Below are 144,179 nucleotides of genomic sequence, written 5' to 3' on the forward strand. Positions count from 1 at the left end.
AAATTACACATTAATGTGATTAAAAACTGTGAATCAGAATGATTATTGCAGAATGATTATTGCAGTTAATTGAAAAGAGAAAAACTTAATTTAATAGTGATTAAACATCTAATAACATTAGCGTAAGAGAACAGAACTGTTTAAAATATCTCAACACACTCATTTTGATGCTGTGAACTGTTTATTTACTATAGCTTTAACTATGACTTGAATCAACGATTAAAGGTTCTGTTTTTAGATTTGATTTACCTTGGAGCAAATGTAGGTGTTGTTGCAGATGTTACAGTATATGTTCATTTGGGAATGAGGGCTGACACAGTTTAATCCATAACATGCTCTTCTCCAGCTCTATTTAAAGGTTATTTAAAAAACGAAAGAAAAACACTGCTGCTATCCTCTCTGGGTAACTTGTGTCACTATTACAAATGACCCGCCGGCTTGTGACAATCATGTTTAATGTTTGATTTGCTTATTATGGATAATATCCATTACCAGGGAGAAGATATATGTCGATTGCGATGTCCGAGCATGCACATGCATATTCAGCCTATCAGTGCATCACAACGATCGCCAAAAGGTAGGAAAAGCTGTAATAGCTGCTTTTTTAGGGTGACAATATGTCCTTACCCCCGGGACTTTAAAAAAGTCAGACCGGGATTTCTAAATCGCCTTAAATGCACAGGATTTGCTTGTTTTCACATTTAAGTGCTCTCTGTAGTCAGTGTAATTAATTAATCACAATAAATAAGTCTGAAAATGTCTGTTTGTATCTTACCTCAGTTTCAGTGAACTAATTATATATATATATATATATACATATATATGTTATATATATACACACACATATACACACACACACACACACACACACACACACACACACACACACACAGTGTAAGGCTCGTCACTTGCCATTGTCATTTTGCTCGTTCCTGTTGCCTGTCCTCAACCTGTGTGAACTTCGAGTCTGGGGAAGAGGGGGCAGGGGGAGACAAATCCAATATTTTGAATTTGGACTGCAGTACCCATATTAAATGCTTGATATCAATGTTACATATTGCTCCTTTAAAAATATTAATGCAAATAAGACATATTTCTATCATTGGAGTATTTGAAGTACCACCTGTTTTCAGCAGGGGGCAGTAACTCCAGTTGTATTTGCAATACACAGCTGTACAAACAACAAACCACACTCTGAATGCAGGGATCCCAAGAATATTTTTTCAAACTGCATTTAACTTGACAAAGAAACCTAAAGATGCAACCAAAGTGAGACGCTCCAAAAGCATCCTTCTGAAACGTGAATATTGACGTGTCCTTAAATCCCTTATAATAAATGTATAAATCTCGAACAGATTGAGGAATTCAATTGCAAAATGGATTTTGGTGGACTGTAGGCCAATGAAAGGCTTATGTTTAATATGGAAATAAACAATATTTTGCCTGCTGAAGCCACTTTTTGCATAGTCGTATCAATGAATTACTTGTCTGCAACAATAAATGTAATGAATTTAAATTTTCTGAATGATCACATTTTAAATATATATTATATTTATAGTTATTCAAACTATATATTGAATTATTGTTGCAGTATTTTTTTTTTAGCAAATATTCATATATGTGATTAAATTGATTAATTGGCTAATTGTAATTAATTCGATAAATTCAAATATACACAAATAATGGAATAAAAAAAATTATAATAATAATCAGGGCTAATGATACCCAGCAATTTCCGATGAAAAACACCACAAAACATTATTTTATCTATTTAATAATCAATATAATTCCTGTGAAGAGCCAAGAATTTTGTGTCCTACAACTTTTTTTTTTTAATCAAACAGAAAATATGCATGTAGGCCCACATGAGAAGCTACTAAATCTACCATGGTTTTGGTTCTGCTTTCTGGAGTAACAGTGAATAGCTTAAAAAGCTCCAATGAAGGATGATGTACAGTACAAGAGGGATGAAAATAAAATTCAGAAACTAAAACGTAATGCAATTTGGATTTTGTTCATAAATATAATACTGATGGCCTCTCATATTAGACCCAGCTAAAAGCAAACCACTGTTTCGATTCTGTACATTAATGCGGTCACATAAGTTTATATTAAACTGAACATGATGTGATTAATAAAAAAAACATACAGCCTCTTTTATAGCCTTTCTAATATGTTCAAATTATTTCAAAAGAGAAATACAAAAGGACGCAAACATCGATGCCTTGAAATATCCACTGATGGTTAACAGCATAAGGAGAAAATCTGATGACAAGAATGACAAATCAATTAAACAAGAGTTAAAGGGATAGTTCATAAAAAATTAAAAATTGTAATTTACTCACCAACATGTTCCAAACCTCGTTTGACTTTTTAAACACTTCAATGCAAATTTGTTAGAATACAGGTGAAAGTGGTGACTGGGATTGTCATTCTGTCAGTCATAGTTTGGAACAACATGAGGGTGAGTAATTAATGACAGAATTTCCATTTTTGGGTGATCTATCCCTTTAAATTTAGGGATAACAAAATGTAACATACAGTTTTGGTCTTAAGTTTTCATGCAGACTTGTTCTTTGATATGGATGTAGGCAGGTCTCCTTTTGGGAACACACTATATTGAATGCAACCAAGTGGTGAAACAACATTACACCCAGAAACAGTGTTAAACTGTGAAATATATAAGATCAGCTACAGGAGATAGTACACACATCCCTGACCAGACTTCCCAAACGTGATACGTGAGGTCAGTTCATAAACTAACTGATAAAAAGAAACCGTTGGAGCGAAAGAAAGGTGATGGTCATGCAAAGGTGATCAGAGATGATAGGATCAGGCATTTGGCAGGTGAACCGCATCCTTAAAATTAACATATGCATGAACCCTGAAAAAACATTCAGACACACAGATGTAACGAATACACAGAAAAATAAAAACATTTGATAAATAATCAGCATGCCTTTGCTGATAAAGTAAAACTATGGATGAAGCTTAGGAATGGTACAAAAAAAGATGACTTTTTCAAACATCAATTGCTAAAGGACCTGATCTATTTTACAACATGCTTGTCTTATGTAAAGAAGGTACTCTGGTGCTTGGCATATGCTGTAACAAAGATGGGTTGATATTGCACACATTGCAACAGCTATTTTGAGGTGCTTTCCCTTTTCTGGAGGCATAACCGTTAATTATCATTAATGAGCAGCAACCACTGCTGGTGTTTAAAGGGATAGTTCACAAAAACCAAAAATCTGTAATCATTACTCACCCTCATGTTGTTCCAAACCTGTATGATTTTCTTCCGTGAAACACAGGAAGAATGTTAGGGACTGGTAGCCTCAGTCACCAGTTAAATTCCATCTTTGTCCATACAGTGAAAGGGAAATGTGACAAGAGGCATTCTGCCTAACATTTCCTTCTGTGTTCCTCGGAAAGAGAAAACAGACAGAAATTCATACGAGTAAGGAGCAACAGGAGTAAATGACAGAATTTTTATTTTTGGGTGAACTATCCCTTCAAAGAGTAACAATAAACCATCACTACACATTTTTCACTACACCTAAAATACAGATAAGAACATAGATTATGTCAAAGGCAGGAGAAAAAAAAAAAAAAAAAGGATTTAAAATTAAAATCATAACAAGCTACATAGTAAAGGCACAAAAGACAATAAGGATTCAAAGAGGGTCGAAAAAAGGCAGCAAAAAAATACAGCATCCTTTGAAAAGTGCTGATTGATAACGTCAAATTAGGATTATCAAATATGAGAATGAAGATGTTTAAAATGTACAAAACGTATGAGATGAAAGGTTAGAACACATCAGAAAGCACCCAAATTCATACAAATTTAGAAAACCTCAAGGTATGGCCCACACGACCACGAACCGTCCCGCTCGCGACGAAGCTCTGAAGGTTGTTTGGTCTCAACAGACCTGGGGCATATCATTTGGAAACAGAACCCAACCCAAAAAAAAAAAAGAAAAAGAAAAAAAAGAGCGGATACACATGTAACGCTTTGTGAATTTCTCCCAATCGCCATCTCGTTTTAGTATTTTGTGTATGCAGCGCAACGTGAGCTTCGGAGCAGTTTGTACCGTGTACTGTTTAAAAGCAGCTTGTTGTGCCATTTTTAAATTGGTTATAAGTTTATTGCGAGGTGTGCTCGGCAGTCTTGCGCTTCGAGGGCGGGCTGTAAGGGGTCGAGGCATGCAGGGTCACCAGTAAAAGGATCGGGAAAGGAAGTTAGCGGCTGTGCTCAGCCAGGTCACGCCATCTTGCACGGAGCCCAATCGAGTTACAGCCTTGTGCTGCTCCTGAGATGGGCTCTCATCCTCGGGCAGATAATCTGGCAAATTCATGTTCTGCTCGACCACCACATCGGAGTCCTCTTGGAATGGGATTTCAATCTGAATGGGAGGGAAAGAGAGCAATAGGAACAATGAGCCATTTTGTTTTGATTTCTAAACCGGAAAGTAAAACAAAACGATGCATAGTAGCCAAAACTGTAATAAAACGACAAGTAAACTACCCCAAAAAACATCCTAATGACATATAGTGATAGAATCTTACTTTAAATCCTGGGCGATATAGCAAATAATTACTAATTTTAAAAAATTATTTTGTTGGCAATACAAGATTAAACAACTGGGGCAGTAGGCCAGTTTTTCACCTGCTCCACGTGTTAAAACTTGATCATGACATTTACATAGTGACTCTGATTTGAAATGTATTAAATTGCAGACAGAGTTGGGAAGTGCAGTTCATTTCGGTCCATTTCAGTGAATCAGTTCAAAACAGCAAATTATTAGCACTCAAACATTTTTACAGTCATAAGTCCATGTGTTTTATTTTACATGATTTGAAAAATAAGTATGCAGAAAAAAATTGGTAAATACTTCTATTATCTGCATGTCATATTGGTGCACATAAATGAAATGGTTTTATATCATTCTTCCTTTTTAACTAGCAAAAACTGAAAAACATGCCTTGACTTCACTTCTTGCATTAAACAATTTTAACTGGCAACAATGATCGGACACATGCACACACGGTTGGGAGGGTTACTTTTGAAATGTATTACACTACATATTACAGAATACATTCTATAAAATGTAATTTGTAATTTATTCTGTTGGATTACTCAAGGTCAGTAATGTATTCTAAATACTTTGGATTACTTCTTCAGCACTGGTAGATTTTTTTCACTAGTTTTGACAATAAAAACTCAGTATTACAAAATACACATGTTAACAATACATTCTCTGAACAATCTAAATATCTTATGCAGTGTTCTTTCTAAAACAATATTAAATCAAATTGATTTTTTTTTAAGGATTTTTTGAGATTTTTACAGGAAAATAGAAATTATTATTATTATTATTATTATTATTATTATACAAATTTTGCCTTAATATCAAAAGGTCTTATTAGAAAAAAAGAAATTATGATCAAACGTGAATTTTCTTGATAAAGAAAATCAAGAAAATTCGTGCTGGTAACATGTGCATGTAAAATGGCCAGAAATAGCATTTTAGCTTAGCGTAAAGCTGACCATTTACACAAGGTTTATTTCTATTTCTTCTGCTCCAAACTTACTTCAAACTTACTTCTCTGTCTGCTCGTATGAATGTAACACATCATTAGTGTTTCAACGCTGTTCAAATGCACTTTGGATCACATCATTTATATGGATAAATGTTTTCAATCTGAAAGAACTAAATATTAAATTTAATTAAAATGCAAAGTGATCTCTTAAAATAGAACTGATGATACAAGGATTTAAATTGTAACTGTAGAGGAATACAGTTACATATATTTTGTATTTACATACATTTACATGTATTCCATTACTCCCCAACATATACATACAGTACATATCTACATACACAGAGACACATTTTTCAATAAGGCTGAAAAGTATCAATAATAAATCACACATGTCCTACTTTCTATATTGCCATTTTGTTCTCAACAGTACTTCCCAGATCTTTAATTGGTGTTTGGACCAAGTGTAAAGTAGTGCTACAGGTTACAGGTTACAGCATCATTCAATCAAGTGTGCCATCTGCTGGATGAAAGAGGAACTGCATGATAAAACAAGGTCCAAGACCAATAGGATAAATGCCACCGGAGGTCATGACTGTGTCGCTGCATTTAAAGATCGTCCTTCCAATTCAACCAGAGAGGACACATATTTTTTATGTACCACACAGTGGCTATTTACATTGTATGCAAGAGCATGTGTGGAACTCCAGGGTCCTCTGACACACTGTGTCAGGGGCAGAGGGGCATCCTGAGAGTGACCATGTGATGAGGGGGAAGTGAGTAACTCTTGATAGTTTTGTTAAATCAATGTCTAGAAGTTGATAGCATGGTATTTGGCTTAAAAAGGCAGAATGTTTGCCTGTCTGGCCAAAAAGTAATATCTTCTCTTAACCATTTCAGAGAATAAAGAGGCACCTGATGAAAATAGCTTAATTTAAGGGACAGATTACACAAAATGAAACTTCTGTCATAATTTACTCCCCTCTTGTCATTCTAAACCCATGTGATTTTCCATGAAAAAAGGTGAGAAATTTTGAGGAATGTCTAAGTTGCTCTTTTCCGTAGAGCAAAAACAGATAGTAACGGGGTCGGTTTAGCTTCAAAAAGGACAAAAAAGCAATATAAAAGTTGTCCAAACAATCCAGGTACTATATTTAAAGTTTTCGAAAGCCAAAAACAATATTTGTGTGAGCAACAGAATGGCATGAAGAAGAGTACAGAGTAGATGATTTATGAATTTCAATGTTGGTTAAATAATGCCATTAACATGCACATTCTTCTCAGAGACTTGCTTGTTTTATTCACTCACCTCAGATCCATCTTCGCCCTTCACTACCTGTCGTGCCTTCATGACTTCGGTAGAAGCTATAGCAGTTCCCAAGGCCTAAAGAGCGAATACAACATATGCCACTGTAAAATTTTATGAATGTTGTAAATCATTTAAAATCCATCCAAAACAACCATAACAGATAAAACAACCATCAAATAAACAAATCTGAAGATTGCTACATGTTTTGACTGACCTCTGCCTTCAAGTCAGAACGGATCCTAACCACACATCTCTTCACAGCCATCTGGAAGGTAAAGCTGATGACTCCTTTGATCTTTAGCAGGGCCTCCTCACAGAGACTCCTCCTAGCCTGACAAAGAGAGACACACAGGGTCAAATTGGGTATCAATTCAGAAAAAACATTATATAATAGAGGCATTCTACAATGTAAAGTAAAATATCATTATGCACCCTCTGTACACTATAATCACATGGGGTTCCATTACTCTACATCATGCAGCTTGATTGGTGACATTTAGGGCTGTTAAACAAGATGTGTTGTTAAGGTTTTTTTGTGCAGAATAACAGTTACCGAGTCATCAAGCCCATCGATCTGAAGCACCACAGTTTTGGCCCGTTTGTTCGTGCTGCCCAGGAAGAACTGGGATTTTTTCCGGCAAGAGGCAGCAGCTTCTGCCTGTTCAGCCTCCGGGCTGCTGGCATTCTGCAGGATCTCGTAGATCTCAGAGGCCAGCAGCTTCGTTTCACCTGGCGACGTGCTCCTAGTGAAAGACAATCACAGTTAAAGGGATAGTTCACCCAAAAATGAAAATTCTCTCATCATTTACTCACCCTCATGCCATACCAGATGTGTATGACTTATTCATCTGCTGAACTCTATGAAGATTTCTAGACTATTTCAGCTCTATCGGTCCATTCAATGCAAGTGAATGGGTGCCAAATTTTGAAGCTCCAAAAATCACACAAGTCAGCATAAAAGTAGTCCATAAGACTCCAGTGGTTGAATCAATGTCTCCAGAAGCGATATATGACAGGTGTGGGTGAGAAACAGATCGCTTTACAATCTTCTTCTTGTGTTTTTGTTGATTCATATTCTTCATGTATATCACCCCCTACTGGGCAGGGAGAAGAATTTCTAGCAAACAAATAACCTAAATATTGATATATTTCTCAGCCACACATATGGATTCATATAGATTACTTTTATGATGCCTTTATTTGCTTTTTGGAGCATCAACATTTTGGTACCCATTAATTTGTATTGTATGGACCTACAGAGCTGAAATATGTTCTAAAAATCATAATTTGTGTTCTGGAGAAGAAAAGTCATACACGTCTGTGATGGCATGAGGGTGAGTAAATGATGAGATAATTTTTAGGTTTTGGGTGAACTGTCCCTTTAACTTTAGAATTGAAAATAACTGAGTGAATAGGCACATTCTGTTAAAAGAATGTATTTTGTGCATTTCAACGCTTGTCAAGTGCTGATATTTGAAAAGGTCGCCTCTCCAGTAGACAAGAGGACATGACACAGATCTACACAGGGGGTAATCTGCCAACATGGGGGTTTGGAAAATTCACACCAATGGAGCATGAACCTACTAACCTTTAAAGTGTAAAAAATAAAAATCTGATTCATCTACAGTCACAGCCACATACAATATCTCCATTGTAAAACAAATTTATATGGTTCACATAAAAATTAATATTCTGTCATTATGTACTCATCCTTTAGTCATTCCAAACTCATATGCTGTTATTTTTTTCTGAAGACATTAGATAGCTTTATGTGATGAACAGACTGAAATTCACTGATAACCGTCGCTGCAGCTTTCCAATTAAATGGTAAAGGCAGAGCAACATGACGGTCAGTAAATAATTACAGAATTTTTATTTTTGGGTGAACTACTCCATTAAGTATAGTACAGCTATGTGAGGAAAAAAAAAATTGTAACATGTTCTATCGGATAAGAAAACATTAATCTTATTACAGTAGCTCAAGCCTCTAAGTGTTATGTGGTCTCTAACTATAGTCATGACCTGGTTAAAAAAAAAACAGCAGTCTGTTGACATCACCATTCGAGGTCAGGCATGACATCAGGATATTGATATGCCCTATAGGCGCTAAAGGGGGAGATGCAACGCTGCCATTATTCAAGCAGTGTTACAGGAATGGACATCTGCTTACTGGCATGTCTGAGCTGCCAGGCCTCCATGCTTCACATCTACACCTGAGGGAATGCTGCAAGCGACAGACAGACAGACAGACAGACAGACACAGACACACACACACACAAGTGCCCGACCGATATATAGGTCGGCCGATATTAGCCTTTCACCTATATATTTGTACCTGCGTATATGTTTACCGATATGAAAACCTTTTTTCAGAACATAATGCAGAAAAAAAACGCTTTAGAATTGGTGTCATAATGTAGTTTGTCCAGCAGAGTGCGCTCCGACTCCATTGTTTGCAGAGCTGTCTCTGAGCTGATGGTGGCTCTGCAGACAGGGCGGAGTTAAGCGGTGCGGTGTTAAGTGGTATCTTTTCAGTAAGTTGCTCACTAGTTTGTGAAATACATCCTGGAAAGTTAATAAACAATGTTCCCATCATTTTCCCTTTTCAATATAACATTAACCCTGTCCCTGACAACCAGATCACATCTGTTTGTTATGTTAGCCAGCAATAGTTTGTCCGTGCAATCAGTAACGCAGCCGATCGAAAGGTAAACAGAGCATCTTTTTGCGGCTCAGCAGACAATGGTGCGGTGATGGATTGTGTCTGTCGAGTATTGATTTCATGCTACGTTGTTACCTAGTTGGTGAGATACAATGCTGGAAAGTAAATAAAGTCCATCTTTTACTCCCTGTGACAATGAGCTCATAGCTAATTAGCTAACCACGTAGCTACTTTCATACATTGTCAGTTGAGTGGAAGCTAATGTGCAAACATGTATTCACCAAACTGTTTTGTTCAGGATTCGCAGTTTGGAACCCCCTTCAACCAAACAATTCCAGTCATTGCATTTACAAAATGTAATATTTAAATGTCTGGTTTTCCACCGTTGAAAGTTTCCATCGTTGAAATATAGCAGAATACGGTGCAACACCGCTGCTATATTAATATAGTCAGCATTTGACTAATACTAAACATACAGTAGTGATGTTTATTTATTTATCTATTTATTTTATTCTTTATTTTAATGGTCAGCATTTGACTGATACTAAACGGAACTGATGTTTATTTAGGTATTTATTGTATTTTTATTTATTGTTTATTTAAATGGTCAGCAATTCACTTATACTTAACATTACTGATGTTTATTTAGCTATACATTGCATTTTTATTTATTCTTTATTTTCTCAGTGTTCATTTCTAGAATTTGTTGACAATGTATAATAATGTCAGATATTCTTTGATAAAAATATTTGTTAAAGAAAGCAGCCTTCTGAGTACTTTTGCATAGTCATATCGGTGGATAATCCACATATAAAAGGTCGGTTTTCATTTCAGCTCAAAAATTAACTATAACCAGGTACCATATAGGTAATCAGTGAATTTTCCACCTCTAAAATCGGTATTGGTCGGGCTCTATTACACACATACATATATATACTCAGCATTCCTATATGGTCCAAAAGGAAGTTTATCAACCTACAGTATGTGGCCAACAATAGGTTCACACATGTCATGAAAATAAGACGCACTATAAATAGAAAGAGGGTGTCTCTAGTATATTCTAGTTTCTAGATATGGCTCGGGTCTCTCCTTTAATGCTAGTTAAAGTGTTTTTTTTTCACCTGATTTATCCACCAGCCAAAAATCACAAGTCTGATCACTTAGAAAAGTAACATCACATGCTTCCTCAAGCCATTCAATTTGAGGTATAATTCAGTATGAATTATATACCAGAGTATATGCAACAGCTGAAGTGATGCACATTGAAAAGTGTGGCGATGAAGGATTTCTTCACTTACTCTAGGCATAATATTTCGTAGACTGGGGCAATACACGACCTCTACCCAAAGTCGCGTGCCTGAAATAGTGACGAGCAGCTTGTGGAACTGCAGGGCATTCCTTGATGGCATCTGTGCTAACTGAAGTGACTAGTGTATTGAAGGGGGTGGGCAGAGAGTCGCCCTGAGAGATGGATACGTAGCTCTCTGCCAATCATTGGCACTTCTGTCTGTAATGCTCCATATTAAACAGAAGGCACTCGCAGACTTCCGCACATTTTTTGCTGAAGCTTGTTTATAACAAAGAATGATGTAATTTTCCTTCTTGTCATACAAAGATGTAAACGAATCAAACAGGGGAATCAATTGTAAAATTTGCAGAATAATTTTGATATCCACACAAAAATTTTTGATGTAAATCTTGGGTACAGTGCGGCACTTACTGTACATTGGAAGTGAATGGGGCCAGTACATAAATGCTTAAATAGTCTTTTTCATAAGTATAGCCACATTATACACGTTCACAATTATTTTAGTGTTATAAAATCACTAACTTAACCTAATCTGTGTGTGTAAAGTTGTACCCAATATACTGCATTGCCATGAAAAAGAAACCCTGCAATTGGATATAACTTTACACAGATAATGTTAGTAAGTGATTTTATCCAACTAAAATAATGTTAACGTGTATAATATTACCGTCTTGAAGCTATACTTTTGCAACTATGAGTATTTTAATGTTTATGGACTGGCCCTATTCACTTACAGTAAGAGCATTACAGTAACTACTTTTCTGATAAATGTTAAAAAACTTTTTTGATAAAAAAAAATATATATTTTGTGGTAATCAACATTATGCCACTGAGATTACGTAGAATTAGATTAGAATTCAATGTTTTTGATTACATTTAAAAAAGACTGATTCAAAAAACCAATGACTTCATGAGTCTTTTTGTGTAATGCGTTAAATTGCCTCACAAGAATCACTCATTTGTAAACTGGACAACATTAAGTCATATTTTGTTTGCTCCGGTGTCATGCGATATGCAGTCACCCTTGAACCACACAGCAGTTTCACTGGCTGAAAGAAGTTGTTTTGGGTATTCAATTTGGTACCTTATCAGAAATCCTACAAATATCAGTAAAATTGTTTAGTATTAATCATGAAAATACATCAATTACTGTGGTGTATGCTATAAATTACACTAATAATATATAACCAAAGCAACAAATGGTCAAATTAAATGTTTTTCTTGCTGTTATCAGTTAGCATGCTAACCGATTAGCCTGCTAAGCTAACATGCTTTATGCATTCCCTATGGTTAGCAAGCTAATCAATTACCCTACCAAGCAAACATATTCAGTGAAATAGCCTACTTTCAATTATACTGAAACATTTAATTTTGTGCTATATGGTAAATGGATTTGGTAATACTGTGTTTACGTGATCAGTTACAACAGGATTTGTAACAGACACTTCCGCCAAATGGGATTGAATATTGCATGACAACAGCCCTGCTGTAAGGCATAATGTGCTCTCTGACCTCTTTAACTGAACTTTGCTGGACATTAACCCATAATGAAATAAACAAACATAATCTGCAATAGTGCACCTAATCAGGTTGCTTGACAACTCGCGTTACACTTTAACAGCAAGCTTGCATCATCACACCCATTCAGTCTCAAAACAGACATGGCTGTTTATGACAGGGCGACCTTTCTCATGAACTAAAAATTTGCCTACAACACACATTTTCCTCAAACCAAAGCTGCAGGATGAGCTTTTCGTGCAGGAAAGTGCAAAGTGAACTCGTGTGCCTTCATGTTTTGTGGCAGCATGACGGGAGAGACTTACTTCTGCATGACGTTCTGCAGACTCAGCATCATGCCTAGCTCGCCCTTCATCTTCTCCCTGTTGGCACGGCATTCTGCCAGGTAGCGCACCGCCTAGAAGGACAAAGGCATTAAGGGTCACACAGGGCCATTACAGAGGCATACTGCCAGGCACCGCTGTGATAAATCTGTTAACAGAACACCACAAACCACCAGGGTCACTGTTATAAGAGTGAGTGTGTGTGTGTGTGTGTGTGTGTGTGTGTGTGTGTGTATCTGTGTTATTCTAGCATTCTTCAAGTCGCCACAGGTGTGATGTCCCTTTGAAAGACATAACACATACATAGCACTGTCATTTAAGAGATAATTCACATTAAAAGGATTATTCAGTCATTATTTACTCACTCTCATGTTATTCCAAACCCATGTGAACCTCTTCAGACACAAAAAGATATGTTAGGCAGAATGATATGTTAGGCAGATCTAATTGTATGGAAAAGAGATGCAATGAAAGTGAATGGAGACTGAGGTTAACATTCTCCCTAGCATCTCCTTTTGTGTTTAATAGAAGAGAAAAACACATGGGTTTGGAACAATATGAGGCAAGTAAATCATGAGTGGATGAGCTATTATAGACACCAGATGACGCAGTCTACTGCAAGGCAGAAGGGAAAACATTAGATGGCTTGCCTTCCTGCACAGCACGCCATTCCTGTAAAAGTTTCTATAAAGCATTGTAACAGAACTGGACAGCAGGTGGCAGTCATGTGACTCAAAGACACGATCAGAGAGTATGGACAGCTGGGTGAGCATCATCTGATTATTTAGTACTAATATTATGATATGAAACAACTGAACTGAAACTAAAATAATAAATAATATAAAATAATGCTGCTCGTGAACCTGGAAAATTGTACTTGTAATGTATTACAAGTTAATTTCCTGTATTATCTTAGGATGAGACCAAAAAAAATAAAAAATAAAAAAAAGGGATTTGCCAAAATTATTTAAACAAAAATGTTTTTATTATAGCACAATGTTCAAAATTAAGGTTGAAAAAAAAAAAAAGTGTATATTTTAAGGTGATATACTCAGTCACCATTCAGCATTTTTATCCACGTCTAGCTTTTTTGCAGTTCACTTCAATGGTCCTGCTGTGTGACATAAAATGTGTGTTCTCTTTATTAATACAAGGACATAAAAACAGCAAGTATAATAAATAATTACACAAAAACGAAATAGTTTTAGAACAGTTATAGATCATCACACTGCAGAAAACTGCTGTCACTGCTTGAATTTCATGTCAACTATCCTGGAACACTATTATTATTATTATTATTATTATTATTATTATTATTATTATTATAATAATAACAATCTTCTGTTTATCGAGGATTTTGATTTGAATTATGATTTAGAAGTCATATGGTAAGAATAAAAGCCACTTGAAAGTGAACATCTTACCAATAGCGCAGAGTAGACGACTTGTGGATTGGGGTGGTCAAGAAAGAGAATGAGGCCTGGCAAGCAGCCTTGATCTTCAACAATAACTCGTCTGTTAAGGGGGTCAGCAGCTAAGTCCCTCAGCTGATTCACCACAGCCAAGGCATCTGGCTCCCCACTCATGGTGCTCTCACACTAAGGGCCATGTACATAAAACACGCAGATCGAAGCTGTGAAGCTGTAGGGATAGAGAAAAAATAATAATCATTTGATGATTGCAATCACCCTTTAAAAAGTACTTTGTCTTTGGAATGGTGCTTATATTATTCATATTATTACAGTGGTATTTACATGGAACACTATGGTACTTCAATGAAAACAATAGTTTTACCCTAGTAAAATTCCAAAAACATGGCATTACCAGCATGGTACATTTACAGAAAACATGGTCATACCATGGTGCTTTTACGTTATTGACAGAAAGCTCAAAATGTATAATATAGCTATATTATAAAATATAAATCCATAGAATCCATTTCAGAATAAAATTGATCAGAAACGTGTTTTGCTCTATAACAATTTTAAATAACAAAATTAAAAAGTAATAGTAAATAACAAAAAAAAAAAAAAAAAAGATTGTTTAATAGTAAATAACTTTTTTTTTTCTTAAAGTTGTCAAAAATTAAAATCTCCTCATCATTTACTCACCCTCATGCCATCCAAGATGTGTATGACTTTCTTCTGCAGAACACAAATATTTTTAGAAGAATATTTCAGCTCTGTTGGTCCATACACAATGGTGACCAAAACTTTTAATAAAAGGCAGCATAAAATAATCCATACAACTCTACAGCTGTGGCCAAAAGTATCGGCAGTGACAAACATTTTGTGTTTTGCAAAGTTTGATAATTCAGTATTTGTAGATTATTTTTTTCACATGGTATACTAGAAAACAATGATAAGTATTTCCAACGTTTTAAAGGCTTTTATTGGCAAAAACATTTATTATATGCAAAGAGTCAATATTTACAGTGTTGACCCTTGTTCTTCATAACCTCTGCAATTCGCTCTGGCATGCTGGATATCAGCTTCAGGGCCAAATCCTGGCAGATGGCGATCCATTCTTGCCTTAATAGTGCTCGGAGTGGATCACAATTCGTGGGCTTCAGCTTGTCCACTTACCTTTTGAGGATTGACCACAGGTTCTCTATGGGATTAAGATCTGAGGAGTTGCCTGGCCACAGATCCAAAATTTCAAATGTAATGATCTCCGAGCCACTTCAATATCACTCTTGCATTGTGACATGGTGCTCCATCATGCTGGAAAATGCACGGATCACCAAATTGCTGCTGGATCGTTGGGAGAAGTTGCTCTTGCAGGACGTTTTGATACCATTCTTTATTCATGGCAGTATTTTTGGGCAGAATTGTGGAGTGCCCACTCCCTTGGATGAAAAGCAACCCCACACATGGATGGTCTCGGGATGCTTCACTGTTGGCACGACACAAGACTCATGGAATCGTTGACCTTTTCTTCGCCAGACTATCGATTTTTCAGATGTCCCAAACAGTCGGAAGGGGGCTTCATCAGAGAAAACAACTTTCCACCAGTCTTCTACTGTCCAATCCTTGTACTTCCTGAAGAATTTCAGTCAGTCCTTGATATTTTTCTTGGAGAGAAGTGGCCTCTTTGCTGCCCTTCTTGACACCAGGCCATTGTCCAAAAGTTTTCTCCTCACTGTGCGTGCAGATTCACTCCCACCAACTTGCTGCCAATATTGAGCAAGCTTTGCACTGGTCGTCACACGATTCCGTAGCTGACTCCTCAGGAGAAGACAGTCCTGGTGCTTGCTGGACACTCTGGGATGTGCTGAAGCATTCTTCACTACAGTTGAACCTCTCTCCTTGGAAGTTCATGATGATCCGGTAGGTAAATGGTTCTTTCTGGTGCAATATTCTTTGCAGCAATTTCCTTGCATGTGAGGCCATTTTGATGCATATCGATGGATGCACGTCTTTCTTTACGTCTTTATTGCGAACAAGAACACAATGATTGTGTTATAATCTTATAATCCAATCAGAATGATAGTGATTTCACCTGACTAGTACTTGTTCACACTTTCCCAGGTGCTGCTGATATTACTAGTGAAATGATGTTAGCTGGTCATTTTGTGCCAAGGCCAAAAAAACCGTGAAATTTGGGTTTTTGTGATGAGGTTAATATTTGAGTTAATTAAGCTTTTTGCAATTATTTAAAATGCATCTGATCACTCTGCACACTAATCTAGAAACAATGTGAATCAACACCACAACAATTGAAGCAGAAAACTTTGCGAAACACAAAATGTCACTGCCAATACTTTTGGTCTCGGCTGTAGTGGTTAAATCCATATCTTCAGAGGTGAGAAGCAGGTGGGTGAGAAACAGATCAATATTTGAGACCTTTTACATTAAATCTCCAGTCCTGACCAGTAGGTGGCAATACGCACAAAGCATGAGTATTGCCAAAAAACAAAAGTATGTGGAAGTGAAAGTTGAAGTGGAGATTTATAGTAAAAAAAAAATATTTAAATATTTATCTGTTTCTCACCCACACCTACCATATTAATTTCTGAAGTCATGGATTTATCTACTAGAGTCTTATGGATTAATTTTATGCTGCTTTTATGTGATTTTGGAGCTTAAATATTTTGGTTACCATTCAATTGCATTGTCTGGACATAGAGAGCTGAACTATTGTTCAAAAAAATCTGTGAAAAAGTCATACGCATCTGTGATAGCATGAGGGTGCGTACATTATGAGATAATTTTAATTTAGGGGTGAACTATTCCTTTAACAAAAAGTAAATAAAAGTCAAATAAAAATGACATTGACAAAATATATTAAAATGAATAAAAATAAACAAATTACAAGTGAAAGATATACAGTTGAAGTCAGATGATTACATACACTTAAGTTGATTTAAACTCCTTTTTGAACCACTTCACAGATTTCATATTAGCAAACTATAGTTTTGTTAAGTCATTTAGGACATCTACTTTGTGCATGACATGAGTCATTTGTACAACAATTGTTTACAGACTGATTGTTTCACTTTTATTGCCTTTAGACAATTAGACAATTATCTTCTGATAGGAGGAGTACTTGTGATGTATTTTAAGGCCTACCTTCAAACTCAGTGCATCTTTGCTTGACATCATGCGAAAATCTAAATAAATCTGCCAATACCTCAGAAAAAAATTGTGGACCTCCACAAGTCTGGTTTAACCTTGGGAGCAATTTCCAAATGCCTGAATGTACCAAGTTCATCTGTACAAACTATAGTATGCCATAAACACCATGGGACAACGCAGCCATCACACCGCTCAATAAGGAGACTGTAACAAGGTTCACAATGGTAAAGGAGGCGGCTGAACCATCAAAATAATGGTTTAATGAAAACTTAAAAAGACACAGAACACGAACGCACACACTGCAGCTGCATGTGTCTCTCGAACTGCAGAAATTCTGCTGCACTTATCCCTCTCCTCAGCCGATTAACCTGATTTGGGGGGCGGGTGTGCAAAGTCACAGCCCCGCCCTTCTCCTCATCAAAGAGACTCATTCTGTCTCCTAGAGATGAATATAGTTTGGTGCAAAAAGTGCAAATAAATCCCAGAAAAACAGCAAAGGTCCTTGTGAAGATGCTGGAGGAAACAGGTTGATGAGTATCTATATCCACAGTAAAACAAGTTCTGTATCGACATAACTTGAAAGGCTGCTCAGCAAGGAAGAAGCCACTGGTCCAAAACTTGTTATAAAAAAGCCAGTTTACAAGTGCACATGGGGACAAAGATCTTACTTTTTGGACAAATGTCCTCTGGTCTAATAAAACAAAAATGTAACCCTTTGGCCATAATAACCATCGTTATGGTGTGAGGCTTGCAAGCCGAAGAATACCATCCCAACCTTAAAGCATGGGGGTGGCAGCATCATGTTGTGGGGGTGAGTTGCTGCAGGAGGGACTAATGCTCTTCACAAAATAGATGGCATCATGAGGAAGGAAAATATGTGGATATATTGAAGCAACATCTCAAGACATCAGCCAGGAAGTTAAAGCTCATCACAAATGGGTCTTCCAAATGGACAATGACCCCAAACATACCTACAGTTGTGGCAAAATGGCTAGAGGACAACAAAGTCAAGGTATTGGAGTGGCCATCACAAACACCTGACCTCAATCCGACAGAAAATGTGTGGGCAGAACTAAAAAAGCATGGGCGAGCAAGGAGGCCTACAAACCTGACTCAGTTACACCAGTTCTGTCTGGATAAATGGGCCAAGATTCCAGCAACTTATTGTGAGAAGCTTGTGGAAGCTACCCAAAACGTTTGACCAAAGTGAAACGATTTAAAGGCAATGCTACCGAAGTGTATGTAAACTTCTGACCCATGGGGAGTGTGATGAAAGGAATGAAATCTGAAATAAATAATTCTCTCTACTTTTATTCTGACATTTCACATTCTTAAAATAAAGAAGTGATCCTAACTGACCTAAGACAAGAATGTTTTCTACAGTTTAAATGTATTTGGCTAAGGTGTACGTAAACTTCTGACTTCAACAGTACATTAAGTGCACAGTGAATGAACACACGTAAACAGATGTGTTTTCAGTCTATTGGATATTTTCAATAAATGACAGGAATCAGGGTTGCATCGGCTGACGTCAATCTGTTACAATCCTGTCGTGCATCTCCTTCACATTGATTTATGGAGTATCTTCTAAACACGTTGCACATAATTTGGCTCTCATCATAGGAATGACACATCATGTGTAGGTCGTGTCTTGTGGCTTTACCGCTAATAACGTGGCCTTTAAACGGGGCCCGTGCTAAACGGCTAACACAAACACCACATTTTCAGCATCACAAGACAATGACAAATTGATTTATTATCATATGGGTCCTAAAACAGCACGTAGAAGCAAACGTTTGGTGCTGGTGGATCATAAAATTTAGTCTATACACATCAATGCAAGTGGATCTGAATGTTTGTGAACAAAAACAATGCAGCACGCAGAATCGGTAATCAGAATGAATTTCTTAAAAAGACACCTATAAACACAGATATAGATGTGACCAAATAATCTAATTACATGTATGACCCGTGCATTTAATTAAATTTGCGTGGCCTGTATCGTGTTAACCTTGTGTCAATCTGTGTGTGTTGTGTTGTTGCACTGTTGTCCACGAATAACCTTACAGCAACACGCCCAGGACGGCTCCTCGATTCAGATGATCCTCCTCAAATCAAAGGATCCAACCCGCCGACAACTGAACCGGTGATAGAGACGAAACTGAACGCGACCCGTAATAATTACGACGTCAGTAAAACATCGGTAAGACAGCTGTTCTGGTCAGTTTTTGACCATCATTAGCGGAGATTTCAGCACCCAGTGAAACGCATCCTGAATATAGACGCTCTGAGTGGAGCGTCATGGATTCTTGGCCAATAAGAGAGGGTTTTACTAAAAGACACGCTAATATCCATCCATCCATCTTCAACCGCTTATCCGAGGTCGGGTCGCGGGGGCAGCTGCTCCAGCAGGGGGCCCCAAACTTCCCTATCCCGAGCCACATTAACCACGCTCACAAAAAAAAGCTGTGATAATAGACCTTATTCACACTCCCTTAGTCAGTATCTTAAAGCGTTGGAGGGTGTAAGGAACACCAAAGCAAAAAAAGACTAGATTTTTGTAAAGCCTTGAAATATGATCATTTTTAAGGATTTTTTTTAAGTGTATTTTAATACCCCTATGTATATAGTTCTTAATTTTTGTGTTATTTTGTTTATATACGTTATTTACATGTAATATTTTGTATTCATATTATTATTTTTACAGATTTTCTTGCAATTATTGTTATTATCATTCTGTATTTGATTATTGTGAGATTTTTATACAAAATTAATATATATATATATATATATATATATATATATATATTTTTTTTTAAATACCAAAAAAAAACATTTTTCACACTCCGGGTAAAAATTCACTATTACATTTTAATGTCTTTCCAAAAGAGGAACAAATAGAGAGCGGCGGATTAAAACTGTAAAATGGGAGAAGATGCCAAATTTACTGTCACTCTCGCGAAACCCCCTCGCAGCTGTGGAATTATTATTATTATTATTATTATTTTTTTTTACTTATTTCAGGGTAATATAACGCAAAGCAAAATATTTTAAATCTACACTCAATGTTTAAAAAATGCATAATATAAAAAATTGCAAGAGTTACGCTGGTAAAAAAGGCGGAAACGCGTCATCACACTCTGTAAAAAGAGTTATTTATTTGTCTATTGTAATATTTTGATTGTTTTTTATTACAATAATAAATAAATAGTAAGAATAAATGTCAAAGCCAAGGAACAATTGATTTTTAATATATATCTATAATTATATTGTGTCTTCCTAAAATGCAAGGTTGCAATGCATGAGAAAACGACGGGAACTGATACAGGTCTGATAAAATAGAAAACAAATATCAACGCTTCACACTCATCCCAGTAGGTGGCGGAAATGCGCCAAACGCTGGTTTGCCAACCGCCATAAATCCAAAGAAGAAGAATGTTTTAAGCCGTTCTCTGAAAAAAAAAACTAAAACAACAACAACACACTGATAGCATTAGCGGCATGGCACAATCAGGAACCCGCCAGAAATTTTTTTTACCATTCACTTACCCATTAGAAATAACGACAACCTTTACACCCAAATAAGCGCGCATTTAATTCCGCACTGCCTTCGATGAAGTGTCTTTAATCAAAGATTTGTTGACAGCTCACTGGTAAATGGTGTAGTATTCGCTTGTGACAAGCGCTCCAAATTCACCACAATGAGCTTTGAAAGAAACAACTAGGAAATAGATTAGTGCAGCATTCAGTCTTCGGGCAAATGTTAAATGTGAAAACCATCATCTGCATGACAGCTCAGGCCAATGTGATCCTAGAAGGAAAAATGGAGACAAGTTTACACTTTACAGGGATTTTACAAGTATTTAACATGAAAAATAGGGCAGACTTATAAAAACAAATAGATATATTGCTACAATAATTTACATTAGTTTAAACGCTTGACTCCACATGTTTTGATCTGACAATGTCCTTGCAAAGATTCCTGATGATGAAGAAAGATGTGACTGTTGCTGAATCACAGCATGAGCTAAAGTCATAAACAGACAGAAATGGACCTAGTTTGTTTATAGAATTATTCACATGTACTGGACTGACTGTTTGGCAGCACTCATCCTGTGATTAGTGGAATGACCATGTTTATGTCTCTTCTAGACTTTAGGATCATCAAAGCCTTATGTATCATCCAGGAGTATTGTAAGAAGAATCGCCAGAAGCCTACCTCTGGCGCCATGTCCTCGTATCCACTTTCAGGTATGAGTAGTGGATGAGTTTCATGTTAATTTAAATGTGTCTGTCACGTAGACATGCATATCAGGCCAGCATGTAAAATATGCCTGATTTACAATTTATTCCTCATAGTTTGTGGCATGGTTTCAACAGTAATGGAAATTGTTTTAAAGCACAAAAATATGTAAAGTGTTGCTTCAACATACTTGTTTGTGTATGTTTTAAATATCGACTGTCATGTATTTCCATTTATTGTCTAATGTAAGTAGTCCCCCCAACATTTAATTGTATTATATCATTCCATTGTGTTTGTAATGTTATTGTTTTTCTATTTGCACTGTGTGCTCCTTTAAATCTGGTCAATCTTTGACTTTCTTAGTCTTTGACATTCAGTTCACCCATATCAACAGATTTCTGTCCTCTTGTCTGTTTTGATATCATTATAGTGCTGAGAATAAACAATCTTGAATAATGGGGTACAGGTTTTATTTCTCACAATCTAATGTAGCCTTTTCTAACTTGGTAACATTTAACATCAATTAATTAAATATGCAATGATATCAAACACACCTTGAAACTTTTATTGCTGTCTTTGTGTTTCTCTTTTCTCTATTGCCCTTCTTTCCAGCATGTCTGCTTTAGGTCAGTTCTGTCTCATTTTTGGAAGTCTTGGCCAAGAAACCTTTAAATAGCTTAAAACGCTGCATTTATCTAATAAAATAGTTAATGCTTAGTGCTTATAAAGTATAATGCTCTGTTTCTCTATATAACGGAGATGAATATCATTGTAAATCTTTACACTCTTATTGCACATGAAGCACTTTAAAGGAATGTTCCGGATTCAGTACAAGTTAAGCTCAGTCGACAGCAGTTGTGGCATAATGTCATTGAGATCTTTATGCTTGACCATTTTTCCTGCTTCCAACACATGAAATTCAAGAACTGACTGTTCACTTTATGCCTAATATATCCCATCCCTTGACAGGTGACATTGTTTCAAGATAATAAATAATTTGCTTAACCTGTCGTTTTCCCCCTTGTTATTGTTGGGATTTTGGTTGCACAATAAACTGCACCTGGGATTTTGCTCATTTTGACTCTTGCAGCCTCTATGTCTGTGACCGTCTTGGTAAGAAGAACATTTTTCAACATTCTACAAGTCGATTTTTAAAAAACTATTGGCTGATTATTCGGTTATCTGCCTTTTCCACCACCATAGTTATCGATATAGTGGCAAAATCCACTATTGGTCTACCTCTACTCATAATATTTATAAAGTCAGTTATTTAACCTATTTTGCCTTATGTTGAAGCTCAAGGTGGCCCTCCTGTCCCCATGGCTCCAGTTCCACCCCCTCCACCTTGGAGAGGAGCTATTCCGTCATTGAACTCATCAAAGAGCGGCGTGGGAAAAAGTCAGACCAGAACAAAATACTGGAACTAGGATCCAATAAGCCAGAGGTGCCCAATATGTTAGACGTGCTGAAAGACATGGGGAAAGTGAAGCTGTGCTCAGTTAAGAGGTGTGTATGCATATTGACATCGGTAAGGAGATACCATTATGGAGATTAAAGTATATAGATTTTTTCTGGTTGATGGCCACTCAAAACCCAAGCCTGTTGAACCCACAGATGCTGCAGCACTGATTGCCGAGGCACTGAAACAAAAGTTTGCTGTAGTGACAGCGAGTGTGAAAGCAGCTTTAACTTATCAGCCCCTGAGAACAAGTCCCATGTGGAAGCACCACTGGTAAGAATCAGTCACCCTTTAGTCAACATGTAAAAGGTAAACATCACTCTTTAATCAAGATGAAGCCAAAATTGATTTGTTCATGGACAATTCAACGGTGGACATTATTCCCAAAGCATTTGTTTTCATAATCTTTTATCAACATTTGCTACAACCTCTGAAATTTTTTTTTTGGCTGACATCACCAGACTTGTTTTCCAAACCCTGCCAGACCTTTTCTTGATCCCATCAATTTTCTATGGATAAAATCAGTCCTGTCTGCTTTTTTGTCCTTATTAAAAGTGTATTAAAAATTATTTTTACCTCAGTAATACAACATATTATGGATATACATTGGGATGTAAACCGTGAATTGCCAGTATTTTCAGCCTAAGTGACCAATGATTTTTTGTTGTTCTTTTGCAGTTTGGACAGCATATTTTTAAATCAACTGGAAGGAGGAAACTGTACTAAGATGGACACAGAATCTACTCTTCTGAGCCCTGTTGCTGTTAGAAGGTTAACCAGATAACTTTTGATTCCAACTAGTGAGCTAGATGTTTTAGTTTTTTTTTGGCTCTCAAAATCTTGTTTGTATTTTTGTAAATGAGCATGCACATACCAAAACATAATGAAGTCTATCCAGTTTCCCTATTGTTGTGTATCTTTGTAATTTTGCCCTTTGAAGAGTTCATCTCTCTGCAAATGTTGTACCTCTGTGGTCTCATTGCATGCTAGTTCCATTTTGCCAGTGATATGAAAAATGCTGTTTATTATTATTCGATTTTATGTAAGATTGTGTTTTTAGTTGGATGTTTAAGGTCTATAGAGCTCTTTGTGCACACTTGAATTTCTTGATAAAGGGCTAGTTATTGAAAGCAAGCACCAAAAGTATATTGACTTTTCTGGTTGCCTTAATAGTAGCATTTTGGTATTCAGAACACCTGTTGTCTTTTTGCTTTAAAAGGTACAATTCATAATTCATAAGTACTACTTGGCGCCAAGATGTTACGATCAGTTTTGAATGCTTTTCTTTCTGTCAGGCTATATAGCCTGTCTGTAGGAACAGTTATGCTGCATCACACCTTCAAACATCTGTGATCATAATAGGGAATAGAAGGTGCGATTTCAGTACTATACACACACACGTGTCGAGAGATTATATTATATATTTATATCTTTGCAAATTTGTTAAAATAAAAAACGAAAATGAATAAAAAAAAAAAAAGAATCACATGTACATAAGTATTCACAGCCTTGGCCATGACACTCAAAATTGAGCTCAGGTGCATCCTGTTTCCACTGATCATTCCTTGATGTTTCTTCAACTTGATTGGAGTCCACCTGTGGTAAATTCAGTTGATTGGACATGATTTGGAAAGGCATGTCTACATAAGGTCCCACAGTTAACAGTTCATAGAACAAACCAAGCCATGAAGTCCAAGGAATTGTCTGTAGACCTCCGAGACAGGATTGTATTGAGGCACAGATATGGGGAAGGGTACAGAAAAAGTTCTGCAGCATTGAATGTCCCAATGAGCAGAGTGGCCTCCATCATCCGTAAATGGAAGTTTGGAAGCACCAGGACTCTTCTCCCCAAACTGAGCAATTGGGGGAGAAGGGCCTTAGTGAGGTGACCAAGAACCTGATGGTCACTCTGACAGAGCTCCAGCGTTTCTCGGTGTTGAGAGGAGAACCTTCCAGAAGAACAACCATCTCTGCAGCAATCAGGCCTGTATGGTAGAGTTGCCAGTCGGAAGCCACTCCTCAGTAAAAGGCACATGACAGCCCGTCTGGAGTTTGCCAAAAGGCACCTGATGGACTCGGAACATGAGAAACAAAATTCTCTGGTGTGATGAAACAAAGATTTTACTCTTTGACCTGAAAGCATCATGTCTGGAGGAAACCAGGCGTCGCTCATCACTTGGCCAATACCATCCCTACAGTGAAGAATGGTGGTGGCAGCATCATGCTGTGGGAATGTTTTTCAGCGGAAGGAACTGAGAGACTAGTCAGGATCGAGGGAAAGATGAATGCAGCAATGTACAGAGATATACTTGATGAAAACCTGCTCCAGAGTGCTCTGGACCTCAGACTGGGGTGAAGGTTCATCTTCCAACAGGACAACAAGCCGAAGCACACAGCCAAGATAACAAAGGAGTGGCTACGGGATAACTATGTGAATGTCCTTGAGTGGCCCAGCCAGAGCCCAGACTTGAACATCTCTGGAGAGATCTGAAAATGGCTGTGCGCCGACGCTCCCCATCCAACCTGATGGAGCTTGAGAGGTCCTGCAAAGAAGAATGGGGGAAACTGCCCAAAAATAGGTGTGCCAAGCTTGTAGCATCATACTCAAAAAGACTTGAAGCTGTAATTGGTGCCAAAGATGCTTCAACAAAGTATTGAGCAAAGGCTGTGAATACTTGTAAATGTGATTTTTTTTTTTTTTTTTAATAAAGAAATTTGCAAAGATTTCAAACAAACTTTTCACGTTGTCATTATGGGGTATTGTTTGTAGAATTTTGAGGAAAATAATTAATTGAATCCATTTTGGAATAAGGCTGTAACATAAGAAAAAGTGAAGAGCTTTGAATACTTTCCAGATGCACTGTAGTTGTTTTGTGTAAGACTGACATACGAAAACACAGTATCTACAAATATATTAAGCTTTCCATCACTGTACCATATTTGCCGTTTATCCTCACCATATCATGAAAATTGTGTTGTCAGTGTTTAGACCTTTAAAATGTTTGTTTCTTTGCACACTTAAATGTAATCTTCACAGAACAACAAACCTACTTTACCTACCTTAAGGCCAGTGTGTTAGCATTATACTTTAATGTAGTAGAATCTACCATTTTAAGCCATTTTAAAGTAATCCAATATGTTGCAAGCACATGGAAGCAAAAACTTTTTTTTTTTTTATTACCGTTGCAATAATTAAGTGGGGTAATTTTTTATTTTTTCACACTAAACAGCTGTTTAAATGAACTTTAATTTCTTGAATTTTATTCAGTCAATGCCTTGATGCAAATTGCATTATTTTCTCAAATGTGTTTAGGTATTTCTGTTCAACTGCATTTTGACCAAATCAACCATCAACAGCACAAGCTTGTGCCATCTAATAAGAGAAACATTTTGTGAAATTTTATTCATCAAAAATCCAACCGCAACAAATATGTATCAAAAGGTTATACGGCAAAGCCTTTACAAAATGGCTTGACACAGGTTGTCTCCCCAAAATGGCTGTTACAAGAAACTGTAAACAGTTTTGTTTTTTAAATCAACAGTCTTACAGCACTTACAACAAAAAATACAAATCACCTAAAATAAAGCACCTTTTCTCTTTATACATTTTAAGAGAAGCACAAAAACAACTGTTCATTCTGTACAGAATCCAAAACAACACACAAAAAATGGAATGTTCAATGTTTAGAATAAAATGAAACCAATTCTCCTCCATATATATTTAAAAAAAGGTTTATCCACAACACAAAGGCAAAGGGTCAGACAGTGCACTAAATGGACAATGTGATGAGTTTAAAATGAAAACAACAGTTGGTTTGGTTGTTTAGCTTTGTGCATAGTTTTAAGGCATCGTGTAGAGTCTTCCAAAGAGACAAGAGTGGCTTTTGAGACATTCTGAGAAGGAGCACTTACCTTCCTTTACAAAATACAGAGAGAGAGAGAGAGGGTGGTGGCTACCTACAAAAGGCACCTTAACTTTCTTGTTTCTCCCAATAAGCAGGTTGGTGAAACCCTGAGCAGAATCCATGGAGTAAATTTAGCTACAAGATTCTTCTTCCACGGTTGAAAGGGTCTGTCTCTACGTTTGCCACCTTTCAAGGAGTGATGTTCCTTTAACACATGGGCTTTGTCTATAGGGGGGAGAGAGATACAAATGGCATTCGATGTGTCACACTGACAGAGTTGCAGTCCAATCAATTTGTTGAACATCAGCAGTAGTCTTCGAAAAATGTACAAGTGGTTTACGTCTGTGCTTAAAAGGCAATAAATTACAGAACTAATATGATTTGTATAGAAAACAAAGTGTGTAAACAGTCTTCAGAGGCAGCAAAATGACTGGGCTCTTCACATTTGTAATTTTTGTACACAAGGAGGAAGATTGATTTGCAGAAGCACTAGCACGTTCACACACGCATACACACGGTCTCTTGGTGCAGTTGTAAAAACCTCTACTATAAATCCTCGAGGTGTTGCAAATCACTTTCAGAGCAAATCTTTCAAAATGGCATTTTAAAGCCATAGGAGGGGGCTTCCTTCTTACCCCTATATTTCCTTACGGTCTCTATCAAAGCATCAGAGCTGAATTGGTAATGAACAAAAACAAAGAAGGTATTTAAATAAATACATCACAAAAATTAAAAGGAAAAATTGCAGCAGTAGCCAAATGAGGTATCTATGTATTGCTCTATGTCAAAGGGGTAAATGAGAGCTTAAAATTAATTAAATAAACCAACAAAAAAGAAAAACAAATCATCAGTGGTTGTAAGAGATGGGTGGCGAGCAACTCATATGTGATGTAAGATGTCTGGCTGAGGGCAGTAGAGGTGTTCTCCCCAAAGTATGCGTTGGGGTGTCATGACTTCTGGCTTCCCTGAGATAAGGCTCTGGAACTTGGCTCCTCAGTGACTCGGGTCAGCTCGGATTCCCCCTCCTCTGAGCTTCCCGACGCCTCGGGCTCCATGGCACTCCAGCTGGCCTTGTTCAGGCCCAAATGGCCGAGCATGGTCTGAGAGAGCCGGGTGTCCGAAAAACGTGCCCACTCGGCAAACAGAGGCTCCACCACATAGGTCATGAAACCTGGTGATCGAGAACAGAAATCAAACGTCACTAAATTAGTCCCATTGCTGCTACAACTGAGCCAGTTACAGTTAATTTATACTAATATTATCATAAGTATCTAAATTGGGTTTATGATGCGCCAAATATTTCACATGGACTTAAAAAAAAACACTTTTGTGGCAGTTGCAGTTTTCACTGAGAGACAGAGACTAGCTCATATAATATATTTAAAAAAATACCTGCTAAATAATAACATTGTAATTTTTTCATAAACACATTCATAAAAAGTAGATCAAGACAAACTTGAATAACAAATAAGGAGTTTACAAATCAAGATAAGTTGGTTAGTTAGGTCGGTTTGTTTATTGAACAAACATAACACAAAGTACAATTTCATGGCTGATGAGAAATATTCAATCATTGGTAAATGTTCCCAATTCACCGACCAGTGGCAAGAAGTCAATTTTGGACCCTGATCACGATCAAAGTTGGAGCATGTAAGCAAGAGCAGTACTTTCTTACCGATTTGAACACTGGATATGGTGTTGGCTTCACGATCACACAGTGGACTGACTTCAAGTTTATGCTTCTTTTCAATGTCACCTAAACAAGACGAGATAGCAAGCAACATAACAAGGCACTTTGATTAACTTTTTGACATGGCGATTGAACAAAATATCAGAGCAAGATCATGATATTGGGCACCTTGGTGGAAGAATTCATCTGTAACTTTTTCACTCCACTGCTTGCTGAGCTCCCATGGTCTACATGGGTTACAGATATCTGCACACTTCAAGGCCATCTGGAACCAAAACACATGTAGATTAAAGCTGGTTTGTGCTTGTTTTAAGAGCCCAAACTAGTTTTCTTGTATTTAGCCATCAAAATAACAACAGGACTTAAAACTTGGATTAAAAGATCTTATCCCATCATAACATCAAAACATCAATGTAACTTATCACCTTAAAGGGTTAGTTCAACCAAAAATTCTCATCATTTACTCACCCTCATGCCATCCCAGTTGTGTGACTTACTTTCTTCAGCAGAAAACAAATGAAGATTTTTAGAAGAATTTCTCAGCTCTTTTGGTCCATGCAATGCAAGTTAATGGGTGCCAAAATTTTGAAGCACCAAAAATCACACAAGTCAGCATAAAAGTAATCCATAAGACTCCAGTGGTTTAATCCATGTCACCAGAAGCGATATGATAGGTGTGGGTGAGAAACAGATCAATATTTAAGTCAATCTTTACTATAAATTCTCCTCTCCGCTCAATCCGGCTGGACTTTCACTTTCACATTCTTCTTGTTGTGTTTTTGGTAATTCAAATTCTTCATGAATATGCCCCCCTAATTGGAGGGTGAAGAATTTCAAGCAAATATTGATCCGTTTCTCACCCACACCTATAATATCACTTCAGAGGACATGGATTTAACCACTGGAGTACTTTTATGCTGCTTTTGTGATTTTTGAATTCACTTGCATTACATGAACCTACACAGCTGAAATATTCTTCTAAAAAGTTTAATTTGTGTTCTGCAGCAGAAAGTAATACACGCCTGGGATGGCATGAGGCTGAGTAAATGATGAGACAATTGTAATTTTTGGGTGAACCATCCCTTTAATTTTCCATAAGAATGCATTATAATGACCACAGTACAAAAAATCCCTCTTAAACAGTATCATTGGGTTAAAATATCTAAACATTCTTAAAATAAAGAACTTGAAGTGACTGCAACACTATTGCTGATTGTTTGCAGAGACACTGAGTGAATTTTGTCTTGTTCCACTTCTTGTTTTCTGCACAAACCTCCCTACACGTATCATTCCATTACTAGTTTTCTTAGTCATTTTCGTAGAGCATTTTTTAAATGTTGAACTCCAAATTCCCACCTGCAGAATGAAATGTCGATGAGAAGCGTTTCCCAAACAAAGGTCATCCTCATCTAGGTGAGTCCTGAAGCGGGACAGGTACTCATTCTGTCTGCTGATGTCTGTGGCCAGAATCAGCGAGCCCAGCTGCCTCTCTATACTCAGACTGTGAGAGACACAACAAACTCCAATTAAAAGGGACATCTTGTGGAAAAGGGATTTTCCTTGCTCTTTTGACATGAAAGTGTTTGAGACCAAGTAAACATACTCTAATGTTCACAATGCAAAGCTCTCACCACTGTTCACCTTTACCATTAGCAGTAAAAACAAGCCAATCAATACTGCTGGCACACAGAGGTTAGCTAATTATAATAATTATTTATTTTACAAATACACTACATGGTGGACACCCAAATAACACACCAATATGTGCTTGTTGATCATTTCAAAACCATGGGCATTAACAGGAAGTTGGTCCTCCCTTTGCTGCTGTCCACTAGTTGTTAGCAAAAGTGAGGTCAGGAACTAGTGTTTTGCAATGTTTGAAAACAGTAATGTAACACTAAATTATGATTATTATTGTGTAAGAAACATTGACTAACATTATAAGTGGACATAAGAAAACTAATTAAATGCCTAAAGCATACATACACTATGTCAAAGTGAAAAAGCGTGTTGGAGACACTGACCTGTCCTCGGTGGGCAGATGGGAGAAAACTTCGGTTTCTCTCAGCAGACCCACTGCAGATCTCCAGTGGTGATTCTCCAGAACAGAGGTATTCTACAAAGCAACACACACATCCGTCAGCAGTGAGTGACTTTGACATATTTACAAATAAAGCAATTGACTTGGAACATAAAGAGGATTATAGAGCTAATGATTTGCTGTAATCCCATTGGATGGTGCGCTAACCCTGTACAAAGCTGCAAGGTAATGGTTGGTTTTGATTAGGAAAGGCTGGTTGACTCCAGGGTGGTCCAGATCGTGTGTGGCTGCTGCCAGCAATCCTAAGAGGATGTCACATGATGTGAGGGACTGGGCAAGCTGTGAACACAGACACAAACCGTCTTTAAGTGTACCGTAATTACCAGTAGTCATTTTTAAAGGAATAGTTCACAAAATTTTAATTCTCTCATCATTTACTCATCTTGTGAATTACTTTCTTTAGTTTGTAGAAAACAAATGAAAGATGTGAGAAGAATATCTCAGCTCTGCAGGTCCACACAATACAGGTGAATAGTGACCAAAACTCTGATGCTTCAAAAAGCACAAAGGCAGAAAAAAAAACATATGACTTCAGTAGTTTAATGCCAGTCTTCTGAAGCGACCTTTGGGTGACTATAAATCATGACATCAGCAATCTCCTTGAGAATCATGATTTAAAGCTCTATTACACATCCTAGCACCACCAAGTGCTCTGTGCATGCATCAAGTACTAGAAGTGTAATCAAGCTTCAAATCATGATCACCAAGGAGACTGCTGATGTCATGATTTATAGTGGAAAAAGGAGTTACATATTGGTCTGTTCTCCCCCAAAACCAATCGTAGATCACTTCCGAAGACATGGATTAAACCACTGGAGCCATATGGATGCAGCCTTTATGTGCATTTTGGAGCTTCAAAGTTGTGGTCACCATTCACTTGCATTGTATGGACCTACAGAGATGAGATATTCTTCTAAAAATCTTTGCTTGTGTTCAGCAGTAGAAAGTCAAACACATATATAAATATGTGAGTGGGATCAGCAATGTCACTGCAAAAAAATATGTATTTAGCTTTCAAAAGAAAAGGTTGTGAGCTTGTGAATTGTATGTGACGAAAGAGAAAAACTGGGCACTACAAACTAATATATTGACAATAAAAAAAAAAAAGACAAACTGGGTGCTACAAACTAATATACTGACAATAAATAGCCAGCGCAACATGCCTGCAAAATCGAACAAGCAAGTGCAACAAAAAATCCAATTTGTTAACAAACTGCTCAATTTGTGCAGTTGTTTTTAATGAATGATTCGAAAAAGGAAACACTGATGCATGAACATCTTAGCCAGGTTTAGCAGAAAGACTCACCTTGGGTTCTCTAAGGTAACAGTGCATGGCCTGGGTCACGTCAGCAGCATGGACTGCATTGTGGTACGGGTTCTGATTGTGGTAGTCTTCTTGGACCAGAACTGCAAATCAGAACACGACATCCAATGAGAGCTATATTAGCATATAAGTTCAGTTTACAGATGTCATTCTAAAGTGTACTTTAACGTTTTGAGTCACTTTGGTAAGATACTTTTACCAAGATCATGAAGATACACAAAATAATCTGTTACGCAAGACTAATTTAGCAAAAACCAGTGATGTCAAACATAATTCAGTCTGAAAAAAACACTTACCTAAAAAGCGACGCACTTTAACCATGTCTAACTGGAAGAGCTCAATGAGGCCATATTGATTCAGCAAATTAAATGTCAAGTAGACAAGACTGTTACCTGAAAAACAGAATACATACATGTAGGACTAATGTCTAAAAGAAACACTTTTGCTCAATTTTGCACATGTGCGTTTCAACCAGCAGGTGGCGGTGTTGACCGCAAATGAATGTGAACTATGTACAGTTGCTTGTGACAGTGTATTTTACAAGAATGAGGGAAAAGCTCAAAATGCTTTTACACACATACACAGAGGTATGAACAACAAACATATTTACCATTTGTAAGTCTGTCAAAGAGGAATATGTTGAAATTCCAGCTTCCAACCTTTTCTAGCATACACTGTGAGGAAATGAAAACAGATGAAATGTCAAGAAATTTCAAAACACAATGATGTAAACTAAAACATCATTAAAATGTCACCAAATGGTATTTGGAGGGAAACACTTTCAATCGATGGCATGAGTCTTGGGCAAGGCTATCTGTGTTTGCTGATCAATGTCACTGAATCAGAATGCTCAAACAAACTCAATGTTTTGAAAGTGCCACAGAACCACAGTGTTTTTACTTTTTCCATACACATACTTTGGCCTGGCCGCAGTAGTCCTCATCCAGAATGTGGAGGGGGTTGAGGTGTGGTGGTCCTCGTAGCAGACGGGACGGAAGCAGGTGTCGCTGAAAACTAAAGAGCCTCCGTATTCTCCGAACTGGGATCGACCCTGCTGACTCAGCACGGGCTATATATACACATATGAGATGACATGAAAATTCCATAATGCAGGACACCGAACAGCTATCATTGTTGTGACTTGAGCTTTGGACTTTGTCAAAATCAACCCCACCCTCACCCAGACTTGAACCCCTGCTGTTTTAAAGTTAGGTTGCTATCGTTGCAATTGTCATGCTCAGGCAGCCTACAAGAGGTCACGCCTGATTGGAGCACAAAAGGCGAGACCAGTCCAAAAAGACTCTTTGAAACAGAGTTTCACCATAACAAAAGAGCAATAAATCTTGTCATGCACTCTTAAATGTACGGTTCCCATAAATACGCTCACCTAAATCACTAGTATTAGCAGAGACAATATATGCACTACTGCAAGACTTTGGGGAAAATGTATTAAATATAATTTGGCTATTTTATAATAAATCGGTGAGAGGGATAAGCAGTAGACTGCAACAGTAGGGTTCTGAAAGTAAAAATTATATTCAAAATCTACTTAAATGCTTCTTTTGAAGTATGGCTGTCACTAATATGAAATTTGTCTGGTGATTAAATATAATCTGTCTCAATGATTATGCATGCAATTATTTAATAACAATAACTGTGATTAACAATTTAATTGCCAGTTATAGGGCTTGTCACGATTATCTGTCATTCAAGGTGCATGTGTGCTTATGCAATAGTATAATATTTTTCTGTCCTAAATTCTTCACTTCCACACGTTTCTTTAAGGCTCTCCAATGAAACCCACAAGCCCTTATTTCACATGTGGAGCATATGCATTGCGGCGTCACATAAAGGTGGTATTGAATCAAACCTCAAAGTAGTTATTGGAATTTGAAGTACACAATAATCATGGATCTCAAATAATATAATTATATAATATAATACTTGTGATAAGCTTATTTAAAAGCCAGAAGTAGTAAGTGTCATTTTAACATCACTATTTAAAAGTCATGTTCAATTACTTAATTCTTACTATACTAAGTACTACACTACCCATAATTCTGAAGAGAGATCCACCAATTAGAAAATTTGCTGTTAAAATGGAAACAGGAATCACAACAGTGTCCACAAACTAGCAAGATACCATATTGTCAGGGGTGGAAAGAGTACTGAAAAATCACACTAAAGTAAAAGTATGGTTACTTCCCAAAACATTAAGTGTGAGTAGAGTAAAAGTACCAGTCCTAAAAACTACTAAGGTAAGAGTAAAAGAGTAGCTCATTTAAAATAACTTATGAGTAGTCAGTATTGAGTACTGAGTTGCAAAATATATTACCCATTATAATAAACACTGTATGCTGCAATTTAAAAATGTACCACACATACCATAATTTACATTCCTTTTTATGGCTATTCGTTGCCAGAAAGAATACAAAAATATAGGTATTTTTGACTGCCAACTTAAAAAATACATCACTACACGACACACTACATGAATCTGATTCTAAAAAAAATAAAAAGGACAACATGATTACAAAAATTAAAAAGTTATTTTCAACACACTGATCACCTTTTAAATTGTAATGTATGAAACAATTACACTATATACACATCTATTTATGTAGGGTAAACCTTAATGCTGACAAAGCGAGTTATTGTTGCATGTAAAACATGTTCAAAACAATGCAAGGAATGTCAAAAACACAAAATAAAAAAAAAAAAGCAGTGTCATGTCCCGCACAATAGAGGAGGTAGAGCAGGGGTGGGAAAAGTTGTTTGGTACAGGGGCTACATCATGCTTTAAAGGAATAATTCACACAAAAATGAAAATTCTCATCATTTACTCAACCTCATGTGTATGACTTTCTTCAGCAGAACACAAATTAAGATGTTTAGAAGAATATCTCAGATCAATATTTAAGTCCATTTTTACTATAAATTCTTCTCCCTGCTCAGCCAATCTGCACTTTAACTTTCACTTTCAGATTCACATTATTCATTCATATCATCCCCTACTGGGCAGGGAGAAGAATTTCAAGCAAAAAAGGACTTAAATATTGATCTGTTTCTCACCCACACCTATCAAATCACTTTTGAAGATTTGGATTTAACCACTGGAGATGTATATATCACTTTTATGCTGCCTTTGTGCTTTTTGGAGTGACAAAATGTTGGCACCCATTCACTTGCATTGCATGGACCTACAGAGCAGAGATATTCTTCTAAAAAAATCTTCATTTGTTTTCTGCAGAAGAAAGAAAGTCACACATTTGGGATGGCATGAGGGCGAGTAAATGATAAGAGAATTTCCATTTTGGGGTGAACTATCCCTTTTAGTAGTACATGAGGGGCCATACTGTACTCCTTTTGATACACAATAATCCATATTGATTTAATTACTGTATATTTTATGCCCAGAAATAGTTGTGTACTCGTTCTAATGCATTATTCACAATTTTCTGAATATTCTGCTGAAGTATTGCTTTACAAATTTTGATACTTTTTTATCTGGCATTAGAAAAAAACATGATCAAGGCTAAGCATAATTATACATTTTTTATCATCTCTACTTCCCTGGAAATTTACTATACAAAAGGAACACACTCTCTACATCAGGGGTCGGTATTATTAAAAGCCTAACAATATTATTAAAAATATTAGATCAGCAAACCAGTGGTGGTCTTTCTGTCATGATCGATGTAATGAACACCCCTGGTCTAGAAGTAGAAAATAGGACAAGTAAAGAAAATTACTCATTTTATCATTGATATCGAGGACTTTTTTTCCCGATAAACATCAAGATCCTTTTATCACCCAGCCCTATTGATAACACCGCATTAATCTCTCACAGCAACCCAAAAATGTCAGTGATAGATAGTTAAATTACAGGCTACGCTATAGACACTAGCAGAATTAAAGCTGATATCTGGCTTGATCAAGTCAAACATACATGACACGATCAAGCAATTGTTCTTTTTTCACAGTGAAGAGCATTTTCAGGTGTTGACCTGCTGTTTGAGGCATAGTCCAAATTCATAACAATTGGCATCAGATCTACAGCTGCCGTTAACATTTTCTATGTATGTTTTGATTTGACGGGAGTCACAAGACTCTCGTAGCCAATCTTGTTGATGGATAAAAATAAAATCAGGACAGGGAAGTAGCGAACACAGATGGAGGGAAAATAGCGCAATAAACGTACAGTTACAGCACTTAAAATGTACCAATGTATACCATTTTTAAACTACTTAAAAGTAAACTTTCTGGGGATTAGGACTTAAATGACAGTAACGTAAGTATTTGTAATTCGATATAGTTAGCTGCTTACCTAATTTAAGTTCAAATCTGTTAGACATTTACTAAAAAGAGTAACTAAAACACACAAAACCCCAGACTGAATCAATTACATTAGCAATGCGCTATCAGAGTAGTTCATCAATTCCCCAAGTACAAAGTTATGTATTCATCTCTGATTTGGCTTCAAATCAAATGCTGTAATATTGTGATTCACCTGCCAGCTTACTAGTTTGTTTCTTAGCATAGAACTAACCCTATGGAGAAAATGAATTGGAAAAATACTTCTGAAACAAAGGATGTCTGTTATAATTTTTAGTGCTTTGATTGCCCATGTATAAAAGGTAGAATTGTGTGTGATTGGACAAGCATCTTGTTTCAATACTTACAGTGCAAAGTGCGGAAATCGATGCCCAGGTATGGGTGCGAGCCTCTTCGTTCAGGTTCAAAGCCTACCTGACTTCTCACTCTCACATCTCCTAGAAGGCATAACACACAGGTCCTCAAGATATTTGTTAGCAAACACAATGTATGCTTTCACCCACAGCAGGGAAACAGGCTTGGCTATGGGGGGGACAGAAACATACACACAGGCGATGGAAGGAGATTGGGGGGGGGGGGGGCATGCGTCGCCATGCTGAAGTAGGACTTATGCATTAGTATTCAGACGGCTAAGAGCACAGTAGGACGAATGGGAGACAGACAAGCTTGAGCTTCAGCCCAGAACAGAATGGACAGAAAATCAGAGGGACTTCAGCAAGGCTGGCCAAAGCTCTAAAGTCACATCTGTTAAAAGTCATTCAATAGGCCTTTTCATCAAACTCTTGGCTGCATGTGTGTGCGTGCATTTGCATGGGGAGGGAGAGAGGTGGTAGGACGCATAAACTTTGACGGAGTAATAGCAGCCTCCAACATGTCAGTCAGTACTGATTGGAGTTCATGTGCAATATTAAGTAGTCAACATGTAAAATAAGTCATTAAATTAAAAAACAGCCTCCCACCAGTTTATTTACTTACTTGAAAACAGCTGTTTGAATATTACACAAGCCCCTATCAAAATACCAAAACTGAATTACAATTACATAAAAAAAAATAAACACTTAAAAAAAACAAAGAAATAAATAAATAAAAAAAATACATGACTTTTCAAATGATAAAAAAAAAAAAAACAACAACGGCAATCATAGATTCGGACTGAACATACAAGAGTGTAGATCAACGCCACATGCAATAGGCGAATCAGACATTAAAAAAAAGACAAAGCTACTCTGACATGCAGAATTAAAAAGCCACGGAGGTTGAGAAAGCAAGAGCCACATCCAAGTGACCACCATCGATTAGGGTCTTTTTGTTTTACGTTAAACCTACTCAACTTCTTGAATGTAACCAGAAATTCTCTCCTGACCCATAAATATTTTAAGACTTTTAAACGTGAGAAGTGACACTGAATAGCTGTGCCCATTGATGCAGGTCTTTAAGGAGGAATGGTGTGGAAGAGTTGTTAAAGGGATAGGTCGTGAAAGCGAGTGTGCGGTTGTCTCTCCTTGTGAAGATGACTTGGTTCATACCTGGTGTAAACACGAATGAGGGTTTGATTGTTTTGTTTGTCACAGCTTAAAAACAAAACAAAAAAAGAAATTACGATCAAATATTAGGTCAGGGTTAGCTTTAGCTTTAACTGGAGTTTTGGCTATTGCTCTAGGAAGTTATGTTAAGGACGTGTAGCTATTTCAGGTTATTCAGTATGTTTTAGCGTCTTTGTCATGTATTGTTCAAGACAGAAGGCAAGGCAGTCAGTGTAACATGACAGTTGATGCTTGTAAGAGGAATTAAAGGGATGGTTCACCCAAAAATGAAAATTCTCTCATCATTTGCTCACCCTCATGATATCCCAGGTGTGTATGACTTTCTTCACAAGGGGCTGGTTGCATAAAACTGTTTTAGACTAGTCTCACTAGTTAGTAGTCTAAAATGTTGGTCTTATTTTATTCAGTCAGTTGCATAAATACTTAGATCAGTCTAATTTAAGACCAAAATGTAAGACAGCAGACACCTAGGCTAACTTTTGTTTACATTCCATGTTGCCATGGAAAGTGGAGCCAATCCATCAGTTGAGGGATGAAAGGGGCTTGAGTTGAGACTTTGACTTCAACCATTGTAACAAAATGTCATGTTTTTGTTTTTAAATTTGGGTTAAAATCACTAAATTTGTTCATTAGAATCAATTTTGAGCACTGTAGTACTCCAATGTCGTCCAATGTCAGCCATTTGAGCGTGCAATGTCAGCCATTTCAAGCTGTTCAGTGGCTTACATTTCCCACAATGTAATGCAAAATACACAGTTTTACTGAAGACAACAGTGAGCTTGTTTTATGCAACAGTCTTTATATGGCATCTTTAGCTAGTCAAACTAATTGTTATATGCAGTCTTAAGTTAATGGCTATGTTTATGCAACCAGCCCCAGAACACATTTGAAGAAAAATATCTCAGCTCAGTAGGTCCTTAAAATGCAAGTGAATGGAGACTTCTTTTTTGAAGCTCCAAAAATCACAGACAGTCAGTATAAACGTCTTCGACACGACACCAGCAGTTAATGTATTCTAAAGCGAAATGATCACTTTTGGTGTGAATTTTTTTATATTTATGCACTTTTAAACTATAAATCAAAAGCTTCACGAGAGAGTGGAGTTCAAGCAGTCTCTTGTGTGGTGTTTTCAAGTTGCCATGATACGGAGGTAATCTCACGTTCGCCACTCGGTTGAGACATCCAGGATAAGCACATAAACACACCATTGTGAGTAAAGAAACAGATAAATGCAGATCTAAACCAAAACCAACCAAACTACTGTACAGCGTTCCTCCTGCGACATGAGGTTGACTAAATTACAGAATTTTTGTAATAGGTGAAAACTTATTTTATAGAGATTCTCACAATGCCAAAAACGTATGCCATCACATCGCTTCAGAAGATATGGATGTAACCGGCTGTCATCTGGAGTACTTTTATGTTGATTTTGGAGCTTCAGAATTTTGGCACTCATTCACTTGCATTGTATGGACCTATAGATCTGAGATATTCTTCTAAAAATCTTTGTGTTCAGCAGAAGAAAATCATAACATCTGGGATGGCATGATGATGAGTAAATCCGGCATGGGAAGGTGAATGCCCTTTTCAATGCCCATTTTGCATATATTCAATGTTTATACATCAGGCCCCTGGATCTTTCAGAGCTGTTCTATTCAAAGGGGCACAGTAAAACTCAAGAAAGTCCCGCGGGTCAGCAATCAGGCGGGGTTTGATAACTATTCAATCAAATGACAATTAAGGGAAATTCTAAGCAATTCCCATTTGAGGAATTACTTAAACTCTGGATTTAATGAAGAAATTATCAGGCTTTTTGACTGATGGTAGATGCTCTCCATCCCCTCTCTGTTCCACAATCTGTTGTATAATGGGTGTTCTTGGTAACTTCCAGTGCAGAGTGGTACAACTACCCTATGTCTGCATTTGTTTAAAGGTTGAGAGTGTGTATGTGTGTGTGTGTGTGTGTGTGTGTGTGTGTGTGTGTGTGTGTGTGTGTGTGTGTGTGTGTGTGTGTGTGTGTATAAGACTGGGAAGATGGTGCTTACCTAGCATGCGAATATACAGAGCAGTTTGATCAGAGCTGTCATAGGAGATTGCTCCACGTCTCTGCAGGGGAAGAGATGCAGACTGACGTCAGTATTTGCATTTACTCAAACACATGAGAAAAACTCATATGCAAGCCAAATTCTCAGCAGTGCATATTCAAATACAGCTCAACCAATACTACCATTACTCACAAAAAACACTTCATATATAATTTGATGGTTTGCTTTTATTAAGAGAGCCTATTTTTTTCACCAACACGTTTCTTCTGTGTCAAGTGTTTTTCACTTGGAACCACTTACCAAAAAGTACTTTATGTAGCTTTTATGAGTGTAAATAACCAACTGATTTAAATCTGCTTGTCTTCTAACCATTATCAAACAAACCAGATTAGAAATTTGAGTTTTTAAAAAGAAAGAAAGTTAAAATGGCACCTTCTTGTCCTGTAATATTTCTAAACACCTCTCTTATGAGTGATTGGCCAAATTGTGACTTAAACACTCAATCTCACCATAACCATGTGAGTGAAATGCTGGAGGGCTTAACATTAGCTCAACCCTCTTACAAACCCTGCCTTCACTGCACGCACACACTCACTGCAATTTCCCAGCAGCAGGAGGAAACTGGAGCGGGGAAGCCTGCTTCACTGAACTAAGTGTGCATCATCTGTCCTTGGTAATCTGCTCTCCTGTCCATTACACTTCCATACAGGACCACTCAGATTAATTTAAGAACAGACACTCATACCACTGCTCATGATGCCCCTTTGCATGTGATTGGCCTATCCAGGTACAGTGGGCTGAACATTCCCTGACCACAGCACTTGGAAGAGGCTTCAGTATCGAACATGCTAATTAAGTACTCGCAGTTTCTTAAAAGGTAGCACAGGTTTGTTTTTAGATGTCACCAACACAGCTGGCAAAAAGAACAGCCTGAACAGTAGAGGACAGCATGAAGGTTTATTCTGAAATTCTTTGCCAGAAAAAAAAAAAGAGGAATGGATTAATAAGCCGACCTCTATGCATTTTTTTATTTTTTGTTAAAAGGACCAAAAACATTTATATTGTGTCTTTATTAACTCAACCTGGTTCCAAACCTGTAGGACTTTCTTCTGTGAAACGCAGAAGTAGGTGTTAGGAAGAAGGCATCTTTCTTCCATACAATGAAAGTGTACAGCTTAGGCTAAACATTCTAATTCTGCTTGTGTGCTCTACAGAACAAAGCAAGCCCATAATGTTTGAGACAACATGAGCACAATGTTTGGGTGGACCATCCCTTTAAACGCATTGCACAATCATTTAGAAACTAGACTTTTGGAGAAGAGGATAAGGAGAAAATCTCATATGCTTTAATAAATATTCCAAAAAGAACCTGTGCACCACACACAAAGACAACCATTTCACTGTAGCTCTTAGATGGCTGGTCAGGATGTCCCCAGATGCATACAATTCAGCCTCTGACGTCAATAGACTGGACCAATTTGCATACTTGATTTTTATCCATTAACAGCCCTCCTGCGCCTCGAGCCCCTGTCCAATAAAACTGCAAATGCACATGAGCTGCAACTACTACAAGGATTTTAACACAATATGCACACGCATAATCCAGACAGAGGGTCCTGTAATCTGCAGCATAATTTGGTTGGGGTATTAACATGCTGGAGGCCAGGCCACAGTTTGAAAGGCCATAAATGATGGCAGTGCTTCATGTTAAGTTAATAATAGCAGAGCAAATGAACTGTAAAACTGCTAAGTGAATATCAGTGTTGAAGAAGCTTCTTTGAAACTGCAGCTTGCCTATTATAAGCTACTTGTGGTTTAAAGGATTTAAACTACATTTAAGTAGTTACAAAAAATAGTTAGCTACACTAAAAATTACAAAAACGACATCAAATCTACTCTAGGGGACAATATCTTTAACAAATTTACACAAAATACAACCAATAAAACTGCAAAACACTTTATATAGCAGTGTATATAGTCTAAAAGTGATGAACAGTAGCATTTAACTAGTATAAATACTTTACAACAAAACAGACGACGCAGGGACTTCTGCGAGGGGACTTAAACAAATCTGTGAATCATTTATCTGTGAAAGGTTCAGCCAGACAAACTGATTCTCTAAAATGAATCTGATTTCACAATCATTGCCTTTACATTGTTTAACTTGGGTCAAACATTTTGGGTAGCTTCCACAAGCTTCTCACAAAAAAATTGCTGGAATTTTGGCCCATTTCTCCAGACAGAACTGGTGTAACTGAGTCAGGTGTGTAGGCCTGCTTGCTCACATACAAGGTTCTTTTTTTTAGGTTCTGCCCACAAATTTTCTAATGATTGAGGTCAGGTCTTTGTGATGGCCACTCCAATACCTTGACTTTGTTGTCCTTATGCCATTTTGCCACAACTTGAGGTATGCTTGGGGATAGGGTTGTGCCGATGGACGGTGATGGCTGACCAACATCACGATGTAGAGCCATCATTGTGATGCCACACCCCTTTTGCGAGTCATGCTAGTGTGACTCACTAATCCTAGTCTCTTCTATAGTTAACCTAAAAACTTTGCAGGGATTGCTCTGTAAATTAAATTGAGAATATAACTAATGCATATATGCTATTTTAAATACTGTGGTATATGCCAGAGATGTGACGTATTAGTCTGTGAAAATACCGTGTCAGGCAGGCTACACAAATATTGATCTTGACATTGTTAGCTTCTTGTCTTTTTTTTACATGTCTTACACTGTACATTTAGATTAAAATATGTTATGTTGTAGGCTACAAGAAAATAGCCTTTATTAATTAATTATTAGTAGTTGTAGTGTCTCAGAAAATCTTGCTCATTGTCACATAGCTCTTGTATACACTGAAGCGGCAGTTTAAGATAAACCCAGACCAGCGAACGTCAAATCACTTTTGTCTGGTAAATACTTTTAAAGAAAAATTTCCTTGGCCATAAATCCATAATGTCAAATCAAATGAAAGAAACAAGGTGAATATGAATAACACACATTTATTAAAACATAGAAGAACAACAAATAAAGAACAGGAAAACGGGAACAACACTCAGACCGAAACTCGGCATTACCATTTCACTTATAATTAGCAGCACAATTAACTTCAGCACAGGCTACAAAATAAATTATGTTATTGAAATATTGTAAAGTGGTCATATGAACTACACAAATGAACGTTTAAAAAATTATATGCAAAATCGAATAGCTCCGCAACGGATGGCGAAAAATGTGTAAAGAAGTCTAATATCTTTCACCACAGACCATGTTTAAATTTCGATGTTTCTGGCCAGAAATACCAACATATTCACTTTATCTGGTTTTAATAAGCTGCGGATTGGAGTAACTACACTACCCGCTGTGCTGAAGACCCGCTCTGATGGAGTACTGGTAGCACATATGCACAGATATTTCCGTGCTAATCTTGCCATGAACGGAAACCTTTTGTCGTTCGTTTTCCACCAAGTCAGCGGGTCCTCTTCCCCATCAATGGCCATTTCCTGCAGGTACATGGTCATTTCTGCCTCGACCTTTTGCTCATCAGTGAGTAAAATAACGAAATTATAGTTTTTAAGTGGAAAATAGTATTTATGTAAAGAGATATATTAAAATAAAAAGTGCACAACTCTTCTTAAGTGAAAGCAAAAAAAAATGCTTCACGTGTCGTGCAACCTACTGATAAAGCGCCGACGAGTCATTAGTTGGGTTAGTAAAATAACGAAATAATAATTTTTCATATAATTTTTTAAAATTATATGAAATGATATAATCCCCCCACCCCCCGCCGACGATATCATCATCCATCGCAATGTTTTACTGTCAACATCGTCAACTGCCAATTTAGGGGACATCGCCCAACCCTACTTGGGGACCATATCAAAGACCCATTTGTGACTGAGCTTTAATTTCCTGGCTGAGGTCTTGAGGTGTTGCTTTACAAAACCCACATAATGTTCCTTCCTCATGATGCCATCTATTTTGTGAAGTGCACCAGTCCCTCCTGCAGCAAAGCACCCCAACAACGGTTGGGATTGTGTTTTTCGGCTTGCAAGCCTCACCCCTTTTCCTCAAAGCATAACGATGGTCATTATGGCCAAACAGTTCAATTTAGTTTCATCAGACCAGAGGACATTTCTCCAAAAATTAAGATCTTTGTCACCATGTGCACTTGCAAACTGTAGTCTGGCTTTTTCGTGGCAGTTTTGGAGCAGTGGCTTCTTCCTTGATGAGCAGCATTTTAGGTTATGTCAGTATAGGTCTTGTTTTACTGTGGATATAGATACTCTACCCATTTCCTCCAACATTTTCACAAGGTCCTTTGATGTTGTTCTGGGATTAATTTGCACTTTTTGCACCAAACTACATTAATATCTAGGAGACAGAATGCATCTCATTCCTGAGCGGTGTGATGGCTGTGTGGTCCCATGGTGTTTATACTTGCATACTGTTGTTTGTACAGATATAAGTGGTACATTCAGGCATTTGGAAATTGCTCCCAAGGATGAACCAGACTTGTGGAGGTCCAGTTTTTTTTTTTTTTTTTGAGGTCTTGGCCTTGGATTTCTTTTGATTTTCCTATGATGTCAAGCAAAGAGGCACTGAGTTTTAAGGTAGGCCTTAAAATACATCCACAGGTACACCTACAATTGACTCAAATTAGCCAATTAGACTATCAGAAGATAATTGCCTAAAAGCATGAGATCATTTTCTGAAATGTTCAAAGCTGCTTAAAGGCACAGTTAACGTAGTGTAAGTAAACATCTGACTCACTGGAATTGTGATATTGTCAATTAAAAGTGAAACAATCTGTCCGAAACAACTGTTGGAAAAATTACTTGTGTCATGCACAAAGTAAATGTTCTAAACAACTTGCCAAAAATAGTTTGCTAATATGAAATCTGTGGAGTAATTAAAAAATTTGTTTTAATGTATATCTAATATATATATATATATATAAATAAAATTACCATTTATTTATTTACTATTACTAATTACATTTTACTATACATTAATATACTATCACAATTTCATGCATCTGGTTAAACTGAGCTTTTATTCTGCCAGTAAGCCGACTGATTGACTATTAGTTTGTATGTTATGGTGTATGACGACAGCCTTACGGCTAAGCAGTTTGCTATACGGCTACAATTTAATTCTATAAATATAAATTCTGCATGTGCTGTGCGATTTACAGTAAATGAGTGCTTAGCGGTTTGCCCTCTATTACACACACACACGATGATTATGTTGAGGAACCAGTGAATGGACGGCCAGCTTTACACATTACACATCCACATTATTTACATCTCAGCCTTTTGTGTTTAATCAATAAACTTGGGCATATCACGATTTTACTTTGATTAATTGCGCAATCATACATTTACTTTATTTCAAATAAATCAGATTCCATGTAATTTAGTATTTTTTCATTAATTCTGCTTTAATTACTGGATTTTGCGATTCCGTATCACGGAAATCATAGGGCCCCAAGTTCGCAACAAAAATCGAGACTTAATCATAACAGGATATCCTTCCACCCCATTTATACTTGGTGAAAATGTATCTAAGCTGTCTAAAACACAATTATGTCTGTCTGACACAATACTCTATGTGGCCTGGGGCAAACCTGTAATGCAAACCCATCCAGCTAGTTTGTTAAACAATCCATTCCTTTATATGTCATTCATTGAACTTTCTTAAATACCTCATAGAGACACTATGTTCAACCAAAACAATTTAGATGATAAAAATCTCATGCCAAGAGTCAAAAATGCATTCCGTCACCTCTGCACAATGTACTAGGTATTGTAATGCAAATTAACAGCTTTGTTTAAATGTAATAAAACAAAATGTTCATGGCTGGACATTAACAAGCAATCTAGAAAAGAATCACAACATCTGCCATTCATCTACAATCACATTAAGCCAAACATCCATATTTGTTCATTTTAACAAACGTATCACACTTTATCTTAAATGCATCATGGGTGTAAACTCTCCATGTAACAAGATGTGTTATTGTGATATTCTAGCTTAGTTTCGCAATGCAACAATCAGTTGCTGTCACTGTTTGCATAGTTTTAAATCTTTGACATTTGCAGTTTATCTTTGCATCTATATTTACTTTATTTCTGGATCAGCAGTATTCGCAGTTGAGAAAAATCGATAGAAGGATATTTTCTAATCAAATTACTCAAGCATTTTCTGAACTACCCAAAGCAACTTGCAGTACACTAACTGCAGGACCAGAAACATTGGAGCAACCCCTGCATTTCTCAAGGGAACTATGGTAACACGGTCACTATGAAACTCAATTCACTGTTGCCTATTCCTTGGAAGTGACCCTACAACCTTCATGCTACCAACTCAGTGCCTTGACCACTTGATTACCACTATATACTGTATCAAATGTAGATGTCCAGGTTGCTGATTTTACTGCTTTGATGGTGTGGAAAGGCATGATTGCCACCTTTTATGAAGCTCCTAAGGAATTTAAGCAATGCTTTGAGGGCTCTATTTGAACAAGACAGCCTAACGCAACATTGTGGGCCTACAAGCCAATTATTGACACAACGTTTGGATGCGAAACAAGTTAAACGCCTGTGTGAAGAGGGATGGAGCCCAATCAAATCACCAAAAACTTCACAGTAAAATGCCACAACCACAGTGTATTCAGTTCCACACCAGTCTCCCACTGGAGGTTTGACAAAGGCCTTCAACAAGGGAAAACACAATCACTAATTCCTTTAAACTAATCCAGAAAGAGACAGTGGGAAAAATAATTTAGCACTTTGTGCTTCTGTTTGGTACCACATACTTTAGATTGACAGAGAACTAGTTCTCAAGATAAGGATGTAATTTATTGAATGAGAATTTCCATCCATCCCACGGTGATGTGGTTTAACACCCAACTCAGACCAGCATGGGTGGATGTCTATTCTGCAACTCAAGACTTATCTACACCAACTAAAGGTCTATTGCTGAAACAGACCTCACATTTCAAGGCCAAAGTATACTTTGGTTATTCATGTGCCATGGTCTCTCATTCACAGTGTGGATGATGCAAATTTAGTTTTCAGCAGTTCATGCAGATGTCCACATTTTTGTGCATTGTTGTCGAATGGGTTCATAAGCGCTAGAGGTCAAAAGAGTATACTTTGAAAGACTGAACACTCGACCATGCACAATATGGAATGGCACATAGAAAATTAAGTATACACTAGCCTTTAACAAGCCACAATGTTTAGCACACAAACAGCAATCTCTAAAGCAGTTATATCTATTGATATACCAATATATCGACCATGCCAACGTATTTGGCGAGTAAATATTGGGTAAAATAAATGTTTATTTTATTTCAGTAATTTTATATAAACTTAATTTGAATTATTATGTGGGGTATCAGCCACCTGGCACTCTAAATATGGACATCGGCCATCAGGGCCAATCACATCATGAACATATGTTATCTTTTTACTATATATAAAATAAAATAAAATATTGGTATTTTAAAGAAAACAATAGGTTCCTTAAATTCTTTTTATATAGATGGAAACAAATATTTTTTTTGAAAACAAATATTTTTGAATAAAACAAGAATTTCAAACAAATACTCCATACTAAAAAAAATGGTACATCTATAAATGTACAAATGTTCTTGATGTCAAAGTAACCATAATATCTCTGAAATGAGGAGTGCCAAGCTTTTAAGTCTGAACAGCTTTAGTTTCTCTGTCTCTTGGTAGTATTAGTAAGTCTAACTTGCTAAATGACATTTACACGGTCCAAAATCATTTTAAATATCAGAAAACAAATTACACTATAGCCCATTTGTTTTGAAGAAATGATTAAATAAGTATATTTTTTCTAGCTATGAATCAGATTTTTTCTTTATTTCCCTATGACATGAGCCTAGTTTCCATCCACCTTTTGCACTGTTTTGTTGTCGACAAAGTGAAAATGCAAAAAAATAAACTGCGACATTTGCAGCCTTCTGCCCGTTTCCATTCAAATGGCCTTTTATCAATGAAAAGGGTGTGCGTGATGACGTCATGCCTAAGAAAAACTGTCGCATAAGTTTTGGTTTAGCGCAAAAGAAATCTGCCCTTATGCATTTTCCATTCAGAAATGTGTTTATCACTAATTCGCCTCCCAGAAGTCTTTAATATTTTCCTCAAAAGTTTTGTTAAAATGGGGAGAGTATTGAGACAAATCATTAAAAATTAGCCAGTTTACAAATAAAAGCAATCAAAAGAGGAGGAATTGCAATCAAAAGGGAGTAGTTGCCCTTCTGATAGGACTGTAATATTGGTCCTGATGTTGCACCTATCGCAGATTGGCTCCGCTTTCGGGTTGGAACCGGTTGGTCATGGCCCTGTTCAAGCTGGCAACCTGCAAAGTAGTGGTGGAAACTTTATGTCTCAGTATAAGGACCATCCATTGATGTGTGTATGCTGTGTGCACAGCTATTAAAGAAAAAATGATGCGGTATGATATCAGGGTTACATATGATACATTCCTGATATTCAATATTTTGTACAATCATCTAATCAAAAGCATCGCCATCACAACTGCATTATGTCCTGCATATTTCTCCAGCAACTTTTAACAACCAACTGAACTTGATTATCATCTCAAATTTATTTTAGCTAGAAAATGCTAATTTATATTTTCTGAAGCAGTAAATGCGATCTGAGGTAAAGAGGGTTAGATTTAAAATATTTAAACTTTTAAAAAAAATTCAAAAGCTTGTTTTCTGACAGTGAACTCAGCATTGTAAAAATAGTTCTGATAGTTTATAGTCTTGAAAAAAGAGAACGTCATTCAGCCCACTTCATTCACCTACAGAACGGGGTAAGGCTAATTTAAGAAACAATAATTTAATAGAATTGGGCTGCAAGTATTCCAAATAAAATAAAATAAATAAATAAAAAGCACACTGAAGCCTTTCACCTAGTATTGTGTATATATATTCTTAACGTAAAACATCTTTATGCACAGAAATTATGTTTTTTGTACTGTGGTCTAATTCCGTGACTGCCACCTTATATTTTGAATGGTGTGGAAAAGAAACTTTAATAAATAAACAGATTAAATTAAATCGCAAACAGTGGCCATTCATTTGTTCAACATGCACGAGATATTTGTGTTGGCACTCCTGGAAGTGTCACGTTTACAGATCGGCTCTATATGCCATAAAGATCAATCCATATTCACATACAATAAATTGGCTTTCAATACTGTCGTCATGATAACACAGGCTAACGACTGCGGCAAACTCTGTTATGTTACACAAAATGTTTGCGTGAATGCCAATTTTATCGACAAAAAGAGTTTCCAAAACATTTTTTCACAACATTTGATGTATTGACAGTTTATGCGCTTGAGTTAAACTGAAAAATGTTGTGAGACATTTGTGACATTTTAGCGAAAATGTGAGTTTCCATCAGCTTAATTTTGATGCGCTAAAACTTTTTCCGCAATAAATCCTTGGATGGAAACGTAGTTAGTGATATCATGTAGAATTTTTTTCCCCCTTGTATATCAGTGACAAATAACAGGTTTTTCATTGTGTCAATAAAGTGAAACTGTGACACAAATTATTCTGTTCCTCACATAATCTTTTCTTTTGGTGACTTAACATGAGGAAAATTAAACATGTGTCTGGAGTTCTGGACAAAAACAATTAACAGCTGAACAACAAACATGACTTCATAAACTTAACTATTTTGGTTTTAAAACTAGGCAAAAAACATTTTAATAAAAAGATAACACATTTCTCCTGAAATCCTATTTTCTCATAAAGTCTATTGTTTTAGAGTGATAAAGGCTATTTCATGCATTACTGTTTTGAAAAAAGAATCTCTTACCAGGATAGTGTGAAGTGGATGGTCCAGATGCACAACAAAAATACAAGTAAATTGCAGTCTCTAGTTTGAGAAACATATTCCTCACAAGTCCTAAACTAGCAGCTTCTAAATGCTAAAGATCTTCATTGCTGCAAGAGGATTCTTGGACAATCAGAAAATGTAAAGAATACATTTATTTAAATAGAAACAGCCATTTGTAACACACTAACTGCAGAGTTGGGTAGTAACGTGCTTCATTTACTCTATTACATTTACTTGAGAAATATTTTTGGAAAATGTTTTACTTGGACTAGGTTTAAAAGTGGGTACTTTTTTTTTTTTACCTTTACTTTGTTACAATGAGCGGTATTCCTGTCATTACATTACTGGGTTTAATATGAATTAATGTGGAATTTATTGAATGGGAGATTTACGACAGCGGAAGTACAGCTGTGCACGCTGACACAGACTGTCACTCAAACAGAGTCCATCACTGAGCAGCACGCTGAGGTAAGTGGTGGCTCTAATGCTAATGCAGGCTTTTCTGTGTAATGTGATGGTCATTTTCAGGGAGATTTTGTAACTGGGCTCTTATGACAACAGTTTTTAAGTGTACATTTTTAAATCTGCAGCAATAAATCAGTGCAATTTTTCCCACGTCTCGCATGTCAGGAGCAGCTATCGCAGCCATTTCAGGCTGATTAAATTTATAAATCCATGTAAACATCCAAGTATAAATGCCTTTTGCTCTGCCGTTCACTTGACTGACAATTAGAGTGCGAACAGGCAGCATTTCTGCACATGCATAGTGAGGTGCTCGAGTGAGGTCCTGCGCACGCAGGGTTGGTGCCCTACGCAGGCTGTGTACTCTGCATTTAGGGAGCACAGATCTAAAATAAGATCTAATAGCTATGAAATAGTGAAAGTAAAACATGATCTTGCTTTGGTTTATATTTCAGCATTATATATAAATGTCCCTGTGGGATTGTTCACATTTTCACTGTAATAATTACTAGAAATGTTTCTAAAAGTCTCTTCTTATTGACAATAGTGTTTAGTGAGCAATATAATTGATTCAAAACACTAAAAGTTGTTGTTCTGTATTTGTATTATTGTATTACAGTTGTAATAATAAAGTCTTATTAGCATTATGGTAAACATATTGAGATATTATCATCAAGTAAATTGTAGCATTTGGTTACATTATGTTTTGCGTTTTCTCACACCTTTATTTAACATCTATCCTTTGCACACCATTGGCCTCTAGTGGGTGAGGCTTTTCAGACAGATAAACAGCAGCACAGGGCAAGGAAGTACAGTACAGCACCGTGAGCAAGAGTGTTACCCGGTATGACAGTTTTTATGAAGAGGGGTGAACGGTTTTTAATGGGGGAGTACAAAATACAAAATACAAAAAAGGCACATTGATAGAAGCAGGAGCTCATCTGTTTGCGGGAAAAAAATTATGTTCAGTGAAATGTCAAAAGATCGCAATGTATGTAAATTGATATGATTAATAAAAAGAGTGGGCATTTTTTTGACTCCATATTTAGAATTTCGGGGATATTTTTGTTGATTTTGGTGGCATTTTTGCCCGATAACCCATTAATTTCCAACACTATTGGCATTGTATCTTTCTAAAGTATTTAAAAGTTTGTTTTAGACAAATACTAGCAAGTAAACAAGACAACCCCACATATATGTCAGACTACATTGTTTTAATGTTTGACAATTCAAACATTGCCTACCTTAAAAACAAGTGAAGTTTGATCAGTGGTAAAACATGTTCAGGCGGTTCTACGTGTACCTGAATGAACGGCTCCTTTCCAGAATAAAATGAAATATGCAGAACAAAGTATTACAGTTCTTGTATAGTGACAGGACAGAAGGTCTTGAAGAAGCTAGAGAAGGGAGGACACCAGCAGCAGTTTATGCAAGCTGCGTTGCTCATGATGCTGTGCTCTGCGGGCTTGCGTCATGACGCACCTAGCACTTATAACTTTCTTCCCAAAAATTCAGATACCTCATACAATTTTGTACTTTGTAATTGTGGTGAAAAATAACTGTAGTGAAGTTGAATACTTCATTTTTTTTTTATCAACTCAAGTAAACGTACTATTATTTATTTATACTTAAAAGTACAAAAATCTGAAACATGTACTCAAGTACTGTAATGAGAGTATTTGCTCTGCTTTTATTTTAGTGTCTTGATCAGGATACACAAGGTTTACTTAGAGGAAAGCAAGTCTAAGTCATTCAGCAGCACAAAACACCCAATGGAACCAAAATGGAAAATGAATTTGTGCTTCAAGGTGACTGCTATGACTAAACTTTATGCCGAGAGAGGGTCTGTACTGGGTTTGGGGGGAATCCTCTCCGATCAACTGTGATAGAGATAATGACTACTTGATTGCAGAGCCCCACTTGAGCAACTTTATAAATTAAGTCTTTAAGTCCCAATCTGTATCTGATCTTGACACATGCCAATACTTAAACACAAATAGTCTGGGTCTATTAATGGAGTTAGTTTTTGCTCTAAAACAGATGTGGTACAGTTGTCAGTGTTATTCTGGTAGGCGAACAAGGAAATCCACAGAAACCTACCTTAGAAAAAATCCATCTGATAAGAATTATAATTATAGACCAGATCAGAGCTATTCCCATTGGACTTTGCGAAAACTGTGGATCATAGTCTCCGACTGAGTTTGAGTGCAGGTGCTACAGTGTATGTCAGTATGTGGGAGTATGGATTTGCGTAAGTGTGCTTGCCTGTGTGTGTGTAGATGGCTGGAGACCAGCTCAAGGCCCAGAAAAATGCAGAGCTTAGTGCAGCTGTCTTAGCTGCGCGCGCGCGCACGCACACACACACACACACACACACACACACACTTAAAACGAGCAACTCATGTTAGCCCTAAATGTCTCTCTCTTTCTCTCCTTCTATTTCTCTCTCTCACTCTCTCTCACTCACACAGCCGCCTAGCAACAACCAACCAGACCGGCAGTTCTACTGACGCACATGGTAGGAGGGGCTGGCAGGACGGGAGCATAAGAGTCGTTTTTTTAAGCAGTGCATAGAGCAGATTGTATGCTTTATTTTCGAAATAAAACACTGCCAACTTCTCTGCCGCAACGTAATCAAAGATGTGTACTTGCTTTCATTGAGCATATTTATCTTTCATTTGCAGTTTTGACCTCAAGGACTAAGTACTGATACGACATGTCAATTTGGAGACAGATTTGTTATCATATATAGTCAATATTCAAGTTTTAAATGACAGCTTAGGCTGATTACATTTTGGGTGCACATATTGAATAATATTAGTTTAAAACAGGGACTGAAAACGGTTCAAGGTACAAATTTTGTTTTGCAGAATGTTACTGAAAGCCGGAACAAAGTCCCTATCAATTTTTCCAGAGTGAAAACATTATCTTTAAATGCTGATAGCCAGTAAACAACTGTTTATTTTTGTTCAGATTTTTTTTTTCATGAAACCAAAGACCAAAGAATTTATAACAGTGTTCAGAATTAAACCATTTCATGTTGCCTGAAAAAATGAGTCTTCTCTCTTTTTAGTAGATGAGTATGAAGATAGATATATGATGCATTACAAATTTGATGCTGATAGGATTTTATAAAGAAGGTCTGTACTTAAAAACTGTATGGACAATTTCATTTTATGTATTATTCATTTAGTCATAATGTTTAGTTTCATGAGGCTTATTACAGCTAAAGAGTCAAAAGCAATGAGTGTGAGGTCCCTTCCGTTTTAACCATTTTTTGGTTATTAAATCAGTATAAAGTTTATTCAGGTCTTTTTTCTATTAGCTTCAAAAGAATATAGTATGTGTATGTGCTCTCTGTGGGTGCATGGTTTAAAACAAAAATTATTCGTCCCCATCCAAATGTTATAAACATCTAAATCATTATTTTAGCTTATTTTGGGCAAGGAAAGTCGCTTATTTTGAGCTTGTTTTTCCAGATCAGTTTGCTTGATACTCCTGTGAGATCTGGCAATACATCAACTGGTATTACCCACCCTTAGCACAGAGTACTGTCATTTTAAAAAGAACGTTATTAACTGTTCTTTTAATTTGCACCAACCGGTTACCAATTGGAAAGGAGTCTGCTGAACATCAGAACCGGAATGAAAAAAATACTATTTCTGCTCAGAACAAAGCGAAAAGGAAAACATTTCAGTTTTAGTCCCTGGTTTAACATATATTGATTGCTTGTATTACGTAGTAGCTTTTTTGACCATTTCAGCTTGCAAATTTACTCACAAAACTAGATGTTGCCAGGGTGTTGCTAAGTGGTTGCTAAGGTGTTTTAAGTGCACTGCAACATGGTTGTTTTGGTGTTCTGGATGGTTATTAGGGCATTACTAAGGTGTTCTCGGTGGATCTTCTGTGGTCGCTTACTGGCCAGAGGAAAAAAATTGAAATCCCCCAATTCTCTATGAAATTCTGGTCCCTAAACATTACTCGAGGACCAACTAAGTAGTGGGAATTGGGTATTCCAAATTGGGAGAAAAGGTGATAAAAAAAACGAAAAAAGACATCCCTAACAAAAGTGTAGCTCCGATCCTTGTGTCCTCCATCGGTGTTGTTGATGCTACTGAATTGCACGTGCAATAACGTCAAAGAAAATTGGTCGATACTAGATTTCTTTTGATTTGAGTAAAACAGGCCCAGAACATTGTCTTGACAGGTTTGGTGAGAGATCACCCTTGTGATATTTTTATTTTATTTTGCTTGTTTTATCATCTGCTAGGTGAAAATCATAGAAAAGTATAGCTTCAGAAATTAATAGCGCCCCTCTCCTCAAGCCACACAATATGATATAATAACAGTGATGCTTGCTTAGCAACAGAATACAAAACACGTTGCACATTTATTGTTGCATTAATTCAAACATAAAGGTCACTGTTGACCAATGCATTTTATGGGTCAAAAAGTCACCTTGCATCACAAAATGCATTGTTTGGCCCCCTGGCCTAATTTTCATCATAAATAATAGAGATAGATACTGTCAAATCTATTGCGAAGCACAAGCTGAATACTCAGTTTAGACTCATTTTGGGAACAGGTGTAACACAAGCTCCCTCTCTCAGACCAATGTGACATCACAACATCTATCTGCAGAGAAGGATTTCCATAAATAGCAGTTGGATGAGTCGAATCCCCGCTACAACAGTCACAGAAAACAGACTTTTCTCGCAATTAAAAGACACTAATGGCCCATTCTGCAGAAGACAGACAAATTTGACCCCTGAACTTTTTTCCATGCAATGAAAGTGTATGGTGACCGAGGCTAACATTCAGCCTCACATCTTTGCTTACCACCAGGGAAAACCCCACCACTGTGCCAAAACCCCAAATCCTTCCTGCTTTTGAATGTTCCTCCCAGTGCAGAATTTCTGGCACTCATGTAAATGTAAGATCAATGACATGGGAGTTGCGCACTGGGTCACATGATGTCTAATAAGCAGCACAGCTGACGATGCAGGCATTCGCATCGGAGAGCAAAAGAGTAGCGGAGGAGAGAGGGACCATCGCAGCTGTGGATTCCTGGGTCAAACACAGGAAGTGTAATGATGGAGAGCATGACGTAGTTCTCATGAGGCTCTTGTTCCTGACCTCATGCTCTCGGCTCCCAGGTCCCAGTCAAAGCAAAAAACCTGACAACACATCAAGAGGGGAGTCATGGGTTTAATACTCGCGTTTCTATCATGTTTCAATGTGTCCCAACTGGGACAGAAAGATTCAATCCGCCCTACGTTTGATAACGGTCCAAGGCCTGTCACTTGAAGTCTGTCTGATGTCCGATTACAGTCCAAGTTATAAGGTTTCAATAAGGGTTTGGACCAAGTAGCAACCTCAGCTTTACCTACGGCTATCAGCGCCAAACTTGCAGTCCGATATACTTTTTGTGAGGGTCAGGGGAACAACTGGGAATGTTGTCCTTGGCCCTTTGATGAGGGGCCCACTACACTTTAGGTACGGGAAATTAGGGGACACCACAATAAAAATGTTGTCCCTAGTGTATTTTTAAGTCTTAGTGAATATATGTGAGGGATGGCCAAGATGATTGACTGGTCGGACCAGTCGTCCAACAACCAAATAGAGATAAAGATTTTTTTAAAACAAACTGCATTCAGTTCCATTCAACAGCTCTCCACCTATCTGCTATTGACTGCAAGAATGTGTCCTATGCGAGCGCCCTTTCAAAAACGTTTATAACTAGTTGTCTGGTTGGCTAAAAAAATGATGCCTGCCCTCTGACACTTTCTTGCTGTTTACAGAGCCATCATTGAGACAGGTGGGATTTCTTATTACACTGATTTCAGTGATATCTGTCAAGGAGATTTAACATTTTTATGTTGTATTCCAAAATGATTCACACAAAAACTGTCCAGAAAATGTCCTGATCCCATTTTACTCCAAAATCAAACAAAAATTATATTTAAAATATTGAAAATTTTGCCTTTTTAGGGCCTTTAAGATTACAAACACTGACATTATTTTATGACATTCACACACATTTAACACCCCAATTCTCATTACCACAATACGAAAAAAGATGGCCATTATGATATTCTCATTACCGCAATGTAAAAAAAATGTTACGTACATTTTCAAGTCTTTACCCATCATGGTAGAACTCCCTTTGTACTGCCTTTTATCACTGATTTAAAAGATAATAGTTCAAAAACATCTTTTACTGTAATACAGTGAAAAAATTACTTAATGAGAATCATCACTGAAAACTATGGGAATACTTCCGGGAAAATACTATGGAAAAACGTCCGGAAGTGTTATAGTAATGAGAATTTGGGGGTAAAATGTGATACTATTTACAATATATATATACAGTATATGTACAGTATTGATTTGGGCTTACGTTTTACTGGGACATTTTCTTGACATGTTTGTGAGATTCACCTTACTGTAATTCAAAAAGCTTCCAGCGCCTTCAAGACCAACTACTTGACTATTAGTTCAGACCAAGGATGTTGTGATTGTACAGTTTCACTATTAACCACAATTAAAAATGCCACGGTTAATTTAACCATGAGAATTTACAATATTGGCACCCTTGGTAAATATGAGCAAAGGCTTCTGTGAAAATATGCTTTTGATCTTTCATTCAAAATGTCACAAAATGTATCCTCTAATGGATATCAAACAATTGCAAACATGATGCAACTTTTATCAAAAAACAAATATTACTGTCAAATAAATGTGTGGCACAAACATTGACACCCCTAGAAAATCTTACGAGTAAAATATATCTGAAGTATATTCCCATCTATTTCTTTGTACACCTGGGTGACTAGGAACATGAAATTGTTCAGCCATGACTTCCTGTTTCAGAGGGGTATAAATACGAAGTAACACACAAGCTAAATTCCCTTAGTCATCAGTCACAATGGGTAAGACTAAAGAATAAAGTTATGCTGCAAAAGATTGAGCTTCACAAAATGGAAAATGGCTATAGCTTAATCATTAAAAATACCCATTTCCACCATCAGGGCAATAATTAAGAAGTTCCAGTCAACTGCAGAGGTTAAGAAACGACCTGGAAGAGGATGCATGTCTATATGGTCTCAAAGCACGGTGAGCAGGATGGAGATCCACTAATCGCGAATCGCCTGTCAATGAACTCAAGAACGTACATGCACATTAGCCAGACAACCCTGCATTTTGTAGTGTAATCTAAGGTAAAAAAATATAAATAAAAAAGCACAATTTAAGATTACCATTGTTGTTAGATTTTACTGCGGATTTTAAATATGTTCTTTGAATGTAATCTTGGCCAACCGTTTGAGATTTTGGTCTTTCCCAATTCAAATAGATAGGAGCTGCACTTGTATGCCACTTGTTTACATAGAAAAATAGCTGCCCAGCCTGCCCGAGACCATTCCAAAGATGGCTGCCGAGTGGACTGACTTGCAATAAAGAATTTGGTTAGAGAAGCTGTTGCCATGGTAACGGACATTGTCCGCATTGTGCAAAACATAACAGAAGAACTTGATCTACCAGACTCCCATCTACCGAAAAAGCTACTTAAACTGGCTGTTTGGGAGCATCTGAATGACAGGATTACTGAAGATGACAGATGTGATAGTCATAGAACTCATGGAAATAGACACACACACACACACACACACACACCCTACTGTTACTGGAGGGGCTTACATTTTAACACTTTGAAAACCCCTGTTCTACACAAAAAAAGAAAAAAGGTCTGTGTCAGCATAAGGTCATCTCGGGTGTGCCGCAGGGTTGCTGCGTTCCTTCCTCTCAGCACTGTATGCTGTTTTTTTTTTTTCCTTAAAGCGATAATGGTCAGTTTATAGTAAAGCTCCAACTGATTTCTTCCTCGAGTCTAATTGCGGGTGAGAAAAAAAGGGAGTGGGTTCATGACAGAACAAGCAAACAAAAGAGGAAGCCAGACAGATTCCAATTAAATCTTATCCAACGGCGTGCTTCTAAACTAACTCAGAATAAAAGGAACAGGCCTGGGAGAGGCCTCATAAATTCAAAGCATCCTCATGAGTTATAGCACCATGCTGAGAGATGCTGGATAACAGTAGTGCACATTCCTGTAAGTGTCAAGCCATAAATGCTGTTTTTACAGTACAGGTTATAGAGGTGAATAGGTCACTGCATAAACTTATTGAGTACACCTGCACATTCTCAAGTAGAGTAAGACTACACATTCATATGGGCCTTTGTGTTTAAAAGGTATAGTTCATCCAAACAAAATGAACACTGCCATCGTTTACTCACCCTCATGTTGTTCAAAATCCATTTGATTTTCTTCCTTTAGTACGTTAAACAGAATGTAATAGTATGTTAAAAAATGTCACATTTACTTAAATTGCATCTTTTTTTTTTTTCCATACAAGAAAGTCATTAGGTTTGGAACAACAAGTGAAAGTAAACGGCAGAATTGCCATTTTTAGGTGAACCATCACTTTACATGAAAAGAAACAGCTGGCATTACACCAGTAAACAGAGTCAAACTTGATGTTACCGTTCTTTGAACTTCTGAAGTTACATTTCTTATCGTGTTGTGTAACAGAACTCGGTGTTCTCAATGGCAGATCCGCTAACCTCACTGATAGATGGCAGTACAATTTGCTGATGGCCATTTTTTGGTGCAACTAGGATTAATGTCAGAGGAAGTGAATCAGTGATATATTGTGACATGACACTCAACAGTCACTGTTCTGAGCCAACAATCCAATCGACAAACCAAACAGCACTATGAAAGGGATAATTTGTGTAGATTTACCTTCAGCACATCCTCCCAAACTAAAGAAATATTTCAAAAGGCCAATTTGTAATTGAAATGACATCAAGACAGCAAAAGAGTGAGATATGCAATGACTATCAACAAGGGTGGAGATGTTGTTTACGTCATTTCTAAACTAATAGAATACTTAAATACCACAAGATCTGCCATTTTGATGATGAAGTTTTTATTTTTATGTAAACTATCCCTTTAAGCAAACAGTAATGGTGAATGTACATGTAAAAAGCAGTCCCCGGCAGTGCAGGGGTTACACACACATTTACACACACCAGCAGCAAGTTGTGAAATACTGAAAACCGAACAGCTCCCTCCACATTCTTACCACATCCTGAAACTACGTCAGTCGAACAACATGGCACAAAAAAATACCTTATCGCTTGAGTGAGATAAACAACCTCTTTGAAAACAAAAAAGCCTCACCCTGTCTGCACCACCAAACATGGCTGATCTGACCGACAATGAACTCACGCAGATGCAAGCATGCATGTTGGCCTTCCAGCAACAAAACCATCTTGATATTCACTACATTTGGCTCTCTGCTTGCACACTAGATTCCAATGGTGTCAATGGTGTCGAGAGCACACAGATGCGGCAGCCGCACAAGAGGACTGCAATGCTTTACATGGTGCTCGGAAAGGGCTGCACTGCTTAAATGGCAAAAGCATTCTGTCATGCAGCTGATAACTCACTGACGCAGTAAAGTAATACAACACATGAATAAGTGTGTGATTCAGGAGCACAGGTACATCAGACCCCACCAGACAAGGCAGGAAAATGTACAAGCACATGCCTCACACAGCTTTTTTACCTGCTTGAAAACATAATAATCTGGTATGCTCCTGAGATTCTTAAAAACACATGTTTGCAATTTACTAAATACTATGACAACAACATTTATCTTTCCCATATCTTTGTTTTTCAGGAACTTTAAGTACATTTCAGGCTTAAAGCTGAAGAATTATATTTTTTGGATTTGGTTAAAATACTTTCCCTTATCCTAGCTTAATACGTAGAGAAACTTACAAGTAATCTGTTTTTAGGCCGATTTCCACAAAAAATGTTAATATTGTGGCTCTGTTGCAACATCAAAACATTTCTGAATTTGTTTTAGCATCCCGATCCGCCTGACACAACAACACTGGCTCAACCAATGGCGCAAGTTTGAATCAGAACAGTCTGTTTGGTTGACCAATGGAAGATGAGGGGAGTGAAAATAGTCTTTTTGAAAACAGATTTTGCAACATCACTTGATGGCACAGAAATAACACACTAAGCTTGTTTGTTTAAATCATAACTTCTGCACAACTAGCACCAAAAACAGATTGTCCCATGCCAGTGGTTGAGTTTGTCCTCATGTTCTGTCGCTGGCAGCTATTCCGAGTAAACTTCCCATTGCCTTTGAAGGAATGCAATGTTAAGGTTGTACAAAGAAACATTTATCATTATAATGCTATCAAAGTGAATAACAAGCACAACAACAACAGCGCTACAACATGGGCCACCATCTTGTATGCATTACATGACAACAAATACGTCATTGTTTTCAGATATCTCTGTTTTCCATGTCCACAATACAACGTAAAGACAGCGTTTTCAAATGTATCCACTTGGGAGAACGTTTTCAAAAAGCTCAGTTTTTGCTGTCAAAATGCCATCTCTGTGTGGACAGATGGTCAAAACGTAGAGAAAAAGATTTGTTTTTGAGCCAAATTAACCTAAAAATGTATTACTTACAGTTGTCTCAGCATATTAAGCTGGGACAAGAAAAAGTGTTTTAACACTGGAAAAAAAGTTGATGAGCATAATTTCCGATCAACATAGCGCCACCAAACATTACTGCAAATATAAACATTGTTTTCAAACAGCTTTCCCCAAACACTCCCCCATCTGCTGTAAATAAACTAAATAGTCCCGTACATGATAGGTGTACAGTCATAAATGGGATAAGCATAAACTGATCAACATTGGTAGATTTTTGCCCATTGCCCAGTTTTCACATTGAATGTAGACACCTTAACCAGCATTCTTAATGGCTAACCCATGTACGTAAATGTCGTTTGCAAGCCTCTACACGGTTTGATGTCGAAAGCAGAGAATATCTCGATTATTTCAAATCTCATGTAAACACCGTTTTATTGCTTTGTCTGATTTTTTAAATAAGCTGACTTTTGGGAGTTATCAGGGTATTGGTGTGCATGTAAACAGGCACAATGTCGTCATGTCGGGCTGGACAGGCCTCTCAAATAAACCGAAATTTTATAGCACCACATAGCTACAGTGCATACTGTTTTCTAGGAAATCAACATATAAATGGTTCACTTATATTAAAAGGAATGTTCCGGGTTCAATACATAATATTGATTACACAGGGGCAGCTGTGGCTCAGGTGGTAGAGTGGGTCGGCTGCCAATCGCAGGGTTGGCGGTTTGATTCCAGGCCCACACGACTCCACATGCCGAAGTGTCCTTGGGCAAGACACTATCTTGTTGATAGTCACTGAACCCCAAGTTGCTCCCAATGGCAGGCTAGCGCCTTGCATGGCAGCTCTGTTGCCATTGGTGTGTGTGTGTGAATTATACATGAGATTTAACAGAATTAATGTGTGCTTTTATAAAATTATTAGCTATACATTTCTGCAAAAATTGGCCCCCACTTACACTGTAAGTGCCTCACTATAACCACGATTTTTTGCTTTTATTTATTCATTTATTTTTAAAAGGAGGGATGAGTCAAAACTCATTTTTGTGGTAATCAACATTATGCCACAAATGCTGCAGATTAAGCTTAACTTCTATTGAGCATTCCTTTAAGCAAGCCCTATTCCCAGTTTAATATAAAAGTATTTTAACATCAAAAGTTACAAACTTTATATATTTTAAATACAGAAAAATACAGAACAAAAGTGTGTTAAACATTGCAGCAAACTGTTCTTGCATGGTAAGAGTGTGATCTCTTCATTTCAGCTCTGCACTGACTGATAACACAACGAAACACCCTCATTTTTGGAAAGATGTATGTTCATTTACAAAAAGTATGTTTGAGAATATGAGAAGAGTGGGAGAGTTGAGAGGGGGAAAAAGAGTGAAGTTAAATAGAACAGTGAGATGAATGACGATACAAAAAGAGAGCAAGAGAAAGAGAGAGACCCTGGCCATCTGTGATGTTGGCAGCTGGCCAAACCACTGCCCCCGGAGTCCAGGCACATGCTTAACTACCTCCCTCTGCAATGTAGCCTGCCTCGACTCCAACAAACATAGCTGCGAAGAGCAACTACACACCCGCACGCAAGCGTTACAACAGTCACTTGTGTTTAATGACTGCACGAACAAAAAAGAAAATCAGTGTTGACAAAAAGCTAATTGCCCTGCCTCTACAAGCCAAAACAAAAAAGTGTGCATATAACCTAAATGTTACTGCTCCAACTTTGACAAAGCGATTTGTTGCATAGTGTGCTTAAAGATGATTTGTTAAAATATTAATGTTGACTGTTAAAATGCTTTCTCACATCCCAGATTAATATGCAGATTATAACTGTATAATAAAAAATACAAGTAGATTTTAAGTGAGCCCTTTGTAGCTTGAGGTTTCTTATCCAATACGCACAAGTGTTGAGCGCATTTCTGTTTACGTTTTGACCATGGGCGGTGCTAGAGTTGGGTTACCGTGGCTTAAGCCATGAATGTTTTCAGTAACGCCCCGAATGTTATCATCTTGTAGAGATGTCAAAAGTACCAGTGCTTCGCAACAAGTTGATACTACAACATACATTTTTATATTACATAATAGAAGCATAAATTAACGAGACTGGTCTCTCTACAGTATGGATAACACCAAATATGTACAAAATTCAGTACCCATGTCTTGTTGGTGGCTGCCGGCTGCTGTGTATGTGCACGCAAGAAGAGCGCCCGTGACTTGTGATTGTGGCGGTGTTTAAAAGGTCAAAATGCCTTGTCTTGGGAAGATACAGAAAACTGATGCTTTTAGACCAACAAGGAAAACGAAGTCTGTTCCAACGAGTCCGATCCAAATCCAATAGTGTGTTAGTAATTTTCGCTACTGTCAAACTCCAAAAATTACATAAAAGAACCATTAAGACACCAATAAAGTAGTCCATGTGACTCGTGTACTTTATTCAAAGCCACTTGAAGACAAGCAATAGCTCTGTGAATCACAAAAGGCTGTGTATAAGTATTTTATAGTATGTAGCCTATGTGCAGCGCGTGAGTAAATGCCGTGGGCTCTGTTGACATACATAGCATGCTGTTGATGTGCCACTGCCATCAGTGTTGCAAAATATTTGAGTGCTACATATAAACAAAATATCATATGTAGAAGCTCAATAGTTCAGTTGACTTATAACACATTGAGAATGCCACCGGAAAGGCATTTCAACAGATTTTGAATAAGAAGCTAAATAAACTACTGTGAACTAGCCCATATGCAGCTACAGGTCTTCTTGAAGTGTTCTGACAATCAAAATAAAACCCCAAGGGCTTTAAGGGAGCAGGACTGAAATACAGTATCTCACAAAAGAGTACACCCCTAACATTTTGGTAAATATTTGATTATATCTTTTCATGTGACAACACTGAAGAAATGACACTTTTTGCTACAATGTAAAGTAGTGAGTGTACAGCCCTCAAAATAACTCACACAGCCATTAATGTCTAAACCGCTGGCAACAAAAGTGAGTACACCCCTTAGTGAAAATGTCCAAATTGGGCACAATTAGCCATTTTCCCTCCCCGGTGTCATGTAACTCGTTAGTGTTACAAGGTCTCAGGTGTGAATGGGGAGCAGGTGTGTTCAAATTGGTGTCGTCGCTCTCACACTCCCTCAAACTGATCACTGGAAGTTCAACATGGCACCTCATGGCAAAGAACTCTGAGGATCTGAAAAAATAATTTTTGCTCTACATAAAGATGGGCTAGGCTATAAAAGATCGCAAAGACCCTGACACTGAGCTGCAGCACGGTGGCCAAGACCATACAGCGGTTTAACAGGACAGGTTCCACTCAGAACAGGCCTTGACATGGTCGACCAAAGAAGTTGAGTGCACATGCTCAGCGTCATATCCAGAGGTTGTCTTTGGGAAATAGATGTATGAGTTCTGCCAGCATTGCTGCAGAGGTTGAAGGGGTGGGGGGACAGCCTGTCAGTGCTCAGACCATACGCCGCACACTGCATCAAACTGGTTTGCATTGGCTGTCGTCCCAGAAGGAAGCCTCTTCTAAAGATGATGCACAAGAAAGCCCGCAAACAGTTTGCTGAAGACAAGTAGACTAAGGACATGGATAACTGGAACCATGTCCTGTGGTCTGATGAGACCAAGATAAACTTATTTGGTTCAGATGGTGTCAAGCGTGTGTGGCGGAAACCAGGTGAGGAGTACAAAGACAAGTGTATCTTACCTACAGTCAAGCATGGTGGTGGGAGTGTCATGGTCTGGGGCTGCATGAGTGCTGCCGGCACTGTGGATCAACTGTTCATTGAGAGAACCATGAATGCCAACATGTACTGTGACATATTGAAGCAGAGCATGATCCCCTCCCTTTGGAGACTGGGCCGCAGGGCAGTATTCCAGCATGATAACGACCCCAAACACACCTCCAAGATGACCACTGCCTTGCTAAAGAAGCTGAGGGTGAAGGTGATGGACTGGCCAAGCATGTCTCCAGACCTAAACCCTATTGAGCATCTGTGGGGCATCCTCAAATGGAAGGTGGATGAGCACAAGGTCTCTAACATCCACCAGCTCTGTGATGTTTTCATGGAGGAGTGGAAGAGGACTCCAGTGGCAACCTGTGAAGCTCTGGTGAACTCCATGCCCAACAGGGTTAAAGCAGTGCTGGAAAATAATGGTGGCCCTACAAAATATTGACACTTTGGGCCCAATTTGGACATTTTCACTTAGGTTTACACATTAATGGCTGTCTGTTGATTTATTTTGAGGGGACAGCAAATTTACACTGTTATACAAGCTGTACACTCACTACTTTATATTGTAGCAAAGTGACATTTCTTCAGTGTTGTCACATGAAAAGGTATAATCAAATATTTACAAAAATGTGAGGGGTGTACTCACTTTTGTGAGATACTGTATATAACTATTGTATTATACAATTCTAAAAATAATAATAATAAATCATTTTAATCATTATTATTTTATCATTTTTAATTACAACAGTATTTAAGTTCATTGGGTTCCAAAAAATAACTATGTGAATGAAAAGTGGACTGACACTAAAGTAAACAAAAAAAAAAAGAGATCTGAATCCTTTACAAATTGAAAAATGTGTTAAAACTGGCTTTGTTTGCACTGAAGACTTTCATTGGAATTGCTGTTAATTTTGCTGCCACATATATCAAGTAGACTAGTTAACTATTAAGTTTTTTTCTTAATAGGCTGCACATTTATATTTAAATAATGTGTAGTTAAAGGTATGTTTCTTTACATATAAAAGAGTACCCCCAATAAGTTCCGCACAGTGAAGTATAGATCTTCTAAACTGATTAAGAAATCGGTGTTGGATCAGGATTGGTATTGGACGATACAGAGATTTTCAGGTATTGGAAACAGATTGGAAGAGAAAATTTGGTTTCGGTGCATCCCTACGATACCATGAACCTTGCAAACTTTGGCAAATCTAGCAACTACTTTTTTTTCGTCCTAAGCACCTATTTCAGCCTATTTACAGCCTGCTAGCTTCTAAACCAAGGTTCCCCAATTAGTTCTTACCAAGGGCCAAATTCTGTAATGACATGTAATGACAAATTATTTGTGCCGATGCCATTATAATTATTATTATTATTATTATTATTATTATTATTAGTGGTTGACCAATATAATGCTGAGGTTGATAAATTGTCAATATTCTGACTTTTTCAATTATCGGCATCGGCTAATAAATTTTCCCATTTGGCCGATTTGTTTCTTGAGGGCGCCGAAAACCACCTCCTTGCATGTGAAGTGACTGAGACATGTAAAAGACCAGTCAAGGTTCCTTTTGTTGTTACGTGCCATCGTGTTACTACAATTATAGACTGGTGTGCATCACAGTGTCTTTTAAATGGTCCGCATATTAGAGCTGCGGCAAATGCGTTTGAGCTCATAATGTTAAAGTGCTCGCCGTTTCATTCTCCCTCTCTCGCCAACAGTTCCCTGTAACTTTGAACTGTCTTGTCTAATAATAAAAGGCAAATATCAATAACATATCATATACCGTCTGCAAATGTGCACATATCTTGTTTAAACAGATGTAATAAACCTAACAGAACTTGAGCAGATCCAGCATTCTGTGGAGCGCTTATTTATTTCCCTCCAAAGCACGTATTCTAGCAGCCCCTCCTGTGCATTTCCCTGTCACTTAACATTATTTTCTAATGATAAGGCAAAAATCAATAAAACTTCTATTATATACATTTGCAAATATCCCTTTTAAACAGATGTTAAAAGGCAAATTCACAAACCTCATGAAAATCCAGCATTTTCTTCCAGTCGAGTGCTCATCTAATATCTTCCTCTGAAGTGCGTATTCCATCCACCATAATCAAAACTTCAGGATCAAACTTCCTCTGATTCACAAATCATGACGGTCATGCCGTGACAATCCAAGCAAGCAAGCCGTTTAAACTGTCATGAAATTGCTGCTCTCGCTGAATGCACACGAGCGCAACTTCAAAGTAAAAGCGCTTCACATGTGCTATAAGTAAATTTCTTATTTACTATGCACTGTGTGTTCAATTGGTTTGATTTGGTATGGTATTTTTTGAGAAAATACGATTGCTAACATGAACATGCCATCCATGGTTGCTGGACCACTGTGTGTACTGTCATTTTCTTCTAATACATAAAACATTACTTAATGTGCAAATAAATTACAAAAATTGTATGACTAAACAGAAATCAGAAGAAACTGCAATCAAGTTCAACCATTTAAAATACAATATTTATTTAGATTTGTTTTTACAAAGTCAAAGTGTGAGATTGATCAAATTTAGTGCTAAATAAGAGTTTATAAAAGTTAATAAAAGAGTTTAGCAATTTTAAGTTTATATTATGTTACTATATTAAATTGTCGGATATCAGCATTGTATCGGCCTATCGGCCACCATACTCTCTGGATATCGGCATCTGCCCTTAACCCTTTCATACATACCATCACACGGGACATAACTGGGCCTCGCAGAGTACAAGCTGCCAGACACAGCAGACACCGGCTGCGCTGGTCAAGCACCTGTAATTTATATTCGCTAGAACAGTTACTCATACAGTCTTTTATATCACAAAATAAGTTAATTTCACATACATCAAACTCGTCACCAAAAAACCCACAATAAATTTTGCAGCTCTTATATGCAGTCATCAAAAGTGATCTTCCGATGCAACCTGAAATGTTTGTTTACATTAGCAAAGGTTGTCATTCGTAAAACAAACCCCTAGAAAGAATCTTTTCAAGCACATATGTTTATTTTATGCAACAAACAGCCAAATTTTCACCAAAGTACCGCGATAACAGTTCACAGCTTGTATATGCACAGCCAGCATATCTAAATGTGATCTTCCCATGCACGAAGCCACATCTGCTTAGGTGCAGATGCAAACAACTCAAACAGTCTTTTCAAGCATACAGGTGAAACTCGAAAAATTAGAATATCGTGCAATAGTTCATTAATTTCAGTAATTCAACTTAAAAGGTGAAACTAATATATTATATAGACTCATTACAAGCAAAGTAAGATATCTCAAGCCTTTATTTGATATAATTTTGATGATTATGGCTTACAGCTTATGAAAACCCCAAATTCAGTATCTCAGAAAATTAGACTATTACATGAAATCAATAAAAAAAAAGGATTTTAAATACAGAAATGTCGGCCCTCTGAAAAGTATAATCATGCATATGTACTCAGTACTTGGTTTGGGCCCCTTTTGCATTAATTACTGCCTCAATGCGGCGTGGCACGGATGCTATCAGCCTGTGGCACTGCTGAGGTGTTATGGAAGACCAAGATGCTTCAATAGCGGCCTTCAGCTCTTCTGCATTGTTTGGTCTCATGTCTCTCATCTTTGTCTTGGCAATGCCCCATAGATTCTCTGTGGGGTTCAGGTCAGGCGAGTTTGCTGGCCAATCAAGCACAGTAATACCATGGTCATTGAACCAGGTTTTGGTACTTTTGGCAGTGTGGGCAGGTGCCAAGTCCTGCTGGAAAATGAAGTCAGCATCTCCATAAAGCTTGTCTGCTGAAGGAAGCATGAAGTGCTCTAAAATGTTCGGTAGACGGCTGCGTTGACTCTGGACTTAATAAAGCACAGTGGACCAACACCAGCCGATGACATGGCTCCCCAAACCAACACAGACTGTGGAAACTTCACACTGGACTTCAAGCATCTTGGATTGTGTGCCTCTCCATTCTTCCTCCAGACTCTGGGACCTTGGTTTCCAAATGAGATGCAAAATTTGCTCTCATCAGAAAAGAGGACTTTGGACCACTGAGCAACAGACCAGTTCTTTTTTCTTTAGCCCAGGTAAGGCGTTTGACATTTGAAGCCCATGTCCAGGACCCGTCTGTGTGTGGTGGCTCTTGATGCAGTAACTCCAGCCTCAGTCCACTCCTTGTGAAGCTCCCCACACATTTGAATGGCCTTTTCCTGACAATCCTCTCCAGGCTACGGTCATCCCTGCTGCTTGTGCACCTTTTTCTTCCACACTTTTCCCTTCCACTTAACTTTCTATTAATGTGCTTTGATACAGCACTTTGAGAACATCCAACTTCTTTTGCAATTACCTTTTGAGGCTTTCCCTCCTTGTGGAGGGTGTCAATGATGGTTTTCTGCACAACTGTCAGGTCAGCAGTCTTCCCCATGATTGTGAATTCAACTGAACCAGACTGAGAGACCATTTAAAGGCTCAGGAACCCTTTGCAGGTGTTTAGCTGATTAGAGTGTGACACTTTGAGCCTACAATACTGAACCTTTTCACAATATTCTAATTTTCTGAGATTCTGAATTTGGGGTTTTCATAAGCTGTAAGCCATAATCATCAAAATTATATCAAATAAAGGCTTGAAATATCTTACTTTGCTTGTAATGAGTCTATATAATATATTAGTTTCACCTTTTAAGTTGAATTACTGAAATGAATGAACTTTTGCACGATATTCTAATTTTTCGAGTTTCACCTGTATAATACGTTTGTTTTATTGAAACAGAGCCAAAAAAAAATAAGCACCACAATAACAGTTTAAAACTTGTATACTCCCAGCAAATACATGCTGAGAGCGATTATCGGATGCACGTAGACACTGATTACATTAGTGCTTGTCTCACACACAATGCCCGAGATGTCAAACAGTGCATAGGCAAACTGATATTATTTTTTTCTTTTTTGTTTGGCTATAAATAAATGAAATTTAAAAAAAAAAAACAGTACAGATGACATAATCCATATTTGTATATATATGTTTGCTAAATTATATACAGTATTTTTTTGTATTTAATGACGAGAAATCAAATTTTAATTAAATTAAAAAAATACTCGTCTACACTCTGCCCCCACTACCGGCTATGCAGTGTCACATGCAAAAATAACTCTGCAGGGGAATTTATTACCTACTAATGAAAAGGTTTTAAAAAACATAACAGTCGACCACTAATTTGTCTTATTATTATTACTATAGCTGTTTTTATCATTTTTTAAAGTTCTTTTTCTCACTATTAGTAGCCTGTTTTATTCAAACATTTATGAACATTTTGTTTATACAGACACACAAAACTACACAACTTTGCCTGCTGAACAAAAAACTAAACAAAAAAAAAGACCAATCTGGATCTCCATGTCCTACATGCGTCAACTGTTCCTGCTCATCTCCAAATGGGGTCTACTCTGCACTTTCACTAACTGTTAGTTTAAATTTTTAGACCTATTAGTATTGTTATTTTTCTTAAGGATAATATAACAAAGTATTGCAATAATTTCAATAAAGAAAAGACAGTGAGCCAATATTTTCTGAAACTATTTTTAATTTTCTTAATGTGCACTATTCCACATGTACTTGCATCACAGTACCTTGTATTATATTATCCAGGCATTAATCCAGACATTATAAAAAGTGTAGTTGGTGTCACGAGTAGGTTTGTAATATACTCATAGCAAAACCCATGTACCGTAATTTCCGTACTATTGAGCGCACCTGAATATAAGCCGCACCCACTGATTTTTAAATAAAATATTATTTTGAACATAAATAAGCCGCACCTGTCTATAAGCCGCAGGTGCCTACCGGTACATTAAAACAAATGAACTTTACTCAGGCTTTAACGAAACACGGTGTGGCAGCGGGGGCGTGGTGAAGCGCCCGTCCGGGAGAGAAAAGCGGTAAGGGCGCTTACACCTGAGCTAAATTATGTCTAACACCGGTGTCTAATTTCAGTAAGCATGGGGAGAGCATCATAAAAAGGCAGCAGCCACAGAGCTGAGAGAGTGACACACGTCAGTCTAGTGTTGGCGCATAGAAGAATTGAGAAAGTTTATAAAATTGATTGTAAACATTGCTGTGGCCATTAAAAGCCTTACCTGGAACGTCAAGTGCCCTGCTGAAAACTGTCACACTGGTGCCCGTGTGACAGTTTTCCCAAGGACACGTGAAGCAGGGCACTTGAAATTAGACACCGGTGTTAGACATAATTTAAGCGCAGGTGTAAGCGCCCTTACAGTTTTTCTCTACCGGACGGGCGCTTGACCACACCCCCGCTGCCACACACGGCTTGTAATAAAACATTTGCAGTAAACAGTAGCCTACCAGTAAAGTCATTGGTCACTATCTTCCTCGTCCTGTGCACTGAAACCACTGACGTCATCTCCTTCGGTGTCGGAGTTGAATAGCCTCAGATTTAGTTGTCTTTTTGCACTGAGTCAATTCCTCACGCTGCTGTTTCCAACGTCTTATCATCGACTCATTAAGACCAAGCTCCCGTGCAGCAGCCAGATCAATCGCCTTCAACTTGAAAGCAGCATCATATGCGTTTCTCCATGTCTTTGCCATGTGAGGGTGACAAAATTACTACCGTAATCAGAATGATGGGAAGTTTGAGCACAATCGATTTAATCTAAACAGTAAACAAAAAAAGTTGTTTTGACCTTAACCCGTTCGGCAATTTCATTGGTCTAATGAAAGCTTCACGCCGCCAAAAAACTGAGCACGTCACAGAATTTTTTTTTTTTTTTTTATAAAATTTGAAAGCGGGAAAAATCCATATATTAGCCGCGTCTTTGTATAAGCCGCGAGGTTCAAAGCGTGGGAAAAATGTTGCGGCTTATAGTCCGGAAATTACGGTACTAATATAAACAGGATGTACATTTATACAACAGCACACTTTACTCATCTCACTCGCATAAAACACAGATTATATACACTCCTCAGAATGCACCAACACCATGGAAAAAACATAATGAAACAGTTATGCCAAATTAGGTAAATTAATGCTTTAACAGCATTCAATATATTAATCTCTAACAGCTGAAGGTGCGGGCACGAGACTGGTATAAATGTTTGTAGAAAAGAAACAGCACCGCCTAATGTACAGGGGTGAAATTGTTTTACATTTTTACGCACTGTGTATAGACCTTTCGTTGGAGGCTTGTCTCACATAATCGTTACGTATTTGGAGTGAACAGGCCTTTAGTGCGGGCCAAACGTTTGTCTCTCAAGGGCCGTATGTGGCCCGTGGGCCACCTATTAAGGAACCCTGTTCTAAACTAACTTAAAACAAACAACAAATCAATAATAGACTATAAAACAGGGATGGGCATTCATCAATAATTTGGTATTCGAACATTTAAGCTAAAAAAAACGAATACTTGAATATTCTATTATTTAAATAAAGTTAATTAATGAGAAAGCGACATAAAATTGTTTGTTTTGTAAAGATTGCGTCACCATTTAAAAAAAAAAAAAAACAAGACGTGTTGTTTTGTTGAAAACATTTAAACAAGCATTGTGTGAAAACAAAGTATAGAATAACAGCAGAACTTCAGCTAATGCACCTGTATGGCTCAGTAGCTGGATACGATTCAATGGACAGAGCAGTGCGAGTGAAAGCTCTTAAAGCTGGAGCTTTACAAAATTCTACATCACCACCCTATCATAGTAACACCAACTGTACTTTAAGAAGGAAATAGATTGATAATAAATATCATATCATTACTTCACGCTATACAATTTGTCATAGGTTACATTAGGCGAGTGAGGGAAATATAATACATTTTTATTACAACACATTTATATTTTGTATTTATTGTTTTGACATGTGTTTAGAGTAAGTCTACGGTCTATAATTCCAAAAATGCCATAGTTTGTTTTATAGAAATCATGTTATATCTAACTATGGTAGTGATGAAGGTCCATGCTTCTATGTGTTTACTATGGTCTTGTTACGAATACCACTGTTAAAACTATAAAAATAAATATTAAATAAAATATATTTTACATTTCAAAAAGGCAAATGTAAAATAAATGAACAATATCACTTTTAGCATTAGTTTCTGTCTTTGTATTTTCATTTTATAGGCCCCAGATATAGCCCTCCATCTGCTTGAATCCAAGAAACTCAAGGTTTGTTCTCACATTTATGACAAGTAAGCCTGCTGAATTTAATAACAAAACTTTAAAATGATGCAATGCATCGAAGTTGTACTGCGCAAATTATGCAAATAACAACTATTGAGTATTGCGTTTTATTTTTTTGGTACAAAATAAGTCACATAAGTCACATATGGGAATGAAGTAGGGGGGTGATCATCAAAAAATGGTTGAGAACCACTGATTTACAACATTAGCACAGCACAATGACCTGAGTTTGGGATTAAACTACTGTTTTGTGAAGACAGAGGAATGGTTGGGAAACCCATTTGTAAACAATTATTTTTGCAATTCCATTTGGTACCACTAGTGATGCATAAATTAGACACTGCATCTTTAAAATATTATATTGAGGACTATACGAGAAAGGTTTATGTGACAACCTGAACATGGCGGAAAGCTGGAGTTGCACACAAACACAAAGGGCTTTGCCTAATCTAGGGTCTGATCTCCTCTTCTAGTGGCATTATTTCTAGGTGACAGCACTGAAAGCCGTTCACTTTGTTTTGCTTGTTAATTCAGACAACAAGCTCATTTGTCACAACAACAGAATTCCCGAATATGCTTTCCCTATCCAAAAGGCCTGGACTCGTCAGGACCGAGGCCAAGAGCCATGCTGAGTCTATCCCACATTCCACCCACAGATGAAATTCCAGCAAAAATCCAGGGAGAGCTTTGCAGGGTTTCAGAGCAAGCTCTCTAGGAGGCACTTAGTTGGTCATTGTGTTTTCAGAGAAGGCGATTGTAGCTTCTGGGCGTTTTTCTTTTTTTGGCAGTTTAACAGAGAGAGATAAGGGGCAAATGCTTTTTGCACAAAGCTTGCCAAAGCAATGCTATTAAGAGAGGCAAATAAGTCTCAGCGCATTCTAGGTCAAACTTCCAATGGACCCTAGCATTCGATTTTCTGACATCTTGACTACTATAGACTTGCCATATGACGCAATGCAAAACCACTCACTGTTTCTCTTTACTATGCAATATTTGGCTAATTTTACTAGAAAAGCAGAACACAAATACATTTGCATGTGTTTGCTGTGTGCTGATAGCATCTCTTAAACTCAAACAACCAGGAGCCGTGGAGACAATGCACTGGACAGAAGGGTTATCTAATCTAACTCCCAATACAAGCAGTTGCCTGGTGACATGACCCTTATAATTGACAGAATACATCTTACATTCTAGGCCTCAAAGCCTTGCAGGGCCTTTTAAGCATGTTATCTTGCACAGTGTGGGCTTGTTGTAAGACTAGTGTATTTATCATGTACAGTGAGTGACAATCATTTGACCTGAAGATATGCATTATCTCTCATAAAAGATTAAGTACAGGCACACAATAGGGTCACCCAAGATTACAGTTCATCCTTATTGAATTGTGTTTACATGCATGGCTTTTATTCTTGAGATCTAATCACATGGCACTATTACATTAAATTCAGTGTAAAAGCAGCTGTTTTAATTGTTAATTTATTTTATTATTGTTTTCAGTTAAAAAAAAACTTTATTAGTTTACACCCATTTACAAAGCAATCAAATGATGGTTAAATGAGATGCAATGCTACTTAAAAGCAGCAGATTAATCATTAGCTCCTTACAGTAGCAGAGAAATATCTAATCTTCCTAATAGACACCGAGTAACAAGTTGTAAAAGGGCTGTCCAAAAGAATCCCTAACAAATTCAAAAGTCGTGTTTGTGTCCGTGTGTGAGGGGGGAGAGTGACACACTTTCCGTCTGAAAGGACTGTCAGCATGTGGCCCAAAAGGACAACAAAACATATTTTGTGTTCCCAACACCGCAGTATGACAGCGACAACAGACAATTAAGGAAAATAAAGCTGTCTCTTGTCAAGCCCTGACACTTGGGAACTTCTGAGTAAAATAAATCAAGACCCTGAACAAGCACAAGAATAATTGAGGATTGGTAAATTTGGGCCGTTACTCAAAACATCGTGCGCTGCCTGCCTAATCAGCCTTTTTGGAGAATAATCTGCGCGTTCCGAACATTCGAATTGTTTGCGATGCTCCAAATTGCAACGTTCGAATCGAACGTTCGGGACGCGGGTATGATTCTCAAAATGCCCTGTATGTTGACAGCTCGTTAGGTTTAGAAACACAGCCAGAATTATTCATTATTAGTAGTATTATTATTTACCTGTGACAGCTGCCTCGGGTCGGGGGCTCCAAATAAAGATGAACTGGAGCTGAAACTGATGGCTCCCCTCCGGCTGAGAACATGTTTGGGAACCGGCCTGTCTAGAGGCAAAACCGGTAACTGATAACATAATTCCATTGAATAATATCAACGCTATGGATTCGGATGAAAAATAATTCAAACCCTCCCAAAAGAAGACGTAAAATAAATGAATCAAAAGAAGACGGGGAGGAGAACTTGCATGGAACTTGAGCGTTGTTTGCAACTCTCAAAACACACGGGAATGCCCTCTCCCTTTAATTGCAAATAAAAAGAATATCAGTTTAAATGCTCAAGAGGTGAAGTGCTTCATTTTGTTCGGATCGATCTGGTTCTCGCGCACGCCGCCGTCATTATTGATATGGTCCATATTTCCCCACGCGCGTGTCTCGTGCTCCATTTCACTCGATTTTTATTCATAAGGCTCGTTTGGTCTTCCTTTCTTCTCCCTTTTCACATGCACAGATCACGGCCTAGGGGACGACGAGGCCTCTCCACTATCTTTTTAGTATCTTTAGAAAAAAATGCTTCCTCATTTTTTAAACTCCGTCCAGTCGTGAATCATCATCATCATCATCATCATCGTGCAAATGGTTCCGCAGTCTTGTCTCCGAAATTAAAACAAAAGTCATAGCCACATCAAACCACGATGCTTGCTGGAGAAAACAGAGAAATCCTGCGAATAAATAAAAACATATACGGGAAGTTGACTTGAACAGAGGTTTAACGACGAATTTCATTCAAGCTCTGCAGTGCATGGACATTCTCTAGCTCTTTCTCAATGCAGACACAGTGTCTCTTTTTCTCAATGCAGACAACACTGCTAGCACCCGTAATTCAGCACACTCAATGCAGCGCTGTACATTTAACCAGAAGAAAGTGGCCTGGGTGAAATAAAAACACGCCCGCGACCACGCCGTGCGCGTATTGGCACATGCTGTTCGGTGAATGTCAAAAACAAAACGGTAAATAAATTACGCTGGTTACAAACGACTATCTCGATTCGTCCTGTACATTGCAAGCTGTTTCCGAACATGCACCACCTGCGAAAGAGAAGGGCTTGCTTGTACAGAGAACGTTCACAAACGTGAGCCAATCGGTGTGCGGGTGTACATATAACGCAGATTCTCATTGGACCAAATCGCACACTGCTTTTGAGACAACGACTCTCATTGGCTATGCTTTCACGGCGATTCCCAGACTGATTTATGCACTCGTGCGTTGACTGTATGGACCTCAACAAGGATATTCCACTACAACGGGGTTTGCCCTGCAGCCAGTGTACATCATTGCCTGTGATTACCTTTTCTGTATGAGTCATCCTGTTATTCGTGAGCAGTGAGCTGCCTTTAACGTCTCTCAATAATAAAAACCCAATTGTAAAGGTGTTTTGTGAAAAAGAGCATTTCTCTCTTAATAGGTAGAACTGAATAGAAATAGATCTGTCACTTTGCCTGACTATCAAAGGTGTGACTTCCAGTTAACTAAATGTTATGTTCAAATGTTATGGGACCCCGTAAATGACAGATCTATGTGATATAGCATAGGACAATATACTTCTTGTTATCATTGTTGCTTTTGGAGTGTGTCAGGATAGAAACTTAAGACAGAGAAATCACAAGTTTAGGCATTACAAGGTAATTGCATGACAACTCATTGTCAATATCAATGAGTAGCACATTGTGTGTGCACAATTTGCATGGAAACGTACTTAACAAATTCTTCAGCGTCATGAACTAAGAGTTTAGGTATTTTGTCGATTTAACAATCAGTAAATACAGCAAAGTTGCATAAAGTGTAGTTTACTAACTGAAATTCATCCATGTGGCAATTATATATCTGAAATAATGCAGATACTTGCTCTTTGTGAAACAATTTTCTTATTTCTTTCAAAAGAACATTGATGTATGCAATGGCAATTTTAAATGTAATTCTGCCATCTTTTTATGATAAAAATTAATCTTTGTGGGGTTGATGCACACTCTGGCTCCTTTTAAATCAAGTCGTACAGCTTTGCAACGTTAGCAAATGTTTTAACTTGAGTTGCTGGGGACCAGGGGGACAATAGTGAACTGTGGCATGGCAACGGAGGCTATATGCCAGTAGTGAGTATAATTACTCCCTCCCACCCTGTCCCCACCATTCACAATACAATTCTGCAGAACCAAACCTCGTAACATGCAACCCTAAGCCTTTTCCAGGCATCCTAGCAAAATGTTGCCAAATCACACAGATTACCACAGTGCTTTAGCCCCTTGTACAGTAGAGCCTATTCAGCTTTCTTAGAAATATTCATGCAAAAGGATTGATAAAAGGGATTTCTTACTTCCTGGAGTGACTAATTTCAAATTGCTCTTTAAAAATGTACTATTCATACTTTATTATTGTTGGAATATTATAGGTTGTATTGTGATTTATTTGGTCACTGGCTGCATTGATACACTAACAAACTGTTGATAGTACTGTATGAAAGCATGCAATACAGTTAGTACAGTATTTAAACATTTTGTTGGACTAAACAGAAAAAGCAAATATTACACACACACACACACACACACACACACACACACACACACACACAACACTCTTAAATCGATAGTTCACCCCAAAATGAAAATGCTCTCATTATTTACTCACCCTCATGCCTGTTCTGCAGAACACAAACAAAAAGTTTTAGAAGAATATGTCAGCTCTGTAGGTCCATACAATGCAAGTGAATGGTGACCAGAACTGTGAAGCTCCAAAAAGGACATAAAGGCAGCATAAGAGTAATCCATAAGTCTCCGGTGGTTAAATCCATATCTTCTGAAGCGATGTGATAGGTGTAGTGAGAAACAGATTCATATTCAAGAATTTTAATTTTTGGGTGAACCATCCCTTTAACTCACCCTCATGTTGCTACACACCTGTATTCGTTTTTTCTTTTATTAGATATTTAGGAAGAATGACAGTCTCAGTCATCATTAAAATTCATTGTATAGAAAAAAAGAGCAGCGTTAACATTCTTCAAAATTTGTCCTCTAGTGTTCCATAGACAAAAGAAGACATAAAGAATTTACATTTTTGGGTGAAATAACCCTTTGACAAGCTCAGGTAGGCTAGAGTCGTTTTTAACTGTTCTGTTTTCTTATGTAATACTGTTTAATCAGTGTCAATGACTACATTCTGTCAACTTCTGATGGCCCAGTGTGCTGCTCACCTGGGAGCCTCACATTTCCTGACAGAGGGGCAATCTTTTCATTAATGGTTTGTTTCTGAGGCTTAGTTTGCCACAAATGTTGTTCCCCTGGCAGACGTGCTTTGCAGGAACTGTCTCCTGAGGAGACAATGATGAGGGGTGGCGAGCAGCACACCTGCTAATTCCCCTCGAGACACCATGTATCCACTTGCAGTCCGACCTGTGCTATACACCAGTCATCAAGAGACCACAAACAAGGGGAGTGCCAACATAATTGATACTGCTGGTTGACTCTGTCATGGCTCTCTCCCGCTGACTTCCTTGTTGTTTTGACTACTGTCTCAGTTGCATGTGGTTTTGTAAAATAAATGGGAATTAGTATATTTTTCACCATCATTTTGTGTATTCATAATATATATACACACATATATACACACACACACACACATATATATATATATATATATATATATATATATATATATATATATATATATATATATATATATATATACACTGGCAAAATTTGGAATAATGTACAGGTTTTGGAAGGAAATCGGTACTTTGATTCACCGAAGTGGCATTCAGCTGATCACAAATATAGTCGGGACATTACTGATGTAAAATAAAACAGCACCATCATTTGAAAAAAGTAATTTTTGGCCCCATTTCCAGCAGCCATCACTCCAACACCATATCCTTGAGTAATCATGCTAAATTGCTAATTTAGTACTAGAAAATCACTTGCCATCATATCTAACACAGTTGAAAGATATTTGTTTTTTTAAATGAAGATTAACATTGTCTTTGTGTTTGTTTTTGAGTTGCCACAGTATGCAATAGACTGGCATGAATTAAGGTCAATATTAGGTCAAAAATGGCAAAAAAATAAAAAAGAAACCGCTTTCTCAAGAAACTCACCAGTCAATCATTGTTTTGAAGAATGAAGGCACCAGCACAATGCTTGAAATTGCCACAAAACTGAAGATTTCATACAAAGGTGTACACTACAGTCTTCAAAGACAAAGGAAAACTGACAGAAAGAGATGTGGAAGGCCAGATGTACAACTAAACAAGAGGATAAGTTTGAGAAACAGATGCCTCACATGTCCTCAGCTGACAGCTTCATTGAATTCTACCTGCTCAACACCATTTTCATGTACAACAATAAAGAAGAAGACTCAGGGGTGAAGGACTTATGGGAAGAATTGCAAAGAAAAAAATACTTTTGAAACAGAAAAACAAAAACATTGGATAACAGATCACTGGAAAAGAGTGTTATGGATCTTAACCACATTGAGCTTTTGTAGGATCAACTAGACTGTAAGGTGTGTGAGAAGTGCCCGTCAAGCCACATCTATAGCAAGTGCTACAGGAAGCATGGGGTGAAATGTCACCTGAGTATCTGAACAAACTAATAGCAAGAATGCCAAGGATCTGTAAAGCTGTCATTGCTGCACATGAAGGATTTTTTGATGAGAACTCTTTGAAGTATTTTAATATGTTCTGATATTTTTTTTTCCAAATTGTAATTGTATTTTTTAATGTCCTGAATATACATTGTGATCAGGTGAATCCCACTTTGGTGAATAAATTATAAATGACTTTCCATAAGAGCAAAATCTGTACATTATTCCAAAAATGTTGCCACCAGTGTGTGTGTGTGTGTGTGTGTGTGTGTGTCTATGTATGTATATATATATATATATATATATATATATATATATATATATATATATATATATATATATATATATATATATATAAGAACCTGAATTCAAGGTGTGGTTTTTCTTCTTTTAGCAATTTAAAACCATTTTGCAAAGGTTGAGTAAATTTTTTTTTTCTCCTTTCTGAAAGGGATAACAATTATGTCAACAATTACTCACCCTTATGTTATTCCAAACCGGTATGGCTTTATTTTTTCCCCCCTACGTGGAACACAAAAGGAGACGTATAACAGTATGTTAGTCTCAGTCACCATTCACTTTCATTGCATCTTTTTCCATACAATGAATGTAAATGGTGACTGAGGCTGCCACTCTGCATAACATCTCCTTTTGTGATCCATAGAGTAAATTATGACAGAAGTTTTGGGGTTAACTAGCCCTTTAACTAGTGGAAGAAGTTGTTGCCATCTTGTGGTGATACAAGATAAGTGCTTTAAATTCAGCTTTTCTGCTTTAGAACAAAACACTATATTTGTGGGGGAATAAAATTGCAAACAGACACGTGGATAGTGTTATAATGTATAATGCAGTACAGCTGGTAAAATTTATCAAAATTCATATGCCACAAAACAGAGATGTACAATTCTGTAAAATTCTCAATGATTTGGCAGAATATTTGGCACTTTCTATAGTCTGATAATATTCTGATTATAAAACTGCCATTAATAAAAAAGCAACTGCAACTTATTTAGCAATTAAAGTAAAAGAATAACTCTGATATGAGCTTTGTACTCTTGTGAAGTGAAGACTCACACATTGTCAACAGTGCTAGTTTTCACCAATGACTAATACACTAATTACAGCAAAAAAAAATCTTATTCCAGAAAAATGTAATAAAGCATAATGCAATCTCACAGAGTCAAGAAAACATTTATTTTGTGCAAAACAGTTCTGTTTGTTTTATGTTAATGTTATCAAATTCTGTTTACTTGCATTTATTGTAGCAAAATATGAATAACATTTAGTATTTTTAGCATACGTGTATACATTTTTAATATTGTTGCTGATTTGCTACTGAGCATGTGCAGATCCAATAGTTCACCCAAAAATGAAAATTCTCTCATCATTTACTCACCCTCATACCATCCAAGATGTGTATGACTTTTTAAATATTTTTTTTAGAAGAATATCTCAACGGTATATATCTATACAAGTGAATGGTGGCCAACATTTCAAAGCTCCAAAATGCACATAAAGGCAGCATAAAGGTAATCCATATGGCTTCAGTGGTTTAATCCATGTCTTCTGAAGTGAACCATTTGGTTTTGGGTGAGATCAGACCAAAGGACAACTTGTTCTTTTACACTACATATCTATATATTCACAATATACATCAGCAGAAATGCTCAGATAAATCCTCGAAAATGGTAGTTGTCACCCTGCACATAAGAAGTCTTCTTCTAGGTACATACATTTTGGTATGTTTTCACCCAAAACTGATCGCATCGCTCAGGGCCATAAGGTGAGTAGGGTGAGTAAATGATGAGAACATTTTCAATTTTTGGTGAACAATTCCTCATCTGAGTTTAGGTGGCTGTTATTCTGTTAATTCTGAACATTAATTTTTTATGTATAAATTCATTATTATTATTATTTTCCTCAGTATGCATTGGAAATTCACAATATTTGTCACACCATGGGATTGAGTGTAATATAATTTGGAGATTTGCACCACAAGATGGTGACATTGCATTAGCAAGAAAATGCATCAAATCAAGTCGAGTCCAACAGACAAGAGTAAAGACATGACACCTAATTTTCAATCTACCCCAGTGCTCCTTCCTTATGCAGGTTATAACATCAGTTGTGCCACATGATGCGTGTCCATCCTCAGACACCAGACAGTGGTCACCGAACATCTTCCCCCAAAGCTTCAACCCTTTGTAGTTACACAAGCACTTCTGCCACCGAAACCCAATATCCTTTCTGGTAACCATGTTAAACTGCAGGCCTAATGTTACCTGAGCTCATGAGTATCACCATGTATAATTCATCTACTCAGTAATCTACTCACCCTCAGAGAAGGAACCTGACTCCATTAGCCTGTCTACCTGCACTGAAGAAGGACACAAATTTGGAATCTGTTCACTTGAACAGGTAAGAAAGCCAATGAATGGCCTACTATGGGATTTACTTCACAATTGATGTAATGATACCAGTTTTTGCTTAACACTTTCAGCAGTCAGCCACTGTAAACCTCCAGAGAGATCTGAAGGCTATATAATTCATTGATCTATTTAATATTCAATGAATGCTCATTACGAAAGATGGAATTATTCAAGCGTAGGGGTTGGAAGTTATCAAAGAATTTATGTCAAAACCTTGTATTGTATATTATCTTCTTACCTGCTATAACCTTGAAGTTGATGTTAGTGCTTTCAAACAGCAGGACTGGTTTAGAATTATTGTCGACAAGGTTGGTATGTGTATACCAGTTGACACAAGGTCTACGTTGATGTGTAAAAGAGTGAAGTTATTATGACACACAAACCAAAAGTCAATTGTATCTGACTTACCACACAGGAGAACCTGACCTACTGTCTTATACAATTTACTGAAGGTTTATTTGTTTTTTTGATGTGAAGGTAATGGTTTAAGACCATGACTGAACAAAGGCAACGAGCCCTGTCCACATCAGGGGAGGCTTTATACCAGGTTCTTGGTCTTGACAAAAACTGTACCCACGATGATATCAAGAGGTCCTACAGGTAAGATGTGACTTGCAATTCCTATTTTCCCATCAGTGCATTGCAATTGGATATCCTGAGATGGACTGCCTTTCGGTTTTAGTTACTTGGAAGGAGTTCGGAGTGTTGGTATATATTAGATCATTTTTGGGGTGAAAAATGGAGATAGAGCGTGCAAATCTGCAACTCATTCTTCTATAATCTCTGCCTTTGGTTGCAGAGGAGTTGCATGAATATAATATGACTTCCACAATCTAAAATATTCATTATGTTGAACAGATGGCATGCCTGATTTTATTGGGATCAGGAATGATAAAGGAATCTTATAGATGAGACATATGAGAACATGTTCATGAGTAAACAACGTGTGTGTGTGTGTGTGCATGTTTATACTATATTGTGGGGCCCAAATGTCCCCACAAGGATAGTAAAACCTGAGATCACCTACTTTGTGGGGCCCGGACAGCTGTAAATGTGGGAAATGGCTTGTTAAACATGCTAAACAATGTTTTTTTTTTAAATGTAAAAATGCAAAAAGGTTTCTGTGAGGGTTAGGTTTAGGGGTAAGGTTAGGGATAGAAATTATAATTAGATCTGTATAAAATCCATAAAATGCATGGAAGTCTATGGAAAGTCCCCACAATGATATAAGTTTGTGTGTGTGTGTGTGTGTGTGTGTGTGTGTGTGTGTGTGTGTGTGTGTGTGTGTGTGTGTGTGTGTGTGTGTGTGTGTGTGTGTGTGTGTGTGTGTGTGTGTGTGTGTGTGTGTGTGTGTGTGTGTGTGTGTGTGTGTGTGTGTGTGCGTGTGTGCATGCATGAATGGTTCTCGACTATAACTTCAAGTGATAGGTCACCCAAAAATGAAAATTCTCTTGTCATTTACTCACCCCCATGCCATTCCAGATGTGTATGACTTTCTTTCTTCTGCAGAATACAAATTAAGATTTTTTGAAAAAACATCTTAGCTCTGGTGGTCCAGTGAATGGAGGCCAGAATTCTGAAGTCCCAAAAAGCACATAAAGCTGCATAAAAGTAATCCTTGTGACTCCAGTGGTTAAATCTTTATCTTCAGAAGCGATATGATAGGTGTGGGTGAAGAACAGATCAACATTAAGTCCTTTTTTATTATAAATTATCTTCCCTGCCAAAATAAAATCACTTCTTAAGACATGGGTTTAACTACAGGATTTGTATGGACTACTTTTATGCTGCCTTTTTATGCTTTTTAGAGCTTCAAATTTCTGGCCACCTTTCACTTAAATAGTATGGACATACAGAGCTGAGATATAGTTCTAAAAATATTTGTTTGTGTTTTGCTGAAGAAAGAATACACATTTATGGGAGTAAATGATGAGAGAATTTACATTTTGGGGTGAACTACCCCTTTAAACAATACCATGGAAACGTGCAATGCTTGCCTTTGGTGAGAATAGCATGACTCTGACATCATAATTGTAGTCCCACTTGTCTGTTGGCATAACAACTGCATAAAAATTTTACCCAACAACAGGACAACCTGAGCCATTTTTATTTGCTTGTGTCAAAATGTAGTCTTTGTTATATGTGGCTTATCTAGCTTTTTAATAAAAAATAAAAAAAGATGATAAGTGTGAACATTATGGTAACATATTTATTTATGCACGTCTTGTGTGTCTTCTATATCTTGTAAACTAAAACATGAAGGAAACAAGTAGGAGAGCTTCATTAGACAAGTGATTTGAAACACCATACTGATGTTCCAACAATTATAGTCTCTAATTACTCTAATTTACACGTTGTTCAAGGAGGCATTTAAATGGTTAGCATTTTAACAGCACTTCTTTGTGGTTAATGAATACATAATCATCACAACTCTTGCAGATGCCATTGGCGTAATGAAAAATTAACAAGCAAGCGTGCTTGGAGCATTATAAATTGTTGATGTTTAGTTACAAAAATTTAGTTAATTTAGTTACCAAAAAAAAGAAGAATATAAATTATATAGAGACTATGTTCATGTAATGTTTTTTAAGGTGAAATTCTTGGTTTAAATACTAATAGCTTGCTCTGAGGTATTAGTAAAAATTCTAATTTCTATTAGTAGAATTAAAGGGATAGTGCACACTGTGACAGGGCGGAGGGCGGGGCCGGGTCGTGATTATACACACCCGGTCCCTTTTCAGGCTAATTAAGCCTCCGAGAGGGATAAAGGCCGATTGTGGATGGTGGTGTGATGAGAGAGAGATCGTTTATGGACATGTCCGTCATGTGTGTGTGTTTGTCTTTTGTTTAAGTTAATCATTAAAAATATTGTTTATATCGCCAGGCCGGTTCTCGCCTCCTCCTTTCCATTGAACTTTTCACTGGCTCGCTGCCGACCGCCTGGAGTGGGAGCACCGCTGCCAGGGGCGGGGGAGACCCCTTCCATTCAGCTAGACGGGCTCGCCTCGTTTCGTGCCGACAGAAATACAGCTCTCTGCGGTAAGACTCGCGGTGGTGGCTTGTGTGTTTACATCAACACGGAATGGTGCAAGAACTCTATGCTAGTCTCTAGTTACTGTTCATCGCTGTTGGAGCTTGTGACTGTTAGATGCAGACCGTTTTATCTACCACGGGAATTCACCACTGTTTGCATAACCGGAGTTTACATTCCCCCCGCTCTGTGAACTGTATGGGGCTATGAGCGAACTGCAGAACGCTCACCCCGACGGACTGTTTATTGTCGCCAGAGATTTCAACCATGCAAATCTCAAGACAGTGCTTCCTAAAGTCCATCAGTATGTGGACTTTGCAACGAGAGGGGCGAACGCACTTGATCTTGTTTACACAAACATCCCATGCGCGTACCGTGCGGAGCCCCGCCCCCACCTCGGCTACTCAGACCACATCTCTGTTATGTTAATTCCAGCATACAGACCGCTCGTCAGACGCACAAAACCGCTTCAGAAGCAGGTGAAAACCTGGCCAGCAGGAGCCATCTCTGCTCTTCAGGACTGTTTTGAGTGTACTGACTGGCACATGTTCAGGGAGGCTGCAACATATGGCGATTCTACCAACTTGGAGGAATACACAGCATCAGTGACCAGCTACATCAGCAAGTGCATTGATGATGTCACTTTCTCCAAGACCATCACCACACGCTCCAACCAGAAGCCGTGGATGACTGCGGAGGTGCGCACGCTGCTGAGGTCCCGAGACTCCGCCTTCAGAGCAGGCGATAAGGCAGCCCTAAGAACAGCTAGGGCCAAACTGTCACGGGCAATCAGAGAGGCAAAGCGCGCACACGCCCAGAGAATCCACAGTCACTTCCAGGACAGCGGTGACACGCGGCACATGTGGCAGGGCATCCAGGCCATCACCAACTACAGGACAACATCAGTTGCCTGTGACAAAGATGCCTCCCTTCCAGATGCGCTGAACGACTTCTACGCTCGGTTTGAAGTGCAGAACGACGTGATGGCGAGGAAGTCCACCCCTCCTCCCAACGACCAGGTGCTCTGTCTTACCACGGCAATTGTGAGGAAAACTCTACGTAGAGTCAACCCACGGAAGGCTGCTGGACCAGACAACATTCCTGGCAGAGTGCTCAGAGGATGTGCAGACCAGCTAGCAGATGTTCTTACCGACATCTTCAACATCTCTCTGAGCAGCGCCGTCGTTCCAACGTGCTTCAAGGCCACCACCATCATCCCCATGCCAAAGAAGTCTTCAGTGTCCTGCCTCAACGACTACCGTCCCATCGCACTTACACCCATCATCATGAAGTGCTTCGAGAGGCTCGTCATGAGGCAGATTAAGACCCAGCTGCCCCCCTCACTAGACCCACTGCAGTTTGCGTACCGTTCAAACCGTTCAACGGACGATGCCATCACCACAACCCTCCATCTGGCCCTCACCCACCTAGACAATAAGGACTCATACGTTCGAATGCTGTTCATAGATTTCAGCTCAGCATTCAACACAATCATTCCCCAGCACCTGATTGGAAAGCTGAACCTGCTGGGCCTGGACACCTCCCTCTGCAACTGGATCCTGGACTTCCTGACTGGGAGACCTCAGTCAGTCCGGATCGGGAACAGCATCTCCACCACCACCACACTGAGCACTGGGGCCCCCAGGGCTGTGTGCTCAGTCCACTGCTGTTCACTCTGCTGACTCACGACTGTGCAGCAATGCACAGCTCGAATCACATCATCAAGTTCGCCGATGACACGACCGTGGTGGGTCTCATCAGCAAGAACGACGAGTCAGCATACAGAGAGGAGGTGCAGCGGCTGACGAACTGGTGTAGAGCCAACAACCTGTCCCTGAATGTCGACAAAACAAAAGAGATGGTTGTTGACTTTAGGAGAGCACAAGGTGAACACACTCCACTGAACATCGACGGCTCCTCTGTGGAGATCGTCAAAAGCACCAAATTCCTTGGTGTTCACTTGGCGGAGAACCTCACCTGGTCCCTCAACACCAGCTCTATCACCAAGAAAGCCCAGCAGCGTCTCTACTTTCTTCGAAGGCTGAGGAAAGCACATCTCCCAACCCCCATCCTCACTACATTCTATAGAGGGACTATTGAGAGCATCCTGAGCAGCTGCATCACTGCCTGGTTTGGGACTTGCACCGTTTCGGACCGCAAAGCCCTGCAGAGGATAGTGAGGACAGCTGAGAAGATCATTGGGGTCTCTCTTCCCTCCATCAAAGACATTTACAAAAAACACTGTATCCGCAAAGCAACCAGCATTGTGGACGACCCCACACACCCCTCACACAAACTCTTTACCCTCCTCCCGTCTGGCAAGAGGTACCGAAGCATTCGGGCCCTCACGGCCAGACTGTGTAACAGCTTCTTCCCCAAGCCATCAGACTCCTCAATACTCAGAGACTGGTTTGACACACACGTGTCCTGAGTTGCACTTTAATTACTGTCACTTTATAACTGTCTGCTACCTCAATAACTGCTATGTGCATAGAACATTATCTCATAGTATGTTATGTTTACATTTTTAGAAACTGTCATCTTTTTGCACTACTGAGTACTGGTCGGCGCTGCACTGTCTATTTTCCTGTTCATTGTCAGAAATTTGTTGTACTGTCCTGTACTTTTTGCACATGTTTGCACGTGCACTTTATATAGGTATATGTAGGTTTTTTTATATAGGTATTTTATTTCGTTGTGTTGTCTCATGTGGTCCTGTGTTGGTCCTTTGTTGTTTTTATGTAGCACCATGGTCCTGGAGGAACGTTGTCTCGTTTTGCTGTGTACTGTACTAACTGTATATGGTTGAAACGACAATAAAAACCACTTGACTTGACTTGACTTCTGTTCTCCGAGAATGCAGCAGGGCGTTCCGTCCGCCAGTGGCTGGAGGACTGCCTCCGATCCGCCCGGAAAGGCGCGGCTGTCATCCGTTAGAGGGTGGAGGAGTGGCCGAGGTACAAGCTACTGTGTATCGGAGAACCGGCCTGGTGATATAAACAATATTTTAATGATTAACTTAAACAAAAGACAAACACACACACAAGACGGACATGTCCATAAACGATCTCTCTCTCCTCGCACCACTGTCCGCAATCGGCCTTTATCCCTCTCAGAGGCTTAATTAGCATAAAGGTGTGTATAATCACGACCTGGCCCCGCCCTCCGCCCTGTCAAACACCCAAAAATATAAATTCTGTTATCATTTACTCACCCTCATGTTGTGTAAAACCTGTATATGGCTTTCTTTCTTCTTCTGACAGAATTTACATGTTTGGGTGAACTATCCCTTTAAGCAGCTTTTATACCTTTGGCTTGATCCTTTTTGAGATCACAAAAATGAAAAAAGTTTAGAATCTGATCTTCAAGTGCCACTTTGAGCATAAAGATATAACATTTTACAACACTATAAAATGTCAGATGACCTCATTGCCGCAGACTTCAGACAACTGCTTCACAGAGTACGAACAAGTTGGCATTCATTCAGAGCAGATCTGAACTGAGTCAGACAAAGACATTTGCAATGCACCTCTGGTTCCAATGGGGAAAATGTCAGGCTGCGTGACGTTCCTCTCTTCACCACTGCTTGTGTGCTGAGGAGCTATCGGAGGCACTAATAGGGTCTGCAGTCTTGCCGACACACAGACAGGTCAAGCAGTGTCCGCATAAGACAGCTCGCCGCTAAAGATCACACCCTACTGAGATCATCAAACAGAGAGGCAGCCATACTGGTACATGTTAATGAGTCTGCTCACACTGAGTCCAAAACTATTCCTGTTTCTTTTTTAAACTAATAGCCATCTTATGTCACTTCAACACAGTCACTCTCATTTGGAGAACCATGGAAAATAAGTTAATAATTAATATACAATAAAAACATTTGCATACAGTGGCCCCAAAAAGTATTTGGACACTTTTGGACACTTAAGTTAAACTTAAAAATGTATGTTACATTGTGTTAGATACCAAAATATCTAACCAAGTGGCATCTGCAAACAAATTAGACCTTTTCTCAGAGCTACCTTCACTTTAATGAGCCATTGTTTAATTATTTAGAATTTTTATTTCATTTTTAGCGGATGTATGAAGACACAGGTGTCCAAGAGTAGCCATAGGTGTAGCAGTTCATGACATTATCTATGGGCATGTTCCAGAAGTGCACAATATATCTATTGACTTACAATTTACATGAAAAACAAGCAAACTTCTTTTAGAGAAATGCTTTGAATGTAAAGTGTGTTTTGTGCTATATTTCTTAAAATCCTCTTTGTTTCATAATTTGTTCTAAAATGCGGCTGAAAGGGATAGTTCAACCAAAGATGGAAATTCAAAGATGCTAAATGTTAGCCTCAGTCACCATTCATGTTCATTGTATGGAAAAAGATGCAATAAAAGTGAAGGTGACTGAGGCTAAAATTCTGACAATATCTCCTTTTGTCTTTGCCTGAGAAAAGAAAGTCATACAGGTTTGGAACAACATGTGGGTTAGTAAATGATGGCAGAATTGTCAAGTTTGGATGAAGTGCCCAAATACTTTTGAGGGCCACTGTATAACCAATACTGTGACCAGTGTGTTTCCACAAAACCTCTCTCCAGTACCTTTGAAAAATCAAGAATAATAGAGGCAAAAAGATACAGGTGCATGGCTAAGAATTCACAGACCTCAAATGATCTCTAGGTTTGTAATGATCTGAAGCTGTCTTGTCCTTGCCAACATTTTAGAAAGCTTGCTTTGAAATATCATCCTGACAAGAACCCTGAGAACCCAGATGCAACTGACAAATTCAAAGAGCTCAACAATGCCCACGCGGTACTGTCTGATGTCACCAAGAGGAACATTTATGACAAGTATGGCTCCCTTGGCCTCTATGTGTCGCAGCAGTTTGGAGAGGAGAATGTGAACACATACTTCATGCTCTCCAGCTGGTGGGCTAAGGTGCAGCATAACTTTCCCCTTATTCCCTTATGTTTTTTTGTTTGTTTGTTTTGTCTTTATAAATATCACTTTCAAAATATTAAAATAAATGTTTCATTTTTTGAAGAATTAAAAAACAATATTCAACATTCTAATGTTAACACTGCAAGATCAATAATAACTAATGAACCAGTTAAAAAAAAAGTGATAATCATTCAAAATGAAATTACTCACTTTATAGATATTTTGTTCACACTGTAAATTACATAGTATTTGTGTTTCTTCAAATTAACATATCTAAGGATTTGGTGATACTTATACTAATACTACTGAACTACATGTATTTTATTTTATTTTATAGGACAGCTCCTGCCATCCCAGATGTGTATGACTTTCTTTCTTCTGCAGAACACAAATAATGATTTTTAGAAGAATATTTCAGCTCTGTAGGTCCTCATTATGCAAGTGAATGATTGACAGAATTTTTAAGATCAAAAATCCACATAAAGGATCATTAAAAGTAATCCATAAGACTCCAGTGGTTAAATCCATGACTTCAGAATCCATGTGTTCAGACACAATATGATAGGTGTGGGAGATAAACAGATCAATATTTAAGTCATTTTTTTTTTATCATAAAACATTCTCCCTGCCCAGTAGAGGGCGATATGCATGAAGAATGTGAATAATCAAAATAACAGGAGAAGAAGAATGGGAAAGTGTAACTGAAGCAAGGAGGAGAATTTATAGTAAAAAAGGAATTAAATATTGATTTGTTTCTTACCAACACCCATCATATCACTTCTGAATTCATGGATTTAACCTTATGGATTACTTTTGTGTTGCCCTATGTTCATTTTGGTACCCATTCACTTGAATTGTATGGCCCTACAGAGCTGAGAAATTATTTGGACCTACCTAAATTTGTTCTGATGAAGACAGAATGTCATACACATCTGGGATGGCATGAAGAATTTTCATTTTTTGGTGAACTATCCCTTTAGTTAATGCAATAGTTCAATAAGCTTAACTTGAACAATACTTTTACAGCACTTATTGATCATATACATATAATGATACATTTTACATGTACTAATACATGTTCTGGGTTCAAAATAAGTTAAGCTCAAACGACAGCATGGCATAATGGTGATAAACAAAAAAATATATATGTTTCGACTACTAAAAATCGAGGTAACAGTGAGGCACAATGCAAGTGAATTGGGCCATTTCGAATTGGGCAGAAATGTGAAGTGTACTCTGTTGTTTTTACTGTCGTATTAGGGTTTGCAGAGGAACTTTGTCAAGGCAGCGTTGTTGTAAAATTGAATATACCTTTACACAGAAAAGGTTAATAAGTGATTTTATCACACTAGATAAATGATAACACACATATTGTCATGTGGCTATACTTTTGAAACATACTTTTTTTTTTCTCCCCAATTTGGAATGCCGAATTCCCAATGAGCTCTAAGTCCTCGTGGTGGCGTAGTGACTCATTTTTCGTGGTGGCGGAGAACGCATCTTAGTTACCTCTTTTTTTAACTTCTATTTATACTCCTTCTCTCTCTCTCTCTCTCTCTCTCTCTCTCTCTCTCTCTCTCTCTCTCTCTCTCTATTTTTTATTGTAAACTGTGGGGAGAAATGTCATACCAATAATTTCACTACATGTCATACTGTGTATGGTTATGTATGTGACCAATAAAACTTGAAACTGAAAAATGATCACGTGGCTTGTTGAGCGCGTTACCGTGGAGACATAGCGCGTGCTATTCTCCGCAGCGTCCATGCGCAACTCACCACAGGCCACACTGAGCGCAAGAACCACATTATAGCGACCACGAGGAGGTTACCCCATGTGACTACCCTCATTAACAACCGGGCCAATTTGGTTGCTTAAGAGTCCTGACTGGAGTCACTCAACATGCCCTGGATTAAAATAGTATTTTAACTTTTACAAATTGGCCCCATTCACTTCCACTGTAAGTCCTTCAATGAAACACAGATTTTAGATTTTCATTAAGATAAGGAGGGACATATGGAATGATATTCCGGACATTATTCAAAAAGAATTGCAAATTGTATTTGCAATTGCGTTTTCAATTTGTGGACGCATAAAATGTGACATAATCCAAACGCAATTGCAAATCGCGCATTACGGTTTGAATTTTCGTTTAAGCGAACGCACAGTGACTGCCAGATTTCAAATGGAAAAGCAAAGTCCGTTTGCAACTGTGTTTCCCATATCTTACGAGTTTTGGCCCTGTCATATTTAAATAGCAATTTCAATTACCACGTCTGCTTTTTCACTTTCTCAGCGTCGCGTATGTAGCCAGCCAAAACTCAAATGGAATACTAATTCCCTTAGTATTTCCATTTCCGATGCCTTACACGGAAACCTGTCAATCAGGGTCAAGGGTGGGATTATGCTATGGGGCGTGTTTGTCTTGGGAAGTGACATCACTCACAGTCTATCAGGATCAATAATTAGCACTGCACTTTATTCATCTATAATCTCACACTGGACTGTCAACATATTCTCCTCAATATACTACTTCATAGATATATATATGTATATATATATATATATTTCATATACTCCTACTTATTGTATTGTATATTGTGTGTATTGTTTACTGTACATTGTATATAATTATTGTGTTGTGTAAGTATGTGTACATTTGATTTGTAAATTGTTTTGTGTAAGTATGTTGTTTACTGTAATTGGTATATGTCTCATCACTGTCATGACTGCTATGTTGCTCGGAACTGCACACAAGAATTTCACCTACTGTTGCATTTGTGTACATGGTAGTGTGACAATAAAGTGATTTGATTTGATTTGATTTGATAAACCGGCGTCTGTTCAGGGCATCACCTCTTGACCATCGACTGTGAGTGACGTCACTTCCCAAGACAAACACGCCCCTATAGCATAATCCCACCCTTGACCCTGATTGACAGGTTTCCGTGTAAGGCATCGGAAATGGAAATACTAAGGGAATTAGTATTCCATTTGAGTATTAGAAAATCAGTTATTTTGAATTCTTATAATAAAGGTGGCTTAAATTTCATTGATTTTGATTCTCTTAACAATACCTTAAAAATTAATTGGCTTAAACGTTTCCTTCACAATCAATCTTCTATTTGGAGTATAATCCCAAGATATATTTTTTCTCAATTAGGAGGTATACATTTTCTTTTAATGTGCAATGATTCAATTAATAAACTTCCTATCAAACTTTCCAAGTATCATCAGCAGATGCTTATGTCTTGGAAACTTATTTACAAGCATAATTTCTCGCCACACAATGTTTTAATTTGGAACAACTGTAATATTCTTCATAAGAGGAAATCTTTATTTCTTGAAAACTGGTTCAATAATGGGGTGATATTAGTAAACCAGCTATTTGATAGTGAAGGTAATTTATTTAATTATTCCAATTTTGTTTCAGGATACCAATTCCCAGTATCTAGTAAAGAATTTAATATAGTTTTCAAGGCCATCTCTTTGGAAATCTGTATGCTGTTTAGAAACAATAATAGTGCTACAGTGACTTCTGTTTCTCCCCCTAGCCCTGAATCTACTGTGGTTGGTTCTATTTGTTTTTCAATACATAAATCCATTTATAAAATTAGGTCATTATTTTTGGACCCTGTTACTTCAATTCCTTCCTCCATTTCTTATTGGAATAACTTTTTGATGATATTAAATGGTCATATGTTTTGTCACTTCCTCAGAAATTCTTTCTAACTAATAAAGTTAAAGAAATATCCTATAAAATTATTCATAGATTTTATCCAGTTAAATACTTTTTAAAGAAATTTAGAAATGATATTGATACTTCCTGCTCTTTATGTGAAGCCTCCTCTGAAACTGTTGATCATTTGTTTTGGGAGTGTCTTTTTACTCGGTCTTTCTGGAACAATACTGATGCTCTGATTGTCCAAAAGGTTTTATGTAACTTTTCTTTATCATATAGACACATTCTTTTTGGATTTTATGTTAAAGACAAGAATCTAATTAATGCATGTTTTTGTATAAACCTTCTTTTATATATTGGAAAGTTTCATATCCATAAATGTAAATATATGAAAAGTAAACCCCACTTTAGCTTTTTCAAAGAAGAATTGAAGATGTATTTAAATACAATTTCAACTTCTGTTAACAAGAAAGCAATGAAAACATCCAGAATTAGCCATGTTTAATATTCTCTCTTAATGTTTTTTTCTTTTGTGCCCTCTTCTTCTTTTTTTTCTTTCTTCTCTTACTCTCTTTTCTTTTTAGACTATTGTTGAATATATTTAAATTTCTTTCACATTTCCTCTCTTAATGTATTCTGAACCATAATTTCTCTTTTGTTTTGAAAGATTGTTTATATTTCTTGTATGTATCGTCTTGTTCTGTTTGTTAATATTGCAAAAAAAAAAAAATAAAAAAATAGTATTCCATTTGAGTTTTGGCTGGCTACATACGCGACGCTGAGAAAGTGAAAAAGCAGACGTGGTAATTGAAATTGCTATTTAAATATGACAGGGCCAAAACTCGTAAGATATGGGAAACACAGTTGCAAACGGACTTTGCTTTTCCATTTGAAATCTGGCAGTCACTGTGCGTTCGCTTAAACGAAAATGCAAACGTAATGTGCGATTTGCAATTGCGTTTGGATTATGTCACATTTTATGCAAATACAATTTGCAAATCCTTTTGAATAATGTCCGGAATATCATTCCATATGTCCCTCCTTATCTTAATGAAAATCTAAAATCTGTGTTTCATTGAAGGACTTACAGTGGAAGTGAATGGGGCCAATTTGTAAAAGTTAAAATACTATTTTAATCCAGGGCATGTTGAGCGACTCCAGTCAGGACTCTTAAGCAACCAAATTGGCCCGGTTGTTAATGAGGGTAGTCACATGGGGTAACCTCATCGTGGTCGCTATAATGTGGTTCTTGCGCTCAGTGCGGCCTGTGGTGAGTTGCGCATGGACGCTGCGGAGAATAGCACGCTATGTCTCCACGGTAGCAGCTCAACAAGCCACGTGATCATTTTTCAGTTTCAAGTTTTATTGGTCACATACATAACCATACACAGTATGACATGTAGTGAAATTATTGGTATGACATTTCTCCCCACAGTTTACAATAAAAAAAATAGAGAGAGAGAGAGAGAGCAGAGAGAGAGAGAGAGAGAGAGAGAGAGAGAGAGAGAGAGAGAGATAAGGAGTATAAATAGAAGTTAAAAAAAAAAAAAAAGGATGCACGGATTGACGTCTCAGACATGGAGGTAACTAAGATGCGTTCTCCGCCACCACGAAAAATGAGTCACTACGCCACCACGAGGACTTAGAGCTCATTGGGAATTGGGCATTCCAAATTGGGGAGAAAAAAAAAAGTATGTTTCAAAAGTATAGCCACATGACAATATGTGTGTTATCATTTATCTAGTGTGATAAAATCACTACATACGCGACGCTGAGAAAGTGAAAAAGCAGACGTGGTAATTGAAATTGCTATTTAAATATGACAGGGCCAAAACTCGTAAGATATGGGAAACACAGTTGCAAACGGACTTTGCTTTTCCATTTGAAATCTGGCAGTCACTGTGCGTTCGCTTAAACGAAAATGCAAACCGTAATGCGCGATTTGCAATTGCGTTTGGATTATGTCACATTTTATGCGTCCACAAATTGAAAACGCAAATGCAAATACAATTTGCAATTCCTTTTGAATAATGTCCGGAATATCATTCCATAGGGACAAGCTGAAATGTGTTTTTGTGGTAATCAACATTATGCCACAAATGCTGTCTATTAAGCTTAACATGAACTAAACCCAGACTGTTCTTTTTAAATTTAAAGTTGTATGTTGACATTAGTTAAATGCATAATGAACTAACATAAACTATGAACAATAGTAGGCCACTTTATAAATAAATATTCACAAAGATTAATAAATGCTGTAAAATTATATTGTTCACTGAGTTGAAAATTGATGCATTAGCTAGTATTAATGGATAAAACAGTAAAGCGTTACCAACAGTAATAAAGTGCTGTTGTAATAAATCATATAAACATGTGATATGTGTAACATGGACACTGTACTGTGAGTGTAAGTGCACTTTTGAATTATGCTGAATTTCGCCCTAATGTTTGTTTGTCTGATTATAAGCTCTTCCATTTATAGGGTATGTTTGCCATCTGCGGCTTGCTGACAGGTTGCTATTTCTGTTGTTGTCTGTGTTGCTGTTTCAACTGCTGTTGTGGGAAGTGCAAACCCCACACACCTGAAGAAGAAGACCAAGAGATCTTTGTGTCTCCTGAAGACCTAGAGGAGCAGATCCGTACCGACAATGAGAGAGGAGGTAAAACACACACTCTTGATGTGTTTCAGGAAAGCATGTGCTTTAGGTGGTCACACTCTTTGAAAGGGTAAATGGGCACAACATATCCCAGTCACATTCACTCTACAGTTAGAGAAAAAGACTAGTTATTCCAAAACTAATGCGTCTCGATAAGAGTGTCTGCTATATGCCTCAATTGGAAATGTACTGCTGGTAATCTTCAAAACCAGCTGTAAGAATCAAAGACTGACTTTAATAAGATTTTTTATTTTTTATTTTTTAAGAAAATATTGCATAATCTGCTATTGCATCTTTCTATTATTAATTTCACCATTGCTTTATATGATTACATTTTCTTATTAAAATGTGTATGAAGTATTTTTAACAGAAACAGGCTTTGATGTAGAAGATCATGGCTTATGAGTGAAAGGAAGAGCTCATCAAACATAATAAGTCATCCTGTTTAACAAATAAATAGACTAGGTCCTTTTGAGCCAGATGTTTGTATAATACTGCCAGTGAGCTGTAAGAGGTAGATCTTCTTTTGCAAACGTGATAATTGCAGTCTGAGTCATTTCTCAAAGTGTATGCATAATAGTTTTTTTTATAGCATTCTCACAATAAAAATAAACAATGTTGTTACCTACATTTAAAAAGTAGCATGTAAGATGGCATAGAGAGGAAAAGACGACTTTTTTTTCTGATATTTGCCAAAAAGACCCTAGCTTCATGCTTCATTTAAAAATACACTACAAAGTTTGCTTACACTTCTATTTTGGTTAACATGCATTCACCTACCCAGGTTGACAATACATAGAACACAAGACATTGAAAAGACATCATTGCTTGAATGCACCTGCTTCATATAATTTACATTAGTGCAGCAAAATAAAAAAATGCACTAAAATAAAATGTAATGTGTTAAAGACATTTCCTGCTAAAGACATCTAGAAAAATCCACTCTATCGTCTTTGAATCTGAAACAGTCTGGGCACAGAGTAAAATAACCTCCCTCACCATTAAGTAAGCCAGTGGGCAGTGGGTTGCCGTTCAAAGCTGTGATCCAATGCCAGCTCGAAGAGGTCATAAAAGTGCAGCCAGCAGGGGCAGGCTAACAGCAGATTGCTGGGACGTCCTTGAAGCATACAAAACACTTTTCATTTCAGCAGGAAGTTCAATTAGGAGTGTGAAAAGGCATGACATTAGACAAAGTAGCCTCGTTTTTTCCATATTGATCACACGTGACCTCTTTTACCTGTGTGTTTTCCAGATGGAGACACTCCGATTGTGCTTCAGCCAACCAATGCAAGTGAGAAGACCCAGCTGATTGGCGATGGACACAGAACATACACCTAAAAACAAAAGAGTCATGATAGATACTGATTATAAAATTATTTTGGAATATATTGATATATATCTTTTACAGTTTAAAACTTAGGTCAAAAAATTATTTGTTTAACCAGGCTGTCTGTAAATAACATATTATTATTATGCTTAAGGTGCAGTTATTACATAAAGCAGATAATGTGATAAAACTTGTGAGTAATATATTGTCTTTTTTCGAATAATCGAATAAAAGTATAGCTTAGGTTTTCACAAAAAAACAGGCATTTATGTACCTTTACCAGAGGTTTTCAAACAACTTTTTATTAAACATTTAATTTGTCTTCTGTTATATCTACTCTGCATCACTATAACGGTTTCAGTTTACAGCTGTTTAAGTCACAAAGAGCAGTAGATCAATACTTGCAATATAAAAAACACATTCCTTCGAGCCGGATTCGAACCAGCGACCTAAGGATTTCAACGTAAACTCTACAGTCCTCCGCTCTACCAACTGAGCTATCGAAGGCGTGCAGAATATATTAAGCTTAACTTGAACAAAACTCAGACTATTAAAAGTTGTATGTTGATATTAGTTAATGCATAATGAATTAACATAAACTATAAACAATTGTAGGCCACTTTATAAATAAATATTTACAAAGATTATGCTGTAAAATTATATTGTTCACGGAGTTGAAACTTGATGAATGCTAAACAATAACTATAAATTACAAATGGTAACAACTGTGGTAAATGAAATGCAGAAATGTGTAGAATCAGAACGGTAAAATACGGAAAACATATCCCACGGTAAGAAGTGGAATATATTTAATGAAGCACTGTTATTAAATATAATCTGTAGACTAAAGATAACATAGATAATAGGTCACTACTAAATTGTCCACAAATTACTTCACAGTTAATCATTAGAAAACATGGAACCTGACTCATACTTGTTAGCAGAACAGTGGCGTTTCATCCAACAAAATTAAAACGCAAAAATAATTATTGCTCAAATTGAAATGAGACACGCTGATGATACTAAAATCCCCTAAGTTTATTAAACTGGCATCTGAACAAACAACAACACAAATGCAAGCCATGTAACGAGGGAGGGGAATTAGCTCAAATGGTAGAGCGCTCGCTTAGCATGCGAGAGGTAGCGGGATCGATGCCCGCATTCTCCACATTTTTCTTGATAACGGTTTTTTCAATATACCAGCAAATATTGTATTTATAGATATGACTTATACGAACAGATACCTAGAATCTTCTACAAAAACAAACGTTTTGCGTTATTGTACATTCACACAAAGTGACATGCCATTGCAATTACATTATGCTTTGAGTAGATCACAGAAGTATGCAAGTTTATATTTTCTCTATTTATTGAGATTCAGACACATGCGTTCTGCGCTAAAAGCTACGCGACGCAACGAATTTAACAGAACGCATGTGTCTCGAGACGAGTTTTTAAAAAACTGAAAAATCAGCAAGACGTAGCGTTACGGTCAAAGACGTTTTAGAGCGCTGACGCCCGCAAAACTGCGCTCTATGTGAACGGTTCCTACTTTTGATCTAACATTAAAATTCGACTTATTTAAATGTCTATATTTGACATTAACTTCCTATGTTTATTTTATAGATGCACTGTGGGTCAGCAGCACGCCATCGTTTTCAAATATAGGCAAGTAAACATGGCAAGCTCTGACGTGCGGCTTTCTAAAAACAGCGCACACTGATAGTGGGCCTTCGCGTAGGGAATGCCATGTCTCATTATAGAAGGTACAGACAGACACTTGGGCAATGGCGACGGCCTGAATTCACCGGCGCTCAAGAACTGGGATAATTTATTTTCTCAATCCAGATTCCAGAACGGTCTCATTCTCCTCTTTAGTGGAGCCACAGCTCATCAAATCAGGATGGACAGCTTGGAGAAACAGCTTATTTGTCCCATTTGTCTGGAAATGTTCACGAAACCTGTTGTTATTCTTCCTTGTCAACACAATCTTTGCCGGAAATGTGCTAATGACATTTTCCAGGTACAGTTTAAATATCTCTTGCTTGTCAGCATCATTTATCACAATGAATATTGACATCCTCTTTTCAAAACATCCTCTTTTCAAAATGATTGAATAAATTGTAAAAAAAAAAAAAAAAAAAAGTGTTGAGGCTTTCAGAAACTACTTTCTAATTGTAAGTATTAGGGTATAAAATAAGACCTCTCTTACTTTGCATTTACCCTTAATCCAGTTTAATACGTGTTTTAATATGTTTGCATTTGTTATAAAAATGTGGGCAAGTAAAAAAATTGAAAAATCTGTCCCCTCCCAATAATACATTTTAAAGCCATTACTGTGTTTTACACATCCCCTAAACAGGCCTCAAATCCATACCTTCCCACCAGAGGAGGCTCAGTGACGTCAGGTGGGCGTTTCAGGTGTCCATCTTGCAGGCATGAAGTTGTGCTGGACCGGCATGGGGTCTATGGTCTACAGAGAAACCTTTTGGTGGAAAGCATCATTGACATGTACAAACAGGAATACATCAGGTTAGTCCTGGCAAATGGCTTATGTGATCTAAAGACACTATTTTGTCATGTTTCCAGTTGAAATGTTAAGTTGGGGCAGGGCATTTCAAAAGACTCATCCCTTGTTTTATAGCCAATAACCTTAAAGCTAATGGACATTGAGAACAAGCATCAAAACTCCAATTTGGTCGACTGTGTAATTGATCAAAAGTCTTACATTGTTGGTTGAACTTTAAGCAGTAGCTTGTAATTGTTGGCAAAAGCAAGGATGTTCCAGGAACATATTAACGAATGTAGACTGCCAATGAATTGTATTTCCTTCCAATTATCAACAGTTACTTTGGTCATAGTAATAATCCTTTCAGGGTTTTTCCCTGCATGGAGAACTATGAAGCGGCAGCCTCCGTCAAATTATGTGCCGCCACTGATTGTGACCAAACTCAGGCAGGCAGTCACGTGCACAGATAGACCCCAAGTGGTGCTCAAGCACCCGCCCTCTTTCAATAGATAAGTGCTCTTTTTGTAAGTAATATCTTATTTTTTTATTTATATTTTAGTTTTGATTTAAATTTGGCTTTCTGCGAGACCACACAAGCCCTTGCCCCTCACCCTCTTTGACATTCTTTGTCACAGCCTCCATACTACATCAAAGTCTACCTGACCAGCCTTCATTTGTGACAGCCAGGTTAGGACAATGTTTGCCCTAAACTTCGACATTGTTTGCCACTGCTGTGAAATTAAACCACTATAAAAAAATATATCCATAGAGCCTGCATAACCCTCCATTAAGCTTCACAACAAGCAAGCTACTCAGGCGTAGGCTCAAAAAAGCATCGTGCAGGGTTGGAAATGCCCCCAAAATTCAATCTTTGAATTGCTCCTGTATGAGTTGTTTTATAATATTGATAAAATAACATAGTCAATCCTCTGTGGTCACCGGAGGCGCCAGTGCGATCACCTGACTTTTCCCCTGATAACAGCAGAAATAAGTACTCCGTCATTTTTGGTCCTACAGATTAGAGTAAGACATCATTGGAAACCATAAAGGGTTTACTTTTATTTGTGTACACACAATAACAGCAAAACGTTGTAGTTTTGTACAATAAAGAAATCATACAGGATGCGCTTTCTGCCGAAACTCAGTGTATACTTGCCTCACAGACATGAGAAATATGTCTATAGAAAGCTTGAATTTTCAAGATAAATGAACCAATTTAATTCAAAAACAAATATTCTCTGATTGTGTAATCTGTATGAAGCCAAAGAGAGGTACAGTCTTTCCCGTTTGAGCTCATTATCTCATTATTAAGTTGATACTTGTCATTTTCTTCAATCATCTAATTATTAGAATACCTAAAATATGTAAGTGTTTGCTTCAACCAGTGGAAGGCAAGGTACAAATGTATGTGTGGACATGATCAGGATGGTACCAATTCTGCCTCATTTTGAGCTAGGAAAAACCCTGCCTTTAGTCTTTTAGTTGAGTGTATGAAAAGATTTGTCCCTTTTATTAAAAAAAAAAAAAAAAAGAACCTTCACAAGAGAAGACTTCTTGCTTAGAATAAAATTCCAAAAGGCAGAACAATTAAGTTCTCCAGAGCACATTTACATTCCACTTAAGCATTTCACTTTATTTTTAAGCCCCCCAAAAAAGCTTCCTTTTGAATGAGCTGGAGAGAAAAATGTGTTCTAAAGCTTTATAATTCAGTCTGTGGATTCCAATGTGTCTATGTGACTTCCCAGACCTGTGACTCAGACAGGTCAGGAGGGTAAGGATGTGGGTCAGCTGGCAGGAGGCTTATTTATAGTTGAACATCTGCCGGTGTTGAGTCTCTTGAACATGACACACATCACAGACCCTCAATATGGCCCTATGGACTCTATCGTTATTTATTAACAGAGAGAGTATTTGCAGTAAGTGTAAATGGCACCTGCCACACAGTGTAGCTAATTGCACTCTAATAGACTGGTAAAAAAAAAAGAACGAAAGAAAGACACATATACTTTCATGTGTCACTTCATTGGTGTAGTATGTAAAGGCAGCATGAATATGTATTTTTTGTGCAGACAGACCTAGGTTCAATTCCTCTTGTCCCACTTTTACCCTTTCTGTTTCCTGTTTCCAGTCCTAATATTTCCTTTAATACTACTTATAATAATTAATAAATGTTTTTAATTAATAGAAAAGTTTATTGTATCGCAGTGATTTGGTCACAGTGATGGTCCGGGAGTTGAGAAAAAAGGTTTGATCTGGGTAAAATAACCATGGTTTTACTATAGTAATATTGTAGTAACCATTTTTGGCGGTGTGCGCCACAAGCAGTTGTGCACACCAAATCAGCAGGATTCTCGTGAGGGAGCTTGGAATGCAGCGCTGCTTCAACTGTCTTGTCTGTTTTGCTGCCTGCCACCTCTCTCTCATTGAATATTAATAGGGAGTGTGCAGTGACCATGTCCTGTGTAAAACCACCTTTACTTTTGCATTATTTTTGCATTACTTTTTTCTCATAGACACTTTCTATTCTGCTATGCTATGCATTCCATAAAAATAAGCCATGCATTGCATTCAAGAGACATTACAGTTCATGCTAGCTACTGTACAACACTCATGTCAAAGCAACATAGTAAATAAAAATATATTTAGAAAGTAGGTCTTCTCGTCATATTTATAATAAAGAATCAATAACATGAATATGCATGATTTTTCCCCCATCGACATGGCAGCCACTATGAATAATGAAGAATAACCACTGTCTTACCTAAAGCAGCAAAGTCCAACACTTGAACCTGCGTCAAATATATATCATGTGCTGTGCCTATTGACAATGTCAGAGTAAACTTATGATGTTTTTCAAAAGTCAGGATAAAATTCAGCGGAGAATGCCAGCCTAAAATGTTCAAGGAATGTGTCTGATAATAAAATAATATTTTTCACTTAAATTATCTCGGTGCACGCTTGTTTTGAGTTGATCCACGGTGTGTACAGACACCACTGGTTGATTGCATACAACTTCAAAGGCATGTTGATACAACTTAAATTTAATCGTTATAATGCTACCAAAATGTCATAAAAATGGTTTGTTTCATGACTCAATCTACTTGCTTATTATAAAAAAATATTTTGTATCTTTTTAGAAATCAAGACATTTTCTCTGCATACACAGTTGATGTAGAACATTGCTCGGAGCCACTGATCCAGAGTCAGCTTTTCTTATCCCATTCTCCCATTTACAGGGAGCTGTAACATGGGGCAGTTCGGCTACATAAGTCAGTGAATTGAGCGAGTATTTCATCCTGTGTTTCATGTTGTGTCCAGTGGAAGACTACTCTTATAATCCCTCTGCCTAAACACATTTACAATTTTTTTTTAATGCAGTGTGTCTCAACCGAATGTTGACCTCATATTACACTATAACACACAATTTTCCCGGCTTGTATAGCTAATGCGTATGCACTTTAGCAAGTTGATTGACAGGCGATGTCTGTATATAAAAGGTGATTGGCTCTTTTAACTTAGGACTTCCTTCTACATGCTTTGACTGTTGAGTGCTCGAGCTTTTTGGTTGGGCATTCCAATTTCTCCCATTTATTTATATAAAAGTGACTTGTCTCTGCTAAATAGTCTCTGGCCTCACACTCTATAGAACTACAGTGCCTATCATAGCCTACATTTACATTTATGCATTTGGCAGACGCTTTTATCCAAAGCAACTTACAGTGCACTTATTACAGGGACAATCCCCCTGGAGCAACCTGGAGTTAAGTGCCTTGCTCAAGGGCCCAACAGTGGCATCTTGGTGGTGCTGGAGCTTGAACCCCTGACCTTCTGGTCAGTAACCCTGAGCCTCAACCACTGAGCCACCACTGCCACATAGACTACGTCTCCTCCCCGAAGTTTGCACACTTTTACTCCTGATTTCATGCAAAACTGGGAAAGTAGAGGTGTACAAAAGCAACACGTTACTTTTATTTAACAAGTAAATCTGATATTATGGTCTATAATAAATAAAATTGCGTTACTTTACTCCTACTCGAAAAAGCAATCTGGTTACGTAACGTGACACCCAACGCTGATGCTGATAATATAGTTACAGTAGTAATACCATGGTTATTTTTTTGTAATGGAGGGTTAGGTTCTGGTGGGACTCTAAATAAATACAGTAAACACTCTGAAGTGATGCCCCTAAGCTGAGTGTTATTAGAAGTGCAAATAGTTCCTGCCACTATTGTTTGCATTTGAAGTGCAAAGAAGGTGTTATTTGTTACTATTTAAACTTGGTGCAAATAGCCTCTGCCTTTCATTAAATGTTGTTTTGTGATATATCCTAATCCCAGGGCATATTTACTGTACACATAGTAACTTCTGTAGTCAATCAATCAGATTGCTATCCAACTGGGTGTATACTTCCATTTGGCAACATAAACGTGTCTCCACGAAATGGTTAAAAATCTGATCCACTATTCCCACACTATATGCAAATATAACACAGTTATATATTAACTTCTAATGCCAGGCAGTGAAATTATTTCATTGATACTTTTATTTCTATAAGTTTGAGAGAGTTTCCGTTGAAAGCTCTCTTCACCCCATATTGCAATTAGTGTTTGAGTTTTGTGGTTGCTTCATCCATAATTTTCATATGCTTCAAATCATCCATATGTGATATAGTTCCATTTGGCAGGAGTAAAGTTGATTGTATGTATGTGGCCTGAAAAACCTGATACATTTACACTTGGCCAAGTCACGTATTGTTTGCCTCTCAAACCACCTTCTTAGGGTTGAGTCTTTAGTTTGCTCTACATCAAGATGCATCTTTGAAGGCATTTTTACACTGTCTTTTCATGATCAGATATCGAGCTATCCAAGACAACAAAAAAAGAAATGCAAGAAGTTACCAAGTGTACTGTAAATACTCCCACTGGGAATCCTAATAAAAATGTATTTCATTTTGTTTCACAGTCGGTGCTTTCAAACCTAGTATGAATCTGTCTTGTGACATGTTTAAACTCTGATGTCAGATCTTGTCTCTTATTGATACATTTTTCTCAATGAAATAGCAGCCGACCCTCTCCTGAGAGGAAGGCTGACCAGCCAATGTGTGAGGTCCACGAGGATGAGAAAATCAACATATACTGCCTGACCTGCGGTGTTCCCACCTGCTCTATGTGTAAAGTGTTTGGCGCTCACAAGGACTGTGAAGTTGCCCCCCTTAACAGTGTATACCAGGCGCAAAAGGTAAAGACACATGTGAACGAGTTAGACCACCCAAAAATAAAAATGTCATCATTTACTCACCCACATTTTATTCGAAACATATATGACCTTCTTTCTTGCATGGAACTCAATAGACGTTAGGCAGAATTGTAGAATCAGTTGCCTTAATCAGGGTAAATAAATGATGGCAAATTTTTTAATTTTTAATATCTTTTAATATTTATGTTTGTTGCATAAGTGTATACCACAGTTTAAATCAGTTTGCATGTGTACATGCGCTTGTCTGCATGCATATGCTTTTACAGTTGTGTGTTAATATGCTCATGCACGTCCTTATCTCTAGACAGAGCTCACGGATGGAATAACAATGATGGTCGGCAATAATGACAGGATCCAAGGCATCATCAGTCAGTTGGAGGAGACATGTAGGACCATAGAGGTTAGACACCCTGTGTGGGGGCCTCCCCCCATGCCCACATAAGAGCAGGATTATTGATGAGGACAGTAAGGTATGGTCCCTTTGGCCAAAGATGCACACATTCTGTCATTGATGAGTCAGGCAGGTAGGGAGCTGGATTCTTTCCAGACCTCACAGTTGCATTCACAGAGGCTCCATGATTGACCATCAAGCAGAAATGAGCCATCTCAGGTGAGCATATGGCGGCTCTGATGGGAAGTAATTGTGAGCAAGGTTGAGGGTTAGATTCGGCAGAAGACAAGAAACCGGTATTTGTTCAAACTGTCCATTTACAGAGCAAAAGTTGAAGAAATAAAAAAAATGGCAACATGAATCTGCATTCACAACCCATTTTATCTCCTAAATTACTTACTAGTATGGGAATTATGAGGTGATGAAAAAAATTGCCCATCTTTTATATAAATATCTCATATCTAAATTCATATGTAAGCACAATTTATAATAATAAAAATAGTTAAAGCCTTTAGATAAAAGGTTTTTGTGAATTTGGCTACAGGAGGTAGAAAGCTCTGCTGCTGAAATCAGTCTGTGATTACTAATATTTTAATCCACTGCCCCCAGTGGCCAAAACTTGGAAGTGGTGTTAAGGTGAAAGGTTCACAGGGTGGAGGCAAAAAATGATTTAATTTTAGTTTAATATGACGTTAGTCAACATAACTCCCGTTATTGGAGTAAAATGTTTATTTTAGAGCAAAAATACAACCCCCCCCAATCGGGGGGTTTATGTGAACATGATTTCTTCCCGCTTTCCATGGGACCAGAACCCATTATTAGCACCACAGGAAAAGGTGAACACATTTAAATTGTTGTGAAAAATTGTTATGGGGATGTTTCTTGTCAGTAATCCATGAGATGGGGGATGGTGATTGTCGGAATTTTAGCAGAATGGGTCGATTTGAAGGTACATGAACATTTGGAATCAGCATGTCAATTTCCTCTGTGATGTTTTAAATTCAGTCATGTGTCCAAATTTTGTATTGTAATGTACTGCGTGAAACAGGATACTCAACTTTGTTGAAACTTAATGAAGAGTTTTTTTTTTTTTTTGGAAGAACGTGTACCTGTGATTCATGCTCATTAAGACATGGTACATTGAAGTAAATAGGGTCCATTTTTTTATGTTGTCTTTAAAGCTCTTAAACTTTCAAGGTATTTAGTCAGCAATTTGCAGTGTTTAAAACAATTAGTAGTGGAGAGGTAACAAACATTCTCCTTCACAGGAAAATGGCAGACGACAGAAGTCCCAGGTGTGTGAAAAGTTTGACCAATTGTACGCCATCCTGGAGGAGAGGAAGAGAGAGATGAACCTGAAAGTGGTGGCTGAACAGGATGAGAAAGTCAATTATATCCGTGTCCTCACTAGCAAGTATGGAGATCATCTGGAATCCATGACCAAAATCATGGAGACAGGAATCCAAACATTGGAGGAGCCTGAGATGGCTGTTTTCTTGCAGGTCCTGTAAGCCCACAGTAGATGGAATCTGATCTCATCAAATTACGTTACTAAACCTACATTTTTACTAAATTATTTTTACATGGCTCGCTTTATGTATCGGTGCAGTTTCCTGGTGAAATGAAAACAGTGGACATTGCAACTCATAACTGCCTACAATACGTATATTGAACAACGTAATGTCATTTTGAAAAATAAATAGGCACAGTCACATAATTTTCATGAGATCAGACTGAGTAGATAATGGAAACAGGGTTCCCACAGTCATAAAAAACTGGAAATATCACAGAATTGTCACAGTCTTGGAAAATTAATGAAAATTTAAATATTAAAAAGTAATGGAATTTCAGTTGTGAATATAATTTTTTTTGTAGATTTTCTCTGCTCTAAAATATTTTACCACTTTGATATTGTTCTTTGTAAGTGTTTACAATATGTAGTGTAAAACATCTGAACATAAGTCTGTCCATTGAGAGTCTTACTGGAGACATTTGTACACTAATAGATATCATTTAAATCTATTAATTCCAAAGATTGGTACCTGACATACAAATTTAAATCAGCCTCGGCAATCTTTTTTTATTTATTTTTAATATCCCCTTTCTCCCAATTTGGAATGCCCAATTCCCACTTAGTAGGTCCTCGTGGTGGTGTGGTTACTTGCCTCAATCCGTGTGGTGGAGGACAAGTCTCAGTTGTCACTGCTTCTGAGACAGTCAATCCATGCATCTTATCACATGGCTCATTGTGCATGACACCGCAGAGACTCTGCATATGGAGGCTTGTGCTGCACTCCGCGATCCATGCACGACTTTCCACGTGCTCCATTGAGAGCGAGAACCCCTAATCATGACCACGAGGAGGTCACCCCATGTAACTCTACCTTCCCTAGCAACTGGGCCAATTGGGTTTCTTAGGAGACCTGACTGGAGTCACTCAGCACACTCTGGATTCGAACTCGCGACTCCAGGGGTGGTAGTCAGCGTCAATACTTGCTACCCAGGTCCCCCTCAGCAATTTCTTTTAAAAACCCTTACAGTATCAAGTAATTATGAACCACTGGATAGATAATGGAAAAAGTCATAGTTATTAATTGGTAAAAATGTGTGGGAATCATGTGGAATTAATAGTTTTTTCATGTTATTGCTGTTGAAAAATAACTTGTTACCTCTTTCTTTCTCGCAATGCCAACAGAATGCCAAACCCCTCTTGCAAAAGTAAGCGCTGAATGTTTCTTCCACAGTAATGCGTATCAAGTTTATTTTTATGATTTGAACATATTCTAAATTGATTTCTTGTTTGTTAGGATTGCAGAGGCATCAAATACCTCCCACCTGGAGAGGGTTGAACGTGGCTATGAGAGCATGGATCATTACTCTGTGAGCATCAAGATAGAGGGCAGGGCCCTTCGTAATATTGACTTCACCAGAGGTATGACTCACCTGAAATGCTCATTACACTGATTCAACTTTAACTACCAACAAGTGTGGGGATGAATCAAGTTCACTTGTTGAATGAATTAAGAATGTAAGATGGATTTGAAATTTCTCATGCGCCATTCACATAATCTCTCAAGTACGATTTCGAATTGTGACTCAGTCGCAAAAAGTTGAAAAGCCAGCCATCCTTTTCTGAGGCCGGTTGCATAAACGTAGACATTAACTTAACAATTCGTCTGAATAGCTAAAGATGCTGTAGAAAGCCTGTTGCATAAAAAAAAGCTCACAGCTGTCTTTAGTAAGACAGTCTAATTCACATTGCATTGTGGGTAAAGACAGACACTGAAATACACTGAACAATGGCTGACTGTGGATGCTCAATACAGTTTTCATTCGCTGAAAGTATTTGTTTATTAAAGGAATACAATCCTTCAAAATGTATTCAAATGAACAATTTTAGTGATTTTATCCCAAATAATAAAAAAACACAAGAAATGTTGTTACCATCGTAGAAGTCATAGTCTTCTACAAAGTCTCAACTCAAGCCCCAGTTGTGCAACTGACAATTATTTTCCATGGCAACATAGAATGTAAACAAAGGTGCTGTCTTACATTTTGGTCTTAAATTATACCGATCCAAAGTTTTTCTAGCAAGTCAGTCCACTGTCGGCCATCTTTGGAACACCCTCGAGAGGCTATTTCCAGTCATGTAGTGCAGCTCTATCTACTTGAATGGGGGGAACACTGAACTCTCAAAAACGGTTGGTCAAGATTACAATCAACGAACATATTTAAAATCGGCAATAAAATTTGACAAAACTGGAATCATAAATTGTGTTTTTTTTTTTTTTTGCCACATATTATGCTAAAAACAAAATCTTCCCAGCGTGTATAGCTAATGCGCATGTTTGTTCTAGAGTTGATTGACAGGTGATGTCTGTATCTAGAAGGTGATTGGCTCTTTCAAATGTTTGGCTCTTTTTAAGCCTGTAAAGTGGGACTTACTTTCTATATCCATTGACTGTTGGGCACTCAGATCTCCTTGGTTGAGCATTCTAATTTCTCCCATTCATTTTAATAGAAGTGGCCCATCTCTGCTAAATAATCTCGAACCGATCCAAGTTTTTATGCAACTGACTGAAAAAGTTAAGGCCAAAATTTTCGATGACTAATTGTTAAGACATAAAGTTTTATGCAATCGGCCACAGTTTATTAATCAAATTTGTCATCCAATTCTCAATAAATCCACCAAAAAGCACAACTGTGCATTCACTCTCTGTATTTTAAATAATCAATGTGGGGCTGATGGTATATTCATGTCTTAATGACCTGACACTCTGATCTCACATGTCATTGATTCTTTGCCAGATGATGAGGAAGAGGAGGAGGATGAAGATGATGTGGGTGTTGATACAGAAGGCCTGGCTGAGCAGACAGCCTTGGGGGGAGCGGATACAATGGACCTGTTGAACGAACCCCTTCCTCCCCTCCTGCCCCCACAAACACAGAGCAAACATACACCTGCTACATCTTCCTAAATTCACAAAGTGCACATACTCACTAACACACAAAACCTTCTCTTTGCTACCTGATATGAAGCTTTAAATGCCTATAAGTCTGTAGAAACTTTCAAGACAGCGAAATGACAAGCTTTGACTATGACAAACTGTTCTGTCTTTCAGTTACTGCTTAAGAAAAGTTGCCAGATGACTAAATATAAACATAGATGACTTAAAAACAAGTTCCAAGATTTGTGGTGTTGTTTACTGCATAAGTGTGTGTTCACCTGATATTTTCATTGCAGTTGGCACGGCAATGGAATTTGAGTTATGAATGATATGAATCGTTCTAAATGTTCTTTGCATTTCATATAAATATCACAGACAAATAAAAGTTTACTTGAGTTGGTTCCAGTCCCAAAAGAGTAACCTTTATGTAATGGCAACTGGAGATATATAAGTAGTGTAATGGTTTGTAATAGGTTCAGTTGAAACCAATATAATCTAGTTCATTTCATTTGTATCCAGAGCACTCAAATATTACTTATAGTTGCCTAATCTACTCTAAGAAGCATCCGTGGCAGAGCTTGGAAGTAATCTCCACATTGCACTGACTCTGCTCTGTAAACGAGAGTTGTTCGCACTTCTCTGTGGTCGAGCTGAAATAATGATGCCAGGGCATTGCGTAATCCATATATTCTGGCCCAGTGGAGGGTGATCGGTGACAGGATGTTCTTCAGTGACTGGATTCACATGACGCACGGTTACAATGAACTTAATGAGGCCCAGGGAGCACAACCCCAATTCAACGCTCATCTCAACATGTGTGTCTAATACCTTACAATGGGCAGAACTTTGAAAACAGGTGTACTTCATGAAGGTTTAAGTGAATTGAAATGAAAGCTAAGATTTTTGTTTTGTTTTTCAACAGAAAATTATAGATTGTTTAGATGTGCTTCACATGATGCATTTAGGACATGTTTCAGGGAAACTCTGCACCCAAAACTTGGCTGTAAAAGATCTCCAGTTGCTGCATAGGTAGAATGAGTCACATAACAGTTATGTGGTTTGGTGTCAAACCAGGTTCAGTGAGCACAAGGTGTGCATACTGCAATTGAGAATCAGTCATCTTTTACAGCAGGCAAGGCTACTGTTTTTGCTGTTTATTTCCATAACATATTGCCAAAATAAAAAGAGTAAATCATCTTTTGGTAGAGTTGCAGCCAGTTCTATTCAGAATGCAGTCTAATTACTATCTAAAATCTGTCACAATGTGAAGTGACAAACATTTGTGTAAGTTGATGTGCTATGTACTTTTAGAACCTTGTTTTTGAGCTGCCTTTTTAATAAGTGAAAATGTAACTTCGGTATATGATACAATTTGTTGCTACATATGTGGCACACTAAAATTGTTCCTTCTTTTTTAACCTTTAAAATATTGTTAACAATAAAGTTGTATTTGTTAACATTAGTCAATGCATATGGTATAAAGAACTAACAATGAACAATACATTTTTACAGAAGTTGTTAATCTTAAAGAATTTAGAATAAAAAAATAAATAAATTCTAGTTCTTTATATTAACATATACATTTTTCATTAAAAAAATTACAAGTCTAGAGTATATTGAAATTTAACATTAACCACGAATACAGCCTTATTGTAAAGTGTTACCAAAATTTATAATTGTAATTTAAATAATGGAATAGATTCAGCATTTCATATTTATATTAACTTTTCGAACTTTTGTAAAGAAATAATGTCCTGTCAGTCATCTCCGGATGATCATCATTCATTGATCCTTCTCTACGTCACAATGTAATCACCGTGAATATTTAATATAAGATAGCTTATATTGATAATATGTTGCTGCATTGAAAAAATAAGTGTTTAAGTATTAAATGTATTTGTTTAGTTAATCACTCTTGTTCGTACGCCAATAATCTAGACAAGAAATTTCAAACTGGCTTTCAAAGTTTTATTGAAAAATATAAATATAAGACATTCTCTTGCACAACAAAAATCAATGGTTGCTCATTAGTTTATTAACAAACTTCAACAATGTACTTACTGTATGTTACAATGAAACTCAAGTCTGTCATAAAATAATGCAGTACTTGGAAATATTAAAGTCTTCTTTTTTTATTAAAGAAATCAGTTTTGAATAATCTACAACTCTGAATGATCACTTATACAATAACACTGAATGACAGTGATGACAGTTTTGCGACAGTTTTGATGACAATCTAAACAAATTACCAGTCGTGGTCATATAACCTTCAACTCTATTCGCCTTCATTGAAATATCTACAAATAAACAAGTCACTGGTATAAATAGATCGTGATGGAAAAGCAGCACTATGGTACAGAATATTTATGTTTGTGCTAAATGTAAAAAATATCTTTGGCAGATGGGTTTGGTCGCGGTTACTTCCCGAATATTTCCATCATTTTGCGGTTGCTGTGAGCTTGCTGGACCAATTGTTCGGCTCTGGCCATCTCTAGTACTTCTCGTAACAGATGAAAGGTCAGATCTAGGGAAATCGGCGGCTCCTCCGACCTGCGCTCTCTCTCCTCGGAGTCGAGCGCCCGGAGCGCGTAATTGCCATCCCAGCGGCCGACGTTCCCAACTTTGCCCTCCAACAGACGCTGCGTTAACTGGAGCTGCAGTGCTCTTTTGGAATACTGGGATGCCTCGGGGTAGGTGTCAGGTGGAGACCGGGGAGAATTCTTATTTCTGTTACCGAGCCGGATGAAGTACTCCTCTCCCATGCGCGCCAGAACGGCTGGTGACTGTCGCTCTTCATCGGGGTCCGTGACTGGCTGGTTGGAGCTGCTGTCAATGGCTCTACATTCATAAGGTGGTGGAAAGGCAACGAGCAGAGCCATGGTGGTGACGAGAAAATTGAGCCTCATTTCCAAAAGTGTCGAGAAGAATCTGCGGGAGAATTGAGTATTCATTATGCGCACAATTACAATTTCTTTACGCACTGGATCTTGGACGAAGACCAATTCTTGACAGAATGCAATGTATTTAAGGCACATATTCTGAACATTTGCAATCACATTTGAATGAAAAAATTGCACATTTACTTATTTCTATGTCCACAGAAGCAATTACGCACGCCTAAATGTTGGATAGATGGATGCCTTTTGTGCGCTTAACAAGAGGGCACAACATTTCCGTTCCATAGCTCTAAAATTTACTAGAATGAATACTATCAGAGTAAGCTGATATTACATTAGGTTTACTTTAAAAAAAATAAGCTTTCTAATTCCAGATAAAACGATGCGTACCTGTGGCGTGCGTAACTGATATATTCCTAGGATGGTCTTTGGAACTTTGTGAGATGCGTCTCTCTCTCTTCCAGTTGTTTCAAGTTCTTACTTTTAGGACTTCTTCAAAGGAAGGTTGGAGTTTGCATTTATATAGGCACGGTCAGCGACAAGTGTCACGCATTTTGTATCTCGCATCTGCGCAGAGGACAGAGAGTTGACTTGAATGAACGTAAGTGAACACTTTTCTTGTTTGAATGAGTCATCGAGGTGTGTGTGTTTGTGTGTGTGTGTGTGCGTGCGCGCGCACGTGTGTATGTGTGTGTGTGTGTGTGTGTGCGTGCGTGCGTGTGTGTGTGAGAGTGTATGTGAGAGAGAGATAGAGAGAGAGAGACTTTTATTTGGTAAATAAGATGAATACAAAACCCAGGGTATTATAGAGATCCTATATATAGATCTTTCCTCGACTCCCTTTTGTGAATATGTAAGCTCAATATATCTGACAAGTTTGACATCCCAAACGTTTTGAAATCTCATCCATGTAATTGATTAAATTATATAATTGGTGAAACTGTATGACTTTCTATTATGAATCCATAATTGAAATCGCATGTTCATCATCTTTGATTGCCAAAGATACATTTTAAAGTGGTGTAATTGAAGTAACCAATTCTTCAGTGCACAGTAAATTATCAGATTGTTCCTACCTTGAAATCAATGTAAAAAATGTCAAATTAAATTGCATAAGATTAAACAGCTCATGACGTTTAGTTGTTGCAGACAATGTCACACAGGCGTGATGAACTTTGGGCAATGTTCTAGTGGGTGTCACTTATCCAGTGGGCACAGACAGAACTTTGGATACCAGCGATTACAGATGCACAGTGGCAGGACAACGTCACTCTTGTAGTCACCGCTGTCAAGTGCTGTCCTCCCCCATCGCTCTGCTCCGGCCACGAGGAAGGCTGGGGGACGGAACATTTTGCGATTTTTGAGACACTGGTTAAAACAGGCAACAGAAATTGAAAACAAAGCTTACAACTGTACAACTGGTTTAGAATTTGCCTGTTTGGATGCAATCTAATTCTTCCATTTTCTCACAAAATTTGTGTTTATACTTGTTACTCAATATGGGGCAGCATTGCAAATGTAATGTGTCAAAATGTATCATGAATAGTGACATATCTAGCATTCACTTAAATAAATCAACTCTCCTATACTCCTAAGAAAGAGCACCCTCCTTTAGTCCTTCGGTTCATGTTAGACCCGTATTAAAAACCATTCCAAATACGTAAATTATTGATTAGTGTACAATGGCACTAAATATCCCCTTAACGAAAATCTGTTTTATTGTTGTCATAAAGTGTAAATAAATATTGGAAAAATGCTTTGTTCTGAATTTTAGTAACTTAGATTTTATGTTTATTTTATTTATGTAAAAACTTGGCAAAAACTGGCCATGGATGTCTCAATTTACTTTTATTTCGGAAATAAATCTCTATTGCCTTTTCCAGCAGGCAAAAAGGACCCACTTTGCAAATTGATTGCAACAGATGAATTCCTTCTCACTAATGTCAAATAATTTGTTGCAGTGTTACAGGGGTTTAGGAAGGTGTCAATAGATACTGTATCATATCATATAAAATCATGTTAGTAAACTTACTTACCAACATACATTATTACCTGTTCAAAACTGTAAAATATATTTTGTCTGTGTGTACTTGTGTCAACATGAAACCCCATAAGAGTGAAAAGTATACAATTTGTAGGAATGATGCAGTACACAATGGAGCAGGTGGGTAGAAAACAATGTTGTACTACGGAATACATTTGAGAACATTTGAAATATGTTTAGGTCAGATTTGATTTACAGATGTACAAAAAACTATCTACAGCTGTAAAACATTCATAAAGTCAGAAGGTAAAAGGGCACAACTACAGGTCCCCTACAGGTCAAAATTGGAAGTGAAGAACAATTTGTTTTTGCATTGTTATTTCTCTTAAATTTTTGAGAGAGAGAGAGAAATAGATAGATAGATAGATAGATAGATAGATAGATAGATAGATAGATAGATAGATAGATAGATAGATAGATAGATAGATAGATAGATAGATAGATAGATAGATAGATAGATAGATGGAAATATGGAAAGAGGACCATCAGGATATAAACTTTGATGTGACCTGATTTAATAAATGTTATCATAAATATATGACGTGTTGACAAAATGTAGGGACACCTCATAAAATTAAGTTTTGTTTAACATTTTTACAATGAACTTCTTCCTTCAATAAGAAGAAAGAAGTGTTTTTTTTCCTGTCTTGAGCCTTGAGTTATGATTTGAAGATGCTCTTTGATAATGTCATAATATTGATGAAATGTGGATGAAAATAAATTAAAATGGTACATTTGTGTGAAGAACATTCTAGTGATAATCTCGGATTCATTTAAATGTAGTAATGTTTTTTTGGAAGGTAAAAATGGAAGGAAAAGATGTGGGATGTATTGCTAATCTGTAAAGAAATAATGCATTGATTCATTTTTTTTTATTTTCATTGTAAAAAAACATAGCATAAAATGAAAGTAATTATCACAGTACATTTATGATTTGTGGGATGGGGAAGATTCAGGAGAAAATGGGCCCTTGGTTAACAAGAAGAGCAAATTTATCCCAAGAATAACATTATTATGGATAATGACTGCATCCGTCTATGATAAAGCTAACACGAAGAAGGTGGTAGACACCTTGGTTCTATATTGAGCACCTCAAAGCACCAAGTCCCTAATTCACTCAAATGTACCCCAGTGATTCACTCTATAAATTTATTATTATTATTTTCGCCCCACCAAGTGCAGCCTTTTGTAATGATCCTGGAAGTTAGACTTAACACCTCTCTGTAACAATTCCAGACATTCTTTTATTTTTTAGACTGATTACTTTTTCCACTCTGTGTGGGCGATTTCATTCTGATCGACTGTATGAAGCATTCAAACAAATGACGAGGTCAAAAGCTTAAGTGTTTCTCCATAAAATAAAGTAGAGCAATTTTCCTCCTACCCTTCAGGCCTGGTGTCAAGTCCCATCATGAGATGAGGCTGCTTTCTGACACAAATCTAACGTACCACCTCAATGTAAAAATTTGCAGATTCGCTTGTGGTCATTGATGTCACTACAATTTCAAATCAATGTCTGTAAGTGGATAACAAAACATGCAATGTGACAAAACACAGGAAGCAGTGAATGAATTATACAATGACTTGCAGGGGGTATCAACTTTTCCTATATAATTTCTTGGAAAATTTCACAAATCTGTTGTGGTTCACGAATCACAGCACAGTTAGCCAAACCTCATCTATCTGAAAGTCTTTTTAAACAAAACACTAAAGTTATATGTTTGTGAAAAATATATTCCTTAGGCGAGTGCAATTTCTCTTCATCGACATTTGTTTACCACCAGGTGAAAAAACAAGCTCTGACTAACTTGTATCTTATGTGGTTACTGACACTTTTGCCTAAATTTGTTGAAAGCCTACATGTAAATGTTAATGCACTTTTTGTTTCAAACCTATGAGAATGGTCCCCCTAAAAATGAAGAAAAGAGATGCTAGGAAGAATGTTAAGTCTCCAATGAAAGTGAATGTGACTGTTATTGAATCTGTCAATAACATTCAGCCTAACATCTTTCTTTCAACTCAAGAGATAAACAATGTCAGGGTGAGTTGACTGAATTTTAAATTTTCAAGCACCCCATACTTTGCATCCTAAAACAAAATCCATATGTATGGTTTTCGGGTGTTTCTGTTGACTAATTATATTCAAGGGGCATATGATGTGTCAATATGTTTACCAGCAGCCTCACTTCAGAAAGTTAGTGAACCATTAAATCTTGCTCTTGATAAGAGTAACACTCAAAATTTGTTTGTCTCGCTTCACCTCATTTGTTCTTTACATTGCCGTAAGACACTTCACATCGACCCTTATAATTGCATTGGATTACGCCAATGCTGTTAACAATGACGCCGTTAAGCTGCATGCCATCTTCAGCAGATATAGTCTATTCTAGTCAACTGGGAGGTGATATCAATAAAGGTTGTCAGTACTATAAATGAGATTAAATAGGCTCAGAGAGCCTGCTGATCTTCCTGCTCCAAATAGACTGTGGTCTGACTCAATAGAAGGGCTCATCTGTCTTCTCAATGGGGTGTTTGCTGATATGAATTGGTGCCTTTAATTGAATTCAAAGAACTCACAATATTGGCTCCCTCCTGGCTTTCAGACGCATATTAAAGGCACATGGGGATGTTTAAAAACACCACATTCAAGTGTTTAAAGACCCCACGTGTGTGTTAACTTTGAGGCCACCTTAATTCTGAAAAAGTTAGGACAGCATGGGAAATGCTAATAAAAACAAAAAGGAGAGATCTGAGAATTCTATTCACCCTGTGCTATTTTGAAAGCATTACAACAACACATTATTTGATGTTTATCTTGTGAATTTAATTGATCAGATATCAGATGATTGTACAAAGGTTGGGACAGTAAAGTGTTTACCACTTTGTAATATTACCATTTCTTCTAACTCTTACTAAGCATTTGGCCACTGAAGACTCATGTTTGTCATGTTTAGCAAGTGCAATTGTGCAATTGTACAGGGCCTTCGTTGTCATATTGTGTGCTTCATAATGCACCACACTTTCTCAATTGGAGACAGGCCAGGACTACTGGCAGGCCAATCTAGCACCTGCACTCTCTGCTTATGCAGCAATGCAGTTGTAATCCATACAGTATGTGATTTGGCATTGTCCTGCTGATGTAGTAACATCCCTGGAAAAGACGGCATCTGGATGGCAGCAAATGTTGCTCCAAAATGTTTACATATTTTTCTGCATTAACGGTGCCCTCACAGATGTGCAGGTTAGTTACCAAATGCTTAATACGTATTATTAGAAGAAATGGTAATGTTACACATTGGTAAACACTTGACAGTTCCAACTTTGTTGGAGCAATCAGAAGCACAGGTAGATGTCTAAACCTGCTGGGCATTACTGCCTGCCACACTTTCAGCAGTGCCTTCAGTTGTCCAGCTATAGGGTCATCAGCCAGGAGCCACCTATCACAGATGTTTCACACAATTAATCCCTGAACATCTCCTGCAGCTGGACACCTGATGCTTTCAATTGCCTCTTGTTCTTGCTTCCACATCAATACATCCCTCCTGTCCTGTTGAGACATATCATACAACCAGAGTTCAATAGACCCCCCCCATAAGCAGACCCACCCTTCGTCCAATGCCTCTTCTCTGTCAAAAAACGCAAGCTGTCAATCTCTGCCTACCGCCCATCCATAGCCTATCCTTAAACTAATCCTCCAAAATATTAAGTATGAGAACAACTTTAGAGACAGAGGAGCCATGAGACTGCATCAACCGGACCTCAAATGAATAGCTTGGCCTGGATTCGCTGCCCAACTTAATCCTGCTCCAGAAACCCCCGGATAAGGACCGAGTGGGTCAGCTGGAATAATTCCTCCCCACCCCTTTCCTCTTCTACATACTACCTCACCACATATCACAGTTGTTCCATATTCCTAATTTCTCACTTCTGCACACCCCACTTGTCTTCTTTTCTTCTTTACCATAGCCAGAAGTTCCCTTTTACTTCTTCCTCTGCCATTTCCTTCAGAGATTCTTCAACGGCAATCCAAAGATGCCACTGTCATTCAACAAGTGCTGCACTGATGTTCCAATAAACTCTCGAAACCTGACCTCTACAGGGTAAGTGGCAGCCCACCATCCATTTTCCCTGCACTCGGCAGCCAAATCAGCATATGTAGGCTTCTTCCTCTCATAGGCTGCCTCCAGTCCCTCTTCCCATGGGACAGTAAGTTCAATCATTATGAATTTCCTAGCTGATGCTGACCATAACATCATGACCAGCCACATGGAGGTAATGGCGATCACAGAAGTAAATGTTAGCTGCTGGCCAAGGTCGATCACCATTAGCCAATCACTTCCATGTGCCAGGATTGATCTTGACTCCCTTCATGCTGTGCCTTGTGCGGCACTTCCCTTTTTAACAAACTCAATGTACTTCCTCTGAGGAGCATGATGGCCTTTATTGGCCTATATTCTACACACCTCTAGGAACTCTGAATGCTTTCACAGAACATGATCATGCCACGACCTGTACCATAATTGTGCAAAGGCAGTCTTGGACACCAGCCAACATGTGCAGCATATTTTCTCTTAGGGCCTTGCAGAGGGGGCAACTCGGCTCTTTACCATACCACAAAAACACCTTTCCAGGGCTTGGAGAGTGTCATAGATGGATCTTATTAGAAAACTTAGCTTGACATGGGGTATCTTCCACAGGTCAGTCCATCCTAAAACTCTATTAGATGCACCCTCCCACACTGTCCAGTGCCCTTGCTGCTGCTGGCTGACTGCTCGATTCATATACCCTTTCTCTTCCATCCTAGTTACTTCTTTAGCTAACATAGCTTTCTTCTGTTTTTTTAGAGGCTAGCACGTTGTCTTTCTCCCCTAGTTGCTGTTTCATGTGATCTTCTAGATCTTACTTCGACATCACCAGCTTTCCACACCTCTTTGAGAAGATTCCTGGCAAATTTAAAAGGAAACTTCATGAATTTCATCCTCACATGCTCCTTCCTTCTTCCTTCCTTGTCAAATTCTCCCTGCCCTACTAAAAAACCAACAACCTAGCTCTTATGCATCCCACAATACCTTCAAACCTTCTTTCTCATGCTCATCTGCTTTTCTCCATACCTTGCAAAACTGCCTCTGCTCTTCCATCAGCTAAAGAATTTACTTTTCTCTCCTACCTATCACCATGGGACCATGCTTCTTCAATGACGCTTCCCCAAATCTACCTAAACATAAGCAATGTCACTAAACATATTAAGCTTGGCCTCCACCCTTCCACTGAGTGCATTCTCCAAGGTGTAGCACAGGTCCTGGTCTATTCTGCTCCAGGCTTCAGTGTCATTAGATTTTGTTTCCTTCTCACTAGCTCCATTTCATTGTCTTACATTTCCTGTCTTGTCTTTGGGTTAGCAATTGTATCCTCCTGAAGTTCATCTTGCAGGCATGACTTGTCTTGCTGGTCTTATTGGAGACCCTCCACAATATTGGTTTCAGAAGTGCTGTGGTGCTCAATCGGGATCTGTATCCTTCTTGTCTGACCTGCTGCTGCAGTGCAAGTTTGTGTCTGGCTGTTCCCGCCACATTTCGACTTCCATGATTAATCTGCAGCCCCCAGTAAGTCATTACACACATCCACCTGCAGCTGCATTTCCTAAGGTCCTTTGCTTATTTATTACATTTTCAAGGTAAAACATCAAATAATGTGTTGTTTTAATACCTGATTTAGATGGGATTAAGAGTCAAGAGTCAAATCAGGAAAAAAGAAGCTCTCCAAATCATCTCTAAATGCCTTAGAAATCTGTCCAAACCTTAATGACACAGTCCTTGTCCTTAATATGAAATTAATTTAATCATAATACAAATATGGTGGATACTTTATTGTCTGACAGACACATCTAAATTCATTACCTGTACCTTTTCATTTGAATAAGCTTGTTGAAATCCAATATCATCCAGGATCATAGTCCAACCAGTGGAAAGTTATAAAAACAGAGGGCTCCAAAAATCATGCTACCCCAACCCCATCAGGCAAGTGTCCTTTAGGTGAATGCAAAATCTGCTGTATTTGGACATTTCACTGAAAGTAGTGAGTCCTTTAAGATATCTCTTAAAATACAAGGAGCGCTTGGCTGTCAGGGAGGGCAGATGAGGTCAGGCCTCAGAGCCCTGCTCTCACCCCTCAGGCCTAGATACTCCCACTGGATCAGCAGCAGTGGCGGCTGCTGGTCTTTCAAAGAGGGGAAGCTCATTTTCGGCCTACATTATAAACTTATTTACCCTATTTTTTGCACTAAATCAATCTTAGGTGTTGATCTGCCCTGCTGTTTAATTCTAATTTTTTCCTCGTAAGGAAGACTTTCAAATGGCTTCGCCAAAATCAGGTCGACAATATTAGCACCGTCTGCCATCGTGCGCAGTTTCACCCGTCACGACGCTAGCATAGCCTACTGTATGAATGAATGAATGAACGAACGAGCGAACGAACGAGCGAATGCTCTAAAACAAAATATATTAAACTTGGTAAAACTGAAACAAGGAATGTGGTGTATAATTGTGTGAAATGTATTATGCAAATTGACTAGCAATTTCAGCCAAACAAATATAAAGAAATAGGTTGCAGCAGTTTGTCTTTCGACTACACTTGAGAAATCCATGATGGGACTGAGCGCGAAATAGCTTCAGTGACTTCTTATAGTACAGATTCGCTGTCAATCAAAAGGAGATGCAGTCTTTCGACAGATCCTCCAATCATCACGCTGAAGCCCGAGTCCGGGCCAGCCCACTCCTCATTCACCCCCAGAGACGCTGAGCGTCCGTGGGCGGGACATAATCGCAGCATTTATCCAATGACCGTCTATTTTCGAGCACTGAAAAAACTGTTCAGAGCAGCCCCATTGAAGTCAATGGGCTCGGCTTCAACAGGGAAATGCACTGGCGCTTACGGGAATGTATGAGAAGTAAATCGAGTCAGCCGACCTGCTATATGTAATGTAGCTGATTCTGAACGAACTCGTCTTCGAGATGAACGTGTTCTAACGCATTTTTAGTCAATAAATTGTTTACACAATAGTACATATTTGACCATTATTTTTTTGACATTATAGGGGAAGCTGAGCTTCCCTTGCAGTCTTAAAGAAATCCTCACTGATCAGCAGTGAGCGGCTAAAATCACACACAGTGTCAAACATGAGCAAAATATTATCTAGCTTAAATTTTCAGTCAGAGAGAGCGGTGATCGTAGTTTTTAAAGTAGCTTTGATTTGTTCATATTAATATGTTTCTCTGGCCTGATTAAGTTTTCCATTGATAATATGAAGCATGTTATTCTGCGATGGGAAGCTTTGTTATATGGATGAATATATCTGGAAGGCATGTAAGTAATTGTAAGGAAGCAGCAGTTTCTTCTATGTGGGCTGAAGTTTATCTTTTGTTGTGTCACCCACAAGGCTGTACATTAAGAAATTTTGTATTTTACAACAGCTAAAATGAATACAGTGTGCAGTCTACTTTCAGTCATGAATATTGTATATATATATACATACAGATGTATATATACTACAGATAACAGAATACATGCTGTAAATGTAATATGTAACATATTCCGTTAGATTACTCAAGGTCAGTAAAGTATTCTAAATACTTTGGATTACTTCTTCAGCACTGGTAGATATTTTCACTTGTTTTGACTATAACAAGTACTTACTGCCAGTACAGTAAGACAAAATGTTAAAATACATTCTCTGAAAAACCAAAATAGCTTATGCAGTGTTGTTTCTAAAACTAGATAAATCAAATTAATATGAATGTAACACAACTTAAGAAAGTGTTTCACTGCTGCTCAAGGGATCCAAGAATCTCTTTCATCAATGGAAGATCGCTTTTGCACTGATGTTTCCGGCCAAATTGAGAATAGATACTAAGAATGGCCACAAAATATTACGTGACCACAGCAAGCATTGTCGTTCATAGAAAAAATGGTGTGAAAAAGCCATTTAGTGATTTTCATGTTTCCCCCAAGTAAGCTTGTTTGTGTATTCTTAATACCAATTATTTAAATTGTAATTGTAGTGGAATACAGTTACTTATATTTTGTATTTTAAATACGTAATCCTGTTTCATATATTCTGTTACTCCCCAAACCTGTATAATACACTGTATAATACACTTGTATTATACAGTATATATATATATATATATATATATATATATATATATATATATATATATATATATATATATATATATATATATATACTGTATAATACAAGTGTATTTTGGGCACTGAACTGTTGTGCTGTTTTTACAGCAGGGTTTATGACTGTACTTTATATTTGCTAAATCTAGATCACTGTCATTACTCTGGCAATGGACATCACTCAGTTTTCAGGAATATATTGAATATTATACAACTGTCAAAGTCTTTTGCATTAGCTTGAAAAATGTATGAGGCTATTCATGTGACAAATCAATCTTTGTGCATTTTTGGCACTTTCCACAAATAGGGAATAAAGTATTAGAGGCACAAACACCATGTTCTTCGGAGTGAGTGGTACTATTATATATGTTACATAAAGTATATCTTTCAGCCTGTCCCTGATCATGATGTTCTCAACTGTATCAAACTATCATAAAAATATAATATCAACCTGTTAAAATTAATATATTGTAGTAAAAAAATTATATATATTTATTTTTTAAATTATTAAAAAAAAATTTACAACCCTGTTACCACATGATTTTTCACCTTTACAAAAAATAGAACATTTCTTAAAATTAGACACTTTATACTGCATAATAATTGGTGCCAATAGCTACTTTTGGAACTATCGGTTATCATCAAAAAGATCTCCAATAGTTCACCCTCTCCCCCACCCCAGTGCAGGTAAAATATAAAACAACATAAACATGATTGTTTTCATGTTTTCATGATATATATATATATATCTATATTGCATCTCTAACTTCTCCAACTTCACCTCTCAAAAAAGTAATCTGGTGAATATATAAGCTATACAGTAACTACAAAACTTCATCATGTAAATGCTTAGTGCATTAATGTAGCTAAATCTCTGTCATTGTTTAAGGACTAATGCATGATTATTAATACGAAATTATGTTAATAATGAAGCATGGACATTATTGAACATTTATTTATATAACCGTTATTAGTTGTTGAGTTCATCTTTATTCAAATAGACCAAATGTATCCCTACAGAAAGCAAAAAAAGAATTGGTTAGCAGCTTTTTCCACCACCTTGAAGAAGTTTTATTTATATAGTGCCTTTTCCAAGCACAAGGTCGCATTTCAATATGCATAATTTATACAGCTAGTTAAAATATAATAAAAAATTAAAATCAGATCAGATCTAATCAGTTCAGACCAGACAGCTAATCAAAATCGAATAATTATATATGAGATGGTAAGCCAATATTGATATTGGCAAAATCCAATAGCGGTCGACCTATAATAGGAACTAATAGTTGAATGCATTCGTCAAGCCCAATCACTCAACCCTGTATACCCTGATGTTTGTATCAAACACTTTTTTTTTAAGTGCTTTTATATATATATATCTGGGAATTATAAGTTTGTCAATAACTGCAAACTAACATCTAGTCTGGTCCTAATCTTGCTAACTCTGCTGAGTGATAACTTAATTTAGACTAAATCTGCAACCTTGTTATTTGTGAACCTGTTACCCATTAGTATTTTTGCAAGAAATTAACAATAATCATACAAATCAGGTTTTCAAAACTCATATAAATAAATGTAAAACAAAGCACCTCCTTTTACAGACCATTGGCTGAAATAACCATGCTGACTTGGTTTTCAGGCCTTATTTTGTACCCTATTTATGGAAATTGTGATTTCTTCTTGGCTTACAACATATATATATGGCACTATCACCATTTACATGTTTGTCAATGCAGACTGGATGAAGCTAATTGAAATAAATTTTCTTTCACTTGATAAAATTCAGAACTTTCTTCCTTGCTTGCCTTTTCAAGTCTTTGGTGCTAAATCACCTTGAGATGATGAAGGGGCAGGGATATTCTGTGTGGAACGCCATGCTCTATTGCACCTGTCCCTTTCTAGTTTCATCTAACTTGTCCTGTTTTGAGTACCTTCCACAGAAGTTGTAGAATCTCTGCCAATCATATTGTTCTGGCCCTGACCACTCATTCTTCACTAAGTTGACAGTGGCATGATCTGATAGAACATGACATGAGTAGCCCTCACAAGAAGAGTTGTATTTTGCATGAAAATCAATAATGCATTTTATTCAACTGCACTGACATCTTTGAACGTCAGAAATATCCTGTAGACTTACAGTACGTCCTCAAGATCTCCTTGTCTTTAATACTTTAAAGAACTTTCTATTTATAGTACTCTGCAAAGGAGTTAATGTAAAGGAGGAAGTGAGAACCGGCTTGAGAATATAAATAATATTTGAATTATAAACAACCAAAAAGACAAACACACAAAGGTGTCGGACAGCTGTCCGTAAATTCTCTCAGTCGCACTGCCGTCTTCGGTCGGCCTTTATCCCTCTTGAGGGCTAATTAGCCTGATTAGGGGCCGGGTGTACAGAGTCATGACCTGGCCCCACCCTCCACACTGCCACATACACTTTCTCAGATTAGAATTAAAGATAAAGTGTGTAATTTCTGGGCCTCTGCATTTAATATGCAATAGAAAAGACAGAGTAACTTTTAGCTTAGAAACAATCCAAAATAATTACATCCAACACAAGCTCATTGTTAAATACAATTATAAACCAAAGTATTGTTTTAACAGAGGAGGAAAGAATGAAAAATAAGCGAATGTGTTAATGTGTGCATTATCATGTCTGTGATTCACAATTCAACATTTGTTTCAGACAGGAATCGAGACCTACAATTTAACTGGACTTTGGGTAAATTTGGGTAAAGCATTACTGTTTAAAAACGCATCACATTGAAAAAACACATAAAAGTTTCTGCACCTCTTTGAATGCCAAGGTGTCTTTTTCCTAAGAATACCTTGAGGGCATGCCGCTTGCTTTCAGCCCTACTGAATTTGTTATAACCGTTTAACTTTTAAAGATGGACCAGCCCTAGTGAGCTGAACATGTACAGTATGTCTGCAAGCATTTTTCATTTTTCAAATTTTCCATGTTTGTAATCCCAGTAAAACGTTTCTAAAAATTATACTGTGTTCAGACTTCAGATATTTCAGTTTTTCAGTATATCATTGTAATTTAGAAATTGTAATTCAGTGTATAATTGAATTTTACATGAGCATTGGAACGTTTTTGCAAAACTGCAATTATGTGCTTTAATTACGGGGGGTGGTTATAATCAGACTTTAAGGTTTTAAGGTGAATTTTAGATGGAGGTTTTAAAAAAGTAAAAGCATCTCCCTAATCTAAAACATTACCCTAAACCTAACCAATATTGTCTAAAAAGATAAATGAGAGTTTAAAAAAACAGAAATCCTTACCCTTATCCAACACCTAACCCTAACCGTGTTTTAAAATGCAAATTAGAAATTAGAGAAAAAGATTATAAACACACACTTTCATGGAGGCAACCATATCATTTTGTATTGCTCCTCCGCCACATTTACTTTTGTGTATCTTTGGCTGTATTTGAACCAAGGCCAATAATTTCAAAGTCCATCGCTCTATCTGGTGAGCTACCATGCAAAGTAATAGTAAATGAATAAGTGTGTATCTCTAGGTGGGTCTGTAATACAGTGTTAAAATGTATAGTTTCTCAAATCATGTGTTAAAGTATATTTATTTTTATATCTTAACATAGTGGGTGGTGAGCAATAGAGTGAAAAATAAAGATTTAGAAAGTCATAATCAGCAATTGTACTCGTGGTTTGTGTGACAAAACATAAAAAGCACAGTTGTTGTAATGCAGGGGCGGTTTTATGGTCAGTGGATATATGGGGCTTAGCCCAGACCTTTGTGGATATGTATTGGGCCATCCTTTAATAAATTGTCAGAATATATTACACTTTATAATAAAAATGTAAATGTTACATCTCTAAATCTTTAAATGACTGAAACTAAAACTAAAAGTTCCAACTAACTTTTGTCTCAGCCTCAGATATGTTCAAAGATCACAAATTGCATACTTTTAAAACTATGTATTTTAAAACGCAATAAAAAACCCCCACAATTTGGCCCCTTTTACCTATAATTCAACCGACATTGTGTACAATTGACTGTTTTATATTCTATTATAGATTTGTCAGTTGTTTTAAAATAGTTTAGAACAGGGCACCTCAATAGGCGAGAGACAAATGTTTGGCCAGCGCTAAAGGCCTGTTCACATCGAATCCATGTCAAATATGTGAGAAAACTCTCTCTGGAACTACCGTTGCCAATGACACAGGGACTGCCTCCCTCCATAATTTCAGGAGGTTTAGGTGGTATATTTGACATGAGTCACCTCTATCTGTTCGTTTTACCTCATTATTGAGGAGTAAATTGGAGCTCGATGTTGGAAGTAAAACAAGGACTTTACGAGTCCCCAAAAGCACGACACACGAACCAAAAGTGTTATTGAACCATCACAATGTGACTCAGAACTGCTGCAATATGAGTAAGGAACCATGTAATATTATATTTTTAAATATTTCGCTAAAATGCCGCCATGGTCACGTTATTTTCATAAGATCTGCCGTGACTTTCTTTATAGCTTTCTTCATTTTCTTATTTCTCGTATCATTCATCTCTTTCTTCTCATGTAATAAAATAATTTCAAATGTATTTATTTATTTAAGTTATTTAAGTATTTACTGGGTAAGTAGTCATGTATTAAGTGGGATAAGGAACTGATCTGGAATATATTTGTATATTATTATTATATATTATTGTAAGGAGCAGAGAAGCTCAGACATTCTGCTAATACTCTTTAGCAGTTTCCTTTGGTGCTAAACAGAAGAAAGAGAGTCATGCAGGTTTGGAATGACATGGGATGACTAAACGATGAAAGGATCTTCATTTCTGGGTTAACTGCCACTTTAATTTTAACTATCCCTTTCGCTTCTCTTGATTTATCATTGAGCAAAAGTGACACCTTTCCCCTCATCTCATTTGTGGCTTCTCTAAATAGGGCATTCAGTCCCATGGGAATGTTTCTAGACGACCTTTGATCATGTTTCAGTGACACACAATCAATGACTTATGGCCTTTTCCTTCATGACAATTCAAGGAGCATGCAGCTTTCCATCTCTGCCCCTTTATGCACACACAGACACACACACGTGACTTCTTTAATCTGCTGTACATTTTCATCCCCCATGTGTGTTAATGTTTATCCTCTTTGCCATACATTTAATTTCCATATTGTTTATTTAGAGAAGGACTGTGTGAACGTTTTATCTGGTAACCTAAAAATTAAGGATGTGCAAAACGACATAGACACCTAAGACACATTCTTGCATTCAAAGAACACCAAGCCTGATGCGTTATCGCGCCTCTTTAATTCCTCAGAAGTCCCCACGGATCCCGAGGGGATTCTTCCTGAGGGACGCATCCTCGGATCGGCTGTCTGGGGTATTGAGAGGCAGGATAAACAAGCACTCGCCCGCGCCCCCGCGCCACGCACCTGCCCCAAACACCTTCTTTTTGTCCCTGTCCCCACTCGCCTGGCCGTTCTTCAGTGGGCCCACTCAGCCAAGCTGGCTGGTCACCCCGACGTTCGGGGCACGCTTGCTTCCATTCGCCAGCGTTTTTGGTGGCCCTCTCGGGAACGTGACACGCGTCGTTTCGTGGCTGCTTGCTCCGTTTGCGCGCAGACTATGTCTGGGAACTCTCCTCCTTCTGGACTTCTCAGACCGCTCCCCATCCCCTCTCGACCTTGGTCGCACATCGCCTTAGACTCTGTTACCGGGCTCCCTTCGTCGGCGGGTAAGACCGTTATTCTCACGGTCATCGACCGGTTTTCTAAGGCGGCTGATTTTATTCCCCTCGCCAAACTTCCCTCTGCTAAGGAGACGGCGCAAATCATCGTCGAGAATATTTTCAGAATTCATGGCCACCCATCCGACATCGTCTCCGACAGAGGTCCGCAATTCACGTCTCAGTTTTGGAAGGAGTTTTGTCGTTTGATTGGTGCTTCCGTCAGTCTCTCGTCAGGCTTCCACCCTCAATCTAACGGTCAAGCCGAACGGGCCAATCAGACTGTTGGTCGCATTTTGCGCAGTCTTTCGTTCCACAATCCCGCGTCCTGGGCCGAGAACCTCCCCTGTGCGGAGTACGCCCACAACTCGTTGCCTTCGTCCGCCACCGGTTTGTCTCCCTTTCAGTGTAGCCTCGGGTACCAACCCCCGCTCTTCTCGTCCCAACTAGCCGATTCCTGCGTTCCGTCCGCCCAAGCTTTTGTCCAACGTTGCGAGCGCACATGGAGGGGTGTGCGGTCTGCCCTTTGCCGCTATAGAGATCAGACCGTGAGAGCTGCCAACAAGCGTAGAACTAAGAGCCCTCGATATTGCCGGGGCCAGAAGGTATGGCTCTCCACTCTCAACCTTCCCCTCAAATCCGCCTCTCGTAAATTGACCCCGCGCTTCATCTGTCCATTCCGTATCTCTCAAATCATCAGCCCCGTTTCGGTACGACTCCTCCTTCCCCGCCACCTCCGGCGCATTCACCCGGTCTTCCATGTCTCTTGCATTAAACCCGCTGTGCGTTCTTCCACTCGTCCTGTTTCCCCCCCTATTCTGGTTGAGGGCGCTCCAATCTACAGGGTCCGCAGGATCCTGGATATGCGTTCTCGGGGTCGTGGGCATCAGTATCTGGTTGACTGGGAGGGATACGGTCCCGAGGGGAGAAGTTGGGTTCCCTCTCGGGACGTGCTGGACCGCTCGCTCATCGATGATTTCCTCCGGAGCCGCCAGGGTTCTTCCTCGGGAGCACCTGGAGGCGCTCGTTGAGGGGGGGGTACTGTTATGTCGTGTTATGTTTTGTCATGGTATGTCTTGTCCCTGTTCTTTCTCTTTACTCTGTCGCCCTCTGCTGCCCTCTTTCATTACCTCTCCTTTCCCTCTTCTCTCCTTCTCCAGCTGTTCCCTATCTTCCCTGAATACTCCGCTAATTCTCTTCCCACCTGTTCCCGTTTTCCTCTGATTGTCTTCTCTACTTCTTTCTCTGTTTTCGCTGCTTCCTTTGTCGAATTCTCACTTGAGTTTCTCTCTCCTAGGAATACATGCTCTGTCCGGTTTGTCGCTGTCCTGTCCTGTAGGCATCCGCCTCACATAACTACCTGTTCACTCCTAACACCCGTTATTTGTATTCTGTCCAGCTCGCCTGGCGCTGCGAGAGAAGCGGACTACCACTATTGCTTCCTCGACCCTTGTCAACCCTGGGGGAGACCTACAGCCAGTTGCCGCTCACTGCTACCCTCGGCTGCTACATTGTTTCGCCTCTCAGCGTATTAAGAAGTTTTCTGTTTTTTGCATCGCCCACTCTGCGGGTTGTTTATGTTCACTTTTATTCTCTCAAGGAGAGATTTATGTTTTTCATTATTGGCAACTTGAACCTACATTAAAAGACTCCTTTTGTTAATTCGCTTTTGGGTCCTCACTTACCCACACAACAAAATGAGGAAATTACTGTAAATTACTGTATACTTAAATAATAATACATTAACATGTTTTGGCATAATTTTGCCTGAAAACGTTTTTGTACTGAAAAATAAATAATCAAAATAATTAATAATTACTCATTTCATTAACACAAAATGGGTGTCATTTTAAAGACTTTACAATGCATACAGGCAATATAGCCAACTCTTACCAGGTGCTTTTTATTTGCTGACAAATTAGAAGTGTTCCGTTTCCATAACTTATGAAATATGATCATTTACTCTAGACAAACTGTCAAACATACGGTCAAATCATTGTGCCGATCAGAAAGTTTTGAGTAGAAAACAACACATTTCATTCACATATTAAATTAATAAGAGTACATATGCTGTAAACAGATATCTGCTGTTGTATCGCTTGTAACTTCATGAAACAAACAGAATAATAAAACAACATTTGCTCCATGACGCCTTTTCGATGCTCCGGGGCGAATTCAAAAAAACATTTTTGCTCCCTCAAAGGGCACTGCTGAGGGAGGGGACGTCACACGAAAGTTTTTTCCAACAAAGTGAGAAAATGAATAGGCCACTCCACAAGACGAAGGGTACATTAAAATGTATAATTCTTTCTCATACCTTTAGATTTGGGAATGAAAGGGGCAGGGGCCCCTCATGCCCCTGCTGCACCCGTTCTGTGCACGTCACAGCATGGCATCAACACATGAAGTCCACGTGACTAGTCCATCAAAAGATTTTCATGCATTTCATAAACTATCTTCATTCAACATTGTGTTATTTGAATAATCAGCCTCCAATTTCCTCTTCCGATAGATACACTTGTGCATCCTTCAGAGTAGATAATGAAGGTGGGACGCTACAGTGCACCAAGTCACACCCCAGAAGGCCATTCAGCAATTTAGTAAGAATACATACAGGTTTAAAAACCTCCGGAAGCAATTACCACTGGCAAAAGTTTCCATCCTAATAGATGAAGGCTAAAAGAAGTATTCTTAGAACAGTGCCATTAAAGAATTGTCTAATTGGTGTGAAAAGGTCTTTTTGGTCTTCTCTATCTACATCATTACGTGGATATTTTCAGTGTGGATACTTTCCTCATCAGGGACTGCTGAGTGTGAGCCTATAAACAAAGGCATGCAAAGTCATATTCTGCACAAATTGGCATTCAATAGTTCCAAGGTTGATACTTTGAGCTTTCTCTGAGGATCTCACACTGAATGGATCATCAGAGGATTGTACCCATCAATCAGTTTGATTTATTATATTAATTAATAATCATCAAAACTGCTAATTGTGCTAAAATAGAACATGAAGCTCGGTGCGTCAAATGGCTATGCACTACGTAAATCATGTTTAATTTACACACTCAAGACAGCGAATTTATAAAAAATTACTTTTGAGGAAATAAGGAAATTTAATTTTGGAGACTGCTCATATTACAATTTTTTTTTTTTTTATATTGGACAAGCTGAAGAACAATGGGATTTAAATGTCTAGTGATAATGCTTCTATTTTTTCTTTACAAATGATCTTATCAGCAACATTTTTGTGAAATTGAAGGGATAGTTCACCTAAAGATAAAATCCTGTCATCATTTACTATCATGTTGTTACAAACCCATATGACATTCTTTCTTCTGGGAAATGCAAAAGGAAATGTTAAGACTGATTATTAGGGATTGACAGCCTCACACTCTTCAAAATAAAGGTTCTTAAATGGTTCTTTTTCAGGGGGTATGGTTCCACGAAGAACATTTAACATCTGTGGAAACTTCCCATTCCACAAAAGGTTCTTCATAGTGCCAACAGGTTCCATTCCTTTAGACCATAAAAAGGTTCTTCACACTCAGTAATCTCATATGATGTGAATATATTTTAAACTGTTGGAAAATTAGTTCACGGCAAACTAATGGTGTTCGTAATCATTCACTTTCATTGCATCTTTTTCCATACAATGAAAATGAATGGTGACTGAGGAAGTCAGTCTGCCTAACATCTCCTTTCATGTTCCACAGAAGACATCAACAACATAATCTCATGATATCTCTATAAAGGAGTTAAAGGGAAAGGAGGAGGCGAGAACCGGCTTGACGATATAAATAATAATTTAATGAAGAACTAAACAAAAAAGACAAACACACAAAGGTGTCATACAGCTGCCCGTAAATCTCTCTCTCTCTGTCCCACTGCAGTCTCCAGTCGGCCTTTATCCCTCTCTGAAGCTTGATTAGCCTGATTAGGGGCCGGGTCACGACCCGACCCCGCCCTCCGCCTTGTCACAAACTCATAATTCATACGAGATGCGGCAAAATAATAAAATAAAAATTTTCCATGGTACACAAAAGTTATTTTCCTAAATTCATGGTTAGGTTTAAGGTTTGGGCAAGGGGTTACATTTTATGGTTAGTTTTTGGTTTGGGTTAGGCATTAAAGTTATGGAAAATCGTAATAAGATAGTTTGTTGGTTTCTTTATTTTTCTCTATAAGTGCATATGTTTTCATACGACTTCTCATGAGACCTGGTTGGATGGGAAATGAAAAGTCTGGTTTGAAACAACATGAACATGAGTAAATGACAGAATTTTAATTTTTTATGTGAACTATCATTTCAACATTACATGTACAAATTTTGCTTATTATAGTGACCTCCAAATAAATATTTATTAATAATTTCACATCATAATGTTTCTTTGTTAACATTTTTCAAAACCCTCAAACTTTCTGTTAATTTCCAGGTGTAAATTAGATTTTGAATCCAAGATTTTGAACCACACTGTGTCTGTGTGTTACAGATACCTTTTGTATTTACTTAATTAAACATTGTAAATTTTGAAGGATGCAAGGTCAGGCATCAATCAATTCTGTGTCAGTCAAATGAGCATAAATCCATAAGACACCTCTCAGTAAGAAAAACCTGCATTTATGGGCGTCAGGCAACAAGGGAAAGACATTGAGATGCTCGGACGATCTCTCATTGAAGTAAGTGTACAGTTTATTTTTCACTTGTTGAGAGAAGTCATCTATGTAAGTGATTGTAGTCAACAAAGCTGACATGTTGTTTGGGACTGAATGACAATGTCAGAATGCAATTAGAAGGAGATGCTAGCAGTGGTGAATTGGGCATGGAATGTATCGATATATGAGTTACAGGCTCTCGTTGGATGAGTCAGCCTCTCAAGAGAGCAGTGTGCATATCTTTATAGTCTGAGTTTATAAAGTGCCCCCTCTCCAGGCCCCTTCCCAACTTTTAACATCAAGAAGGGAAAAGATACAGTTTGATGTTCCTTCTGAGCTGAGGACAGAATAAAGCACTGAATCAATAAAAATGTCAATTCGCTAAAAAGTATCTTCCCCAGTCTCTGAAAATGAAAGGAATAAATACAGTGGATTTAATTTTCCTTTGGCGTGTCTTAAAATTGAGAAGGTTGCCAGAGTCTCGAGAGAGTTAGTGTTCTCTCTGAAGTGCGCTTTTAACTTTATGACATCAGTTTATCTCATTACTGAGTGATGACTTCAAGTTGTTGATGCAAAAACAAGAAGGTCTGTTTTGTTCTAATTGTATTTTCACACTGCACTTTAGCAGTTCATTAGAGCAATTAATGGAGATGTTGTTTATTACGTTTACCGCAAACATGTCACAACATGCATTAATGAGCAATAATAATCTCTTTTAATTAGAAGTACCTGAACTATTTCATTAAAATCTTGGTAGATGTGTATAGAATATGATTTTAACAATTTTCTGTGAACACTGTTGAAGTTCAGCACAGTGCAAGCGTTCAAAGTCCTCAGAGAATAAGTTAGCTAATTTAAAATATTTTTCAAAAAACACTTTGAAAAGCCTGCAATTCATCCATAGTAATGAAATCTCACACATATTTAATGTCAAAAGACACTTGGGTTCAGCCTGTTCCCCATCATATACTTTTTGTCACTATGTGGTCTATTGGTACCAAAATGAGGTTTTGATTCAGTGGAATGCAGGTGTTAAGAGAATTTATATTGAACTGACATTTAAGATGGTTCTAAGATTTTTTTCATTCATTCCATCCATAAAGTGTTTAACTCCTATTTTATGCATCAAATTATGTATACCAGAGAATCGTATGGCTTTATGTTCCCATGCCCCTGAGACAGAACACACTTCTGCATTTTCTTGCCTGAGGAAAAGGTGTACGTGCCTGCATCAATAATGCAGCATTTGTTTCATGTATGCTCACATATAAGAAATATTAAAATACGTACAGAGAAATGTCTCAATCCAACTTTCAAGTTGCTATGTTAAACATTTAGCATTGTAATGGAAGTGTCAAAATGCTACAGAAAAAATTTTTAATTGGTTAACTCTACTGCCTGTTATATACCTTTTATATATGGAAAAATATATTAGTTTTGAAGACCCTTTGAAATAAAATACAGTGCCTTGCGAAAGTATTCGGCCCCCTTGAACTTTTCGACCTTTTGCCACATTTCAGGCTTCAAACATAAAGATATAAAACTGTAATTTTTTGTGAAGAATCAACAACAAGTGGGACACAATCATGAAGTGGAACGAAATTTATTGCATTATTTCAAACTTTTTTAACAAATAAAAAACTGAAAAATTGGGCGTGCAAAATTATTCAGCCCCCTTTACTTTCAGTGCAGCAAACTCTCTCCAGAAGTTCAGTGAGGATCTCTGAATGATCCAATGTTGACCTAAATGAATAATGATGATAAATAGAATCCATCTGTGTGTAATCAAGTCTCCGTATAAATGCACCTGCTCTGTGATAGTCTCAGAGGTCCGTTTAAAGCACAGAGAGCATCATGAAGAACAAGGAACACACCAGGCAGGTCCGAGATACTGTTGTGGAGAAGTTTAAAGCCGGATTTGGATACAGAAAGATTTCCCAAGCTTTAAACATCCCAAGGAGCACTGTGCAAGAGATAATATTGAAATGGAAGGAGTATCAGACCACTGCAAATCTACCAAGACCCGGCCGTCCCTCTAAACTTTCAGCTCATACAAGGAGAAGACTGATCAGAGATGCAGCCAAGAGGCCCATGATCACTCTGGATGAACTGCAGAGATCTACAGCTGAGGTGGGAGACTCTGTCCATAGGATAACAATCAGTCGTATACTGCACAAATCTGGCCTTTATGGAAGAGTGGCAAGAAGAAAGCCATTTCTTAAAGATATCCATAAAAAGTGTCGTTTAAAGTTTGCCACAAGCCACCTGGGAGACACACCAAACATGTGGAAGAAGGTGCTCTGGTCAGATGAAACCAAAATCGAACTTTTTGGCAACAATGCAAAACGTTATGTTTGGCGTAAAAGCAACACAGCACATCACCCTGAACACACCATCCCCACTGTCAAACATGGTGGTGGCAGCATCATGGTTTGGGCCTGCTTTTCTTCAGCAGGGACAGGGAAGATGGTTAAAATTGATGGGAAGATGGATGGAGCCAAATACAGGACCATTCTGGAAGAAAAACTGATGGAGTCTGCAAAAGACCTGAGACTGGGATGGAGATTTGTCTTCCAACAAGACAATGATCCAAAACATAAAGCAAAATCTACAATGGAATGGTTCACAAATAAACATATCCAGGTGTTAGAATGGCCAAGTCAAAGTCCAGACCTGAATCCAATCGAGAATCTGTGGAAAGAACTGAAAACTGCTGTTCACAAACACTCTCCATCCAACCTCACTGAGCTCAAGCTGTTTGACAAGGAGGAATGGGCAAAAATTTCAGTCTCTCGATGTGCAAAACTGATAGAGACATACCCCAAGCGACTTACAGCTGTAATCGCAGCAAAAGGTGGCACTACAAAGTAATAACTTAAGGGGGCTGAATAATTTTGCATGCCCAATTTTTCAGTTTTTTATTTGTTAAAAAAGTTTGAAATATGCAATAAATTTCGTTCCACTTCATGATTGTGTCCCACTTGTTGTTGATTCTTCACAAAAAAATTACAGTTTTATATCTTTATGTTTGAAGCCTGAAATGTGGCAAAAGGTCGAAAAGTTCAAGGGGGCCGAATACTTTCGCAAGGCACTGTATAAAGTTACTACAAAAGTTGCTACTTTAGTCCATATCTATTAGATTGTAGGCCATAGTGTACTTATAAACGTTGACCAAATTCATTTTCAGAAGATATAAGCATTTAAAATCTGAATGTGAGGGAAGTTTATTTAGATTTATTTCATGCAGCCGTTTTTTGTAATGTGCAGCTTGAGTTAGTGTTCTGTATTCTTTATGTTTAGTGTATTGTGATTCAAAACATTGATTTTTTAACTTGCTTGTTTCTCATTCATCTGCATTGGATTGCAAGTTGCACAGCGGCTACAGTCTCGTTGTAAGCAAAGACCATGGTGCACTGTGTTGTTTGTCGGCTGGTTATTTAGTAACATGGTCGGTAAGATCATCATTTGGTTCTCAAGTCAGTGGAAAAGTGGCCGGACTCTGTATTAAGGTAACTTCTCAGTTTGCCTGGCAGAACACCTGCTCTGGAATGAAAAGCAGCAGGGGAGTAGGTGGCTTTGCCGGGGGGCTGCGATGTAAAAACATATAAATAAAATCTTAAAAACATTACAAAGTAATCTCAATTGTTTTAAACTAATTAGAAGCTACATACCAAGTCAGGCAGCCCTGCTGTACATGCATGCTATGATATTTTCTCATATATCATATTGCATGACAACATGGGCACAAGCCGCTCCCACTGCAATAAAACGCATAGGTTCTTTATATAATCGAGCAATAAAACTTTTGGATAAAAAACCATTACGATATCATCATTGCAGCATCTTTAAGAAATATAATTTAATGAATTTTGATAGCTTTAGCAATTTTTCCTTTCTTAAACTAATTTATAAGTGCATTAATCATTTAGCACCTGAGCCACTAAGTACATTTATTGAGAGGCAGGACAACATCCGAGTCACTAGGAGCTCCACAAATCATGACTGTAAAATAGCATACTGCAGGACCAGCTTTGGACAGACGACCTTCTCTGTAAATAGTTCTAAACTCTGGAACTCATTACCTTTTGAAATCAAGACTGTGCCTGACTTTAAGATGTTCACTTCCAGGCTTAAAAACTGGTTAAAAGTAAACCAAAAGTGTACTCATTTTTAATTATTATAAAAGTTGTACATGATATGTATGTATGTATGTTTATATTATTATTATTATTATTATTTTTTTTTTTATTATTTTTTTTTTATTTAAGTAGTTAATCATGTACATTTTATTGTGTATAAAAGCCCTTCCAGGGACAGGAGTTGAAAATTAGCTATAGCTATAAACTTTATGTGCAACACATTAGTGACATGCTTGGTTTTGACACTATGTTTGTTTGCATTGTCCCTGTCAAATAAAATTTAAATAAATAAATAAATAAACTAAAGCCTTTTGACTGTTTTTAAAAATGGCACTATAACAGGGTTCACAGGACGGGCAAGGAGGACGCAGGAACCAGCAGAACAGTCACCAAAATTTTAAAGACATAGTTGAACATAAACAAACATAGACACACACAGTGTGTCTCTCTTTCTCTCGAACTGGCATCCCCGGCTCCTCTTTTTCCCTCTCTCCTCTTTTTCCCTCTCTCGCTGACTGGGCTGATTCAGCACTGGGCGTCCATCGTTACAGCTTGGCCATGCCCAGATTCCTCGGAGGTGTTGCCCTTCTGGCCATCCTTCTGCCTCTCTGGAGCACTGGGAGAGACGAGGGGAGAGAGAGGGGAGAGGAAAAGAGTGAGGCGGAGAGATAGATAGAGAGAGAGAGAGAGAGAGAGAGAGAGAGAGAGAGAGAGAGAGAGAGAAAAGTCGCCTGGTCCTCATCCACTCCACCGCCCTCTGGTGGATGACAGCCACGCCTCCCCTGGCAGACGGCAACGAGTCCTCGGACCCCTGCCAGATGGTAATAGCTCCTCCACTTCCTGGTGGACGACAGCGGTTCCTCCGACTCCCGGTGGCCGGCAGTGACACTTCCGTCCCCTGGTGGATGGCCACGGCTCCTCCGCTTCGTGGTGGATTCTCCTCCATCCTGGGTTTCAGCACCAATGTAACAGTGTTCACAGGATGGGCAAGGAGGAGGCGGGAACCAGCAGAACATTCAACAAAATTGTAATGACATAACTGAACTTAAACAAACATAGAGGCACACACACAGCGGCCGCGTGTCTCTCTCTCACTCTCGTCACAGGCATGAGCCGTTTACAAATATACGTACTAGAAATATAACTACTGTATTCAAATGTAATATTCAAAAAGTAGCAATAATCTTCATAATAACAATTGTGTAAAATTAAATGGTTGTATTATTATTATTATCATCTGTAAGCAATATAAATAAACGCAAGGAGCCTTGTGCCACGGGTAATCTGATTTGTTTTCATTAATGTTTTCGTTAATACAGTGAAGCTCAGTTGTGCAGCATTTTATCATACCAAAAATAAAATTGCTTTTTTTGTAAATATATATATATATATATATTAGATTAAAACTGTATTAATGTATCAGTTTGATTAAACATCATTTGATAATAACATTGAATTTAAACATTTAACATTCAGAAAAATTAAAATTAAAATATTTAGTATTAATAAAAAATACTTTTTTTATCCCCTTTTTCTCTCAATTTGCAATGCCCAAAATTGTCTTGTGAGAGGAAATTTTCCTGCACTTGTCGCGAGTGAGAGAGGGAAGAAGCATGTGCAGCCTGAGGTGAAATGAAACTTTGTATCTGCCCCAGATATCCTCTTTTTCTACCCTTTTTTATCCCCTTTTCTCCCAATTTGGAAAGCCCAATTGCCACTACTTAGTGGTCCTCGTGGTGGTGCGTTTACTCACCTCAATCCGGGTGGCGGAGGACAAGACTCAGTTGCCTCTGCTTCCAAGACCGTCAATCTGCACATCTTATCATGATGGTGAGTATATTGATGAGAGAATTTTCATTTTGGGTTGAACTATCTATTTAAGAGGGTTTTGAATAATTTGTATGAAACCAACTAGAGAAAACACATTTGCATAATTTGACTTTTGATCCCAAATCTAATTGTTACTCAGATATAGTCCCTACTATGACAACTAGCACCATTCACCCATTTATTTATAGTCCTAAGTTTTAAATATAGGTAAACACTACAGTATTTGAACTTGAAAAAGAGGTGAACAGCTGTGAACTGATGTTTATTTTGACTTGAAGTTTAAAAGCTGTCATCCCACAACCCCGAAAGAGGAAGCAAGAGAGAAATGAAGCATGCGTTGCCCCAGGTCATTGCTGCCAACCACCTCTAGAGCTATGTGACAATGTAAATGTGCATCCACTGCAGTGGCATTCCCTGGAGCTCATAATGATATCTATAAAGCACAACAGGAGTTGACACACAGAGCCTCTTAACACTCTTCAAAGCAATGACTCACCAGCTTTTATTTAGAGTAGATATGCAAAGCGGGTGCCTCAGCCATCTCCACATTCTCTCCTGAACCCTTGACAGAACATTAATCACGCCATCCTCAACGTCGCCTGTCCCCCATTGTAACATACCTGGAGATCAGTTCGATGTCTTTTTGATTTATTATTTATTTAATTCCAGAAGAATGTGTTAAGCCAAAAACCGGTGTGACTGGATACAATAAATGTATATACATCATGTGGACCATGTTTGGCAAGATCCAAAAACATAAAAAACATCAAATTAGTCCATACGACTCATGCACTATATTCCATTACTTTTGAAGTCATACAATAGTATTGTGTGAGAAAACATTTCCCTCCACTGCAGCTCTCAAATGTTGTTCTTCATTCCACATATCTAAATTGGCAAATTGTTCAGTTACGACACTTAAAACCCAAAATGGGGCATAATGTTTTTTTGTTTTTTTAAGGGGCACCAAAATCCACCCAAAAAAGTTTTTAATGCTACAACAGGCAGCGTAAATTAATGGAAACAGTATCACATGCACGAAAATTTATTGTAATCAATTACAATAAATTTTAATTAATTGAAAAATGGTTTGTCTTTCTCCATAATTATTCCTCCATAAAATTGTTTCACCATGAATAGAACTTATACGTGTAAAAGGCTTAAGGCCGAAAGATAATTCACGCAAGTACGCAAATGCAGACGCAAGCGCATGGCCAACGCATAGTACCGTTGTACATACATTACATGCGCTCTTGCATTGCTCTGGCGGTTACAAACCTCAGACCATAAGGGGCAATAGATTTGTTAGGCGTGATCATGAAACCAGTTGTGGTAGATAAGTGGATAGTTCAGGAGAGGGGACAGACACGGAGAAAAAACAAGTTAGTTTGAACGGACTGGGGACAAAAAGTCTACATTTTTAGAATAGATTAAACTCAAATTGCTGCTCGATTCCACCATGACAGTTGTTGATTGAAAGAAGAAAATCCACTATATCACCCCTTGCGGCAATGCTGAGAATGCAGCGCGTAGTTGCTTTGGGTTATGAATTGAGCGCTGACCACTGATCAGTGGCACTGACACATTTCACAACGCAACGATGCGTGAAATCGAACTTGCGTAGCAAGGTGTGTTTACGTTCTTGTTTGGGCCTCAAATGTGAAATTACTCACTGGTTCATTATTCCTATATGTTACAAACAGTGACGTCACCGCATAACAACACGTGCAGTGTTCCCCTTATATGCATTCAGTGAAACTCATTTGAATTTGGCTGTTGAAAAATCCTATGAAAACCCTTTTTGTTTCTTGCCTTGATGATTTAACAAATTTTAAACCATGTTTAACGGCACACCATTATTAACAACACTGACCAGAACATAAATGATAAGGCTGTAAAATCCATACATCACCACCCTATCAAAATTGTACCTTGGATTTACAAAAGTAAAATTTACAGTGTTAACAATGGTATTTTGGCAGATGTGCAATGTGTTATATTCATAGTAAATATTTGTATATTATTTATACACTCACCTAAAGTATTATTAGGAACACCTGTTCAATTTCTCATTAATGCAATTATCTAATCAACCAATCACATGGCAGTCGCTTCAATGCATTTAGGGGTGTGGTCCTGGTCAAGACAATCTCCTGAACTCCAAACTGAATGTCAGAATGGGAAAGAAAGGTGATTTAAGCAATTTTGAGCGTGGCATGGTTGTTGGTGCCAGATGGGCCGGTCTGAGTATTTCACAATCTGCTCAGTTACTGGGATTTTCACGCACAAACATTTCTAGGGTTTACAAAGAATGGTGTGAAAAGGAAAAACATCCAGTATGCGGCAGTCCTGTGGGCTGAAAATGCCTTGTTGATGCTAGAGGTCAGAGGAGAATGGGCCGACTGATTCAAGCTGATAGAAGAGCAACTTTGCCTGAAATAACCACTCGTTACAACCAAGGTATGCAGCAAAGCATTTGTGAAGCCACAACACACACAACCTTGAGGCGGATGGGCTACAACAGCAGAAGACCCCACCGGGTACCACTCATCTCCACTACAAATAGGAAAAAGAGGCTACAATTTGCAAGAGCTCACCAAAATTGGACAGTTGAAGACTGGAAAAATGTTGCCTGGTCTGATGAGTCTCGATTTCTGTTGAGACATTCAGATGGTAGAGTCAGAATTTGGCGTAAACAGAATGAGAACATGGATCCATCATGCCTTGTTACCACTGTGCAGGCTGGTGGTGGTGGTGTAATGGTGTGGGGGATGTTTTCTTGGCACACTTTAGGCCCCTTAGTGCCAATTGGGCATCGTTTAAATGCCACGGCCCACCTGAGCATTGTTTCTGACCATGTCCATCCCTTTATGGCCACCATGTACCCATCCTCTGATGGCTACTTCCAGCAGGATCATGCACCATGTCACAAAGCTCGAATCATTTCAAATTGGTTTCTTGAACATGACAATGAGTTCACTGTACTAAAATGGCCCCCACATTCACCATATCTCAACCCAATAGAGCATCTTTGGGATGTGGTGGAACGGGAGCTTCATGTCCTGGATGTGCATCCCACAAATCTCCATCAACTGCAAGATGCTATCCTATCAATATGGACCAACATTTCTAAAGAATGCTTTCAGCACCTTGTTGAATCAATGCCACGTAGAATTAAGGCAGTTCTGAAGGCGAAAGGGGGTCAAACACAGTATTAGTATGGTGTTCCTAATAATCCTTTAGGTGAGTGTATAGTCCTATCAAATAATTAATATCTGTTACAATTATGTCAGTTTCAAAAAGTTGTTTTAATAGATTCTAAATGCATAATTTCTGTCATTTCATAACAAAAATGCCATAGTTTGTTTTGAAGTTACTTACTATTGTAGTAAGGAGCTATACTTGGTTTTTACCAGTGACTACCTGTGATCTACTTACAAATATCACTTAAAACTATGGACACTAATGGAGGAACTAAGGAAACTTTTCATAATTATTATGGACCATGCAATATTTGCTCTTTTATTGTAGGAAAAAGTAACTAGCTTTATTTGCCTTCAGAAATTCAAAGAGATGGCTGTACTTAATCAGTAGGATTGCACACAGAATATTTCAATTTAGCCCTATATAAACTAGGTAGGCCTATATATAAATAAACCTTTTTACAGATGTTACTGTTGCATCAAGTCAAAATCAATGCTATACTGTCTAATGTGCTTTTTGGCGACAAAATAATATAAAATATAGAATAATGTCACTAGTTTTATTAGTTTCTATCCCTATTTGTTTGATCTTTTTTTAATTAAGTACAAAAAATATTTATTTTTCCACTGTTGCTACCTAACCAGGTGCTGGTGCCACCATCTGTAGAACTTGGTGGCACCAGTGCCACTGCTCTCACATGTTAGTCTGGAGCCCTGTGGTGACATGTATGTTCTTTTAGATAGGTTTATATTTTCTATTGGTGTTTATGTTCAATACAAATAGTGAAAGGGAGATTCTGAGCGCTTAAACTGTCAAAAACTCCCAGTAAATAATAAACACACAAATGACAAGGCAAACATGAATAACCCATCTATAATGATTCTAAGGTTGTTTTAAGGTATTACTTCACCGACTTGCGTAAATACTGATCCGGCCTTGCAGACTCGTGGACATGCGTACAGCAGCACCACTGCTGAAAACAATCCTAGGGGAAACACTGATGTGTCAAAATTTCAAGTGGCCTTTTCCTGTCATATGTATGTTTTGGAGCGCATTTTGCTTACTTCAAAAGCAGAATGAAACAGTGCTACACGGGTCGATAATCAACACGGCTGAATCATAGCAGCACGAGGGCAGAGCAGGTGCGGTAATTCGTGGACTGGTCTCAGCCGAACAACAGACTATTTTAAATGCGTTTGTGAACCAGTGGGATGAGTGGCAGAGATTTCGAAACCCGTTTGTATGCGGTACATAATTTGTACTCGGTTAAAACTAGTTATAAACAAACAGACCCCGCATTCTAAATGGCACTGACAAAGAAAACAGAAGAAAACATAAATTAGATGGCTTTTCAATTTTTCAAAAACGT

General features: G+C 37.8%; 5 protein-coding genes, 1 long non-coding RNA gene and 2 other non-coding genes across 19 annotated transcripts; 4 read left to right on the forward strand and 4 right to left on the reverse strand.

Moving 5' to 3' along the window:
- Positions 1–1,634: 1,634 nt before the first annotated feature.
- On the reverse strand, positions 1,635–19,518 carry LOC127635332 (armadillo repeat-containing protein 1-like). 2 transcript variants are annotated; one of them, XM_052115286.1, is made up of 7 exons: positions 19,310–19,518; positions 14,090–14,306; positions 12,648–12,739; positions 7,407–7,596; positions 7,068–7,184; positions 6,854–6,928; positions 1,635–4,406 (listed from the first exon to the last, which is right to left on the reverse strand). In XM_052115286.1, exons 2-7 carry the CDS (start codon positions 14,249–14,251, stop codon positions 4,215–4,217), a joined length of 828 nt encoding a protein of 275 aa, XP_051971246.1. In that variant the 5' UTR covers positions 14,252–14,306; positions 19,310–19,518; the 3' UTR covers positions 1,635–4,214. The 2 variants fall into 2 exon arrangements, with proteins under 2 accessions (XP_051971246.1, XP_051971247.1); XM_052115287.1 differs by having other exon boundaries at positions 19,254–19,518.
- Positions 19,519–20,722: 1,204 nt separating this feature from the next.
- LOC127635336 (uncharacterized) lies at positions 20,723–26,210 on the forward strand. Of its 3 annotated transcripts, none has more exons than XR_007969466.1 (4): positions 20,723–21,493; positions 22,782–22,991; positions 23,100–23,217; positions 23,623–26,210. It is a non-coding gene; the product is annotated as an uncharacterized LOC127635336 (long non-coding RNA). The 3 variants fall into 3 exon arrangements; XR_007969467.1 differs by having other exon boundaries at positions 20,723–20,895; positions 21,395–22,991; XR_007969465.1 differs by having other exon boundaries at positions 20,723–22,991.
- Positions 26,211–26,321: 111 nt separating this feature from the next.
- LOC127635329 (high affinity cAMP-specific 3',5'-cyclic phosphodiesterase 7A-like) lies at positions 26,322–75,947 on the reverse strand. Of its 8 annotated transcripts, none has more exons than XM_052115275.1 (15): positions 74,863–75,947; positions 39,889–39,949; positions 37,826–37,870; positions 37,275–37,307; positions 36,647–36,733; positions 32,882–33,033; positions 32,575–32,638; positions 32,261–32,356; positions 31,947–32,047; positions 30,788–30,919; positions 30,564–30,655; positions 29,896–30,040; positions 28,708–28,804; positions 28,525–28,605; positions 26,322–28,020 (listed from the first exon to the last, which is right to left on the reverse strand). In XM_052115275.1, the coding sequence occupies exons 1-15, from the start codon at positions 74,998–75,000 to the stop codon at positions 27,797–27,799; spliced, it is 1,548 nt and encodes a 515-aa protein (XP_051971235.1). In that variant the 5' UTR covers positions 75,001–75,947; the 3' UTR covers positions 26,322–27,796. The 8 variants fall into 8 exon arrangements, with proteins under 8 accessions (XP_051971235.1, XP_051971234.1, XP_051971239.1 ...); XM_052115274.1 differs by having other exon boundaries at positions 36,647–36,736; XM_052115279.1 differs by lacking the exon at positions 37,826–37,870.
- Positions 75,948–82,410: 6,463 nt separating this feature from the next.
- On the forward strand, positions 82,411–97,562 carry LOC127635334 (dnaJ homolog subfamily C member 5-like). The gene is made up of 4 exons (XM_052115289.1): positions 82,411–82,517; positions 89,671–89,884; positions 96,050–96,227; positions 97,477–97,562. The coding sequence occupies exons 1-4, from the start codon at positions 82,411–82,413 to the stop codon at positions 97,560–97,562; spliced, it is 585 nt and encodes a 194-aa protein (XP_051971249.1).
- Positions 97,563–97,972: 410 nt separating this feature from the next.
- Positions 97,973–98,058, reverse strand: trnay-gua (transfer RNA tyrosine (anticodon GUA)). The gene is given in 2 exon segments: positions 97,973–98,008; positions 98,022–98,058. It is a non-coding gene; the product is annotated as a tRNA-Tyr (tRNA).
- A 588-nt stretch (positions 98,059–98,646) lies between these two features.
- On the forward strand, positions 98,647–98,719 carry trnaa-agc (transfer RNA alanine (anticodon AGC)). The gene has a single exon. It is a non-coding gene; the product is annotated as a tRNA-Ala (tRNA).
- Positions 98,720–99,242: 523 nt separating this feature from the next.
- On the forward strand, positions 99,243–111,492 carry LOC127635331 (E3 ubiquitin-protein ligase TRIM63-like). Of its 2 annotated transcripts, none has more exons than XM_052115285.1 (8): positions 99,243–99,574; positions 99,914–100,083; positions 105,124–105,298; positions 105,621–105,716; positions 106,976–107,209; positions 108,403–108,425; positions 108,515–108,639; positions 110,016–111,492. In XM_052115285.1, the coding sequence occupies exons 1-8, from the start codon at positions 99,296–99,298 to the stop codon at positions 110,183–110,185; spliced, it is 1,272 nt and encodes a 423-aa protein (XP_051971245.1). In that variant the 5' UTR covers positions 99,243–99,295; the 3' UTR covers positions 110,186–111,492. The 2 variants fall into 2 exon arrangements, with proteins under 2 accessions (XP_051971245.1, XP_051971244.1); XM_052115284.1 differs by having other exon boundaries at positions 99,255–99,574; positions 105,121–105,298; positions 110,016–111,488.
- Positions 111,493–112,116: 624 nt separating this feature from the next.
- LOC127635335 (corticoliberin-2) lies at positions 112,117–113,533 on the reverse strand. The gene is made up of 2 exons (XM_052115291.1): positions 113,443–113,533; positions 112,117–113,083 (listed from the first exon to the last, which is right to left on the reverse strand). The coding sequence occupies exon 2, from the start codon at positions 113,059–113,061 to the stop codon at positions 112,573–112,575; it is 489 nt and encodes a 162-aa protein (XP_051971251.1). The 5' UTR covers positions 113,062–113,083; positions 113,443–113,533; the 3' UTR covers positions 112,117–112,572.
- Between the last annotated feature and the right edge of the window lie 30,646 nt (positions 113,534–144,179).

This window comes from Xyrauchen texanus, chromosome 42 (assembly GCF_025860055.1).
Source record: "Xyrauchen texanus isolate HMW12.3.18 chromosome 42, RBS_HiC_50CHRs, whole genome shotgun sequence".
Lineage (NCBI taxonomy): Eukaryota > Metazoa > Chordata > Actinopteri > Cypriniformes > Catostomidae > Xyrauchen > Xyrauchen texanus.

Bases quoted from the DNA above. Each gene is read 5' to 3' on its own strand.
- LOC127635332 (XM_052115286.1), bottom strand. From the start codon at position 14,251: ATGAGTGGGGAGCCAGATGCCTTGGCTGTGGTGAATCAGCTGAGGGAC. The intron at 7,597-12,647 runs GTAAGTCTCTCC...GTCTTTCACTAG, and splicing joins CTGCAGAACGTCATGCAGAA to GAGCACGTCGCCAGGTGAAA. The intron at 4,407-6,853 runs GTGAGTGAATAA...CCTCCCATTCAG, and splicing joins AGGGCGAAGATGGATCTGAG to ATTGAAATCCCATTCCAAGA.
- LOC127635329 (XM_052115274.1), bottom strand. From the start codon at position 75,000: ATGGAATTATGTTATCAGTTACCGGTTTTGCCTCTAGACAGGCCGGTT. The intron at 32,357-32,574 runs GTAAATATGTTT...TCTGTTTTTCAG, and splicing joins CTTTGACAGACTTACAAATG to GTAACAGTCTTGTCTACTTG. The intron at 28,021-28,524 runs GTAAGAAAGTAC...CTCGATCACCAG, and splicing joins CATATCCAGTGTTCAAATCG to GTTTCATGACCTATGTGGTG.
- LOC127635334 (XM_052115289.1), top strand. From the start codon at position 82,411: ATGACTGAACAAAGGCAACGAGCCCTGTCCACATCAGGGGAGGCTTTA. The intron at 82,518-89,670 runs GTAAGATGTGAC...CCAACATTTTAG, and splicing joins GATATCAAGAGGTCCTACAG to AAAGCTTGCTTTGAAATATC. The intron at 96,228-97,476 runs GTAAAACACACA...TGTGTTTTCCAG, and splicing joins TACCGACAATGAGAGAGGAG to ATGGAGACACTCCGATTGTG.
- LOC127635331 (XM_052115284.1), top strand. From the start codon at position 99,296: ATGCCATGTCTCATTATAGAAGGTACAGACAGACACTTGGGCAATGGC. The intron at 105,717-106,975 runs GTTAGACACCCT...TCTCCTTCACAG, and splicing joins AGACATGTAGGACCATAGAG to GAAAATGGCAGACGACAGAA. The intron at 108,426-108,514 runs GTAAGCGCTGAA...CTTGTTTGTTAG, and splicing joins GCCAAACCCCTCTTGCAAAA to GATTGCAGAGGCATCAAATA.
- LOC127635335 (XM_052115291.1), bottom strand. From the start codon at position 113,061: ATGAGGCTCAATTTTCTCGTCACCACCATGGCTCTGCTCGTTGCCTTT.